At 38.1% G+C, this 118,889-nt stretch overlaps 2 protein-coding genes across 9 annotated transcripts; one reads left to right on the top strand and one right to left on the bottom strand.

Annotated features, from left to right (window-relative positions):
- Positions 1-4,087: 4,087 nt before the first annotated feature.
- GALNT3 (polypeptide N-acetylgalactosaminyltransferase 3) lies at positions 4,088-17,745 on the top strand. The gene is made up of 10 exons (XM_083864752.1): positions 4,088-4,669; positions 5,999-6,171; positions 7,359-7,508; positions 7,760-7,994; positions 8,710-8,827; positions 9,208-9,408; positions 10,473-10,604; positions 11,232-11,333; positions 13,876-14,028; positions 14,493-17,745. The coding sequence occupies exons 1-10, from the start codon at positions 4,161-4,163 to the stop codon at positions 14,613-14,615; spliced, it is 1,896 nt and encodes a 631-aa protein (XP_083720878.1). The 5' UTR covers positions 4,088-4,160; the 3' UTR covers positions 14,616-17,745.
- A 2-nt stretch (positions 17,746-17,747) lies between these two features.
- CSRNP3 (cysteine and serine rich nuclear protein 3) lies at positions 17,748-115,894 on the bottom strand. Of its 8 annotated transcripts, XR_014590494.1 has the most exons (8): positions 100,203-100,224; positions 86,350-86,527; positions 45,124-45,294; positions 35,639-35,898; positions 29,942-30,238; positions 25,725-28,785; positions 21,304-21,418; positions 17,748-19,412 (listed from the first exon to the last, which is right to left on the bottom strand). XR_014590494.1 is itself a non-coding variant. In XM_083864751.1 (6 exons), exons 2-6 carry the CDS (start codon positions 86,495-86,497, stop codon positions 27,742-27,744), a joined length of 1,920 nt encoding a protein of 639 aa, XP_083720877.1. In that variant the 5' UTR covers positions 86,498-86,527; positions 100,203-100,224; the 3' UTR covers positions 24,456-27,741. The 8 variants fall into 8 exon arrangements, 1 of the variants encoding a protein (XP_083720877.1); XR_014590491.1 differs by lacking the exon at positions 100,203-100,224 and adding an exon at positions 115,772-115,894 and having other exon boundaries at positions 17,748-21,418; XR_014590492.1 differs by lacking the exon at positions 21,304-21,418 and having other exon boundaries at positions 27,340-28,785.
- Between the last annotated feature and the right edge of the window lie 2,995 nt (positions 115,895-118,889).

The raw sequence follows: 118,889 nt of genomic DNA on the forward strand, positions 1-118,889 counted from the left end.
ATCATCAGTATCAGGTTTGTTTGGTTTTTTCCTTGAGTATTTGCTCAGTATTTTTATTTGCACACCCACCTTCTGATTAAGGTGACTCCAAGGTCTGAGGAAGGGATTGTATAATTTGATAACAAGGAGAAATAGATGAACTTTTTATGAGACTGTGATTCTGGAATTATAGAAGAAATAGATTAAGTTGAAAGCAAGTTATGTTGTTAAATAGTTTTGATTTGAATAATTCTGAATTTTTTTTTTCCTTATTTTTCCCATTTTTTAGAATTTTTGTTTTGGTTTTAGTATTTTTACTTATTCTTTCAAGGTTTTATGTTCTATAAGCAGTATTATCAGAAAACATTTGAAACCTGTTTAACATTCAGATAGAAAAAAAGTAGATTTTAATTTTAGGTTTTTTTAAACTGAGGTCAAGTATATTGTTGATACTAACCCCAGTGAATTTTGTCTCACATGATTGGAAAGAATTTCTACTAATTTGGGTTAATAATACTTTCACTTTTTTACTAAAGCTTATTCTCTACAGTGTTGTTCAGATCAAGTTAACAAAAAACCCAGAGTTTTCTACTTGTTGGCTACATTAGCAAGGCTTTCTTGTAAGAGTTTTTGCAGACAGTCTGACATCAGAACCAGTGGGTGGCATAATGTAACATAGACTGCATTGAATTCTTATGCTGCCCATGTGATGTGGTTTGAAGTAGTGTGGCAGCTGCTTTTTGGCACTTTTAGAAGACTTTAGTAGTACATTTTAGATTTCTGGTTATTTTCGTCCAAAAAAAAAAATCCAACTTCAGATGTTTAGGGCTAATTATTTCAGAGTGCTGTAAGAATCCAGACTACTATTAGTGAAAATAACTCTAATGAATAGAAGATTAAACGCTTTGCTAAACAGTCACCCCAGGGAGTTTAATCATGCCACATATTTCTTCAGCATGTCCTGGAGGATTGAATAGTAGCTTGGTCTGTGTTTGCTGACACATTGCTGTGCCATGAAAATGTAAGAGGCATTTGTGGGGAATAAAGATTGTATTTCTGACTACAAAATTATTCTGGTAAAAACCCTAAGTAAGATACAGCTTTCATGGCAAAAGTTCTTTGGACAATGCAGCTTCTGTTCTGGAAACTGCTACTCTTTTGTGTGACAAAGAACTCTTCTCTTATTGTAAGCAATATCCCTATCAGATACTTTGTAAACAAAGCTACACTCAGCATTTGTCTAAATCAAAAGATTTTTCTGTATGCTTGTGGCAATCAAGCCTCTGTCCACCTGGTGTTCACTGCACATACTATTCCAAGGCTGTCACTTGATCCTTTCTTAAAGAAACATTACTTGCATTTGTTTCTGTGCACAGCATGCCAGTAGAGTGTACTAATCCACACTGAAAGGGTTAAGTTGTGTTGGTGTCTTCCACAACCCACCTAACTCCAGGGAAGGTTCTTTTCTAGGGACAGACACATTTCATATGTGTCTTGTGGCAGCATGCTCCACATGTCTCTTCCTTCTAATCCTTCTTATGACATCATGAATTTCAAATATATGTATAGATAGATATATCTGTTATATATATATATAAAGATGTTTTCTTTTTTTCCATTTGAGGAAGATATGCTTATATTGCTTATTGATTTTAGCTTCAAGATTTACTAGTATCTTAGGTGCTTGTGCATGGTGCATTGCAAAACAATAATGTGATTTTCTTTTGGATGGTGTTAGGAAAGCATTCCTGGTTAGCAGCCTGCAGAGGTTGTAGCCCCTGCAATGCTGGGTGCTGGTCTGTACATATAGTTAGTGTTTTACATTGTGTATTGCATTTTCATGGCAAGGTTGGGAGGTGAGGATAACTACACAGGTAGTCTCTGTGATAAAGAGACATGGGGCAGCTCCCCCACCTCCAGTCCCATCCAGGGCTGAACACAGCTGGTTCCAGCCAGCTGTAAAATAGACCCACTGTTGGCCAAAGCTGAGCCACCCAGTGTAGCAGGTGGTGCCTCTGTGATGAGGTATTTAAGAAAGGGTAAAAAATACTGCACAACAGCTGTGAGAAAGAGGAGTGAGAAAAATGTGAAACTCTGCAGAACGCAAGGTCAGTGAAGAAGGAGGGGAGTAGATATTCCAGGCACTGGAGCAGATATTCCCTCTGCAGCTCATGGAGAAGACTGCAGTAAATCAGAATTTCCCTGCAGCCCATGAAGGACCACCCCAGAGGAGGTATCTACTCTGCAGCCTGTGCAGAACACCAGGCCAGAGCAGGTGGATATACCCTGAAGAAAGAAAGCTGCAGCCTATGGAGAGCCTGTGCAGGAGCAAGATCCTGGCAGGAGCTGTGACCTGTGCATGGCCTGTGCTGGAGCAGCTTGTGCTGAAATACTGTACTGCATGGAGAGAACCCATGCTGGAGCAGGGGAAAAGTGTGCAGAGGAAGAAGTGCTGGAGATAGTCTTACAAGCTAACCACAGCCCTTATTATTACTCATTCCTTGTGTACCACTGGGCAGAAAGTAGAGAGAATTGGGAATGAAGGAGTGAAGCTGAGCCGGGGGTGGGGGGCGTAGTTTGAGCCTTTGTTTCTCACCATCCTACTCTATTTTTAATTGGCAATAAATTCAAATTCATCATTACCAGTCTGTTTTCCCTGTGACAGTAACTGGTAAGGGATCATGCTGTTCTTAGCTCAACCCATGTGATTTTCCATCTTATTTTGTCCCCACTGTCATGCTGAGGATGGAAAGCAAGAGAGTGGCTGGGTTGGTGTCTGGCAGCCAGTCAAGAGCAACCAACCAGACATTGTGAGAAAACAAGACATTTTTCAATCTCACAGTTTGGTAATTTGGTTGCAGTCCTTTCATTGGGAAGAAAGGTTTTATTTGTAGTCTTCCACTATAAAGGTATCAGTATTGTAGTTCCAATATTTCAGCAGTAAGGAAAAATGGGAAAATAATATGTAACACACAAGTGGACTGGTTTGTTTGGCTTGTTTTTTTTGGAAATTTTGTGAGCTGAGAAGCATGGCTTTGGTACCTTTTAGTATGATCTAATATATTTCCCCTCTACATTCTTTTAACAATAACTCTATGGTAAAAACACTGTAGTTTGATTGTATGGATTTATTAAGCTGACATAAGCTTAGAATAACAGTATAATGTGAAGAAACCCAGATGCTTAATTTCTCCTTCAGATTCTTGAAGAAAAGCAGGTAAGGGGAGGTGTGTTTGTTTTCTCTGACTTGTATCTCTTCCTGAATATATATTGCTCCAATTAAGATCTACTTGTATTTCAGAGGAATAAATAGAAAAGTAGTTTCTTGCAATTTTGTGGTCAGTAGTTAGCAAGTGGGAACTAACTGTGGCTTTTAGCTAGATGATGTTTATTTCTCTTCTTCATTCACAAACATGCAATTTAGACAAAAAATGAAGCTATAGCCTGAATAGCTGGAATAGCTATTCCAGGTATTCTGGCTGGTGGCAGAATGTGTTGCCTTCTTGTAAACTGCCAGTTTGGCAAAGAGAATTTAATTCTAATCAGTTAGATTTTGGTAGTCCTCAAATGTCTTCCATAGTTTCAACTTCAAAAGCAAATGAATAATTATTCTGTGAAAAAAATAGTGGTGTAAACTTGAAAATTGTTGAAATAAGTTGATTGAAAATTCTTTCTTATCTTCTAGTTCACTTTCCACGTAGCTCTTTGATATGTAGCTTGAACTAATGCATTGATACCACCTGTTTTTCTTCTGTCCCATCCTTGGACTAAATTTCCCTGCTTCTCTAAGACTTCATTCTAATTTTAAACAAACTACTTGGAAGAAAATAAACTTGAAGTAGTGGCACTGCATAGAAATAATGTTTTATTCTTGATTTCTGATTCTTTATGAAGTGTATTTAACAAATAAAACCCAAAACAAAAAGCAGGGAAAGGGCATTTGGGGCCTGATGTATCTTTAAGTTAAGTGATGTAGCATGCATAATATTTGACTTCTGGGAGCTGTGAATTAATTACTTCCCATTAATTTCTTACAGCTTTACACAATTGAATATACTAGATGTCTAAATGAATACTATTTGTTTTAATTTACAGGTGTTATAATTTCAAGAAATGCTGTGACATATTTGAAGAACAAAACTCACAAAAACTTCCGTTGTGTGAAAATTTTTAAAACTAGAATGGCCTTGAAAAAGACACCTAAACTATTTAAGACATTTTTTCACTGGAAACTTTGGAAGTTTAGCATTATTGTGTTTGTCTTTCTGGTATTTTTATTTTTATTACAAAGAGAAGTGGGTGTTCAAGATTTTAAGGATGAAGCAGGGATTGAGCCAGTTGTTGGAAAGAAAAGTCATGTATTAGGTCTTGTGTTAAATGCTATGAACAATATCAAAGGTGCAAAGCCAAAAATGCAAATAAAAGCACCCATTAGGCAAACTAAAATTCCTGGAGAGAGACTCTGTTTGCCAGGGCACTATACTCCAGCGGAACTGAAACCCTTCCTAGATCGGCCCCTTCAAGATCCTAATGCTCCTGGAGCTTCGGGGAAAGCATTTAAAACCACCAACTTAAATTCAGAAGAACAGAAAGAAAAACAGGTTGGAGAAGAGAAACACTGCTTTAATGCATTTGCAAGTGATAGGATTTCTTTACACCGTGATCTTGGGCCAGACACTCGACCTCCTGAGTAAGTTGAAATGTGTATGTCCTGAAAGTTGAAAAACTTCTGAGAAATTCAGACTGCAAAGTGATTTGAGTTCAGCAGTAGGTGATAGTTTAGGAGAGTCTCCTAGCTGTACATAATGATCCACAGTGCCAAAGCCAAGAATGTTTAGGAAAGCTCACTTCTTTCATGGTTTTGAATTCAAAGTAACCATATTTAAAGAAGGTGTTCTGCTTTTGCCTTTAAGGCTAAAATTTCTGAGTAACTTTCAGGAAGCCTGCTTAGTTTTACTTAGAAGACTAAAAATGTGGTTTCAACATTTGTCCAATTAAAACACCACCCCCCATTTTTTTAGCATTCAGTGTTAATAAAAGTACCAGCATAATTTAATAAATTAGGAATTGTAAACTGTTGAACAAGGTAATGGAAGATCTCAGTAACAATCTTGTAATATTGAAGAATTTTTAAAATGTAAACTGTAGGACTTGGGGAGAGTGGAAGAGTGAGTTTAGTTATGAGCAGTCTCTGTCAGTGTCAGATGAAATGTTAGCCACCTGTGCCAGAAACAACTAAATTTACTGAGCTGCTGTGATACGTGCAGTGCAGCTCACCATAACCTCACCTAGAGCATAAATGGGGAGGTTTTGCTTGTGTATTTTGTGAGACAGTGACTGTGGCCATTACCTTGGGGTGTCCTCCAGGCCCTAAAGCTGGCAGGTGATAAACAATAAGTGCGCAACTTACGAATACAGCATTGTCATCTTGACTTGCCATTGGATCTAAAGTTATGTTTAGGATATGTCAGTCTTGAGAAACTGTGGGTTTAAAATTGGATCCCTTTAATGGGGCATACTGCCCTAAGGCTTACATAGCATTTCTACAAATTTGAAATTTGAATTATATATGTTATATTTTATATTTATATTTTATATATTTTTTATATTTTTTCCTTGCAGACTCTGAATTTTTCTAATAAATATGCTTCTTTGTATTCTAAAGTTTCAGCAGAAGTGGTGATTTTTGAGTTAGCTCAGTCAGTACCTGCTGCTCTCAATAAAATAAGATTTTTTCGTGAAGAAGGCCTGGTTATTACATGAAAGAGGTACTCAAATGTGTGTGAGACAGAAGCAAAACTAAGTTGTTCAATTCTCAGTCATGATATTTTAAAAAATATTCTGAACAGGTGCTCCAGTCGAAGTACCTACCTTTGCACTCCAAAGCTAGGATAGAAAGCAGAGAAGCAGAACTATTTAATGTCCATGGTTATAAAGTTTTGTACTAGAAAGAAGAGATTAGGAGTATGAGTAAAAAATTGTTGTCTATTTTGTAACCCCTGACACTTCTAATTTATAGATGCATTGAACAGAAGTTTAAGCGTTGCCCACCACTGCCAACCACAAGCATTATCATAGTTTTCCATAATGAAGCATGGTCAACTCTGCTCAGAACTGTCCACAGTGTGATGTACACATCTCCTGCCATACTGCTGAAGGAGATTATTTTGGTGGATGATGCCAGTGTAGATGGTAAGAAGCCTTTCCGTTTTCACTTCTGGTTTTGGTTTTTTTAATTGAAGACGTTAGGATTGCAGATGTGTTGGCTAAGAGGATGTGTCTTTACCATTACTGACATGTATAACAGTATTCTAAATGGTTTTGTTTCTTTTTTTTTTCAAATATGAAACAGCCCTCCCCCACCTTATTTTTCCATAAGGTAGTCAAATATGAAATTCCTGTACTCTAAAAGGTTTTTAAATCCCATTTCTGTTTTTTCCAATTGTGATGCTGACTTAACCGAATAACGCTTGCATGGCAAGTACCTTTGTAATTTGTGTTTCAAACCAATTGCAACTTGTCGAACAAAGTATCCAAGTATAAATTGGCCAGACTTGTAGAAATTTGCATTTTATCACAGTGGATGTCTTTTTACAAATTAATTTCATTAATATGAAGGGCAGTGTCTTTATTAGCAAGTAAAATTATTTAATGGCAAAATAATCTTCAACAGTCAAGCCAAGTCTCAAAAATAATTATATATATGCTTAGGGTGAAAACAAATGTAAGTTCAAAAATCTTCGTATGCTTAGCTTTAGATGAATATGCTTATGCATACTTCTATTAATGTATTTACACTTTTTTGCAAGTCTGTACTGAGTATATTGAAACACTTGGATGTATGTTCAGTAGTACCGCTTAATACTAAGGATGGGCAGAATAAAGAAGATGTAAGATGTTTCATGAGAGATGTGGGTTTCTTTCTCAAAATCTGAACATTTAAATAGTTTTTTTTATATGGTTTCTGCTGCTGTTGTAAATACTGTAGCCTTTGGAAACTGTGTAAATGTCCCATCTTTAAGGAAGGAATTTGCATGTTTTGCAGATAATGTAAGTATGGGATCTATTTGCTATGAAAATAGAATTGGTATTCAAATGGTTAACACCGCAGCAGAGATGTACTAGCACGTCCTTTCTTCTTCAGAATTATTTTAATGTTCCATCTCTGGTTCTCTGCCGATCACCTCTTCCTACACCCCTACCCCCATAATACTCAGCCCCTAAAAATAACCTTCAGCAGATTGAGATTTTTATGGCTTTGATGTTGAGATAATTTCTGGGGTTAGTGTGAGTTATCTTGCTTGCTTAATAGTGTAACATTTTGGGCAGTGGCATGTGTACACACTGAATATCCTGACACTGATTATTCCTCTTTCTAGAATATCTGCATGATAAACTAGATGAATATGTGAAACAGTTTCAAATAGTTAAAGTAGTCCGTCAGAAGGAAAGAAAAGGTCTGATCACTGCACGGTTGTTGGGAGCTTCAGTAGCAACAGGAGAGACCCTTACCTTCCTGGATGCTCATTGTAAGTGTAACCTGTAACTGTGCCAGGTCTAGTTTATAATGCTGTTGTCTTCCATTTAATGTTACAGATTTTTTATGAATTATTAATGTTAGTAATATATCATCTTTCCTATTGCTGTTTCATATTACTGAAAGTGTAATTAGCAATGCTATTTAAAAATAGACCATATTGGCTTGCTGGACATGTTAAAACATACCCTGTGTACTACTTTATAGCCAAGCAAAAATTGAGTGTTCCCATTTTCTCCACAGGTGAATGCTTTTATGGCTGGTTAGAGCCATTATTGGCCAGAATAGCTGAGAATCCTGTTGCTGTTGTAAGCCCGGACATTGCTTCTATCGATCTCAATACCTTTGAATTCAGTAAACCATCTCCTTATGTGCATAGTCACAACAGAGGAAATTTTGATTGGAGTTTGTCATTTGGATGGGAGTCTCTTCCTAAACATGAGAATAAAAGAAGAAAGGATGAAACCTATCCAATTAGGTAAACATAATTTGAATACTATTTACATCCTTCTATTTTAATGGAGTTTATCTTATGAACAGCAGTTTGTAAATAAATTAGTTCTTCAGATGAGTATAATCAGACATCTTAGCATCATAGATGTTTTTCGTAATACTTTCTTTAAGAACCACATTTTAAAGCATTTATAAAAATACAGCCTCCTCAAGACAGTAATTACTCTGCATTACTTCTTCTACATACAGTGGAAATTGCCCATATTCCTAGGGGGAAGGGGCAGAGGAGGATTATACACAGTTATTTTCAGAGACAGTACAATGATTCTGCCTCGTCATTGACTTTACTTGAAAGAATGACAAAAAGAGCACCCAAATACTAGGCTGATACAGTAGTGCATTTCATGATAATTGTACCTGCTTTGTCCACAGACAGGTTACTGGTCTGTAGGAGTTGTACTTTTGCTCGATATCCTCCACAGAGAGAAAATTTGTTGGTTTTCCTGATGCTTTCTTTTATGCCAGCAGGTGTTAGTTCTTAATAAATGGCAATAAGCTGTCAAATGAGACTCTGTGTGAATATATTTAAGTGCTAGAAGTATTATCTATGCCAGGAATATGCATCACTGTAGTGAAATACTAACAAGTGCATGGAAAATTCCTAGAACAGTTGCACCATGATTTTACATCTATATTTAAAAAACCCTACTATCTTTCTCAGTAAAATTTTGTTTTTGCAGAACACCTACTTTTGCTGGAGGTCTCTTTTCAATATCAAAAGTCTACTTTGAACACATTGGAAGCTATGATGAAGAAATGGAAATATGGGGAGGTGAAAATATAGAAATGTCTTTCAGAGTAAGTTTACCTCCCTATTTGGCAGTTGTCTCTATGCTGAGAGTGTACAGGGGATTTGAGAATCAATTGGTATTAGATATTGACTCCTCTGCTCAATCAGCCAACTAGGACAAGGAAAATTAATTACTAATTACCTATGAAATAAAATGCAAATGTGCTCACTAAACTGCTTTTAATTTTTTTTAAATGTTTTTAGGGTTGCTATCTGAAATTTGTGTTTCCAGGATTTATCTGATTAGGAAATTCACTAATAGTATGCCTGATATATGTACTCTTGCTAGTGGTTTGATGTGTTCTGGCAAACAATAGTATTACTGATTTTTTTTTCCATCCCATGAATTCTAATTGCAGTGTACTTACACACTAAATGTTATTATTAGGTATGGCAATGTGGTGGACAGTTGGAGATCATGCCTTGCTCTGTTGTTGGCCATGTCTTTCGCAGCAAGAGTCCCCATACTTTCCCAAAAGGTACTCAGGTGATCACACGTAATCAAGTTCGCCTTGCAGAAGTGTGGATGGATGAATATAAAGAAATATTTTACCGAAGAAACACAGAGGCAGCAAAAATTGTGAAACAAGTAGGTGGTGGTGGTGGTATTAGAAATCACACTTGCTGCGGTGAAAGTTTTGGTGAGCAAAAGTTATTTATTGACAAAGTATGTAAGGATTCTAGATATTTTAATGAAAAGATTGTTCAGTTTGCTTAATGCTGCAGCCCAAACAAACATGAAAAAAACCTAGCATTTGGGTGATGAATGTTAATTTTGTATGGTGAGGTTTTTTTTTATTGTTTGGGGTTTTTTTTTTTTAAACAATATACATTTGTTTGGGTTGTTTGCATTGTGCAGAAGGATATGAAAGAAACTACTGAGTGTAGACAATGTAAACTAACTTATTTTCTGGAGTGAGAAAAATGTCTTGCTAGTTTCAAGTTGCTTAGTATTCTTACTGAAAAAGCAGGTTTTGATGTTCTTTAGCAGCAGAATAAAACTTACTTGATAATGGATAACCATCCTGCTTAAAAATTCAATTATTGTCAAGTAAATAAATATTTCGGGTTGAGGTTGGGTGTTGGCTTATTTATTTTGTAAGTTTTCTGCCCAGCCAAAATCTAGTTTTCATTTAGAAGCTATTTTTCCCCTTCATGTGATAAATTTTTGTGACTGTTGTATCACTGAAAGCATTAAATTTCCTAGGTATGCAGCAGCTAAACAACTGAATTTTGTTTGGGAAATTCTACATTGTACTGGATATTATGCTAATTATTTCATTAATCCAGTTTGTTATTTCAGTTTACACTTTTAGTGAAATCAGTTGGCTTTATGGCTGTAATCAGTATGGTCTTATTTATACTTTCCCACTTCATGGCACTGTGCTAAAACTTTCTTGGGACTAAAGATACTTCTATGTTTTCCATCTTGCAATGTATTTTTCTTGCAAGTACTTTGATATGCTGCAGTCAGTGGTGTTATGACTCTGAAATACAGCAGTAACTGTAGTAGTACAGCCTTAACAAGAAAAAAATCAACAAAGGAAGCTTGAAATTTGTCTAGTACTACACGGAATATCATAGCTTTACATGTGCAAAATGAAGGTTAATATATTTATCTCCCATCCTTCTTTACCTCCTTTCCTCTATCAGAAAACATTTGGAGACATATCAAAAAGACTTGATTTAAGGCAGCGCCTGCAGTGTAAAAATTTTACCTGGTACCTCAGCAATGTCTATCCAGAAGCATATGTGCCAGACCTGAACCCTTTGTTTTCTGGATATGTAAGTTTACTTTTAATTACTTTCTATATTCTTCATAGTCCAGGAGGTTTGCTAATCTCTTGTACTACCTTAGCCATAGCTTTTAGACTTCTGTCTTTAGCTATCTTTAACAGCTGTAGGGTTTTCTGTCACTACTCTGGACAAAGAATCTCTTCTGCCTACTTTTATAGCTTTGTCAATAGCTATGCCATTTTCAATTTTCATTTATGTCAAAAGTCATTTTCCCTGTGAAATAACTTCAGGCATTGCATTGCTAAAACAAAGAAAGAAAGTATTAGTTCTTAGCTTGAGGTGAACATGAATTTTTAGCATGTATTTACAAATAAAACTTTCCCTTCCTCCTGTTTTAAATATTTTACGTGTATCTGTTAAGATTGTGATTTGAATAACAGTAACATTGTACAGAGAGCAAGCTAATAACTCCACGTGTGACTGTAGTTACTAGGCTTTTAGTTAGAAAAGATTAACTGAGAAAACAGGGTTTTGGATTTCAGCATAGCAGAAAGTAGAAATGAACGAACAGCTGTAATTATTGTTAAACTAGGGGTGACTTTTGCCTATGATAGAGACAGTTCAAGTTTGTCATTTCACTGAGCTTTTTTTATCCTGATAACACCCTTTCTTTAGTTAAAAAATATAGGTAACCACATGTGTCTGGATGTTGGTGAAAATAACCATGGTGGCAAACCATTGATTATGTATTCTTGTCATGGACTTGGAGGAAACCAGGTAAAATATTTGATACCTGATTTTTATTCTCTCTCCTGCTGTAGCTTTACTGTATAAAAGCTTTTGATTAATTTTAGAGAAATTGACTAATTTTCAATATGCAATTTCTCCCTCCTTATACCTTTTTATTTTCTTTAATAGTTAATTCCTATATATATATTTTTAAAGAAAAATTCCATACCACTCTTCATGTCACATCATGTTTCTAATGTTTTAACTGCAGTATACAAATTCAGATTTCAAACACGCCTTGCATTGCTTCACTTGCCCTCTCTTTTCTATGCAAAACCTTTTCATGCCACCTTTACTCCTGTCTTTTAAGTGTTGCCTTCTTAATTCTTCCTTTCCTTATGCTTCCTCCTATTGCTTCTTTCTCTGTCACCAGGACTCGCACTGTCAAGGAAGATGTTGGTTGGAATCAGCCAATGGGAGACCAAGTGTCCAGGCCTGAGCCACCTTCCCTATCACACTTGCAGCCTCACAGTGTGAGGTCAAAGTGGTCTATCCTGTACTGGCTAATGCAAGGGAATAACACCATTCCATTTGTTCAAGAGGAGCTCTCTTTGGTCCATAGCTCTTGGAGACAGCCATGGTGCTCTGTTCCTTCTACAGTAGGACTTGCAATAGATGTCAGATACTGAATCCTTCTGTCATTACTGTAATACTTAACAAAAGGAACATCTCCTTCCCTGCCCAGAAATGCACACTTCTCTGTTGCCTTTAAAAGTGATCCTTAATAGCTAAAGGTCAGCAAAGGTCTAAAAGTTTTTATTAGAATATAATTGTTATCTTATTGGGGGGAGGGTGTTAATATTTTTTTTTTCTTAAAAGACATCCATTGATGGCACTGTGAAAATTGAGACACATACTCCTAGTCAGGTGATACTTTCTTAATAATTTTTTGTGAGACATGACATGCTGTCTAGATTAGGAACTACCCTATTATTCTACCTTACAGGATTGAATTTGGGGTTTTATTCAAATGTGGATTAATACTGTTAGCCTTTTCACATTGTCACAGCCATTAATTTGGGAACACTCTAGAAAGACACTGTAGTAAGAGATCTGCTGTATGCTTCTATTGTTCTCTAAGTTATCTTGGGCTATACTAAAACTCTATTCTTTCAAGTGTTTCTTGTTTTCCCTCCTGCTACAAAATAACAGTCTGAATCCCTTTAAATGCCAGTCTTCAGAGAACTGATTTTGCTTGAGATGCATATTTGCTTACTTAACCCTTCTCATTATAATGCTCTGTTTTCAGTTGTCCTGTATTCTTTACCAGACTCTTAGCTGTGTAGGCTGATATTTCCCATGCTGTCATCTTCGTCCATATATTTGAAATGGGAGTAGAAAAGAGAACCTAGTTTTCAGAGTTATACATCCGTTGTATATTATTCTTCCCGTTTTGAATATTGGAGGCTGGAAATATGCCCATCTCAATATCCAAAATTAGTAAAGTTCTAAACATAGCTTTCAAGTAATTATTTTTAGGACTTGCAGAGATTTTGAAGTTACAAAAATAAATCAGGACAGATTAAGTCAGATTACCAGATTAAGAGTAAATTACTATGTCTGAGAGCTAAATGACTAAGCAGGTCACTCCTTCACTACCTGTTTTGAGGACTAATGTTGATCACTGAGTCTTAAGAGTGAGGTGCCTGTTTGTTCCTCAGTGCTGTTCCCATTTTTCCCAAGGTAAAGAGGAGGTGATTTCTTACTGCTGGAAAATGGTAGGTTAAGGGTGGTAACTGAGCCTGGTCTTAATATTCAGAGGAAAGATATGATGAATGTGGCTGACATCCAGAGGCAAGAAACAGCATCAGTGAGATGTAATGTTAGGGGCTCGGCTGGTAAACGAGACCAAGATGCTAGGTTAGGTCTGAAGGGTAAAAGAACAGCTGTGTCTGTAACTTAAAGTAAATCCCTGTTAGGATCAGAATTATAGCTGAGCCTTAGGGGTACTCTGCTGTCAGGAAATCATGGTAAAATGAGCTCACAAAATGCATGCTTATAATTACTTTTCTCATGGTTATCTCACAGGAGGATATAACAGCATCCCATTGTTCACATTGTTTAGATCAAGCAACAAAAGTTGGCATACAGCAATCAGTATTGTTTCTTGTGAAAACTTTTTTTTTTTGGTTGCTCTAAGAAAAACCAAAATCTAGCAACAGAATTGAATGCAGATTTTTAAAGTTAAGAAATGTAAAAATTTAAGTTATCTTAAACTATCTCTACTCTTCAGTTTGTCTCCTTGAATTATATACGGTCTGTGTGGGAGTAAGATTTTGCATGCAGCAAATGCTATTTCCAATTTATACATTCAAATATAAATTAGTATTGCATTACTACTAAAAACTGCGTTTAGTTTTGTAAACACTTTTGAAGTGTCTATTCTATAAACCAGAAGAATTACTCTGTAGTCTCAAATTTTTGAATAAGAAACATATTACTTTGTGTATGGGAATTTGAAAGGCTTAATTTAGTTTAATACTTTTCTTTGTGTTTGTTTACCAAATTTTTTTAAATATTATTTAAATAGTACTTTGAATATTCTGCGCACCACGAAATTCGCCATAACATTCAGAAGGAGCTCTGCCTGCATGCTTCCAAGGGACCTGTGCAGCTTCGTGAGTGCACCTACAAAGGCAAGAAAACCTTTGCTGTTGGAGAGGAGCAGTGGCTGCACCAGAAGGTACATATCCTGTGAAATGGCATTTTTATTAGTGATCTTCGATATTAGTTAATTTTGGATTTCCAATAAAATCAAAGAATGCCAACAAAACAAAAACTCTGAAGCCAAAATACAGTAAGTTTAGTTTTGGCAGGAAAATGGAGATAATTTCAGCTTTTCAGTTACAGATCAGAACTTGATGCCACTAACAGGAATGTCACTTAAAAAAAACAGTTGATATCCTTTAGTGTTTTTGTCTAGACATCCACCTGGAAGTCGATTCAGATGTTTTGTATTTTTAAAATACTTCACAAAATTTTCCTAATAGCAAGTTGGCACTTGCATACTACTTATGTCTTTTCTAGCCCCCTCTGCACCACCTGTATGAGCTTACTCTTTAGCACCCAGCCTGGGGGAAGAACTGTGGGTGGAATTAGCATGTTCATTGTTTGTTCACTTTTGTTTTCCTCTTTTCCTCACTTTAGGATCAAACTCTGTACAATGAAGCACTACGTATGTGCCTTACAGGAAATGGAGAGCATCCGAGTTTGACATCCTGTAATCCATCAGACCCTTTCCAGAAGTGGATCTTTGGCCAGAACAATTAAGATTTGATATTATAGGCCAGAAGCATATTATTAAAGAAGAAGAACCATTCTGAACTAGGATCGTATACATATACTGGATTTTTACGTGATAGTTTAAATGCAGAATGTTTAAACAGTTTCTTTTCCCTCTTAAGTTGGATATAAAATGTGTCATCTGAGATTCCTGGGAGTCTGTTATACCAAAGATAATTGGGATCCTGGTTATATTTTGTTTACAATGTTTCTATAATAAGACTTTATATGTTGACCACTGATTTATGGATCCTATTAGTTCTCTTTTATCTTAGGGGGCCATACGTGGGGGTTTTTTGACATATTGTAAGTACTTCTGAAGAAGATTAATTTTCTCTGTAGTGTCATGAGAAATTGTCTACTGTCCAAAACCCAATACACTTTATATATATGTTTTTATGTTCAAATGGCTGATACTTTTTTTTAAATAATTTACTTTACACAGTGAAACTTTTTTAATATTTTTTAAGTTCCTTCACCTGGAAAATTAGTATTTGACTGTCCAGTCAAAGCCAAATACGATACCACATTGTGCTTAGCTTCTAGAAAGTCAGTTGTTTAGTAGAAGGAAGTAATTCTCACTAAAATGCGTATTTATGATTATTTTAATGGAAAATCTGCTTATTTTGATACTAATCTTTTGTTTAGCCAAAACTTCTTGTATAGGTCTTTTTTACATTTCATGGACTTAAAAATTTATTATAGAGTTGTATTGTAGTAACCTTCTGAACTACTTAATGTTCACACATTTTTTCAGCATTGTGTTCATTATTGCTTTTAAATTACATGTTACCTACTAAACTTCTGCCCCTACCTTCTAGTGATTTATGCAGTATTTACCTCACAGGTTTCTAATGTTATCTGTATGTAATTTCTTGTGCCAACACTTGCATATTAATATTTTCTTTCTTGTTTCTGTTTCCCTTTTACAAAGGACTGATCTCAGATTTATCAGTCTGAGTGAGACTTTGGCCTTTCTAACTATTCTGCTAATTATAGAAAATAATATATCATAATCAAATATATAATCAATTTTTAAAAACTTGTAAAGTGAAGACAAAAATATTTGGCTACATGATCAAATATAAAGCTGAGAATAAATTCTCTTGAAGGAGTGGGTATTAAAGGCTGAATAGGACAAAAATACACTAATAAGAAATCTGTTATTTTGTCCTAGTAATTAAATAACATCATTACAGATAAAGACTAACTTAGGTCTGGTGGGTGAATGGATGATGATGTGGGGTTTTTTTACTTCTGTGGTGGGGAGGGAGCCTGTTCATAACTTAATGGTACCTGACTAAAGAGTTCAGTTTCTGAATAAAAGCAAGAAAAATTATTTTCAGTACTTATAAGTAATCTTAAAGACAAAAAAGTGTATAAGCAAGGACCAGTGATAATTTTCCAGAAGCTTTAACTGTAATTTATTTTTTGGGCTTGATAATGCCTTTGATTTATGTCTCAGCTTTTGTAAGGCTTTTAGAGACACCTGTGAGAGTATCCCATGAAGTTAAAGCTGCACAATTTAAAATAACTTGATACAGAGTGAACAGAAATTGTTCAAAAGACTGTACCAGGAAGGGTTATTTATAACACTCAGACTGGAAAGTTGTGTCAAACACTGCACAAAGATCTGCCTGTGTCTTCTGATAAATGTTTTAATTTGGCAATGGAATACAAAGTATTATTACTTTTGCAGATCAAACCAATACATGCCAATACATGCACTTGATAAAATGGGGGAGTTGAGGAAAAATAGAATGCAGGTCAATGAGAGAATTGTTGAACAGTATGAATACAGGATGGGAGATTACACAGGGAGCAGCTGTGTTGTGCTGAACCTCGGGTATGGAATGGAAACTCAGTGTCCAAGGGACCTGTTCTAGAAGACAAAGTATTTAGCATACCAGTTTAAAAGTACTTGTTCTTTTAGTTCTTAGTTCATGTTCCACAGAAAAAGCATTATTTTTAATAACCACTGAAGGACACTTTGTTTTTGCAACCTGTTTCTCTTAAAAGCCTGTCCGATTGGGATAAGCACAGGAAACATCATTTATCTACTCATTATCAGTTGGGATTTTGCCATTTGTCTGAAGTTTTTTTAAGAGCTAACATTTCAAACCAGGGCAGAATTTAAATTGCAATAAAGTGAGTGTTCTGTTGCACTTGGAGGTAGGGAACCTCTTCCTAAGCAATACTAGAGAAGCTCCACTTTGTATTTTTGGTGGTTTTTTTCAGATATAGCAATATATGTGGCTGTTTTTTGCAGAGATTAGGTATAGCAATTCACCTAGTTATATTTTGTCTTTAGTTACAGATATAAAAATGGGAAAAATTCTGTGAATTTTAGATGGTCTTTTAAAGACAATTTCTTTCATTTTTTGAGACTTCTTTTCTGGTCTAACATAGGTCACTAGTACAAAATACATATTATACAAAATATTTTTTTAAGGTATGTAAACTATCATAGTTCCTTAAACTGTGACATTTTAGTGTGTATTTTTGCAGTTCAGTCTTACTTGGACTCCCTACTACCTGCCAGAAGAGAGGGAAGCAGATCTATAAATAGAGCTAAATTTTAAGTGACTTTTTTGTTCTGTTCTGTTTGAAGATCTGAAATTAACTTTAAGGTCACACTGACTATTGCACTTCCAAATATTCATGTATGTGTGTGTGTGCCTGTGTACACACATATATAGGCATCATATAAGACTAGGAGAGCAATAAGAGATCTCTAGATACGACTAGAGGTTTAGGAAGTTGGATTTTGGTTTTTTTAAAGCAAATGAAAAAGCAGCAGCATCTTCTGGTTGTTGATAATGTTCTCTTTAAAGTGGATAATAGTTTCCAATAGTTAGAAAGGCTTGCTGAAAATCAGCTTCTTGCAGAGAGGTTCTCTGGCTCTTTTTTAAATTCAGATCTCGTTCAGTAATGTATAATGCCCTTCTCTGGCCCTGTGAAGGGGACAAAGGTAGAGAGTATTCCATACACAGCATGTAAAAATTGGTACCTCAATCTGTATAAACTACTGAAGGTTACTAGAACAGTGTTAAGTTCCATCTCACCATGCTCTCTTACACAGCCAGGAGTAATCACAAGTGCTGAAGAAGGCCTGGCTTCAGGCTCTGGGTAGTACTGCCTGTGAACAAGAGTCCCACTGGTTGTGGCTCCACCCAGTTATGACACCATTCACTGCAGTGGGAATTTGCCAGCCCACGATACCTGAGGATTTTAAAACTCTTTGGAGTAATTGCTGCTTTACTCTAGGGTGAGTATAGAATAATGTGAGTATGATTAACAGATCAACTTACAAGTGAACCTTAACAGTTAAATCTTCATACTTCTGAATGGGCATCCTGAAATCTTGAATTACAATCAGTATAGAAAGTTGTTTTTACATTTTGTTGTATCAGTTTGGCTTAGCAAGCCCTGGGGCAGCCCTTTTAGTCACAGTTCATGGCAATGCCAGAAGCAGTCTAATAGCAAGTATGGGACTCCCAACAGTCTACAGCCAAGTGATATTGTAATTCCTGTGAGAAAATTTTTATAATCTAGAGAACAACATCTCATCTTTATCAATTTTTTAAAATTAAAAATAATTTAGCTATATGTTATTTATCATATAAGGAAACTTAAGGACAACTTTTTATAAATGTGCATCTCAGTTTAAGTAAATATCAGAATAAGAAGATAGCAGAGACTGTGCTGTGATTGATAATTATTTTCTTAATGAAGCTATGTTGATCATCAGTTTTCAAAATAAGCAGTTGTCCTGAAATTTAGCAGTATTCTTTGAATATTGCCATTGAAATGATCTGATGTATAAAATTACTGCAAATTGTCCACCAGAGAGAGCTGTTGCAAAATTTTATTCCAACAGCTGTTGAAAACAATTGTTTCTTTACCTTATTATGAAAATTAAAGGCACAGATGAATCAGGTACAGTATTTCCCTGGCCAAAGAAAATTGTAGGCAGTAGTATCATTAAAGGGCAAATGGATATACCTAAGAAGACATTTGTTTATTGAATTTAATTGGCATACAAGTATTTAGAAACAAAAACACACACACAGAAAAATTCCACACAAACTGCTTCTCCTTATGCTATCAGGCTATTGGGAATGGGAGAAATGCTTGAAATTTCAGAGTGCCTTTGGAGGCTCTGCAGGTGTCAGGGAGGATGTGCAGTACTAATTCTAGCTCTCTTGGGTGAGAGAGGCTCTCTAGTGACTGCGTAGCAGAAATGAGACGCACAATGCACTGGCAGCCAGGATGTAACGTAGAAACCTGGTTTACTTCATTGCAAACAAATGGACAATATATATTGTACAATATATAATAAAAATACAGCTGATACAAGTGCCACTAATCAACAAAAAAAACTAATGTTAAGACTTAAAAATGCTCATTTTTGGAATATATACACTGCAGTAATAAGCCACAATAAATACATCAAATTTCATATCATTCATAATAAATACCGAAAATATAAATACAGAAGAATACAGTTAATTTGAATAAATTATTACAACGTAAGATCTAGGTTAAGTTCTGTTGAATATTATTGTAGCTTATATTACCCTTTGGCATCTTTGATGTTACAACTTGTTTTAAAAAAGGAAATTAAGGAAATGTGTAGTTCATGAAGCGTAAAATTATTTCCATACACAGATTTTAAGACGAACTTTCTTTCCCTTTGCTTCTTCAAACAGTTTAAAAGCAGCAGTCCAATTAAATATCTTGCTTAACTGTTGAGACCTCCATAAGTTTAGTATGCAAGATCATCTGTAATGGAAAATGTTAAGTATGTAACATAATTATTTTTCTCAGAAATTAGTAACATTAGAAGTAATATACAAATTTTAAACTAATGGCTGTAATTATACATTTTTACTAGTCCCATCTGAATGGATTACCTGTCTGAAAGACCATCAACTTAAGTGCTTCTGAATTTATGCCACAGTGTAGTATTTGCCACTTGCCAACACAAATTGCAAAAGCAATTTTATATTCTTGTGGGGATTATCTATATATATATATAGATATATATAGATATATATATTTGTATGTATACAGAGAGGGATGAACCTGCTAAAAGACAGGGCTGGACTAGACAGTGTGAATGTTAATACAGTCTGTTAAAACACTTTAAACATATAAAAGGTAATGTGTTGTTTCTGTTTGTGGTTTTTTTTTTTTTTTTTACAAAAATTTCTGTTATTTATAGATTGAAACAAATCAAAATAACAAACTGCCATATTTTATGTTAACAGGTATTAACCAGTACATTTGTATTAATATTTTTTTTTGTAAAAGGTTATTACACCAGAATGCAATTTAACTTAAAAGATCAACTTTACTAAGACAATATTACAGGCTGAGGATCTTAGGAACAGTTTTGTAATCTACAGATTTTGACTATTTTTGCACTGTTAAATGTCTAGCGCTTATTTTACATCAAACACTTTTAAAACATATTTCACAAACTACACTTCAGACATATTTCCATAGAAGTGCCTACAGTCAGTCAATTAAAAGTGCCCAGTTATTAAGCCTTGTTTACATGGGCATTTGAGACCTGAAGTATTTGTGTGAAATGGCTTGAAAAAAACCAGTATGCTTGCTTCTGGTTTTAAGAACCAGCTGCCAGTGCACATGATGATTACTTCAAGAAGCTGAAAATTGGTGGTCAGTCTGTATCTGAGATTCACAAATGGTTCTTTACAGCGATTCCCCCATTACCCCGCAAGGTTAAACTTCATCCACAATCCAACCCCAAATTTCATTTTTAAGAACGTATTTTAGAAGTTTAAGATGGAGAAACCTAAAATAATTACCTGCCATAATGTATTAAGCCTCATTTGAAAATGGCAGATAAAATGCTGATAATAGGACATTTTGTCTTTGCTTTTATCATCTCTTGCTAGCTGAGAAACTGGGCATATGAGAATATATATGTTCCAGGGAGCAGAGTTAACTAAAATGATTTTGAACTTTGAAATTGCCATCAGCAAAAAGTGACATGGTAGCAATGCTTCTAGGGTGTTGCTTTATAGTTTTTTTACCCCATGCATTTGGATAAGTCTTTTATTTAATGGCCACCTGTATAACTCTGGTCTGGAAAAAATATCATTTCCTGTTTCCACTGAGTTCATGTTTGGTTACAATATATTAAAATACCAGAAACAGTATTTTGATCTAACATGGGCAAGCGTGTAGTGAGTGTCCATATATTTTTCCATCCTTGTTCTGAAGAGATCTTAATTTGCCTTTTTCCTTCTGTTGCTGGTTGTTTTTTTTTTTTCCTAATATGCCTTATTTTTCCCTTCAGAACAAAAATAATCCTCATCAATCTGCCTCTGACCTTCATTTTTCTTTTCCTCTAAATTGTTCTTCCTGTCCTCCCTGCACTCACTCAAGTGTTTGAAGACAAAGGATTATCTTGATCCTTGTATTAGAACAATACATTGTGCATTTGTATCTTCCACCATTTTCCATATAAAGAAAACCTAATCCCATCTTTATGGTTCATTGGAAAAGTGAACAGTTAGAGATGAATGTACATGAGAGACAAAAATATTTTGACTTAGGTCTACTGGACATTCATTCATGAAACAGCAGTGTCATTGCTAAGCTCCAGATTAAAATAATTGTGTTAATAAAGTACAAAATCTACCTTTTGCCTTCTTTTTGTTCCACACCCAGCCTTGGATGATAAGGTGCAACACAGAGCACCAGGAATATGGTTCTCCAGTTAGTGGGACCTTCTGAGGGGTGGGTGTCTGCCTAACCTTAAAGACAGCAATAGGGCAATACATATTTTAACTCTTAGAATCACAGAATGGCCTAGTTTGGAAAAGACTTTAAAGACCATCTAGTTCCAACTGCCCCTGCCACCCACTAGATCACGTTCAAAACCCTACCCAACCTGGCTTTTCAAGATCTCATTCTCAGCACAAAGGACAGCAGAGTTGCCCTTTTGCTTGATTTTAATGAAAAGTCTTACTGTACAACAGGGAGGGAGGGAGGGAGGGAGGGAAGGGAAGGAAGGAAGGGAGGGAGGGAGGAAGGAAGGAAGGAAGGAGGGAGGGAGGGAGGGAGGGAGGGAGGGAGGGAGGGAGGGAGGGAAGGAAGGAAGGAAGGAAGGAAGGAAGGAAGGAAGGAAGGAAGGAAGGAAGGAAGGAAGGAAGGAAGGAAGGAAGGAAGGAAGGAAGGAAGGAAGGAAGGAAGGAAGGAAGGAAGGAAGGAAGGAAGGAAGGAAGGAAGGAAGGAAGGAAGGAAGGAAGGAAGGAAGGAAGGAAGGAAGGAAGGAAGGAAGGAAGGAAGGAAGGAAGGAAGGAAGGAAGGAAGGAAGGAAGGAAGGAAGGAAGGAAGGAAGGAAGGAAGGAAGGAAGGAAGATAGATTAAGGCTGCAAAACAGGTGTTTCATGAAGTGGATGTTCATATAATGTAAAATTCTTTGTATCAGCTATTATGGTAGCAGAAAAGTCCTCAAAGATTTTATAATTTTTCTCCTTAAGTGGAAACAATACATTTATTAGCCATAAAAGTAAAAGCTGCCTTGGATTTAGGGGAGGGAAGAGACAGTGAAAAGGAAGAACTTGTGAAGAACTCAAGCACGTTCATTCAGACATCTTTAAAACTACATTGCACTTCTTCATCACTTCACAGTATCTGTACTTTGGATTTGACACTTCTTGGAGAAATGGACAATAATTTGCACATGGACAATGATTACAGAGAATAGCAAAATTAAGAATATTAAAAACCCTTGAAACACTGAAAATGCAAATGCAGAGATTTCTCATACCAAGGAACACATAAGTCAACTAGACTCTGTTTTGAAAATAACAGCTTTCTACTGTTTTAAAAAAATAATAATCAGATTTAATATTTTAGAAATAAATTCTATAGAATATATTCTCTGAGATAATTCTAGATTTTCAAAGTATTTTACATCAGCTGTCCTGCAACCACAATAAAGCGCAGATGAGAGAATTACTCTTTAGTCTCAGTGGGAAAGCATAACACCCCAAATGCTTAAGGATTTTTTGTATCATCCTCTTCTGTTCCTGACTGTTTCAGGAAATAAAACAACTGGCACAATGAACATTGGTTTATAAAATTTGCAAGCTGTAACATGGAGATCTGCCTTTTATGGGTCTGTCTTGCTTTATGTTTGAGTAAGGACACCTGCATTGCTACAGGAGCAGCCTAGACAAGGAGTTTCAACTGAGACAATTCAGCTGGCAGAAGAAGACAACATGAAGAGGAGTAAGACTGCCTGTTGCTGCCAAGTATGGCGTTGCAGGAAAACTACAATCTTGCTGCTCAAATGTTAAGCACTAGATAGGCAAATGTTGTATATTCAACACAGCTTTTATTCTAATTTTTCACTGTGAAATTTACTTTTTAACTTCTGCTCATTGATTGAGTCCAAGGAAAGGAAAGCTCATTTTAGCTGTGTTTCATGTTAGTGAAAAATTTCTGGCCCTTTCTGAGCTGGGCTTCATTTTGAAGTAAGAAAAATTTAGTTATGATGCCAAAACATGAAAATAAAATGGTATTTTACCTGTTCTATAGAATTATGTTTTACCACAGTATCTCCAAGTACATTACAAACCAGGGAACACGATGACACAACAGGACAAAGGCAAAGTCTCCTGTCTGAGCCCAGTACTCTATCCAGTGTATCACAGTTCTGTCAGGAACACCTGAACTAATAAAAACCTTTATACATGCTCAGTTTTGCATACAAATACACGTATATGATCTTTAACAAAGCAGCTGTGTTTGTGAAGGTACTGCCTGGGAGGCAGGGAAAACACAAGTAGTTTATTAGCACATTTACTGAAATAAAACAGCCAGATCAGGTTAGAAACTTGATCTGGACTGGGATCAGTCAGCAATCTAGTAACAGCACCACCAATAAATACCAGACAGGAATCCTGCAGCACTTGAACCAAAGGCAGGATCCCACTGTTAACAGAGCAGGGGAGCAGCTGAACCTTATCTAAGTGATAGTTACTATGGAGTGGAACCAATGGCCTTAAAATAAACAAATGTCAACTCCAATTACAATTCACTAGCAGGAACGTATGTAAATGAAAAATTGTGAAGCTTTACAAATCTAGAATTTTCTGATCTAAGCGGCATACAGCTCAACAAAGAATATTAGAAATTTCTACTGACCAGCTTTTAATTTTAAAGATGTTTCAACAGATATGAGTTATAGCTCTTAAGCAACAATTGCAATTGCTGTAATCATGCCATCAAAATTCTAATTTCATGTCTAACATTAATTAAAGCTTTATATATATTTAACAATGCACCTTTTTGCAAGAGAGGTGAAGTCCACCTTACAGGCAAAAACGCATCTGCTTTCAGGTGCTGTTCCAGTAATGGTCTGTGTGAAAATTCCAGTTTATTTCAAGAAAGGGAAATGTTTTTGTTATGACTCATTTTTGTGAACGATGCAATATAATCACAAATATATGGCTTCTTAGGATTGTTTATCAGTAGCCAAATATCTTGGAAATAAGGCTGATAAAGACTATCAGTAAAGTAGGTATTTTCACAAATAATACACTGTGTGTTGATAAAGAAGCAAATACTGCTGGTTATCATTCAGTAGCATAATACTTTTATCACACAGAAACAGCCTAACCAAAATGAAAGGACTGATTATCAATATGAATATTAACCAGCTGGGAAATTGGACACAGCATGTGTAATTGTGTACTAGCCCAAAAAATAACACTGACTTCCATCCCATGACTTAAGCTTGCTTTTCCTTAAATGAAGGAAAGGTTTTTTTTGTTCTAAAAAAAAAATAATAATCAAAGTTTAATCAAGTGATGGGAAACTTGACTCTCACCTGATCGCTATATCCTACTCAAGATTTCAGCTAAATTAACCTACCTGTTTTAGTCAGGGTTTCAACGAATTTTTTTTTTCCACTCTAGTCAACTTACACACCCTAGAAAAGGCTTTAGTTTTGTTATTTGCTGGCATGGATTTGGCTGGGCAACAGGTTTAGCATGTATTGAAAAAAAGAGAGGTTACTGGGTTTTTTCCTCAGTATGAGTTTAGCTCTGTTAGAAGGCTTGGTGGTATTATTAATAATAGCTACCAGGAACTCCCCATGAATTATAAACAGACTTGACTTTATAACTTGCTGTCAGAACTAAAGGAGATTTCTTTACTTTGTATCTTGAGATCAAATCTTGATCACAAGGTATCATATTGCATCAAAAGAAAAATACTATTAGCTACACTGTCACCATCTAGTAAATTTGGAATATGTTTTCAACTTAAATCTTTATTTCTACTGCACATTTTAGACTCCCAGGAATGAGCTACTTCAAACACGGTGAAACAGTGTATCACAAATGCTTTATATCATCCCTGCTCTCTCTACCTCTCTCTTACAAGGTAATGCTTGTTATCCTACACTGCAGGACTTGGAGAATTTGGCTGTATTCACCCATGATGCCCCAATGGTATGGAACATACACATCCAAATACTCAGAAGTTTTTATAGATGCTAATATTACAGAGGACTGGGATCAGAAATCTGTGCCAATGGGAACAGTAAATAACCATCATCTCAATACTTAAAACTAGCTGAAAAGTATTTTATAGTGTTAATCACTTACTGTGCTGGCTGATATTATTAAAGATATTTTTTCATGTGAAAGCACAGGGGCCAAGAAAATAATTTCTTATTGCTCAGTAAGGGCATGAATAACAAAGCAAAAGATTTCACTTAACTTTCCCCTGAGAGAAATACCCCAGTAAAGTGTGTGTGGTTCTCCAACACACTCTGAAGTTAAAGAGCTGCTACTGATCCTCATCTACCATTCCAGCTCAAGAAGAAGAGATTTGTGCTTTTGGTGCTGGTGTTAAGGGAGAGTGCCTAATTTAAGCCTGCTGTTAAAGCAAGACCCCTACATATACAGAGACTTGTTACGTTTGCCCTTAGAGTATCTTGAACAGAATAATCTATTCTTAAGTGTAGAACCTTAAGGACTAGCACGTTTCTTTTTAAAAACCATGGGTATTTGCTGTATGGCATTGGAGAATACAGGCACTTACCTGGCTACTCAGCCTTAGAGAAAGAGACTAGAGTGGTCTGTGACTGTGAGGAACAGAGGCTGTGGAATTGCTGAGCCAGATAACCAACATGAGTGCGCTTTCCCAGGAGATGAAATGCGTTTCAAGTTTGGAATCCAGCCCCTAGAGAACTAGACTTTTCAATACAGCTCATATAAAACATGTAGGACTTCTTGTGGAAACAAGTAAATAAAAAACCTTTCCAGCTACTACATGGAGTAAAAATATTTTGCTAATTTAGCATAAATATGAGAAATCACTTTGCCCAGATTTCATATAAAAACAATTAAGTTAGCTCTTTTTTTGAAAAGCATATTTTACATCAGCAGTTTTTCTACTGGAGTACTGTACATGATGTTTTAAAGAGCTTCTAACCAGAAGAGTCACTGTTACAGAGATAAAATTTACACCGTGTTTACATGCACACTGTTAACCATCTAGATTTGACACAGATAAAAACGAAGATGCTGATCCTTATTTTGACAAACAAGACAGGCCTACATTTCAACTACTTGATGTATAATAAATGAAATTTCAGTATCAGAAGAATAAAAATGCTGAAATAGATTTTGAAATTAAAATAAGGCAGTGCAGAATTACCAGTGCAGAGAAAAGCTGGTTCCTATGCCTCCTTCTCTAGACAAAAGCAAGGTTATTTAATAAATTAAAGGTACTTCAATTCCTATTTCATTTAAAAACAAGTGGATCACAAGGTAATCGATGTCCATATGATGCACATGTTCTTTTGCTTGCAGACTTTTGCAGATACAAAATTTGTGAAGATATTTTTCCTCATTAAATGGACTGTTTCTTAGTAAGACCAAATGGTACTAAATTTGAGACACAATCAGAAGTCCACAAAAGCCAGTCATGTATTTCATAAAAATTTAGGCAATCTGGACACTTCCACGTTTTTTTCCATGCTTTATTTAAACTTTGATCAGTAAGGCTCTGCTTTTATAAACTGCATACTGACATATTCATAAACTGGCTTGGGAAAAATGTACAGGTTTTGTTACAGTGGATTTTAAGATCTTACATTGCCTCAGGGTCTGGAGCTATGGCATTTCTCCGAGGAGGTTCCAGTTCCCGCAGTTCGTACAGTACTGCAAAGTGGCACTAAAGTGCGTAAGTATCTGAACCGTGGCTGGGCTGAAGGTGCTGGGTGAGCTTAAGCTACTGCTTTGCCATTATATACAAGATCATTTTTCTTTGGGGAGGGGCTGCTAGTTCTGGAATGCCACTGATTTTAGTTTTAAATGGAGGATTGTCTACCTTTGTCTATTCTAGAAGATGTAAATGCCCCCTTTCTGACTCTTCTGTTTGTCAAGAACAGTAAAAGAGAAAATAGTACACTCTAAAAATGTGTTTCAAGATGATTTATCAGAAATGGTATTAAGAAAAAATAAGGAAGAATACAAGGTACTCCAGACGAAAAGTGGACATGCTCTTTGTAAGCAGCTATGGATCTGCTTAAATGAACATGCTGTTCATTTTTATCAAAACATGAATCTTAAACTACCATAAATAAAATACATACAGTACAGAACAATTAAAACTTTTTTTTGTACAGTAGTTAATTTTACATTAAACTTACCATCTTTTCAGATATGTTGAAAATTAGGACTCTAAACATGATTATTTCAAAGTATCATTTTTAACAATCTTGCACAGGCCCGACAGTCAAAAACATGAAGCTTTGATTCAGATAGCTTGGCAGGTTTCACGTAAGTTCAAAGGTAGGCTACTTTGAAATATGTTGGGTGTATTTTTTACTTATCTGTTTAATTTTTATCAAAAAAAGGATTATTTTTATTTAAATCTTTACATGAACGGGTTTTGTGCAATACCACTGCCAGTGTAGCTTGCGAAAACAAAATGTTTCTGGAACATTGACTGTAGTCCAAGCGTTGTCTACCTCTTAAAAAAGTAAGTTTCTAGGAAAATCCAATGGGAGCGAATTTTAACACAGGAAGTCAGTCCTAGAATAATTTTAATATTAAACAGGTACTGTCTCCACCACTGGTGATTTGATGCACTCTTCGTGCAGTCTGCTCTTTTCTGAGAGGTTTAGTGAATTCTCAGCAGGGTGTTCTTGCACATGACTGCCACCATTTAAAGCTGAAACAAAGCCATCTTGAGAAGGACCTTTCAAGTATGAGTGAAATTCCACTGGCGGGTGACTCGGCCTATGCTCAGTGTACAAACTGTTACAGGGAGCACTGCCATCCCCTTCAGAAGATGAGCAGCAAACAATCACTGAGGGGTTTGCAGAAGGGTAATGAGGGCTGCTAAAAGTTTCCTCTGCTTGCCGTGTGTAGTCAACAAACTGTTCTGAAGTCATGTTGTAAGGCACCAGAGAAAGACTACCGTTCTTGACAGCATCCCTTTCTGAGTAAGTCTCACCCATCTGGTTAGCAGTGCCAGCAACGTGGTTCTCTATTTGGTAATACAGAGTTGAAGAGTTAGTATAGTATGAGGCATTTTTAGAGTGGTTTTCATGCACAGCAGTTCCATCAGAGTAGCAAAGGACAGAAGGAAGAGGCACCATATCAGCATGGGAGCTCATACTTTCCACAAAATCATCTGCTTTTTCTTCCTCCTCATCTTCATCCTCATCTTCCTCTTCCTCTTCATCATCATCTGATTCACTAGGGGCTAAACTCTGTGTACTAGAATCTGTAACTCCACTACAAAAGCTACTCCCATCTTCCTCTTCCTCCTCTTCCCCTGGGCAGTCCAAGTCCTCGGCTGACTGGGAATGCATAACTGCAGCCGGGGATTCAGTTTCAATCTCAAAATTTTCTGCAATTGAATATTCAACTGGATGGGGTCCTGGACTCATGGAACTACTGTGTGCACTTATCTCAGTGTGACAGCCATTGAGTGCTGGAACTTGCTGCTCTCTATTTTTCTCCAATTCAAGTTTCATTATTGTGTGCAAAAAGTGAGTCCGTACACGGATAGGGTTAAATTCGATTCTACCTGCTGTATTGCTACACCCTTCTTTAGTGCAACCACATGGAAAAGACATACGATCCACCTTTTAAAAAAGAGAATACAGATTAACAATAGGAAGCAAAAGCCTGGTGACATGACAGAGCCTAGATGGCCTACAGAAGTACAAAGGTGAAGTGGGAGTTACTTTGAGAAATGCTGGTAGAATTAGTCAGATAACAGGAACAAAAATTCAAGTGCATTTTCAAAGGTAATCCAGTCAATTCTAGATGTAGTATTTAAGCTCAATAGACTGGGCACAAAACTTCTACATTTAATATTTCAAATTTTTGAAAATGTGACTCAATCCATGAGTTGGCAAGTTTGATTAGACAGCCTAAGGTCTGTGACTTTCATCTGCACTCCAACACCTAAACATCAAATATGCACAGGAGAACTACAGAACACAATCCAGTACATCTTCCCCACATGTGGAAATGAAAACAGGAACAGTAAAGAGAATATATTATTTAAAATAGCAGAGAAAGTTTAGCTTGGATTTATGAGATGATGAAAAATGCATTCAGGAAGAAAACTCAGCTGCACAACAGCAACTCAGCAGAACTGGCACAAATATCTTTTAGAGAACATTTTGGGACACGTACAGCTAACACTATGTAAATGTAAAATATGAAATACCTCTCCAGTCTGCAGAGGAAAAACTTACCTGCTACATTAGCAGATACCTTTTTACTGCCTACATGCAAATTTATCATGCACAGATTTTAAATATCATGCACGTTACATAAATGACAGTATTACAAAATGTCATTTATTGTTTCCCACAGAGTTTGGACTGTAATTCACATTTGGAGTGTCTGCTAATTGTTTCTAAAATAAAAGGTAATATCCCTCCTGAAATCTGGAGGCCACTTGCTCTTCTGTTGTCCGCATTTGCCTATTTAGATAAGGCCTAAAAGGAGTATGAGGAGCAGAATACTTGTGTAAGAACAAAAAACACCCTAAGCCGTGTATGTGCCTAAAATCATACTGAAGATATTTTAGGAGATTGTATTGATTGCCCACAGTACATCCTTAAAACAAGGCCTTAAAAAACAGGTTGGGCATCCACAAGCATTATTGCCTAATACTTAACTTCCAAAAGCTGTAACTTCAAGAACAGAAAGTACACAAGTGTGCATGGACACACACTCTGCCCCCTCCCCAGACAATTAAATAATAGCAATAATGTAGACATTTACCTGACATTTTATGCCTGCAAGACTGCAGGTGCAAGTTTCTGGGTCACAGAAGACACGGCAGTCACAGCCACAATCCTCTCTGGACAGACGGATGGCTCGCAGCTCGTGCTTCTCTTCCACATCGATCTTCTTCACTCCAGAAGCTCGCAGCAATGCCCGCCGCTTTTTTGTAGGCAGGGGTTGGAGAAAGAAGTATTCATCTACTTCAGTGTTGTCTAGATCAATATCATCATCAGAAATGTCATCCAGAGTCAGTGTATTGGCTTCCTCAGATTCCACTGTACCGTTCTTTGTCATCTGTTGCACGGAACAATTAACAAAGTCCTTAAATGACGCTCACATGTATGTCATGTCACAGATGTCAACATGGGAAATGCATTATCAATGTACAAAGCTGCATGTAAAATACCTGCATGACTGTCAGGAAGTTCCAGAAAATTATCACAGATAGGATGACTTGGCATTTCTTTCACATTCAGCATATGAATTAAATACACTTTTTAATACCAAGTTTGCAATGAAGGTAAGAAATTATCTGTTCTTTATTTAACCTAAATTTATTGTTTGCCATTACCTGCTAGATCTCATGCCTTTCTGAAATTCTAATCTTTTCTGTATTGTTTGACAAGATAATTTTTGTGACCTTAATTGATTCCTGTCTCTGAGCTCTCTGAAATTCTTAAATATCCCTTTTGAGACAGCAATGATACTACTGACATAGGTTCAGATTATAATGCATCACAGCTTTGTAAAATGATATATTTTATGTACCACTCCATTTTCTGTTACGCATTTCACATTACACTGGTAATAGCTCCCTAAACAGTTCTGCCTGCTCCTGGGGCAAACAGGAGATTATTTACACTAGGTATTTCAATGTATTATTTAAGTAAGGTAGGAAAAGCAACATTAGGAGTCATCCTTTTTCCTGTACATTCTATATAGAGAGAGAGGTAAATCCACACAGGGATTAAGTGCATCTTGAATTAGCTGCCTGAAGCTAATACCTTACCATACACACAACTCAGCCTGAATATTTCAATCCAGAAAGGCACTCTTGGTTATCTTTTCATTTTACATTGGCAAGGTAAAACTAAGTAGAGTGTATTTATGTTTCTTTCATTTCTTTGTTTGTTTGTTTAATATCTAATAGGGGAATGACCTACCTAAGACATCTGACTTCTCTAGTTCTGTATACACAAGGCTCAAACCACTCCTTAAGCAGATCACTGTTATTTAATCTAAGTTCGAAACTGTGGAGAGAGAAAAATTCTAATCCCTGCTTCTGTTAATTACTTTACTAATTTATTCAATTACTGTTCAATAAGAATTAACTTTTAGGGCTCTTACCCATGAGGTGAATGCTGTGACTGGTCAGCAAACAAGGGCACCTACATAACCATACCAATCCTGACATGTCCTCCTCCTCCTCCCGCAAATCTTAACTACTTTGCTCCACAGCAGTAGAGCATTAAGAACTGGCCTCCAGTGATGCGCTGAATGCCACATGCATCCACCAGGCTGGAGCATCAAACATGTGGCATCAGCCAGCAGTTTGCCATTTCAAACCACCTCAGCTCCTGACTCCTTTGCAGGATGATTTTCTTGTTGTTTCCTCTAATTTTTTTTCCTCCATTTTGCCATATAAAGAATAAATTTATTAATAAAAGGAAAGAGTCTAACATTTCTGAAAAAAGTAACTGGGTAACTACATAGGGAGGAAGATTATCAAAAAATACCCAATACATTTTCCAGAACTTCAGGGGAACATTAAGTTCTCTTGATTGTCGCAATATTGTTCATCTGAATTAAACTTGGTATGTAGATGAGTAAATTCCCTCATAAATCTAAAGGTTAATGTCATAACCACAGAACAAAGGCCAATGAATATGTGAAGCCTTTGGGTGAAATTCAGTCCCACTCAATAAAACAGGAAAAATGTAGGATGGACTTTCTAGTTGGAAATCATTCCTTATGACTTCCCACAAAGGGAACCTACTGTGTCCACAGACCAGTCTCATGCTAATACTGTTAATTTCAGGAGACGTTATGAATAAGCAATAAGGACTCTTTTAGGCAATTCTCTCAAATGATTACCTTGTACCTTTCATTCTTCTACATCCAGAATTTTCACACTCTGCTGCTAACAAGTGTTTATGCTCCTGTCAGCAGTGTTTACATCAAAGTGCTGGTACTAAATGGCCAAAGTGACTTGAAGATGATTTCACAGTCTTTATCTGCTTTTAATTAGAGGTCTTTCTTATTTGGCCCTTCGCTTTTAGCAACTAAAACAATAAACAGTACCTAATATTATGGAAACTCAATTTCGATACATTTCTGTATTTTTATCTTTTTTTAAACAGGTTCTACAGGAGCAAATACTTTGTACCCACCAATTTATATATTTTAATGCAATGTAAAAAATAAAAAAAACCCCAGGGAAGCTAAAACTAAAAACCACACTGGAAATGTTACTTTCTGTTTACATAATAGTTTTCAAATAGAAAAACCTCTGACTAAACTTCATTCTACTTTATTTTCTCATTTTCTTCATTTTTCTGTAATGTACAGTAATTTTTATGCAAACCCTGATTAGGACATTTTCATTAAATGAATAATAATTTTGGTGACATAACTGCTGACACTGTCACCTTAGAATGTCCCATTTCCTTTTTTATTCATTTAGAAACCATGTGAATGACCAAGCAGCTCTTCCACCTGTATAATGAAAAATCAGCAAGGCCCTGTTTTCTTAAGCAAATAAAACATGCTTGGTGCTTTACAGTGACTCTTCGCTAATTCAGCAAGTCCTGGATTTTCTTTTCATGTTTGAAATTTTCTTTATTTTTTGAACCTAAGCACACACTCAGGGATGCAACTAAACTGAGGTTAACAGACAAGTTAAAACAGGAAGTTCTCTGTTGCCTATGTTTTTATACACGCTCCAGATGAAGAGGAATATTCTACTCTAGTAAAAGATTTAACACCAGTAAGATGCAAATAAAGAATGCAAATAAGACTCTCTTTATTCACTGAATACTTATGAAGAGATTTCACAGAAACTTAATAATCTTAATAATCATTCACTCAAAAAAGTAGCTGGGAAGATGGAAAAACATTTGTTTGGAAAACAAGCAGAAAGTATGGTCTGTGTCCCCAGAACAGACTGGGCTGAAGTGAAATAATCTAATGAAGAAAGGAGATCCACCACAGCCAAGAGGAGGGTTAGGAAAGGATGAAGAGCCAAGCTCCACTGGATAGAGGATAAAAGGCCTCACCTACTCTTTCAAGGTAAATAAAATCTGCGATTTTTCTTGATTTACTTTCTAGCTAAGAAAAGAAAAGTGAAATATTTGTGTACTTGACTATTCTTTACTCACTCCACTGGGGATTCCTCTCTTTGAGCTGATTCCTGGAAGTCAGCCAAGGGATCTACAGCTAGTCATCAGTTACACAGCACAATTCACACTTGATGTTCTGAAAATCCTGTGATGTGAAATGTTACAGGTATAACCTCTATCAAGTGATAAGTCACTAACACTTTACCAGCCTTTGGTTTCCAACCTGTCCAAATACCTTTCTTTGATTTGCCTTCGTCCTGAGTGGTTTTACGTTTGTTCTATGACAATTTAAATTTTATGACCTTATGAATTTATTTAAGAATCAATTTAGCTATGAAGAAAACCCCAAACAGTTAGGAGATTGACAAAATTAATTACAAATGTGAAGATCATACACAATTCCTCAGGCCCTGAGACACAGAACTCATAATTCATTCTATGGAAAAAATGCTTAAAGGCATTTCTTCAACTTGGAGGGTGCCACTTTGCTCTGCACAACTATAGAAAAAAGAAGGGGATGTGCAGCACAGAAGCTCAGTTACAGTTCTAAATATTTTTCACTTTTAATTACAGGATTCACCTGAAAAAGAGTCAAAAATATATGCAACGCAATCCATGACACAAAAAACCAGAAGTTCTGCCGCCAGTTTTAAAGTGGCAGAAGGAACACACTCCCTTTCACAGTTCTCCTTTACTCAAATACAGAGGTTCTTTCCTCTCCTATGTTGTATACAAAAGGACAGCTTTATTGGGAAGCTGACCCTAGGAGGGCCAATGGTATCCTGGGGTGCCTCAAGGAAGTGTGGCCAGCAGGTCAAGGGAGGTGATCCTGCCCCTCTGCTTGGCCACATCTGGAGTACTGTGTTCAATTCTGTCTCCACAGCTCAAGAAAGACAAGGAGCTGGTCTGGAGAGTGTCCAGACCACAAAGATGGTTTGGGGTCTAAAGCATCTCTCTTGTTAGGAGAGACTGCGGGAGCTGGGCCTGTTTAGTCTGGAGAAGAGAAGACTGAAAGGGGATCTCATTAATGCACATGAATATCTCAAAGAGACTGCCAAGAGCATGGTGTCAGACCCTTTTTAGAGCTGCCCAGCAGCACGATGAGGAGCAATGCCCATAAACTAAAACACAAGAAATTCCACCTCAACACGTGGAAGAACTTTTTTACACTGAGGGTGGCAGAGCACTGGAACAGGCTGCCCAGGGAGGACATGGTACCTCTTCTCTATGGAGACATTCCAAACCCATCTGGACACATTCCTGTGTCACCTGCTCCAGGTGAGCCCTGCTTTGGCGGGGGCTGTTGAGCAGATGATCTCCAGAAGTTCCTTCCAACCTTAAAAATTCTGTGATCCTGTGAAAACTAGCCAGGATTTGTTCTGACTAGCTAAACTGATATAGCTGGTTAATTTATCTGACACATTTCTTCTTTAATGGACGTTCTTTGGCATAATAGTACAGACACACAATCATAAAAGTTGGTATACTGCAAATGAAAACATTTAAGTATCAAAATATAGTATAAATTAATAATTTAGTATAATTAATATAGACTGTTTCTTACTTTTTCCCAAATTCACTCAAGTCAGCCAAGAAAAGAAGCTCTTTCACTTTCTGTACCTATAGTGTTACCATTCTGTCGTCTCTGCATTTCTTGGTTTCAAGTGTTTGAGTCTTTGCAGCAGCTTCTCACATTGCTTCATGTAAACAATATTATATTCTTAGAATTTATCTGTATGTTTTGCATTCTTGTTCTCTGAGAGAGAACTTGACTGATGGTCATATTGACCAATGGAGTCAGGAGGTTGTAACCTCTTTGGGCCAATCTTGGCCCTCTGTACAAAATGTATATAAGCCTTTGGAGTCAGATAAAAAAAGAGCATTCCATGTTTCACCAAGCTGCTGCCTGCTGTCCTCTGTGAAAGTCCACTCCCATCTCGCAATGTGTTGCCCCTCTAAAGGCGTGGAGTAACACCATTCCCTTCTCTAACAGGCTGTTGGGCTTAGAAGATTCATTCTTTTCCTGGTATTCCCAGACTTCTGCTAGACATCCTTGTTCAAGGCTAACTCGCACCACTCTCTGCTTTTATTTTCCTCTCTGTAGAAAACAGGGAGTAAATAATAACCTCCTTGTAAAGCACTTGGAGGTATACAGCAATAACAACTACAAGAGCACTTGGTATAATCAAACAAAAATGCATTTTCAGTAAAATGAGAAAACCCCAGGAAAACATTCATTTCAACTGAAAATGGAGTTCACAGAAGGTTTTGTTTAACACACACACCTTGGGCCCACATAGCTCTGACACCGCTAATTTAAATTAGGGCAGAGATCAAAGTTTTAGACAAGTTTTACCTTTAACTTTAGAGAATTGAGTTTTTCCTCCCTTAGATGCTCTCTCAACATCTCTCGGTGAAGCCTCTCCTGCTCCATGGCAAACTCCCCCAGTGTGTACTGGCGCACACTGTTGTGGCGAGTGGACATTCCCAGGGTACTCCCTCCTTGGCTGGGAACACTGGTGAAGCCTTGCCTTCTCGTGAAGTAATATACAGTAACACAGTTAAAATGGACATTTTTTGTTCTCTTCCGCTTCTCTCTCTTCAGGATTGAAGATGCTGGAACAGAGGCAGATTTCAGTGTGAATGGAAACTTGCAGTCAGGTAGCAGATGTGTTAAGGTAAAGGAAACTGCATAAGGGACAATATCTGACTACACAGACACCATATTCCAGGATGAGAATAATAAGAAGATAACGTTAGAAATATTTACCATGTGTGCAAATCTAGAAGCCACTAAAAGCTGCTACAGTTATGAACACCACTGTCTACTTCAGAACAGAAATACTTGGCCAGGAAAGTTTTTCTTTCCTGTCATGTCATAAAAATGTTTTATCATTTTACCAAGGAAACAAAATGAAGAAATCAAAGGTAATAGCACTTGTAAATCTCACAAATTAGAGACTCACACAAACCTTTGAATCCTCATCAGTAAATCTGAGTATCTATGACGCAGGGTCAGTGTTGACAGTAATCTGGTTTAGATCTTAGGGTGGAACTCCAGACAGGGCTGCTTTACTGGTAGGAATGGCAAATGCTGCAATAAAAGCACTTCTGTTTTTTAAAGTCTGTCAAGCTCTTTGTGGTAGAGGCACTGCTTTCATACTAATGGCCAAACATAAATAAATTACCCTTAAGTTTTATTCACACACTACACACTAACGTTAATAGCTAAATGAAGCTAAGCAGAAGAGTCTGTGATTTAGTTACTCACAGATGAAAAAAAAAAAAGGCCATCTCTGATAAAAACTAGATACCATGAATGAGCTTTTACACTATGTGCATTTTTGCCCATGTGTGTGCATCAAAATTTAGAACATGAATTTCATGCACTGCCATATGTTTATCCCTAAAAGTTCAGTCAGCAGCCTTTCAGTAAAGACTGCAGATGCCACGGACTGTCTTAAAAAACCCACTAATGCATGTTTTCAATTTTTTATAATTCTTATCAGTTTCAGTAATTAAATTGTCAACACCATACCATCAAAGTTGTTTGTTTGTGGGTTTTTTTTGATATATCACTGATTAAAACTGTGTCAAAATAGAATTAAGCTGAACTTCATGAAAATGTTGACATATAGTAACTGCACCATCACTGGCACTGCAAATTCAGCACTAGATTGAAGACATGGATGAAGACAATGTGAGAGCCTGCATGCATTTGTTGTAAATGCCATTAAAGTTTGTGATGTTATTTATTAATTTTATAGTTCTGAGTCAGACAAATCATATGACAATCTGTAATCAAACATGTGTGTAAACATTCAGAGCCCTGAAAATACATGGGATTAGTTTACCTGGAACACATACTATCTTTTGGTAGAGCTCATTAAAGGAGAGAGATAAGGCCCTGTGAAGAACTCCACGATCATCTCCTGAATGCTACTGTCAGGAGGAGTTAGAATATATTCATATTTATGTGAATGTTGTTTACAAAAACAAATCTGGCAGGAGCTGGAGGAGTTTACAGGATTGTATTTGATTACTCAAAAGCACAGATTAGAATGTCAGTGAGGAGACATGAAAATTGTGACCACCTCAGCTACCAAGGACACGGAAAGAAGCACAGTCAGCACTGCAAAGCACTGTGTTCTTGCTCTATTACACTTCCTACAAACCTCTGAGCAAAGGGCTGCCTTGATGTGAGCTCAAAAATATTACTAGATATTGAATGGAAATGTTGAACATTTTCCAGTGTCAGGGACGAACTTCTCTATACCTGATTCAAACCCTTTGCTTCAAGCCAACCAAAACAGAACTACCACCTTATCCAGAGTCAGGGGCATTTTATTATTTTGCATGCACTGTACCTTACACAGTATGTTAAATCTGCTGGCATCACTGCCAAAGACATTGCTTAACAGCAGAAGAACACACAAAACACATATGTTCTGATCTACTAGAAAGCATGAATATACACCCAGCAAAAATATACTGAAAATTTGAAAAATTTGCGTTTTATCCTATTTAGTTATCATTTATTTCTTGTATTTTCGAACAGATGCCATCATTGGCCCATCCAACTTCCAAACCCCGTGAAAGGTAGTTTACTAAAAGAGAAAAATCAATATTTCCACTAGCAGTCCAATGAATGCTTAAAAGAATCACCCAAGTTTCATTTGCATATGAATAAATTATAACTGATGCAATAGGTAAGCAAGAGCAGTAATATGCTGGCAGGCTGAAACAAAGCTTTCCTGCCTTGCTCTCTCATACATCCAAGGCACTGTGCAGCAGCACTGTCTCTTTGCCTTTCAACATCCTCATTTTCCAAGCTACAGTGGAGCTACAGTAGTGTGAAACCTGTGGAAGATGCAGCACTTCCTCTGTATATTTAGCGGCTGAAATGGAATCCAAACCTCCACCTAAGAAAAGCACTAGTGAAGCTGTATTCATCCATCAAATTCAAAATCTGCTCCCTCATTTTATACGATCCTGATAGGAATGACATTTTAAGCTCATCATGTTTTTCTAACATTTTTTACCCAGAAAACTGATAGTTCTTTGATTACAAAACTTAAATGATCTCAGTTCTGGCTGAAGTCCAAAACATAAGCACTTTCTTCTGCTGTCTCAGCTATTCTCCTGATGTCAAAGACATTTAAAATAAATGTGAACCATATGGCTCCTCAGCAGATTACTCACACTCCTGCATCAATGAGGGCAAAGCAATTCATTGTCACCAGCGCAGAAATATCTTAGGCACGTGAAAATTTCAAAAGGCTGGAAAAAACATGTGTGAAACAGCCTTTTGGATTAAAGCTCCATCTTAGACCAGTGGAAATGCTGCATTTCTTACATTCTACCACCCATTTGTCTGCTTTTTACGTACTCAGTGTCATATAAACCATAATGGTAAGAAGGATTAGCACCATTCTCCACCTGCTCCATGACTTTCCATGCAGTGTTTCATCAAGTCTAACACCACAGAACAGCAAAGCCTAATCCCTCCTGGTAATCCAGGTCAGAACATTGTTTTATAAAAACCAGCTTGCTTCCCAACCCTCACAGAAAACAAAATCTAGGAAAAGGTTGTATCCAGAAATTGCTCCTACCTCTTTCTCTTACTTTGCCTTCTGTCCCATTGTCTTTTAAAGGATATTTTCTAAGAGTCTCCATACATTCAATTTACAAGTTTCCAGCCCTGAATGATAAAACACTTTTCCTACATGCTGAAAAATCTACATTAAGAGGAAATCCTGTGACATAAAATACACCCTCCAAAAGAAACATGTAGTCTTGAGGACAAGGGAGGCATTTTCTATAAGAAATCTGAATCTGGAAGTCTTGAAGGGAACTGCATACTCAGTTGAAAATTAGTGGAAATTTGAGAGAAGAGGGACAGTGCTGTGGAACACCACGACCTACCTAGAGCACTTCACCATTCTATCCTTCTAGTAGCTTCCTTTAGGGAAAAGCCAAAGGTAAATTCACTTCACAGGAGGAGCTCAATGGGAATGGCTGCCTAATGCCAGGTTTATGTAAGTCACATTTGAAAAGGTTTCTGAAAATTACTAGCTCACAGACATGTCTGACATGAATAGAGAGGATTTAATTTGTATTTTAAGCATTTTACATCAGTGCCAAGAGTTTTGTCTGAAATCTCACAGAAATGTTTAATTTTTAGGATGCATACTAGAAGCTGGAACTCGACCATTAAAATTTCAGTGAAAGCTTTCAGCTTACTTCCTCAGCACCCTCTACCTCAAGAGTGCTTTTCTGTGACATTCATCATACTAGTCTAGTTCTTCCATTCTGCAGATATCATCAGCCTGTGGGGAGGAGTGGAGATAGTTAAGTACTCTCTGCCTCACCATTTCCTCTAAATGCCAGCTGCTGTTCCATAGATGATTATTCTTGACCTTGGCCCCAGGTTTGTGAGGAGGAAAGTCCTACCAGGGATCTCTGTAGGAACACCCAAGCATAACAATTGCATTCGCTGAGTTCTCCTATGACACTACAGGCAATCAATCCTCTGTCCCACCCTGTGTGTGACTTCTGTGAATGGCCATTTCATACAAACACAGCTACCCATTCAGCTGACTGACACTTCGCATTTACAAACATATTTTATGTATCTGTCATGAACATCTTCTGACAGAACGATTTTGCTGGATGTTTTCTAAGCCAACAAAAACACCATGTAAGGCAAACACTGTCTCTCTGGTTGTACTGTATGCAAAGTGCACTGATTTATAACAGAGAACTTATTTAAAAACACAGAAAGATAATAAGTTGCACAAATAATTCTAAAAACTAGCAGGAGCCTGCCTTTTCAATTTTTAACAATTCTCACCACAGCCCTCCTTATTCCAGATGAAAAGATGCTCTCATAGTGTACCCTGTCCTCTCACTCTGTGTGAGTTTCAGCAACAGCATTGCACTACATTTTGCTGAATTTATTTGCATTTCTTGCTTTTTAATGCTCAGATGAGCTGACTTATTTTAAAATCAAATACAAGAACCTCTCAACTTGTTAGCATTTCATAATGTGAGTCAACAAATTGCAATAAGAACATATTCCTCATTAACAAAAAAATTCCAACCCTGGCTGCTGGCAACATAAATAACTGCCAGATGCCATGAAAAAAGGAATGCCTGCATTTAGTTACACGTAAGTGTTTTCCCATAGTAAACCAGCACCACCATTAACTCCTTTAGATTTCTATCATTAACCAGCAATTAAATGCAGCTGAAATTCAAAGCTTAGGTAGGGTCTTGTGCTATTGACCTTAGACCAAATAAAACTTTATCCCTCTATAAAGATAATTCAAAAGAAGCTACACCTTCCTAAGGATTTCATACCTTCTTTCCCATTATGCATGGCCAAATAGATGAGGCAATCTCAGTAAGTTAGCAACTCTACAAAATTCAAACAGGGCATATTGAAGGAACTGCAACAGGGATGTATTTGTGTTTTCAAATTTCTCATTATCTTTAACAGCAAAATCAAAAGATGGCAAGAGCATTTAGAGACCAAAGGGTTTTCTCAGAGCCCTCGGTGACCTGCCCCATTCCTAATGAACCTAAGAACATCCACAAGTACTCTAAAGACAGTACCCTAATTAGAGAAATGATTGGACCTGTGATTATGGCCCCAGGATAACCTTGCTCATGACAGCGATAATGTTAATGGCAATAGAGAGATAACTGATGGAGGATATCAACCAGACTGTGTGATGGCACCACCTCCTGTTGGTGATAATCACCTTATCAGATAAGCTGCTGCTGGCCATCTCAAGTGACTCTGCAGGCAAGGAAGGCAAGTAAAGTTTAAGCTACACGACACTGAAGTTGAAATGGCAGAGGAAAGCAGCAGCTCCTTATGCTTCTTAAGAGATGCATCTATGATTAATGTGCTATGGGGAGTTATTACCAGCACCAAAGTGCAAAAGACAGAACTTCACGAGGTCCCGACCGGTCTTTCAAAAGCATGCGGTTCTGTAAGTTAAATTTGGATATTCTTCTGTATCAGAAAAAAACCACCAAACATTTAGAGGCAGGTACCTCACCAAAGCAGGGAGAATCACAGAATCATCAAATTATTAATGTTGGAAAAGACCTCCAAGATCATCAAATACAATTTTAGACTGAATACCACCATGCCCTTCAAACCAAATCATGAAGTACAATGTCTACTTGTTTTCTGAACATTTTCAGGGACCGTGACTCCTCCACTTCCCTGGGGAACCTGTTCCAATGCTTAACTACTCTCAGTGAAGCAGTTTTTTCTAATATCAAGCTTAAACCTCTCCTGGCACACTTTGAGGTCATTTCCCCTTGTCTGTGAGAAGAGACTGACCCTCACCTTGCCACAACCTTTCATGGAGTTGTAGAGAGCAGTAAGGCCTCCCCTGAGCCTCCTTTTCCCCACTGAACACCCACAGCTCCCTCAGCCGCTCCTCACAGACCCTTCATGAGCTTTATTACCCTTCCCTGGAAGGGCACATATGCCCCCATGGCTGAGCTGGAATGCGGAACTCAGTGTTTCTCAGTGCACACAAACATGGGAATGGTTGTACTGACATGTTCAACAGCAATTCCAGGTTTTTCAGCTTGCTGTGGAGCAGATGGAACACAGCAGTGGGGTGCCAGAACTGAACAGGGCAATTCAAAGGAGCTCAAATGGCACTGTGAGTGCTCCAGCCCTGCATTGCATGTATGCCTAAGTCCTGACTAATTCTGTACGTGCATGCTTGGACTGCTACTTAAGATGAACATCCTTCTTTCTGATATGAAGGCAGGGCTGTGAAATGGGACAGGCATGTGGACTAGCTAGTCCTTTGGCATCCATTAAACTAAATCTGCAATGACTAATGACCTGTGGAATCAAACTGAAATTGCTTCAATAGACTGAGAAAGGTAAGTAAAATACACAACAGGGATTATACCTGCCACCAGTAATGAAGGCACTCCATCTGCATTTGCTAAGAGATTTAAAAATGTGCACATCTGTAAAAATATACACACCTAATCAAGGAAATGCTAATGGTAAAAGTTGTCTATTCTTTACGGACTGTAATTTTTATTTACTGATTCAGATGCATGCAACTTAGGCTAGGGATTTATTAATTTCTTCTTGTTGCTGTCTTTATTTGTTTAAATGGGTACGTTGTTAAAGAAATTCTATACTTATCCCTGCCTAGTAGTCACAAGCAATAGCACTCAGGGCCATCTCAGTCATGTGGTTTTTATCATCACACTACAGGGTTAATTGCTGAGAACAAAGTTATCTTCTGGTAGTTCTGCCCCACCTGAATGATCCACAGTGACTGTGCGCCTCATTTAGCTGGCAGGTTAAACTGACTTTAAGACTAATGGAGCAGAATTCTTGCTAGGCTCCCATTTATCTGACCCAATACATATCATTTCAAGAGTTGTGTAAATACAGGGATGGATCAGTTGTGCTAGATGGATTTATATACAAACTGCCTGCTTGTTAAAGTGCAGAAGACGTTGTAGTTACAAGCAATTTAGAATTATCTCTTTGTCAGGTCAATTAGAAAGAAAAAATAAAACTTAGAGGACTGTGTTAGACTTTTTTTTTAGTTCTCAATTTAAGAATTAATATATAGATCTTCATGTTGACAATAGGTCACACAACTCTCTCCCCCTTTTCCAGTCAGTAAAAGAGAGTTTATAGTAAACTTCATATTCACTTATATGAAAACAGACCACAAAAGAGACAGTACACAGGATCTGACAGTGCCTCACTAAATAGAACAGAAAATGGTATAACGTGTCAGGATATAGCTTAGGAAGATACCTCCATCAAGGAGGTATTCAAGCATGTAACAGAGGCAAGGAATCTCACCAGCCTTTTTTCTGCACTAGCTCTTTTCAGTCTGCTCATTGAAAAAGTCTCACAGAACTCAACCATATTATTTAGATTCAAATATTCAACTTAGAAAAGCTCTTGTCTTTTATTATGGAAGATGAATGAGCTTAAAGCATAAACAAAATACCTTCCAATGTACACTGTTAACAGTTTTGTTAGTATACGTTACATGTGCATGTAATTTTTATGTGAGTATCACTTAATACCTCTTAAGTAATACAGGGGTTCTGTATTTGATTTCTTGGAATTTAGGCTGGTACATCTATATTAAAGAAAATAGTTTTTAAAAAATACTACCAATGCACACACACACTAATTGCTCTATTTCTGTATCACCAATGGATATATACAGATATATTTTTTAAAAATGTAATATGTATAATTTCTGTATGTGTGTGAGTGCACACACAGATAAACATCTATTAGTCTGGCCACAAATATCTCAGTTACATAAATCATTAACCATAAGACTGAAATATTGTAGTTTCTCTTACAGAAAGGGAAGTTTCTTTAAACTAAATTATTTATTATGTCAACTACAATAAACCTTTTGTTTCATGCATGTAGTACAACTTCCAAATTTGTCCCCTGAATCATTGTCTTTCATTTTATCACCTGTGCATGTATTCACAATAAAATTGTGGTCTTCTGTGTGGGTGGGAGGACTGTTTGATATAAAAAGCCTGTTTTCAGTCTATGATGAATAATCAGGTAATTATTCAACAGATGCAAATACTGAAGTAGCAGCATGCAGATAATACTGTCACCAAGATATTTCTAAATACTTTGTCTTTGGCAGTATTTAGAAATATCTTGGTGACAATAGTTTACTGGTCACTTACTCCTTTGTGGCATTTCAATAAAATAGGTGCCTGGCTAGCACTGCATCTTAAATATCATAAAGCACCTGAAGAGTGTTCCATGTAAACCCATTTCCAAAGTCATGCCTGTCCCTCTTGTGCACAGAACGTTCCCTACCACAGCAAAGAGGATTCAGACCCTGACAGCCAAACACCCACTCAAACTGAACAGCAGCATCTGGTAGATAAGTCAGTTATAAAAATATTCGTATCATGTACTACAAACATGACTCCTAGGCACATCCAAACCACTCAGTTACATGGACCACATTCTGCATGGGCAGCAATGAGGAGCCTCACCTACTTCTTGGCTCAGTTTTAAGGAATAACTGCATAGAGGAGATCCAAATACAACAGAGTTGAAGGAGACAAACCCCTGCTTTTTAGACGATGCAGTTTACTATTAATAAATAATATAACCACTTAACACAAGTATCATAAACTGCAAACACAAACTGTAAATTTATCACTCCCAGAAATATATGCTGCAAATGTAGCTTTGATAACTTAAGACCAAATTTTGTACACAAAACCACTGCAAAGTACGGACATATTCTCTGGTACCTGAAAAACAGAACTACTGAAATAATGTGCACCATACACAACATTCATCAGCTCCAAATAAAACAAAGCTTATATTGTTTTTAGAGAAGAACTCTCACCAATACTGTATTACAGAGAGCTGACAGCTGAAATACATTTAGCTAAGGAAAATAAGCAAACTGAGCTAAAGCACTATCCCTACAGTACCTGTTTGAAATATTTTGAACACAGCTTCTAACATTAACTACAAACAGGTACATAATTCATATAGCAAATAGGTAGGTCCTTCCAAAAGACTTAAAACTTTTACAAGAACAGTCAAACAGACAAGAAGTCAAAAGAATATAAGAGTATTTTACTAAGTCGTTTTCAGCAAGCCACAAACTGAACATCATGGACAGGGAAAGAAGCACAATCAGTACTGCAAAGCACTGTGTTCTTATGATCTGTTCAATTAAAAATCATCAAGCTTATCTAACCACAAAATTTATTTTATTTTGGGAAACAGGAATAATTCTTTGGGTACGTAGAGTTAATACTTACGGGTAAAATGATTAGAAGTGGAGGGATTGACACTATCACCACTGTCAGCACTTTCACTGCTAGAAATGTCATCATCCGATTCCCTCACAGAGGAACAAGGTGAGGAGCCATCAACTTCTTCAAACTTCCTCTTTAAAATTCCACTCATTGCTGCAATGCTGTCACATGTACCTGTAACAGGAACACAGGCAATGAGGCACTGAAACATCCAGCTGCAGAATATGCAATCATAAACTCCAAAGTAATTTTTATTTCAAAAGAGCAGTAAATTGCCACTTCTAGTCTTGAATAATCATTTAATATGAAATGATACATGACTAATTAGGAGAGTGAAGCCATAGAGAAGAAAAAAAAAAACTTAAGTCCTTCGCTAACTTGACATGTATGGAGATGATTATTTCACTAGAATAATCTGTAACAGATTGCTTTCAGGGAGTGTTTTTCCCATGATGTAAACGTCATCCCTATCTTCTTCTAGGTTATGTTGTGAAATTTCAAACAAGGAAAAAAATGCCTCGGTCCCTTCTGTGGCTGCCACAGAAGGAAGGAATGTTCACAATCAGGAATGAAATTAAGAAGAAATCACCCTGAACATTACAGTTCCCAATGCTAAATACATGTGATTTAACTAGTGTTCACATCATCCTCTAAGAATTCCATCTGATAATTTCAGTATTACAGACAGATAAAAGACAGTGAAGGCACGAAGACCATATAAGAATTTGTGCTCAATAAACATCTGGATTTCAGAAGTTACCCACACCAGTTAAAGACACCAACTGCCTCCCAAACGTTCTCTCCCAGCCACCATGGGAAAGAAAGCCAGGTCACCCTTGACTAAGCTGATCTCCTCCTATGCCAAGGTGACCTGCCCAGTGGTTGAGGCAAAGGCTGTGGATGTTGTCTACCTGGACTTTACTAAAGCCTTTGACAACGTTTCCCACAGCATCCCCGTGGAGAAACTGACTGCTCACGTCTTGGATGGGTGCAAAAACTGGCTGGCTGGATGGCTCAGAGAGTGGTGGGGAATGGAACTAAACCCAGCTGGTGGCTGGTCACTAGTGGCTGGTCACCTGTTTCCCAGGGCTCAGCTGAAGCAGATCCTGTTCAAATATCTTTATCAGTGATCTGGACAAGGGGATGAAGTGTCTGTCCCCTCAGTCAGTTTGCAGATAACAGCAAGTTGGGCATGAGTCCAAAGAAGGGCAATGAAGCTGGTGAAGGTCTAGAAAGTGACTCATATGAGGAGCAGCTAAGAGAGCTGAGACTTTTCAGTCTGGAGAGGGATGACTCTCCAAACTCCCTGAGAGAACGTTTTAGCCAGGTAGGGGCTGGCCTCTTCTTCCAGGTAACAAGTGACAGGACAAGAGGAAATGGCCTCAAGCTATGCCAGGGGAAGTTTAGATTAGATACTGGGAAAGATTTCTTCAACAGAAGGGTGGTCAAGCATATGAATGGGGTGCCCAAGCAAGTCACCCCAGAGTCACCGTTCCTGGAGGTATTTAAAAGACATGTAGATGGCACTTGGGTTTAGTGGTGGATTTGTCATGTCAGGTAATGGTTGGACTCAATGATCTTTAAAGTATTTTCCAACCTAAAATATTCTGTTATACTAAAATTAAGAAATGAAATGTCTAATGTATTCCTGAGGTTGAGCAGAATATTATAAAGCTAAGTATTCAAACAGAAATTCAGCAGCATGTCCTGGTTCCAGCCAGGACAGGGTTAATTTTTTGCAGTAGCCAGAGGGGGCATGGCCAGGACACCAAGGTTATTCTATGCCACCTCCCATCATTACTGGGGGCAGGGGGAAGGGAGTCTTTCCTGGGGAGTAGAAGTTCCTTATGGCTCCAATTCCAAGCCAGGGGGACTGGTGCTGTCTATTGTGTGTTTCCACAGTGAGCAGTAACACTTCTTTTCTGGTACTCTCTGTCAGGAATATTGTTACCCTTACTGTTCCTTTTCTTATCTCATTGCCATTTCTAGTAATTTGTTCTTATCTCAACCCATGATCTTCACCTTTTGTGCCTCCAGTTCTCTTCTCCAGCCCACTGCAGGGGGTAGGGAGTGTGGGGGGTAGTGAGCAGCAGCCTGGAGAGTTTCTGTGGGAGCACTAAATTGGGGAGTACCCCTCCTAAACACAGCAGAGGTGGAAATATTGCATGTAATTAACTAACTGAGGAGAGATCAAGAACAGCTGGAGCCTGCCGGGATGCACAGCTGGTCACCATCCTGCCTGCAGCACTGTAAAGACAAACACTCCTAACACTTATCCAGGCAAAAAAGTTTGTTTTGGATTGATGACACACTGTACTTGTCAGGGACACACAACCCAGCAGTACAGACTTGACAAAGGGCTCTGCCAAATCCCACTGAAAGCAAGAAAAATAAAAAATTAATTTACATTACTCATGAAATGGAACTATTAAAATCTCTACAGCTACTTTTAGGATTTCCTAATTCTTGACCAGCCACATTCTGCTCCTTCCAGGAAGCTGAATTAGATACCCTTCAGAACTCCCTTCCAACCAACATTTCTATGGCTCTGTGTTTAAAACCCCAATATATCTGTGAGGAAGCTTGTATAAGCTGGGCTAAATGGCTACTAAAGAAGACAAGGTTAAGGCAGAGTACTGGCCAAAACGTTTAACAATTAGCACATTTCAGGGTTTTGGCTCAGGCCACTTTGCGCTCTCCTGGATAATGCAGGATGAAGCAGGAGCCAGAACCATTCCCAGCAGGCAGGCTGGATGAGGGCACCTGGGTTTTGGCAGAGGCCTGACAGCTCAGCCATTGTGGACAAGAGTTGTATACTGGCACTTGGCAGAGAAGCCAGAGAATGCTGTCCCTAGCCCGTGTCTTTCTTATCTTTTCAATTAGTGCAGAGGCAGTCTCAGGGATGTAGCTGTGTTCTGACCTGTAGCACAGCACTTCAGCAGGTTCTCTGCTATCTTTGCTCACACTTGGCCTCACACTAAGTAGTTTCAATGTCTCCTATGTGTTCTATAGCTCCCTTCAAACTTCAACACCAACTTCTTTCCTGGAATAAACAGCAACAGTGTGAAGAGAATTGCAACCTTTCAGCATGGTATGAAGTCATAATAAGATAAAGCTGGGTATATGAGAACTAACAAAAAAAAAAAAAAAAAAGAGAAAAAGTAGTAAAAAAAAAAAAAAAAGTAGGACTCACCAGCTTACAGAATCTGTAAGACTACTTCAAAATCATAATTCCATAAATGCTGAAGCCTGTCTATATGAAATTTAGGAGTTGAGGTGGCAAGAACACAGTGGTTTCTTCCCAGTGCAACAGAAATTTAGTTCTAATTACTTGTTTTGCTTTGCTGACAAAGCATTTTACCTTGCCTGCAGCTCCTAAGCACAGCAGGAGGGACTTACGAGCAGGTTTAAACTTGCCTTTGTAAGTCAAAACTAGAAACTGCATATACATTATACAACATTTTTATGTTATTATTAAATTACGAGGATTAAGACAAAAGTTTTATAATAAGGGAGTTCATTCACTTCTTGAGAATCAAATACTCTAAAAAGCACACATGCAATTTTACCAAGTTTAATATCCTGTCTCCAGTAGTAGTTACTATTTAATGCTTCAATGGAAAGCAATGGGATGCAAAATCCAGCCAAAACCACTGCACATACACAGCTCTGCTTCCTCATCCTTGCAGCCAATTTCCCATTTAAGCATGAGACTGAAATGTTGCTATATGACAGTGCCCAGACCCTTAGAAATTCACTTGACTTGGTCTCCTGAGGCAACAAGTTTCTTATTAGTTTTCTGTGAGAAACAAAAAACCACAATAAAACACATCTTCTGAAACTATAGCCACACCCCTTTCAAAATCACTGCAGTTTCAATCTCTACAATATTTCGGACAGTAAGCAGCAGAAAGGCAGCAGTGTCCAGCAGCATGCTGTACTAGACACAGCTACACAGGTACCCCCCACAAAGTGGAGACAGCTGGAGAGAAGCCAGTGACATCCTGTTTCTGTATTACAGTGGTATTTCTATTTCAGCAGTGATTACATTACATGGGAGGCAGAGTACATCTGCTGATCCTGTACAGAATTAAGAAACACCTTTATATTTGGGGGGTGTGCAGGGAGGGAATGGCAATGGAGACACAAATGGTACTGCATGTTAAGTTGTGCATCCCAAAGCTGGGGCATCTGTCCAATGGCTACAGTTGCTGGAAAGCACCTGGCATGTTCCTGCCTACACTCTCAGTCTCACAGCTGTGCAACCCTTAACAGCCTGCCCCTGGGGAGCTTCCCAAAGCCATACAGCCTCTTGCTGACACTACTCCACTTTTAATGTGGGAACTAAAGCATTCATCAGCAAGAAAAAGGAAGAAAAAATGAACAAGAAATTGTGCAGGTCTGGAAACACTTGAGTACTTGTCTACTATTCAGATTCTTCCCAATTCTGAGTTAATAATCCCCAGAACAAGATGCATATTCCCATCAGAAAGTGCAGCTCACGAGAATAATGCACAGGGAGCACTGGTCCCCCAATACAGCCAACACGTGCTTCCTCTGAGACCTGGTGCCATATCTCCTAGGGCTAGAAAACAAGAACAGAGGGAGTGATGTGCCATCTCAACAGGTACACAGACACCTCACAGCCTGCTCAGTCTCCCCAATGCAAGGGCACAGGGACATACAAATGGCTGATTACGGACTGCTGACTGAGCAACAGCTGCTTTCACTTGAAGTAACCAGAAACTTTGAAATTACTCCAACATCCTTGTCACTGGTCATCCCTCAGACCAAAACCCCTTTCCTAGAAGGCTCTGCCAATCTGTCTCCAAATTGTCTTCTTCAAATGCATGTGAGCTTTTCCAGGGTCTCATTTTCAAGTTCCCCTAGCAAAAAGGCAATTCTGCATATGCCCAAGTTACAGAGATTTGAGATGTCTGAATAAGTTCCTGTTGAGGTCTCTGCGGGAGCCTGAAACTTCATGTTCTTCCAAGTAAGGTGTCCAAGAATGAAAGGAAAATCTATTATGAGTGCAAAGCATGTCGAGAAGGAAGAGACCAAAAGGTTGGGCCAGGCCCAAACCCATGAGCAACTCTTTATGTACCCAAAGGCTGTTAAAAACAGTAGAGCACTTGGCTCCTACCTGTGCCCACCACCCTCTTTGGACGATGAATCTTGGCATTATTTTCTATACAGCAAAATGGTCTCCTCCTAAACAAAGGACTACAATGCTCTCCACTAAGCTATAGCTTAGACACAGCAGGTACTGAACAACAGACTCAGCTCTCCAGCACCTGGATGAGTTTCTTAGCTCTTCTGCTGTGCAAATTAACAAGAGACCCATTCAGCAGCAGATCTTTACTAGAAAGATGTTTTGAGAGGAAAAGTGACTTCTGCTCTGCTCTTGGACATTCCTTACTTCAGGAACGGGCACTGGACTGTGACTGTGGAGCACAGGGAGCTCCAACTGCATGAGCTATGGTTCCATGCTGAAGGGTAACCACACAGACACTGGGGATTAAAACATTTCTCTCTCAAGCATCTAACCCCCAACTGCCTTCTTACTTCATTAAAGGGACGTGACTTAGAGACTAATCCTGAAACCTTACACAGAAGCAGAAGACCTGCAGTCCTCAATGGCCACTGCCAAACCACAGTACAAGAGAAAAACCATTCCTGCTCAAAGAATCATTGGAAAGACAGGGAATTTTACAGCCATCTTGACACTGCTAGAGAATATGCACTCCTCCCTACACTCAGCACCTCTGCATTAGTAAACTAGCTTTGCTGGCCCTGTAATTCTGCCTTGCCTTCCAATACAATGGGATTCTGATCAATTTTAAAACAATCAAAAAGGAAATGTTTGATACACAAAGCAGATGTATTAAATAACAGGATCTCTGGGGGAATTATAGTTTGGCTTATTAATTCTCAAAATTACTTTTCTGAACATAAATTCCTCCCCCTTCAAAAAAAGGCAACTGAATTCCTTTAATTTATCTTCTGGACACCTTAAAATCAAATTTTCTCCCTAAACAGCCTTAATACATCTTTAAAGCATTACGTTTACATATCCCAGCTAATGCGATATCAAAATTACAATTCACAATATCTAGTCAGAACTCTTCTGTGAGGAAATACACCTTATATCACACAATGCTTCTTTAATTGACAAAGCATTAACTCTTGTGATTAGAGTTACAGAATATTTAGTTGTAGTCTACATGCTTTCTTTCAAAAATATTTACAGGTATTATGACTTCAAATGCAGAGGAAGTGTAGTAAAAGCGTCAATAATGTGACTGCCAAGGGCATGGTCAAAGGAAACGGCTACAACAGTTTAAATGGCTAAACAAATACAGGCTAAAAGTCAAGTCAAGGGTAAAGATATAAATTCATACTGCCTCTGGCAGGAATCAATTATGCTGGCTATTCTGACCTCTAAATGGGTTCTTCTGGAGAGGGAGCATGAAAAGCTTGCTCTCGCTCTCTCACTTTTTACCTATTTTCTCTCATCTTCAGTACAAGTTACATATGTATGTTCCAATGTCTAAACTTGGTAAAAAATGTTTTAAAATGAGAAAGCGATAAACTGTTTTACCTGCATTAAAAACCAGTGATAGTTAAAAAACTTTCAACTGCAACTGGTTGAAAAGCATTCTCACTCCAAAGAACATTACTGAAAAGTTTTGAAATTCTTAGTAGAGACATTTTGAGAAATGTCAAAAATGTGCCTAAAAGCATGAAAATATGCCTAAATTAGTTGGTTATTGAAAATGGTAATACAGACTGAGTAACACCACAATGAAAGGGGCAAAACTGAAGAAAGAAAAAAAAAAACATGAGAAGGGATTGAAGCAAAAGGTTATGAAAAGATTCCTCTCTACAAAGGTGCAATTCAGACAAAAGTACTGAGTTTCAAATTTCTGTCTCTATTTAAAAGAAATACAAATGAAATAGCAAAGCCATGCTCTGTCATGATCACTGGAGGCCAGTTATAAAGGAGAAGGTATACAAAGCAGATACAAAAAAACACAGATGTCTTCAAAATTGAGTATTACCGTTCAGTTGGTGTTCATCTATGCCAGGTACCCGAACATATCGCTAAGGTCTTGCATTAGCTCGGCTCACTTTGAACAAGCAGCACAGTCAGCAAAAGCAGATCAGCTGTACTAATACACACAGCTTTTGAGCAGAACTAATCTGTGGAGCAGAACACTACCCTAACACAGACTATTTGCAGCAGCCCTGTGAAATACATCTTTAGATTCAACAGGCATCTCAGAAGTGTAAATACACATTACTTTGGATATCAAAATAAATACACAGTAGAGGGTCATATGATGGAAAAACTATGCTATTTAGTAATTATTCTTTACTTAACTGCAATTTTTGTTGCTCTTCTGACATAGGTGGTGTTCTGTCATACACTGGTAAAATTTAATTATGTATATACAAGAAACATACAAATTTACTACGCTTTAACAAGTATCGGTAATAAGAATCCACCACAGAGGTGGCATGAAAAGGGTCTTAGCTTATTATGCACCAAATCCTGCGATATTAAAGACCTGCCTGTGCACAGCCAGCAGCCATTTGCATTTCAGTACTGCTGCAGCGTCATACAATAGACATGCTCAGCAGGTTCCCTAATGGACACTGTTTCAACTTTCCTCAGCTCACCCTTCAAATTCCAGCCTGGCAGATGATTTTGTCCAACCTCGTGCCTTTGCCTTGTCACATCCACTCAATAAAAGGCACAGCTACAGGAATACCTTCTCCTATTCCTATGCAAGCACTGACAGATCTGGGTGCTCCAGGAGTCTCCGGGTTCAGTGAGGGAACACATGGAAAACAGTGTGGAGCCCTGATACTTTGACAGTCAGATTATATTCTTTTGACTTCAGGAACAAGACATCTAAAATTCATAGTATGATCTTGGTTCTTTGCATCCAATGACTTATAAGCAACCAATCAAAAGATTTTACGCTGATGAGCTTTTTTTTTTTTCCCTTTTTTTTTTTTTAACACCAAAAGCAAAAAATCTCCCATAACTGCTTGTTTTTATCTTTTTAATGAATGCTGACATTAGAAAGAACATAATTAGCCCAATTCTCTAATAAAATCACAGTGCTGTGCACATTTTTAAGACACTAAATAAATACTTGTCACAGCTATTAGTAGTCATGTAAAGTTACAGACTGGCTTCTCTGGTAGCCCAAAACTCTGTTGCTATTTTGTACTATAAAGCTGAAAGAAAATGGTAGAAACTATACAGCTAAGAAAATACCAGAAAAATATTATTTTCATCAGCAGAAGTATCTGAGGAAGAATAAAACAGGCCCCTAAAACCAAAAATAATTTTGGTCAGCAGGAGCCAACATGTAATTGCCACCAATGAAATGAATGTAGCTCTATGGCATAACAGTAAAATCATGACTTCATTCAGGCTTGGCCTCAAGTAAAGCCAAAATTAGTAAAAATACGTTTAAGTGCATCTTTCTCCCTAGAGAATTAAGTCAATAAAACAATTTGTACTGGAAAATATAAATTATTAATATCTACTGGAAGGCTGTGATGTTTTGAAATTACTATCTTCAAAAATAGCTTTATGGCTATAATAATTCAAGCTTTCTATCTAGATCAAGGACAACCAAAATATAATGCTACAACCTGCATTTTTTATGCACACCCAAGACAGCCCTAAGTTGGCATTCAGACCACAAAAAAATTACACAAAAATAAAAGATGCAAAATTGCTATTTGTTTCTAGGATTTGCTTTTTGACTTTGCATCATACATGGTGTATATATTCAACTCTGAAAAACAAAACATTTATTTTTTTAAAACCTAGAGATTTTTTTAAAAAATATTATTTCACAATTAAACACTGATGAGGGAAATTAACCAAAAAACCTCTTGTAACATACACAACAAATTACTGAATGCAGGAAACAGTGAATTCATACAACATAGCTGTGAAGTTCTTTTCTGCCACAGATACCTATGTAATGAATTGACAATTCACCTTCTCTTCTAAGAAGAGCACAAGGTAAAAACAAGCTACTCAGCTACCAGCTAAAAAATGAGTAGAATTTAATTTCAAGTTTACAAAAAAAACCCCAACAAACAAACAACAACAACCAAACCAACCAACCAAAAAAAAAAACCAAACCCCAAACAAACAAACAAACAAACAAACAAAAAAAAACCCAACAAAAAAAAACCACCAACAAAACAAACACCTGAGAAACCAACAGAATTTGATTTTTTATGGATTTGTCTCTTCTGGATGGATTACCCAAGGCACAGTATGAGGGCAGCTTCACTGATGCTCTTCCCCAGGGTCGGGGTGTTTAAGCTTTCCTCTATGTGATTACTTTGATAATCAGGGTCTTAGTCACAGCGCAAATTGCTTTTTACTGGTGTGAACTAGCAATTTCTCTTTCCTACCTCACCACCCATTTGCACAATACTTGAAGAAGATTGACTGCTTCTGCTTCAAGCTCAGATGATATGAGCTAACAGGTAAAAAAAACTAATTAGGAAAATATGATAAACATAATGAACAATATGACAGGCACAGAGAAAGCATAACTGCATATACCTGATTTCCTTAAGAAATGAGTCAAAAAGGTCAGTGATATGAAGATTTCGAAGTCCCAGATTTAGTGACCATGGTAGCACAGAATGAGATTTTTTTTTTAATGAAGGCAGACAAAATATGTGTAATTGGTAAAGTAAAATGTTTCTCTGCAAGCCAGTAGTCTTCTCTGTAATTTCAGTAACTGCAAACCTCAAAAAGGATCTAAAAAGCACAACAGGCAAAATTTCCAATAGTAATTTCATATTTGTGGCCAGCAAAAATTACCCATAGGTCCTTACTCACCTGTACATGTGTACCTGTGTATAATCGACACAAAGGCACCTAAAGGAAGGGCCTATGGTGCTAACACAGCATGACAGACCACAGTAGGACTGACCTAAAAGTCCCTGTTGTGTCAAAATGTAATGTTGACTCTCTTCACTTCTTTTCATACTAAAGAAAACCGTAAGTTTATGCCTGCAGTGACTTGTATACTAATAAACATGTCTAAGAATTCTTTTCAGTTCACTCTATAATTCAAAGCTGAAAACTTCACTAGAAAGCTGACAGAAGAGCTGCAGGTCTAATAATAAGTATGTACCCATCCAATTCCCAAGGCACTCTTGTCACCGAGACAGTGATGAATAGAAGCTGAGCAGCGAGCCCATTGCCATCTCACTGCCTGACTCGTAAGCACCTTATGACCATTCAGCACCACTTCAGCCAGGGGAGTCTGCTGGGACAAAATCAATTACCTGCCCTACACTCTCCTGAAAAGCACTGCTGTGAAGGTATGTGGCTCACACTTCCAACCTGCGATGGTTTTTAAATTATTATTATTTGATATATTTTGCTTTCTTAAATCTCTCATCACTCTGGCTTTTCCAGAGGAGCTAAAAGGGTCAATACTGTGCGATTTCTGCTTTTCCATTTTATTGTTGAAAGATGTTTGTTTAGAAATAAGAGTGGGTGAGAAGGGGATAATAGTAAACAACTGAACAACTTAATTGAAAGCTACAAAGTTAAACCTCTGGCTACCCTGAAAGTGAATGGTTCAATAAAGACTCTGGTACAACAAGAGAGCAAAACAATGGCAACCCTGCAAGTCAATTCCCTTCTGAGTCGTGGGGCTTCCCTTCTCGCCCCTAAAATAGAATATTTAAAAGACAAAAATGCTTAGTTGAGAATAGCCTGCTCAGCTGTCACGGTTCATGTTTGAAGTAAGCAGTGCTACCATTTGTTGTCCGCACTAAAAACAATTAACAAATACATTTTGTGGCTTTCAACGTTTTTTGTTTACCCTATCACCCCACACAAATGGCATTTACTAGAGATGGTTATCGCTTAGGAAGTGCAACTAAAAACATTTGCAATGCAGCCTCCTTGTTAACATATTCATGATACATTTAAGGCAGATTTTGTTCAACAGTGACAAAGACCAGAATTTAAATCAGTGAGCAGTTCACCATCAAATCCATACACCTATTCAGAAAACCCACCGCCACCCATGTCAGCCCATTTCACCATCCCAGAGGGATGCGCCGGGCGCTGCTCAGGTGGGACACCCGCCGACACCGCGGAGCCTGACCCCGCTCCCAGGCAGCCCGGGAGATGTGTTTGAGAGGGAAGGCTTGTCCCCGGGCGGGGATCCGGCAGGGCCCGGGCTCTGTCACCGAGGCGCTGCAGAGCCGCACAGGCAGCGCGGCAGCCCCGGCACCAGAGCGGCTGCTCGGGCTCGGCACGATGCCTTTATTCCCCCCAGCAGCAAAGACGAAAAATATCGCTTACTTACAGGCGTGCACAGAAATGATAGACCAGAACTGAATAACCAGATGTAATGAAGGGGCAGCATGCTAACGAGAGCTACAAATACCACGGAGGCTTATTCACTCTGCAGCCTTCCACTACATAATGGCATCATCGCCTGCATTTCCTCATCAAAATACAACAGCTACGGGAGATGGTGAAGCTACAATCGGTACATGATGTTGTAGTTCCTGCCTGTATCCCTCACAACCACTGATGAGAGTCAGGCTCCACACTATGCAGCCCACATTTCCTACTTCACGTTAGACAATGAAATAAATATGCAAATCCCTACTGCTTATGAAAGAGCAGGATACAAACCAGCCCCAAAATCAATCACGAGTTCAAGTTATATATATTCCACGAAATTATTTATGAAGTACTAAACAAAAGCCATGTATCTTTTCACCTGAAAGCCTGAATGCAAACTGTCCAATACATTTGGATGCTACTTTTCAAGAAATATCCTTGCTTATATTTTTGCACTTAAGCATAGAAAAAACTTAAAAAACTCAAGCAGCTCCTCTTCCTTTTATCCTTAATTTCACAATATGTCAGTTGTCCAGTTACATATATTTAGTGAATTTTCATCAAATTGTTATGGCAATACAAGCTTTTACTCCTTTTCCCCTATTTCTTTGTGAAAAATTATATGAAGCGATGGAAGAACTGAAGCAGAGCTGCTAAAAATTCAAACCTCTTTTGTGGATAAAACCAGAGATAGGGGAGCTGTGGGAGAGAATTATATGCAAATGTCAGGGAAGAAAAAGGCCACAATTTTCCAGTTTGGTCTTTCTTTTTTTGGTATCAATTACTCACATCTCCCATTTATCACAAGTCTCACTAGGATACTGTATCCATATCTGTGGAGAGATGGAGAAATTACAGACATGCTATTCATCTCCGTGCTGTTTAAACCTAGTAAATATTTTTGCTTTCTGTACATTTGTAGATGTGTCATATCTGTCTTTTATCTACATTCAATCCCTTTTCCAGGGTTAAAAAAGCCTACAAAAGAGGAACGAAGCAACAGTGATCAAAACTGACTGGTAGGACTTCAGATGGTATCAGCATTTTAAAGATGTGATGGTGTTTGGGGATATTTTATTGAGGAAAGAGCACATCTATAATCCAGTTTTTCTCAGCATCATATCTGGCTCAAAACAAGAGCAAAAAGAGATACTGACATGTAAATTTATCTTTAAGACATCTTTACCAATGCTGCAATATATTATAGTGCCTTGCTTCAGCCTGACTCACCACCTGCTTGTTCAAAAGGAAAACAACTCCAAACTTCAAGGTTCAGTTACTAGAAGTACATTTTAAGAGCAAGTAAAAGTTTTAGATGATACAATCATCTGTTGCTATCTCAGGGAAAATATTTAAGCTTTGGAAGTAGTTTCCAAACATTTGCCACTGTGTACTCTAAACCATGACTTACACGCCTTCAATTTATATTGATCTTAAAACTTCATTTAGTCAACTACTGCATCTGTCCAAAGCAAGGTATTTTACAATAAATGCAAATTCCTCTTTCTGATAAACAGACCAAAAAACTAAGATATACAGTAAACAGTGCATCCTCAAACCAAAACATTGCAGATCCAGAAGTAAATTAAGACAGTATAATTAACACAAAACTTGAGAGTAACACGAGAGATCAAAATCACGTCTGTCTCCAAAATGCTGGATACATTCATAAAGATTTGGTTCTATTTATGATTCTTAAAGAGACTCAATAGCCACCATTCAATTTACAGCGTAAAGTGTTTACATAAACCAAAATTTCAACAAAGTTTCAAGAAAAGTGTGTCATCAGTTCACCATAACTTGGTAGCAACACAGCTCAGCTTTCTGCTTCAGGAATTTTACCTTTAAGCTTTCTTAAAAAACTTGATACTGGGAACATCTTAGAATATGAACAGCCTGATCCACAGGAAAAACATTGGGGTTTTTTTTGTTTCCGTCCTATATAAATAGACAAGACAGGTATTTCAAAGTTGCGATTCCATTGTAACAGTGGGAATGCTGCTCTGTAGGGATGCTCCTATCGTTATTTTACTGCACACTGTTAATTTTATCTCTGTATGCACTTGCTGTAAGTACCTAACTGCCTCATAAATTTAAATTTAAGATCCACTGTACTCATTTTAGACAAATATAGTAATTATATGATAATTGCATGACTGTATACTGCTGTATTTTCTCCATTTAAATTAGCATAGAGCGACATGTTCAGTGTTATTTCATCCAATCTTCGGTACATACTGCAGGTGTTACTGCGATATTACCAGGGTTCCCTGTTAAATAAATTAATGGCCACACGTAAATACGGTGAAAAAGTACTTTTACGTTTCCTTTCTGACCTATTGTCTAAAACATGAGCAGGCCTGCGACCTGAGATGCCAAGCTGAATCAGGATTGTAATATAAAATTACCTTTTACAGGAGAAACGCTTTAAAGCAGGGACTGCGAAGCACCTTCGCTTAGGTACCGGCAATATTTGCAACTGGAACACGATGCCCTTAAAGCCAAAGCCCATTTCCGCCCGCGGAAGCGCGCGGGCTGCGCGGGCTGCACGGCCCCGGCGGCGGCGGCCCCGCCCGGGCCCGTGTGAGGGCCGCGCTCCCGCGGAGGGCCCGGGGCGGCGGCGGCTCCCGCGGGGCGGCTCCGGTGTCCAGGGGGCGGCTCCGGTGTCCGGGGGGCGCCGCCCGCCCCGCCCCGCCCCGCGGTACCTGCCCGCGCCTCCGCGCCGCGCACAGCCCCGCCCCCGCATTTGCATGTCCCGGCCCCGCCCCGCCGCGGGGCATGCCGGGCCCGGCCCCCCGCCCCTCGCCCCGGGCCCGCCGGAGCCGGGCGGCAGCGACCCCCGCCCCGAGCCGGGCCAGCGCCGCCCGCCGCCGCCGCGGTTTCCCGGGAGACCCGCTCCCCCCGCCCCGGCTCTGCGGCCGGAGCCCGGGCTCCCTTTCCCCTCTCCCTTTCTCTAATTCCAGAGGGGCCGGCGGCGCGGGCTCGGCGGTGCGCACAGCCCGGCACAAAGCGAACCCGCATCGCTCCAGCCCCGGGGAGCAGCGCCCGCAGCGCCGGGCCCGCGCCTCCCGCACGGACACGGACACAGCACAAACGTGCTACTTAGACGGCACATCACTCCCTCGAAATCATAAGTACACATGAAAAGAGATACTGTCCTCTACATTTCGGGTTTTGTTCCTTTATTTCCCCAATCGCTATTCAAGGGCTCCATCTCCTTCCTGTTGAAATACTCCCCAAAAATCAGCATATCTAATTTACCATCTTCGGTACTCAGAAAAGAAAGAAAAAAAGCCCCAAACCCAATACTGTAAAGAGATTTAAGGATTAAAACTTTTACATGGTTAATTTCTATATTACATGAAACTACCGAGAATTTGCACATCTATCCTCAGTAAGACAAGCACAGGCCACAGAAATCTTGGGAGCAGTTTTCAAAAATAAAACAATTATGTATAATTAACTAAGAACTACTATGAGAAATAATTACCTGCTCAAAAAATAAAAACGTATTTTGCATTAATATTAGAGTGAAATGCATGCAGAGGGTTATAATGTATCACCCCCAGGTGTATACAATTGCATTAAAAATAACATAAAACACCACTTCCAAAAATTTCCAAGAAGAATGAGGAGGAAAAAAAACCGTGTAAGTGCACTGTTAAATATGCTCTAATGTTACATTGTTTTTAACCAAACACAAACACTACAGATCTCCTACTGAGAAAGAATTAGTCTTGAATACATAGAAGAGTAATAGATTGTTGTTACTAAATATTTTATGATATTGGTAAATGATCCATCTAGCATAAATTTAATTTTACTTGCTAACCCATTTTTCATGCACAATTGAAGTTTGAATTGCATAGGAATAATGGTAAAAACATTTTTGCAATGAATTTGATCACAGAACTTACACAATTTATTCAGCTTGGTATCACACTGATGTGCATCTTTCCAATCCCACCTTAGAAAATTAAAGAAACCTGGCTTTATTAACAATAAAGAAATAGCAAAAACCCCATTTATATTTAAAACACTGAAGTGTGTGAAGAATCTATAAAACAACTGACCTGTTCAAATTGTTGTTTTTCCAATCCATGCACTGTTTTTATTAATTAGGACCCAAACCAGATTGATCGTCATTTTATAACGTTTGACATATTCACTGTCTTCCCACTTCCAGCAGAATCTTCTTAAATTTCCCAGCACTGTGTTTTATTGCTGGTACCATATGCTTTATTGTTCAGCCACAAGAGCTTCACTCTGCACAAAGACTCATTACCTACTGCTTGCTGAGCAGCTTCGGGCTCACTGAGGCTGCCTGTGTGATCACATGGGAGTTTTGTCTGAGAAAGCCAGGCATGCCACTGATTTCACCAGCTACGGATATTTTTATCAGCTGAGGTCTACTATGAGGAAGGAATAACAAATTCTAAGACTTCTTTAGCTCATTAGGACAGCAGTAGTTATGGAAATCCCCTCAATTTTTTTTTTTAATTATTATCATCATTCTCACTGTAACACTGGTCCAAGAAGAAATTAAAGAGATTTGTTAAATGTAATTTTTTCTTGTGGGCAGTGGCACGAGCCATGCATTGTCTGCATCGCTCTGCACACAGTACACACTGAAATTAATATTCCAAAGAGGTAATATTTTGCCAACACTTAATCTGCCAGTGTTTATGCTTTATGTGGAAGACGAGCTTACAGATGAAAAATTGTACCTAAAAAACAGACCCTTAATTTAAATTTGTCTCATCAGTCAGGGGCATTATCCTGTAATCTTTGGTCGTAAAATGAGTTTTGCTGGCTTCAGTGAGGCTACTCAGGTGAATAAGAAATGGCCCTTTGAGCAAGGATTACTCTCAAATCTAAATGACAAATTATGTAATACAATGAAGTCTAATCTCTTCTTGGTAATAGTTGGTGATGCTCTGGGGTTTGTTTTTGTGTGTGCGCGCACATGTTTGGTTGGTTGGCTTCTGTTATCTTGTTTATTTTAAACAAAAAATTATAAATTTAAGTAACATTTTATAATGGTTAATAACTTAATATTTACCTGAGCATTTCATATTAGAACAAGTGAATACCTAAATTCAAATTACAGAAGCTCTTCCAGAAAATGGTAAATATTAATTATTTTTTTTACTGATCAATTATCAGTATCATGGTTCCATGCTAGAATATTTGGAGATAGCTTAATTCCTACTGCAGAGTGAATTCCCTGAATATTCTAATTTAAAGCTAGCTTTCTACAAACAGCTAGTGATGATAAATGAACATCTCTCCTCCACCCTGAAAACTCATACCGAACACGCAATTATCCATAATATTAACATTGCAAAGATGCAGCTATTCTACAAAACAGTCAATTATCTCTAGAATAATTCAGAGCATTTTGATAACATGAGATAGCAAAAGAAACTGTCTTCTCATTAACATTCCACAAATGAAATACCTCCTTATTCTATTTAAGATCTCTCTCATTAGAATAAATGACAGCTTGTAGCTCATGGTTGGCATTATTCTGGTCCTATCAAAGTCAGTGGAAGTTTTGCTGCTGATTTGTATGGAAGAAGGGACAAGCATGACTAATAGATTCATTTGCCTTACCGTGTCGTCATGCAAATCAATGACAAAACTCATTTCTTTGTTGTTCTTGGCATCTTGCTCAGTTTGTATTAATAAGGTTTTGTAACAGTTGATATGCAGTCTCTATGATTACACTGAATTATACAAGATGGCTAGTAAAGGATTCAGAATTACCCACAACTAAATCCAGTAATGAGTATCTTCTACGCTTTCACATTCATTTCAGTTTTTAAAAAATGCCATTATCAAGAATGAGTGTATTTTGAAGTGCCACCATTTTCATCTACCCAAAGACACGGACTGAGCAGATATTTTGTGGCTGAGAACCTTCCACGTCTCTTAGGCAGGAAACACTACTGTGTGTACATTAATGAGAAGACATGAAAGCAGACTAGAAGAATCGCTAACGAACAGCTGGTTTAGCTACAGCTATGCATATTTTTTTCCCCTGGCAATACCACTGATGATGTCACAATTCTCATGTAGGAAGACATAAACAAAAGGCAGGCATTTTTGCTGCAGTAGCACTAGAGGGAAAAAAGAAAACCCAAATGTCTGACAGATGGAAAGAACAAAAAATTGGTCAGGAAAAGAGTACTATTGTCACATTTTTCTGCGTGTTGTTATATACACTATGGAACAGTCCTCAAATACTGAAAGGTGGTTAGAGGAAAACATGTTCAAGGACATGATACAGTTAAACCAGTTAGCAGCAAAGACTTGTTTCTGCAGGAGACAATAGCAGCAAGCAGTCTCCATGCTGAGAGGCACCCTCGGTTAATCACTTCTTCAAGGCTGGTGGGGGGAGGGAGGGAAGCTTCAATCCTCCATAGTGGAATTTTGAATTTCCTAAATATAAATTGACATTTTTAGGTAGCTAAATTATATTTTATCTCAGCCCATCCTCTCTTCTCACAGGGTTACTAAATAGAACGAAGTTTTTGTCAGAGCCACATTGCTGAATTTCTGCCCAAACATACTATTGAGGAAGGGCATTTTTGACACCACAAAAGGGATTATAGATCACCCAAGAGACTCACAGCAGCCAAAACCTAGGCCTCCCTTGTTACTCCACAAGGTTCAAATGAGACAATACTTCCTGATACTCCTGTAACAGCCAGGATTTCTTCGAGAGAATCCAAATTCACATCTCCTTGAAACAACAGTGGGAGAATACAAATGCTTACCAATCTCTTCCACTCAGGGTCTCCCCATGGGAGTTGAGGTAAGCAAGGGCTCTCTTTTCTTGAATAAAAGTTTTTTTTGTGAATCCAAATGGAAATAGAATCAAGAACCTGCTGACCATCTGTAAATAAGGGTAACCAGTCAGATCCCATATCTACTTTGTAAGAAAAACAATTAATAGGAACATTCTTATGCTTTCCAATTGCACAGAAGCTACAGCAAAAGTGAACTGGCTAAGCAAAATTTGGACTCTGAGTAATTGCTATCATTAATAAGTAATAATTTTATAAATCCTGGTTTATTCTACTCTATATGCATGTAGACTTGAGTGCTTTTATAAAGGTCATATGCATTGAAATTCATATCTTGAACAGAATTTAAAAACAAACAAAAAACCTCAAACAAAACCCCAAAGACCCACAATAACCCAAAGACCCTGCAATAACCCAAAACTAGCCATGTATCACAAACCAGATTAAGCCCATGATTTGAACTTGAAATCATTTCCACCTAATACAACTACATTATTTTGCTGGGTATTGAACTTCATCTGCTGTTCAGTATTCTGTATCATAGTTGGATGAACCACATAAGAATCAGCTATGGGAAGAGCATTGTTCAATTTCGTGAAACAAAAAAGGGACAACTTGCATTCAATGTCTTGTTATTCTAAAGGTTGGAATCCTGTACCTTGCAATAAAATGCAAGACGTCTGGTTTCTTCAACTGCACTAGAAATGTAATAACTTCCATACCAGTTAAGTAAACAGAGGGTTTTGCTGAAACTTTTACAGCCTTCTAGTGACAAAAAAACATTTGAAGTCTAGGATTTATAAAATGTATTCAGTGGAGCATGTATGCTTTACTCCAGCTCTTACAAACAGCATGGTTCATATGCCATGGTTTGCAATTTATGAGCTACACCACCAGCAGCTCTAAATGCCTCAGCACTGGCTTTCAGGCTTGGAAATAGATGATTTGTGGTTGCTTCTTTGGTAAAATCTATAAACCTTGCCCATGCAAACTCCTCTAAATTGAATTTGGGATGAGGCATAACTGCAAACTTCCCATGGAACTGTGCCATTACAGAAGTTCTACAGAGTTTAAAATGCTCACCTAAGAGAAAATAATTAATCTAAAGTTACAATAAGTAACACTGGGGTAGGATAATCTTAAATATAAATTCTACATATTTTTTTCTAGACAAATATAATTTAATCAAATAAATTTCTTCACCCTGGTCCCAAATCCCTAGCTTTCTCTAGATCAATCACAGCTAAATGATCTTCAAGCTGTGTTACGATAACTATTCAGTTCCAAATACTGGGGCTTGATAGATTTCCATAGCCTGCCATGACAGGAGGAATGACATTCTTTGGGTTCCTGAACTGCACAAGTATGAAAATATTACTCATTCATAAATGGCATTCTTAACAAAAAAAATACAACTATGTTTTGAAATAAGAGTCTAGTCACTGAAATGAATGGAAATAGACAAAATCTATTTGAAAGGTGATATCTTCAGATCAACAGACAGATGGAGAAAGCAGCTTCTAAATGAGGGGTAGGCCTGTGAGCAGCTGTTCTGATTTCTGGCACTCTAGCAAACCCATCACCAAACTTCATACAGTGACTCCTGGCACGTCAGTGTAGGGCTGGCAATGCTGTCCTTCACTTCTGCTTCCAGCACCCTTACCCTGCCTTGCAAATTTGAAGGACACCATCTATAGTTTGATTTTTTTTTTTGACTCTTAATATCTGCTTGACCAGAGGCAACTTTTTAAATCATGGGGTAAAAAACTGGCAGAGAGTAAGAATGAATTCTCTTTACACATACTGTGGGATATAGCACAGCATATCCCTTCCTAATGATTTTTAGTACAAGTCTTGAAAACAACCCCATTTTTAATGATACATTCTTGATACATCTTACATAAACTACATTTTTCCAAGATAAAATGAACCTCTTCCAGGCTGATATCCCAGAGGAGAGCACACTTCCTTTCAGGAAACAGTGCTGAAAAATATTATGCTTTAGAAGAGCTATTGTACACAAACAAAAATATTCATCTGCAGTAAACATACAGATTTTCTTTTTCCTTTCACATCCTTTCTCAAAACTGGAACTTAACCACCAAAATCAAATAAATACTAACTTTGGCAGGCAAACTAGTGTACTGAGAGATGTATAGCCAAGTAGCAAAAGAATCTCTTGACCGCTGTTACTTTAGATGATGTAAATAATCAAAGCAAATAATTAATAATGTAATGCGTAATACAGCCAACATTCGAAATGCCAGAAGAGCATGAATTCTTTCAAATAAAACAAAGTAAGTTCTATTTGAAAGAGCAAAGTGGTCATTCTCCTGAAAAAAAAAAAAATAAAATAAAGACTTTGAAGAGGGCAGATACTGGAAGAGAAATTGCCTGTGCTGTCTGGTATGGCTTCATAAGCCAGCTTTTCTCCCTCCAGTTTCCATGACACCTCAGACATTCCAACATGACCCATGCTGAGGAATAATTCAAAACTACACAGAGCTATGCTTGGTGTGGTTAGAAATTTTAAGACATAAACAGAAGAAACAAAGGTGCCTTTGGGCATATAATTAACTGAAATACTTCTTACTCCATCCCTTTTCCTTGCTTGGTCACTTACAACACCTTTTCTCATAGTATCATTTTCCAACTTAAAAGTTTCAAATGAAATAAAATTAGGAGACATTCGAAGTAAACATGATACCTAGTATTTTCTCTCTCCAACTATTTGGCTTTTCGAGTTCCCTTTTATGTACCGTAGTAAACCAAAAGAAGTTTACTGAGTCAATCCATTGGAACAGGAAAAAAGTCCAGATGGAAGCAGACTGCCTTTCCTAACTGAACTTGTCATCAACAGACCTTCCTAAAGCACCACTGCTGTTAAACCAGCAACATTACCTTGTTCCTTGTTTTCTCAACTCCCACAGTGAAGCAGACAAGCTCTTTAGTTTTCATCTTCCACACAAAGATGTTTTTTTTGATTGTTACAATCTTCAAATCTACCATAAAAACATGTATTTTGAGCAGAGACACATGTGAAAATATACCAGACACAAAACATGTCTAAGCAGCAATATAAATAGGTTTTTACATTTTTCAGCAGTTTATGAAGCATTCCAACTTAAAGCACAAGACATTTTCAACATAATACTTAGAATAAAATACATAATGTTACGTAGTGGACTTTCAATCCAATAGACAAGAAGATATCTAAATTCTAAAATAAAAGGTTCCTGCCTAGAATTGCTGAACATCAGCTTAGGATCTCATTCCACAGGAAGTGAATCTACAATACTTCTTTCCACCTTTGTACATCCCACATACAACACAATCATTTAAGGCTTGAAATACCACTGAATTCTAGGTTGTAAGGTAGCTTTTCACTGTTTCAAACAGCCTTTAAAGAACAGAAATGGATTCTTCTTTAATAATTGTGTCCATTCCCATTTAGCCAGCATTGATTTCTTGTGTATCCAGGAGAGTTTGAAAATAATTTTTATTTACTTTGTCTACCAGCATCAGTGATAACATCAGTACAGCAAAGGGAATTTTATTGCTTATGCTGAGTTTTCTCTACTAGCACAATGCAACACAATTCCTCCCCAGACCTACCTCCCCCCAAATGTTCCATGGCAGCAGCCTACATTAATAAAGTAAAAGTCTCTTTGCAGGTAATTTCCCTTCTCCTACCCTAAGTGCACAATAATGATTTAACTTGCCATAATATAAGTGTTAAAGAAATTAAATGTAAAATCTTTTCATATATCTTAGCATCCAAAATAATTTTCCTAGCATATATATGCAATTTCCATCAAGTTAAAAGCCGAACTGCTTTCTGCAAAAAAGCAAACTTTTTGCTATGTCATTGTAACATTCTAAGGTTTCAGAAAGTACATGAGCCAGCAGTGTGCACTCACAGCCCAGAAATTCAAGTGCACCAAACAAAGAGTGGCCAGCAGGTCAAAGGAGCTGATTCTGCCCCTCTGCTGTCAGAAGAGTCCATCTGATGAGCTGAGGCCAGCTCCAGGGTCCTCAACACAAGAAAGACACAGACCTGTTAGAGCAGGTCCTGAGGAGAGCCACAAAGAGCATCAGAGGGCTGGAGAACATCTCCTGTTAGGACAGGCTGAGTGAGTTGGGGCTGTTCAGCCTGGAGAAGAGATGACTTCAGGAAGATCTCATTGTGGACCATCCAGTACTTAAAAGGGGCTTAGGAAAAAGAGGAAAGGTCATTTTTTTATGTGGGCAGATAGTGATAGGGCAAGGGGGAACTGTTTTAAATTAGAACGGAGGAGATTTAGATTAGACATTAGGAAGAAATTCTTGAGTCAGAGGGTCGGGAGGCACTGGAACAGGCTGTCCAGAGAAGTTGTGGATGTCCCCTCCTTGGAAGTGTTCAAGATCAGGTTGGACAGGGCTTTGAGCAACTACAACAAAAAATGTTGTAAGTGGGTAATGCCCCTGTACATGGCAGAAGGCTTTGAATTAAATGATTTTTAGGGTGCCTGCCAACTTAAGTCTATGATTCTATTCTATGATGGTAAGCCAGTCCAATTCAGAAATATGCTTTCTAAGGAATACTGACTGTCATTTCTTTCATATAGGATGAAGATGGATAGCAGTATTTAATTAACCACATTCATATTAGCAAAACAGTGGACAGTTCCGGATGCTCTGATATAATTTCAGAGATCAAAATGGACTGATTTATAATCTGATGACTATTTTCAGCTGGTGTTCAAAGTTCAAAACAGCATAGTTTTGGTCTAACTTTCCAAGAGCATAAACGGTTAAGTGTAGTAGCTACATGCCCTGAAACTGTGCAAGGATCAACATTTCTGCAACATGATCAAGTTTGGAAGTTCTTTTGTAGAAGTAGTTATTGAATGACTGTTTTATCTAAGATTTCTACCTAAAAGGGATCAGAACTAAATAAAGACTTTAATTAGAGCATTTTCATATTCAAATAACTTTCAAGATTTCAGCATTTAAGAAACAATCATGATTTTTTTTTTCAATTAAACTACTTGAAATGTACCAGCTGCAGAACTTAATGTTTCAGTTAGATTTTTTGTTCACAATATTAAGTAGACACACTTATCACCCTGACAGCAGTACAATAGCCAAGGGCTGAGGAAGTCAGACTACAGTCCCTAAAGACTGCAGCCTCTTGTGTTGGTGCACTTGCAGAGGAGGAATTTTTTTTCCCTTTCAAAATCATTCTTCAACATATATTCCAGTGAACATCCTAAAAAATAAATTAGACTTTCAAGCGGGATTACATACAAATACTTTGCATTAGGATCATCAATTTATGGGACAGACAAAACCATAGGGATGGCTGATATCACCTGATACAGAGTTGCATCATCTGCCGGTTTCCTGCCTTGCAGAAAATAAGCAATTACCGACTCAGTGTGGTTTTTGGCATCCCTGCAATGATTGTGACTTCTCAAAGAGATTAATTCTTTTGGCCTAACATCTTTAGGCACTGAGGATAATATCGTTTCCATCATAATATTTTCCCTTTTAGGAACATGAGGACCATGTTTATTTCTGCTATATTAAGTTGAGATAATACTAGACTTGTCAGATATTTAGAAATAGCATAGTCAGTGTGTCTGTTCTGACCTTCCAGGTCACAGCAAAGGTACAAGCTGACAGCACCAGCTGTCATTTGCTGTTAACAGACTTTTACCACATCAACAGCTCCACACTCATAGGGGAACTCACCAGTTTTGTGACTGCAGAGCAGATCCTTAAGAATCAAGATCCTTGGCTCTCTCTTTCCATCTTCTAGGGTGGGCAGATTTCAGTGACACTAGCACTTTTCTAGTTGCTGGCCTGGAATTGCTCTCCTGCCCTATGCCCACTCACATAGGCTCTAGGATACAGGATTGCCAATGCAGACTTCAGCCATTTAATATTTCAAGAAATACAAAGATCTGCCAGTGCCAAATGTTCTACTTTTCCAGAGCAAAAGACATTCTCACTGCCCTGGATGCCTCGGATTGAGAGACAGGAGTGGCCCATTTACATTCAGAAAATATATTCTGTGTCATTTACAATGGCAATGAGTTCATAACTGTGCAGCGTGTATCCTGCAGTTTTTCTTATTATCTCCAGCACTGTGAGAATTCCTGAAAAGCTGTCACATTTAGCTTGCTACATACTCACAACAGCAAATTGGTACATGCTCTGTGCTGATCTTCCTATTCTTTTCTGTAGTTGCAAAATTGCAAACAACTCAAAAATTTCTTTATGATCATAATCACACAGGAACAGACCCAGATCAGCAGCTGCCAGCCTTGTCGTGACATTCAGTGTGTCTGACACTGAAGCAATGACAGAGGCAGTTTGTAGAGAACAGCAGTATCTTGAAGTAGACAAACTGAGATGAGTAGGAAAACCAAACCCTTTGAGGACATGAGAAAGGGGTCAGAGACACAAAAGCCTGCCTACTTTTCTAGCTGTAGAAGCTAATCTAATTAAAAAATGCTAATTTCCCCACAAACCTTGCCTCATGCCTTAAATTAGTATACCACAATAATGACGGCATTTACAGCCTTAAAAAGAAAAGCTATATATAACCTGATATATAATCTTAGAAGCCAAGTATCTTAAATGTCAAGCAGGAAACAATGATGGATTCAAAGACCTAGTGCTTCAGAGAAAACAAAGAGCTACCACTTGTCATCTTGTAACAGTTATTTTCACACGACAACTGACAGTTTTATACACATAATGACAAAGGCAAGTTTTAAAAGAGATTTTAAAAAACAATTAAATACATTTGCAGGAAATTCTCCAAAACGTTTGACATAGCAGAGGATTTAAAATTTTTAAAAGTTACCAATATTAGTAAACCCTGACTGGTAAGTGGACAGGAAAAGACCAAAACTTTGCCTGTTTCAAGAGGCAGAGACAAAGAAAGCACATTTATGCAGTAAAAAGTGATGCTAATGGGGATGCATCAGGCCAAAGTAATACCATTTTTAAAGCACTATTGAGATATATGAGAGAACGCAAGAATGCATTTTTTAAGGCCAAGATTTTGTGATATTGAGATGGAAATTGCTAAAAAGTTTGCATAGGATTTTTCTTTTGCTTCACAGCTGAGTTTAGTCAACTGTCTTGGAGGAAAGACAAACTGCTTACTGGAAAACAATCTTACAGTAAAAATCTGAGAAGGATACATATGTTGTTAACACAGACATTATACATAAGCTTTTCTTTTTTAAAAAATTAACCAGAGAAAGTACAGATGGGAAAGAAAAGGCCACTAAAAATATAATTTTCTATAAAGTTGTAAGATATGGAAGGAACAAAGTGACTTTTCAAAAATGAACTGAGTAGCAATTAGAACAATAAAAGAACCAAGAGAGGAAAAAAGCATAGGCAAGCCAACATTTCAGAAGATGAAATATAGTAAATTCTTGAAGATGAACTGTGAAAGATGAGACCAAAATGTTTGAGACCTAAGAAATATATTTTTATCTAATATAGATGTGCTGAAAATAAGGTGCATAGGTCCCAAAATAATTGAATGACAGAAAAATTAATTGAATGAGAATACCAGAAATACCATACCATTGGCACTGATGGCCAATTTATGCCAGGAACATAACTCTATCCATTAAAAAAGAAAAAGCAATAAAAAGAAATTCCTTTGCATCCTCTGGCAAATGCAGCAGCAAAATTCACAAAGTGCACTGAGCAAGAAGTGCAAGATTTGAAAGGTTTCACTCTCTAATTAAAAAAACAGAGAATTTGGTGAAAAGATACCTGTGACCTCAGACTACTATCAGAAGGTGTGGGAAATGCCAAAACCTAAACACTAGACAAGCTGACAGCTCAGTCAAATACAGCCTGAACCAGAAATGAAAATTCCTGCCTGTCTGCACATCCAGTGTTTTGTTCCATGCATACAAATAAGGTGAATCTGTCAGTGATATCCAACGCCCAGTCATCAGCTAAAGTAAAATCTTCAGAAAACAAACCCAAAAGTTGAGAAGCCCACATAATAAATGTAAAATAAAATGTAGAGGAATTTTTTACTAGACAATGGGTAACCAATGAGGACTCTGGAGCCATAGCCAGACTACATACAATTCAGCAGTAGGAACAAAAAACTCCTAACAAATAGGATGTCAAGCCCTTATTAAATGCTAGATTACTTTTATTTTCAGTATACAGGTATTATTAATACTTTAACTAATGGTTGTATTTCAAAACTTTTCTCTGGACTGTAAAAAGAACAACTTACTGAACTGCTAGCACTGGACTAGCAGAAGAGATGTGAAATCAGATTGCATCTTGAAATCCATTTGTAACAAGGACTTCTGTGGGACCTTGAGCAGTTTAACTACTCCATACCTAGCATCTCCATTTGAAAAAAATAAAATAAAATTAAAAAACCTAATCAAATATCTTATTGTTATCCATTCGCCAACTGTGCTTTTAGTGGTTACAAGTAAAAGGTTTGCTTCAAGACCACCAATTAGAGAGAACTTGTTTCCATTGAACAAGTGAAAACAATTAGAGGAAGAAAATATTTTGCACTTTCAGCAATAATAGGTGGGGGGAAGGAAAATTTTAATGTCAGGTCTGAAAATTTAAGTCTAATATGAACTTCAGGATACTATTTCTAAGTTAGACCAGTAAGTGGATGGGAAAGTACTGTTTCTTCTGATACAGGGTGATATCTTGACACTTGTATTTAAAAGACAAAATAAATTTTCCAAAAGGGAAAAATTTAAAGCATCTAGCAGGATTTTAGTACACATGAAGCAGCTAAAAGCCATTTATTTCTCCTCTCAAAGATAATCCCTACTAATTGCTCTAGTTGTGGAAATACATTTTGTGGGAAAGGATAATGAAGCCTACTTGTCAAATTGCTCATGTCATTATTTCACTGCAGAATGCAAATACTATAGCCAGACCCATTCACAGCATGCTGAATATCAGCCTACAGAAAAGGACCCTTGCATAAGCCACTCTGACCCTTCTTGCTAGTTTCTTCTGACCTTTCTGACCTCATTAGACTGGTATAAAGAAAATAAAGGAGCTGTTGGGTACTCTTGATGGATTAGAAATAACAAGAATGTGTCTAGGACTTACTTAAGTACTAAACCAGACCACTGAACTATAATGCTTTTCAAACCATCAAAAGGATAATAGGAATAGTAATGAAGAAATAGAGGTAGAAAGAAATAGATTCTTAAAATATTGTAAATAGTATGCTTTTTGGAAATTGTTGATCAGCATCCTTTACTTATTCTGCTGTCATTTTAGATGGTTGATTTTTTAAGGCCCCATTTGAGTGAGAACAAATATTAGAAACCAATGGTCCCAGCACAATTATTTTGATTAACCATGAATCCAACTTAAGCACCTTGCTGAAAGAGGACTTTAATCTCCTCTGGTCAGATTTATTTAATGAATTCTTCAAATTCCCAAAGGAAGGGAACTCTAGAGGATAGAATGCAAGTCTCAGAATTCCCTGTGTCACATTTCAAACACTACATCATACTGTCAACAAAATCTGTGTCTTACCAGACAAAAGGGTAGAAATACTATCAAAGTGCTTATTCTTTACATAATACATACCTTCTCCAGAGGAATTATTTTGGCATTTTAAACTGTCTCCCAACCCTGAAATAGGCAAATCATGATTTTTCTAGCTTATATCATAAGAAGTACAAAACCTACAAATTAATTTTGGCCTCTGGATAGTGGATTTTGCCATCCCCAGTAAATAGTTATTTATTTGTTTTTAGCTAATACTGTCACCTGAGCAAAACAGAAAGGAAACCACAGGCCACACTTATAACACAAACCCCAATATACAACACAAATTTTACATCAATTGCAACATGGGACACGTCTTTTTATCTTTTTATTCTGTATTTCTGATTTCTAGGGGAAAAAAAGTGCTATGAGGGAATTTACAGTCACAGAAATCCTCCAAGTTCTCATATATTGCAATTTCTAATTAAAAGCTCTTGAATTTAACCACTGGAAAGCATTTATGGGAAGGGAAGAATTTTTTATTTATATGCTTATCTACTCCTAAAAGAAGACACTAGTAGATAGGCTGACCTCAGCCAAAGGGTTCAGGCTTTATTATGCTATGCATTAAAATGCAGGCACCATCACATAAAATTAAATTAGGTCCTTTTTAAAAATAAGACTATGCCATCATTTGTTCCTGAAATATCCTCTGTTCAGCTGTCCTGCAGTTTTACAGATCCTGACATGGGAAAAAACTGTTGCATTTGTGATAGTGGTGATTGTCCCCTTCAGAAATTTATAGCCTTTGGTAAATCTCTGTACGTCTCACATCTCTCCTGCGCCAAGTGCACAATCCAGCCCCATTGGAGAGGCTGCAAACACTGCATTTGTGCAGGAACTGTCACTGGCCTTCCTCCCCACAAGCTAAAATGTCTTAAAGCAGCCACTGAATCCAGATACTGTCATACTGCACACAGAGCTAAGTTAGATGACACAGTGGTTAAAAAACAACTTAATCAGGTTGCTAGCACAGATTTCACGGTTGCTGTATCTGGGCAGCTGTTCTAGCACAATTGGATTAGTGATTTATGCTGTCTCTCCACTCTCCCCATTTTAAGACAATGGATTGAGATTTGAGCATGTAAATTTTTCATTCTCATCACTCTTAAGACCTTGTGAATGCAAAGTCATTTCAAGATTTGTAGAAGGGGTTTGGTTTGGTTTTTTGTTTGGGGGATTGTTTGTTTTGTTGTGGTGATAGTCTTTTTTCCCTTTTGTTGTTAGCCAGAGATTGTGGTATAAAGATAAATGGTGGACAAGGACCTTGTGTTTGGATATTTTAATTAAACAAACAGAAAAGCCCAACAAAAAACCAAACCAATCAAAAAAAAAAAAAAAAAACAAAAAAAAAAAAACACACACACAAAAAAAAAAAAAAAAAACCAAAAAAAACAAAGCAGAATTGCAATTGGTTAGCAATTCCTTCCTCTTATTGATAATATTAATAAAACCTGTTTCTTCAAAATTCTGTTTGTCATCTTACATTTTTATCATTTGTCTGCCCTATAACTGAAAAGAAAAATTCAAAAATCCCACCTATTTGAGTTTAAATTATTAATTTTCCTACCTCGACCTTGTTTTGGAATATGTTTATTCCTGGGAATTAGCTGCAGCAGTTAACCTGCCATTCAAAGAGCACATAGAGCAAAATTGCTCTCCACAAAACAAAGGAGAAGGTGAGCAAACAACAAAAAACCCACCATGGCTGTTCTTTTATCAATTTACTTATCCTATCATCTCATGTATTAGATAGGTTACTTATGTTCTTTACTTAATAAAGCCCAGAAAAAGAAACTACAGGTTTAATGTCTGCATTCATATCATGGTTAACTCCTAAATCAAACAGACCCTTCAGAAGAAGAGTTACCTACAGTCCTGCTTTCTGATTTTTCCTTCATTGGTACATGTAACATTTAAAAATAATATCCTAATAAACAAACAGATAAAAGATAAATACCCATTTTCCAGTATCCCAGTAAAGTTTACATGAAATTATTAATTAGTTAACCAAGAGAAGATGCTATCATTGTTTTCTTTCTATTTATCAAGCATTTTAAGTTACTTTGTGACATTATTAAAATATTTTACTGATCACACACAGTTCTCTGAAAACATTTACTATTTGAGATGTGTTGGCCAGCTCTTTGTGGCTGAATAAATCATATCCCTTACTTCCAGTCTCTGGAAAAAATAAATCACATTATGATGTGACAATTAAAATAAAAGCCTTGAAAGTACCTCTTCAGATAACTTGGTGTTTCCCTTTCCAAAATTTTAAACAGGCAATACTTTTGCAAGCAAATGGCAAAGGATGCAAATATACAATAATAATTTATTTACAAACACAGACAGTATGTTAGGAACATTTTACCTGCATAAATCTAATTTTATTGGAAGTTACTGATGTATGCTAATCCAGTAGATTTTAGCATGAATTTTAAGCATTTTTTATACACAAAGGTGCAGCTGGAAAACTGATTTTTATACTTATGTTCTTCCAAAAGTGCTAATCAAAATCTCTGCAGAGATGTAAAAAATAGCATTATGTTTTGTACCATCAAATGGTACAAAATTAAATCGAACTTGTATAATTGTAGAGACATATGAATGTGAATAACTGCTACTCTACTACTGACCTTGTGATCTCAAAGAACGCCAGTTTTTCTCAGGAGATTTTTAGACCTCTGAAATCATGTCCTCTAAAAAATGAAATTCACGTCTCATTACTGTTAAAATGATACCAACAAACCCTTAGAATTTCTATGAAAAATGTTGCAATACCATAGGCAAAATCGTAGAATAAACAGAAAATTCCGTTTGTTTGCAATGAAGCCAAGTTACCATGTTAGGGTGAAAAAAATCAGAAGAGCATATTGATATATAAAAAATAAATGATCATACAACCTTTGAGCACACAACCAGTATGCACATTTGATTTCTGGTACACATGAGGAACTTCTGCTCTGACACAACAGGGAGTCTGAAAACCTTCCTGTATTTCACTGAGCAGGGCAAAATTCAGTAATTGCAAGGACAATTAAACATTAATCCTGCTTACCATGGCAGGTGACAGACTTGCCATCTGTTGAAGTCCATAAAGTGAGGTTGGATATCTTTCTAAAATACAGTTTTGGATATAATTTTAGGAAAAGCAAAACCAAAAACAAGCTAACATTTAATCCATACTGCAAAATCATGGTCATCAAATAGAGAGAAGGGGCTGGTGGCACAAGGCAGTGACAGAAGCAGCTTTGCCATTAGAGATGCCTGTTTGTGTCGTGGTTTAACCTCAGACAGCAGCCAAGCCCTGGGCAGCCATTTGCCCACTGCCCCACCAGCAGGACTGCAAAGAGAACTGAAAGGTAAAAGCTGGAAAACTTGTGGGTGTCATAGGGAAAGCAAAGGCTATGCATGCAAGCAGAGCAAAACAAGGAATTAATTCACTGTTTCCCATGGATAGGCAGGCTCAGGATCTCCACGAGAGCAAGACCCCATCAAAGGTGAGGTTACTTGGTAAGACAAACACTGGCACTTCAGATGTCCTCCCTTCTTCCTTCTCCCTGCCCACTTCATATACTGGACAGGATGTCCCGTGGTCTGGGATGTCCCTTTGGTCAGCTGGGGTCACCTGTCCCAGCTGTGTCCCCCAGGCACCCCCAGCCCCCTCTCTCTCCAGTGTGGCCATCAAGGAGCACAAAGGGCCTTGGCTCAGGGTAAGCCCTGCTCAGCAATAACAAAACATCTCTGTATTATCAACCCTGTGGTCAGCACGAATCCAAACACAGCCCCCTGCCAGCCACTGTGCAGAAAGTTAACTCCACCCCAGCCAAAATCGGCACAGTGTACCTTTCCATTCTGCCCTCAACATTTGTGATCCAGCTTTAAAATAATGTAGGAATCCTCACTTAATTGATCTTAGCTTTGGTACAGACTCTAGTTAGACCTGCGGTAATTTTCACATCCTCCTTCAGCACAGGCCATAATTCTCTGGGCATACAGCTCTTACATACTGTCCTAGCTATGATCTTGAGAACCAGGGCTGCAATGCTTGCTATTGTGACAGTCTGCTTAAAGGATACGTAAGAATTTTTAGGATCAAAATGATTTGAGGAAAAGAAGTTTTTGATCATGATACAGGAAGTGCAGGTGATAATTAAATTTGGTATCACAAAAGCAAAATACATCAACTCCCAAAACCATTTAGTACTGCCTATTTCACACAAGTAATTAATATTTCTTGCCAATACTACTGCTGCTGTTTGCATGTATCAGAGTGAACACAAATGGACATAGGGCATAAAACTCCACCTTTCTGAAGCAGCAAAGAAGGTAACAAACAAAAAACATTTTATTTTTTTGAGGTATGCAAACAAATGAGTCTACAGCTAATCTAACAACACATGACCGAAGCGATGGTGCAAAGCATGCCATGCAGTATGGATGAAACTGAGTGGGCTGTACAAAATTCAAAGCAATAAACAGGGTACAAAAGATGCGTGGGCCAGAAAAGAGAAAATGGAAAATATAGGAGACATAAGGAGGTGGTTCCATTATCAGCTGCAGGATGCATATGATGCTGTACATGGGAACAGTGAGGAAGGATTGCAAAATATGGATCTGAAGAGATTTACCTCAGCCTAGTAGTTCCACAAAATGCCATAATAGACTCTCATGGCTATGCCAGGGTTTTCATAATTAGTAGGTGATCCATTAAGTAGGTGATCCAATAAAATTTGGTCTCAAAAGCCTCATTGTAGATCTCTCTATCCTTCATTAATGTGAAACTTAAGATTCCGCCACAGTACAAAGCACAATAAACAATTCGAGGTAGAACACTGTATTTATCTGAAGACTACCAAAGTCACCCTGATTAAAAAAAAAAAAAAAAGAAAATTAAATCCTTTCTTGAAGAACTCTTTTAACAAAATTTTATGAAAATCCAGGCCTGGCTCATCTGCAAGCGAAACTCTAGACAAATTACAACATTTAATGACTTCCTTGGGCACATGCTCTCACCCAGCACCTCCTCTTCTGTGTTAATCTTATTGTGAGAGATGTATATTTAAAATGCCAACTCAATTTTTATCTGAAATGTCACATTTTTTCATGTCTCCTAGCTGCTCTTCTGTCTGTCTGCAGAATAGTCTCATTTTTTGAGAAAATTCTCACTTCCTTAAAGGCAATGGCAAGATGAATTTACCACAGCCAAAAGCATTTTTGATTCTTATTCAAAGTCCAAAGTTTGGGTAGCTTTATTCAGACTGTAGCCTACTGACTTGTAATGGTAGTGAAATAGATAAATTCACAACAATGAGTCTTTCCACTGCAAGCCATTATAAACCACACACTGGTAGGCATACAAAGAATACATGATTTTAATGCAGCTGGAATTAATTAATTAAATTGCATTACCTTCTTCCTAAGAACAAACAATTGGGCATGACAGTAAAGGTAAAAATTTCTACTAATTTTAAATAGCAGCATAACAATGAAACGGTATCTCTGCTCCAGAACTTTTTATGTCCATTTCACACTAATCACGCAAAACTAAGAGTATTATTTAAGCAAAACAATATGTAAAAGATGAAAAATAGTAGTAGAAGTCAATGGATATGCTCCATTAGGAAAAAAAAAAAAGAAAATAAAAAAAGACACACGATCACTTTTTGGTAAAATGTAGGCCACCTATGGTTGCTATAGTAACCACTGCTGAACTATTGCTCTATAGATGACCACTGCCTATGGCTGTTTTCTTTGCTAGAAGTCATATCTCATTAAAATAAGATAGAGTTCGGAATTGGCACTAGTTTTATTGTAAACAAAACTCCTGCTTAAACATTTTCAAAAGCATCTCCTAATATCCTTGTCTAAATAAAATACTCAGATAACCAGTTGACAACACACAAACCCTACTTTTCAGTACTAAAAAAATCTATTCTTTGTCTGTATCCAAATCCTGGAGTTTCCAAAATGGAGAGAAACAACTTTAAAGGAAGTTGCAAACACAAAAGATATTTATACAGAGCAATTCACTTAACATCAGTAACTCAGAAATTCAATAAGTACTACCATTAGGTTAAGCTGTCACTGATACTCTCACAGCAAGTCCTGTGACAGTGCATTCAGTACCTTCACTGCAAGTAGGGGTTAATGGCTTGTTATATTATTATTTTGCACACAAGCACCCATTGAAAACGAGTAATGTAACAAGGCTGAAGCCACGGATAATAACAGTTGAAGCCTCACTTGGGATGAAGTCATTGAGTCTTCAATCAGTTTGATGGTGAAACTCCCCTTCTCACCACTATTACTCTGGGGTATACACAGTTGATGATGAATTCATTAAAATACAGAAGACTCCACATTACAAAAAGAGTCTTAATTGGCTTTGATAGTGAACTGGGAAATAACAGGACGACAAGCCAATGTCCTTGATAACTGCTAACTGGTTTTCCCCTTCAGAACAGTCATATCACTATTATGTAAGTTCAGACTAAATGAGCTACTCTTCTTCCCTCCCTTTTTTGTTTGTTTCTTTTTTCTGTTTTTTTGGGTGTTTGTGGGTTTTTTTGTTTGGTGTTGTTTGGGGGTTTTTTTGTTGGTTTGGTTTTTTTTTTTTTTTTTTGGTTGGTTAGTTGGTTGGGTTTTGGTTTTTCTTTTTGGTTGGTTGGAGTTTTTTGGTTTTTGAGGGTTTTTTTTGCTACAGGTGTTATAAAAATTCTGAAATATAAACTTTGAGGTCTGGATGCCACCCACATGCCTTAATGCTGTTAGTACTACAACTATTATTATAGTCTCCTAACTGCACCTGCTGAAAACATCACTGCAGTACTTTGTACAAGGGGAGGACTGGTACTCAATTTCTTTATATTCCTTTAAGGATCAGGACCTCAAATATAATTCACACTCAGTGCACACCAGGTAACTGCCCTGAGCACCAAGGCACCTCAGCAAGACTAAAATACACGCGGGAGATGGGGCTGGTCTACAGAGGAAGAAGAAAGGAAGAAGTCAATACAGCCTCCAGCAAGCAGAACACTTTTATTTTTCCATAATGTCTCAATCAACGTTCTTGAAATCTTTGCCCATGGGTCAGTAATTTCCATGGATTCATTCCTCCCTGCAGTTTATAAGACAGCAACCACATGCATTTACTGTATGTAGTTGCTGTCTTATATTGGAGAAAATCAGTCTGTATTTTCTGTATGCACCTTTAGCAGGTCCAGGTCTCCAGTAGAGCCAAAAAGTCCTAGTACAATAAAAACAATTAAAAAAAAAATAAATCAGAATATAAAACTCAACCATTGAAAACTGGTAAGACTGCAAGCAGAGATAAAATACAGTTGCATCTTTCTTGTAAGCATTAGAATGGTTTCATTACAAAGCACCAAGATAAAACTACTCAAGTTCATCTGCTTGTTAACTCTGCTTTGCAAGCAGAACTGCTAGTCTATTAAAACAAACCACAAAAAGACCAATCAAGCCAAACCCCACAGAAGGCTGTTCCCAGCTCACTGCTACAGACTTAAGATCAGCATGTTCATACAAACAACAGCTGTATCAAATGATAGAGAAAACGCCTTTAAGCAGGGACAAGCCCCTGGAAGGAACTTCTTTTAGAAGACCCACTACGAGAAGTACCTCTATGTTGCTGTCCTTCTGAAGTTAACTCCTCTCAGTCATTCCTATTGCTAAATTAGTGCTTGGCTAAATCAGAGCAAGGTAGAGCAGACCAACGTTCAGTAAGGAGAAAACACTGCACAATGGCACCTGTACTGAGGGTGCAACAGTCCAAAATTAGTTATAAAGGTCACTGCAATGTGCAATCACAGAATGGTTTGGTTTGGAAGGGGCCTTAAAGATCATCCAGTTCCAACCTCTCACCCTGGGCAGGGATGCCAGCCATGAGGATGAGGTTGCTCAGGGTCCCATTCAACCTAGTCAATAAGACAACGTACTCTGCTAAAAGCACTGAATCTAACTTGGCTTTAAATTTCAAAACATCTTTAAAACCACCTTTACACAGACTGGTAGGAGACATTGTAGACTAGTATAAAATGAAGAAGGCGTACTAATCATGGCACTAAATGAGGAGAGAGGCTATCACAATAATCTTTCTGAAGTTTCATTTGCTTTGTAAGAGCACAAAAAGCAATTCAAAGAGGGCTGCTGAAGGCCACTGGGACTCTCACTAGGAATGAAAGTGAGCATTAGGATACAGCAGTCAGGAGAAAGCAAGCATGAAACTTTTTTTCAGACAAAAATGAATCTGTTCATAGTTACAAACCGGTAACAGACAAATAACTTTTTTTCCCTTCTTTATGATTTGATTCACCAATTATTTCCCTACAGAAGCTAGTGTAATGGTATCAGGCCACCCAGAGCTTTCCCTGGTATCCAAATGTTGTCATAATGCTTCCTTGTACTTGAAAAAAGGGACAGCTACTTTTAATACCCAAGATATCTTAAGGCTTTTTTACCCTTAGAAATTCATTTTAAAATTCTGATCTTATTTTACAAAGGCCATTGAGCAAGTCTTCACTAAAATAAAACTCACCTACTTCCCAATCTTACCATTTCTCCAGAGAAGAATGTTAGCTGAGCCTACTTCAAAAATCCAAGCTAGGAAAAACTTCTGAAGGAATTTGAAAATCTGTGAGCTTAGGCATGTTTATCCCCCTTTGTCAAAAAAGCTATGGTCATCATGATTTTGCATTTCTAAAATGCATCACTGGTGAGAGAAAAAAGAAACTTCATATTCTTTGATTTTATAAATGAGACTGTAAAGTTATTAGAGTTATTTTGCATATTGTAATAGCATCTAGAGACACAGCAATGGCTATAGAAAGTTTAAAACCAGTGGCTAAGACATGATCAGGTATAATTTTAATTCTCTAGAACAAATCAAGGGCAATAGCTAACCATCATGTTTAATTTTTATGCAATCTCACAGACAACATTTGATCAGCAAATAGAATCCCATACATTGTGTTAGCATCATTCTTAACTAAGAATGGCCAGCAAAAGATGGTTCCAGACCTGCTGACAGTGCACACTCCTGAATACAGACCAGGCCTTATATGTCTGTTCTGAGTGCAAGGCTTTTCTCTAATAAATGCAGCACAGATACAGATGTGCTGTAGAATCAAAATCAACACTTCCCAGTAATTTTCTAATTTGTTTTTGAAATATGTTCCATATACATCAATGTAGTGAAAGAGGATGAGTCACTTTCAATGACTAAGAATTTGCAAACTCCTGGAGCATTAAATACCTTTGATCTTGATAAGCTGGATCATTCTCATTCTGTTCATTAGCCCCCCCTTTTTCCCAGTTTTGAGCCAGCCAATCTGTAGCGCTTTCTGCAAGCTGACATATTTGCCAAGTAAAATCTGTTACCACTGCTTTCCTGCTCTTACTGAAAAACACCCTGTTGCTAGTCGAGCTCCTCGTCTTGGGGAACCTCCTTCTCTCTTTTCCTTCTTACATGACAGAGTCTGCAAGCTGTCTTTCCACCCTAATGAGCTCTTTATTAGCTCCTCTCTGTATTTCCCCAGTAACCACAAACTGTTCACCTGTACATTCTGTTAATATCTCTTTTTGTTCACTCCCATCTGATGTAATTTCATCATTAGTCGCCAAGTACCATTTTGCTCATGACATGCAAAAATGGCCTAAGAATCTCAGAAAACAACCCAGTTGTGTTGCTTTGAACCACATCTTGATAAGTACCTTTCTTTATGAGTTAACCAGGGAATGTCAATACCCTCATGATTTGAAAAATAAGAATGTCTTAAATTGTATGCATAAATTATCATTAATTTTCCAGAAAATTATTTGGCAGCTGTAATAGGGCTATTTTCTCATCTGTTCTATCTGAAAAATTAGTGTATGTGGAGCCTGCCATAAACAGGTATCCACATTTAGACAGCAGTTCAATTTCAATACTGATTAGTGAAAAGCATCTTGATATTTTCACTCTATTCCTTTGATGGAAAAATACTTTACAGCTCCAAAAAACCCTTTAGTGCTTGATTCTTTACCAATCAAAAAATCACAGTTGTCATAGAAACTGTAAAAACTGAAGTCAGTCATGACATAACAACAGAGCAATGGAAAATGTCTGCAGGCTCATATTTTTGCGCTGGAGATATTTATATGAATTTAACCAGGGAGTCCACAAGTTTCCCAAATCAAACAAAGAATATTATACCAATAGGTATTATTATTGTTTTTAATAACCAGTTCAGAGTCTGGAAAGTGATATAGCATTTATCACTCCTGCTCTACACACTGGCTACATTAACAGCAAACAGACTCTTCTCAAAACATTCAGTGCAAGCTTATGCTATAAGGGGACTGAATTTCTCTGATCACACATCTTAGATAGCCTGGAGGGGCTTTTGGTCAGTGTTCTCAGCATTCCTGAGATCTCATTTTTGGCATTTAAACTGACACAAACCACTTTAAAAATCTATATTGCCATTAGTTTCTGTCTCTTACAAATGCTGTTCAGAAAAAGACTTCTATCTGCAGGCCTCTTGCCCACACAGGATGGTTCAGCTCCATTCCAAACACTATCTCGGGCTTCTTCCCTGTGACATGAAACTCCATAAAATATAACTCTACTCCTGACTAAGACAGGCTACAAGAGTCTTCCCCTCTCCATCTCCCAGAGCTAAATCATAGACCAACTTCATTTCCAGAGTTCTTCCTGCCTTTTACTGGAACCACTTGACACTTCATAATTACTAACTGACAGGACTGCCTTACTTGCAAACACTTACCCTTTAAGCAGAGATCACCCTGCTGAAAAGAAAAGAGTCATAATACACAGGAATATTACTGGACTGGCCTCACTGCAGGTGAGCAAACTGATTAGCTTAACTACTAATAACACAAAAAGCAGCAATGTGGTTGTGGAAGTACTCAGATTTAAAATAACCATCTCAGAAGCCTTGAATTAAGTTTTATGGACAAATTTAAGGGACTTCTTTTTGTTTCAGCTGGTTCCTCTGACAAATTGTCCCTCTGTACCTTTAATTTCTTCTTTCAAAATAACTAGGTACACATATTTTGAATAGAGAGCAAATAGATATTTGGATTGTCTATGCTTTCCTAGAGTTGCCTTAAATAGACCCTGTTTTATCATGATAGCATCTACAACTTTCCAGACCTGCTAAACAACTTCAGATGCTCACACCACACCCCTGTTCCCACCCTTTTTAAGGATTATATTTAATGGTAGGGTGAGGATACTTGGTGTGTAACATGCTTCACTAGCCTACCAAAGTTTAACTGATATATACTAAGAAACTTTCCAGCTGCACCTGAGATAAATTTTGAGACAGCAAAATTTGCCTGTTAACTTCCCTAACCACGAGTTTAGAAATTAAAACCAAAGTGAAATCCTGATTCCAGTAAAATAACCAGCAAACAACCCATGGGTGAAATAAAAAACGTTTTTTTACAAAGAACAAAGAAAAAAACCATAAATCAAATATCCTTAAAAAGAACATTATGATTTATTTGTTTACTGACTTGTATGCAGGATTCTTATTAGAAGAGTACGCAATTCACACAGACCCATAAACTTCAGTGGGAGAGAGACAAATCTATTTCTTCTGTTACCAGAGTTGGGACCCTAATCAGAAATATGTATAAAACCCTGTAGCTTTTCACTTTTTAGTTCTATGGCATTCTGTCACAAACTTAAACTTTTATTTAAAATATCACTCAAGGCTTCTTCTGTATGTCGTTAGCACAATTACTGCACGTGTGCTTACATATGTACACAAGCGCATGGACATATATGTCACTTGAAAAAGCACATACATGTCATACAGTTATGCTTTCCTCACACGATAAATATATGCACATGTCTATACATGCATGAACACTTCTATCTTTAATTCTGAAAAAAGTACATTCATTTCCATAGATGCCACTGAGGAAAAGAAAATCAAGATAAGGCTGCTATAATAATTTAATTGATTTGGATATGCACAACATTTATTTTTGTATAGGACCGGCTACCACAGGAAGCTAAATATAAATGTATAATATTTAGTATTAATTATTAACAATAGCCTTAACCTACATAAACATACATAGCTTATAAAATACTGTTATAACATCTACTATCTCAAAGACTTACTTTGTACTGACATGGTTTACTGGAGTTCCTTAGAAAAGAAATGATAAATAAGAGTGGGAAGAATTTATATGAATATTACTAGATTTTTTTTGAACAGCAGAATGGCTTTGGGCACACAGTTTGAGATCACATTTCATGGAGTATGTGTACAGAATAAACACATTACTTCATAAGGTGGGCTGAGGGGGTAAGAATTTTACACTGAACTCAGGTGAGACAAGAGCAAATATCTTACATATTCTAAAAGCCTGCTTTTTTGTGTATAGCATATACTAGTGAGAATGGACTTGTCTGCAACAGCAAGGCACGTCCTCTTGTTTTGCTCCATAATCAAACATTATGCAACCCAATCCTGCAACTTTCTCACAGAAGAAATCTTTATTTGCGAATATTCTTGTTTGATGTAAATATTCTTATTAGATGTAAAATTAATATTCTTGCACATATTCATTTTACATCTAGAGATTTTTGACTGTTAATAAATTTGGCATTTGGGTTTTACAGAAGCTGATGACTAATAGAAAATAACCACAATAGAGGACAGGAATCTGAAAACCACTACTTTCAGAATCTGGTTGTAAAGAAATGTGTTCTAATAGAAAATGAGAAATTCCAGAGCCTCTGAAAAATCTTAAGTAAGTAGCAATCTGTTACAGTACTCACTCCAAGAAACCCATTCTTCCTATACGAAACTTACTGTGCTGTAACTATACTATAAATACCCTCTCAGGCAGGATTACAATTTGTTCCTCTGTTTACCCCTGAAATGAGTGAAAAAAAAAAAGACCGAAAGCTGTATGGCTGCATTGGCTTAGGTGTCAGGATGACTGATCAGGCTAGTGTCACCAGTCTGTGATAGACTCTCAACTCTGAACACACAACACCAAGCAGAGACACTGGCCTCCAAATTAGTTACTGCCAATATTCCCCCTTCCCCCAAATCCTCACTCAAAATGGAAGACATTCTCCTATATACTTAAAACATGTCATACTAACCAGATGTGAATGATAGAGCACAAACGTGGAATTCCCTCTGAAACTCACTCTGACTTAAAAATTTTCACAGAAACAATTACCAGAGGAAATAGTTATTTTTCAAAAATAAGTACTTCCTCATAGTGCCAGCATTTAAATGTAATAAAACAGAAAAAATACTTCAAAATAACCAGATAGCTTTCACTGTATTTCTAACAAGTAAAATGAACTTTTCTTAGCTTGTATAAGCAGCAGTATCATGCCTTATACACCCCTTTAGTACTTACGAGTAAAATGATTAGAAGCAGATGGATGGACATTATTTCCACTGTCAGCACTTTCACTGCTAGAAACATCATCATCTGATTCCCACACACATGAACAAGGTGAGGTTCCACCAACTTCTTCCAACTTCCTCTTTAAAATTCCACTCATTGCTGCAATGCTCCAATTGTCACCATGCACCTGTAACAGGAACAGAGGCAATGAGGTACCAAAACACCCACCTACTGTGCAGGTCTCCCAATTCATTTATCACGAAAGAGTTCATGTATCAATCAGATACTACTGCCTGAAGCTAAATGGCTCCTTAACCAAGAGTTTTTAACAACTTTTCCAAGAAGGAATCAAACAACCTATCATCAGTATATTTATCATCTCACTGACTTTAAGACAGAAAGTAAATGCTACCTGTATTCTACCAATGCAGACAATTCTATAGCAAGTCTCATACATAAATATATATATATATATTCAGTTATGCAGCAAATTTAGGTCAAGCATAATACTCCAATGTAATTCATCAAAAATGGACCTTTATTCACCAAAAATGAAGACTTAAAAAATTACTTGGCTCCAAGAAATGTTACATGACAAAAAATTTTCTGTAATAAATATAACTCAGGAAAAAACCCTCATTGTCTCTTTTGATTTATTTTAAAGGTCTGATTTTTGTAATGTTTAGTACTAACAAATGCCTGCAATAGCAATTAGATTTGATAGCTGTATGAGACACTTTGCATCTTTCCACGCCAGGCTCTGAGTAAACAGTTCTGGCTCATTTTGTCATTTTAATTTACTCATAAGTTTCTTGCCGAGAATTTTCGAAATTCAGATATGATTGCTGGCACACAAGTAGGCTATTTTCATTCACACAAGCATCAAAGGACTGAGTCCATCCTTAAGAACCTGACTTCCTAATCACATTGCCCAACAAAGCCAGAGTCATGTTGAACATTCCTTATTGTTTCCCTTTCATATATAACAGCTGATTTTCCTAGCTCCATTTATGGAATACTAAACAGAAAAAGATCGAAATACTCTTAAAGCCATTTTTAGATAATTTTAACACATGTGATTTTTTTTCTCTATCTTTAATTAAAAATAGTTTACTATCACCCTCATTACTGATTAATTCCTACTGCAGACTGAAAATTAATTCTAAGATCTTAAGTCAAAAGTTACAGATAATATCTACTCTCTGTCTATGCTAATCAGTGAAATGCTGCCATAAATAGCTGGGGAAAAAAGGCTGTTTGATGCTTTTAAGCTTTTAGTATCAAAAATTCTCATCTGATGCCAGTTGCCTTCAGCTTGTTAAGCTGCCAATTCAATTCATTTTATAACATAGTTATTTCTTCCAGTACGCTTCACTCTACCTTTATGGATGTGTCTAATTTAGAGAAAAGATTTCAGCGTAGACGTGGAATCCTGATATAATACTAAGAACAGATGCTGCATAAGATGATCTTCAGCACCAAACTTGTTTGCATGCAGAGCACGCTAAAAATTAAATAACAAATATATTAGGGTTTCATACAGTCAGTCACACAGACGGCTTTAAATACATATGCTCAGCATGATGTTCTCAGCTTGTTTTACTATTTATGAAAAAAAATGTTTTCCTGAAAGGGATTTCTTCAGGCTAAATGTATGACTCAAACAGAACTTGCTTAGATCTCAACCTTTGCCCTTTTGTCCAAAAATGAATTACTATAAACTGCAAAGAAAGCACTGTATTTTTATTCTGAGGACATGGAAAGGGGAATTTAGCATCACTTTGCAATAACCTTTGCAAAAATGTAAGAATGCATTTTTATGAACCAGCCTCTAATAAAAACACTTTTGCAAAAAAAAGAAAAAAGAGAGATAAAAGAACTAAACACACACACACTGAAACCCCACAATTATAAAGAGTCACTCCCTAAGTACAGGTTCAGAAACAACTCCTCTGAATTGTCCCCCATACCCTCATATATCTCTTGCCAACCACCTTTTCCATTGTCTCCTGCAGTGCTTACAGCACTGAAATTGTGAAATCACCATTATTTCCATGGCAACAGCCTGCAATATCAAATCCACAGGATTATAGCTTGACTGTAGAAGAGGGTAAAGAAGCAGCTGGAGTGTGAGAAAGAAAATGCTTACACTCAAACATCTCAGTGAAGAGAGTGAGAAATGAGCTGACAAAGAGTTTATCGTACAAGTGAGACCTAAGTCAAATCCATGTGTGCACCCATTGAAATTGTGGCTACAGGAGTCACGAAGTTCCAGGTCCAAAGAACTTAAGTCATAACTCCACTGCAAGGCAAACCTAGTATCTGTGATCATCCTGAGTGTGCAGCCAGTCAGAGAGCAAGAACTCATTTCATACCCTGAGATGACTTCCAGACAAAAGCCCTTTTGTCAGACACTGTCTCCCACCAGTAAAAGCACACAGCGACTGGATGACTAAATGGTGTCTTGCACATCAGTAAAGTCATTGCATAGTGTATCAATAGCCAGAACTGTTCACAGCAAGTAGTAGAAACAATTTTTTTTACACCAAAGGGTTTTAAACTTGCCTGGTTTTAGCATAACCTACATTTGCAACAAGTGCTACAACCTGGTAGCAGCAAAGCCATTTCATTAAGATAAATTTGTGTAATGAACCGTAAAAAATGGGTCTCAGGTTCCTTAGATACAACATAGATTAGGTCTGCATTGCTAGCTGATCAAGATAAGGTACAGGAGGTACAGGGATACTGCAGAACCTGAGTATCACCACAACACAAAGGCAGCATAGCTAGCCGTTACATATATTTAGTGTGGCTGTTGCCTGATTTTTGTTCTGAATCTCTTCCAGGAAGATTATTAAGAAGGCTGTTTGACAAAGTAGTTGTGATCAAATTTAGGTGTTGCCACCTTCCTGAGGTCTGTTGATTCTAATCTCTCTGTAATCAAATCTCCCCAGGAATATGTTACATGGGAGAAAGGAGACACTGCCATTACTCAAGAGCTTGGCTATCACAGAGATAGATTAAAGAGTATCTAAAGCTGTTTGTACACACTATGTGCCAGCAGGAGAGCCCTTTAGAATAACATCTGTATAAACAGATGCCGCTCCGTAAGCCAATATTCTTCAGACAGAAACACATCTGCACAGCAGTGCACAAGGCATGTTCTATCTGGGAGCCTTATTTACCCACACATCCTGCAGTACCTGAGCAAAATCCACATCTCCAGGATCTAGGACATAATAAGCATGGGACACACAACTCAATATTGTTTATGAAAGCACTATTTTGCTCTTTACTCATTGTGTGATATAACCCAGTGGAAGACACGTATATGCCAGAGACCAATAGAAATAAGCAAACTTCTAACAGCAGTGAGGACACAAAACAGAGAATTCAACTGAATTGCTCTTTGTCCTGTACCATAATTACAATTACATAGGTAAATTCAGATTTTTGGGGAATCAACTGAAGTAATTGCAGTCACAAAGAAATCCAAATCCAATCTCATCTCAACAGAAGACCCAAGAGGTAGATCTAATGGTACAAGGTACCAAAGACTTACACAAGTCAAATTTTCAATACATGAATGGAAAGCAAAACTATAAATAAATTCCGTAACTGATAGGAGGAATCATAAGGGTAATGTAACTATGCCGTGAAACAATTTTGCTAACTAAGTCACTTTGGGTATGTGAGACAACCATTATATAGGATGGGAATACTCTTAAATACACAAAAGTACTTCAGCAATATGTATATTCTGAAAAGAAGTGAGCAAATGTACATAGGTATAGAATGCAGTACACAGAAGTCCATATCTGACTGTAGGAACCAAATAACAGTACATGACTAAGAAAAACAAACGGATGGTCAATCAATACTCTTGGACTTCCACTAAGGCACCAGTGAAATTCAGCCTTCAGAGGCTGAAAAATTACCACCAACTACAGTTAAAGAGATTTGCTCTATCATACTTATCCATTCGGTTAAAAAGGGCTAAAGTTGGCTGCAAAGGTTCAATTAAAAACAGACCTTTCCAGATGATTACTAAACAGCTGTCTAGTAGCTACAGTTGATTTGGAGCAGCATCCTTCCAATTCACACAACTGAGTAACAAGCAGACACTGGAATCTTTCCTGTTCGTAGATAAATCCTTCACAACAAAACAAAGCCTTGCACAGCGATGGGACACATCATCCTCTGCCAGCCTTTTCACCATGCTTGTGTGGCATTAGTCCATAGCAAGGCAAAACAAAGTTGAAACAGAAGGAACAGTATTAAACCAAGGAAAACAAACTAACACATTCCTCTGAGCTCTAGGTCAAACACCAATTGCCTAACACAGTTAAGGACTCTTTTAAGAAAGTGACAACACAGCAGAAGGATATGATGGCTATGGGCTGTGAGAAGGATGTATCTTTCTTAAACATCCCCCATCCAATTTTTCCCCCTACACTTCCTATTTTTCCTCCACCCTGATGAAAATACTCCTACAATGAGATCATTTAGCCAGTTCTCTAACTGCAGGTATGCTGACTGGTGAAGCAAGTCCTCAAAGCTCCATGGCAACAGGCTTTGCCTTCCCACGACGCCAGATAACTGGAAGGCATTAAAATATTTTAAAATTTTTAAAGCAATATGTTATTACTAGAAAATAAAAATCCCATGTAAAAATGGGAGATACCTTTCACACTGTCACAGTACTATCTGGAATCTACAAAGTAAAATAATACAAAAGTCTGGCTGGTTTGGCTTTCTCTGGTACCTAAAAAGGCTGGAAATTTCAGAGAATCTTGGTGACGATCTCATCGCAGCAGACCTTTAGATATCTTTTTTAGATAGAAGGTATCACCAAATCCCAGTGAAAGGCCTAAAAAGAGTGATGTTAGAATTACTGAGTGAGTGGACAGGTGACAGTGCATTCATTACCTGTGCTCCCAGGAGAAAATTTTTCTTATGATACTGTGGCAACATACACTGCCAAACTTGTCCTACAAAACCTAACTTAAGTTGATATATGGTCAGTGTCTCACTGACACCCATGGACAGTTCATATACTGGGCATGACATTCTATGCTACAGAATATCACTTTGGCAAGTCTGGGTCAGCTGCCCAGGCCATGCCCCACCAAGCTCCAGCTCCTCACTGGCACAGGGTAAGACACCAAAAAGTCCTTGAATTAAAGCAAGCACCACTTAGCAACAACCAAATCATCCTTGTGTTGTCAATATCATTCTCACACTGAATCTGAAAAATACAGCACTGACCCAGCTACTAAGAAGAAAATGAACTCTGTCCCAGGCAAAACCAGGACAAGTCACAAAGACAAATCTAAATTTTTTTCATCCTAGCCAAAGTTTTCAAATAAATGCTTTGCAAAAGTCAGTGCTATAGTATACAGCTCATCCAACATCATCTGGGACACTGAAGAAGCATGGAGCATACCTGTGAAGAAATAAACATCAAGCATGTACTGTATGGAGTAAGCATTAAAAAAATATATAAAATAATAAAACAGAATCCTATTCAAATTATATACCCTCATGATTTAGAGAAAAGCCTCACTATAGAAATCAGTTATTGACTAAAGCTATGGAAAATCCAAGAGGAAAAAGAGCTGAAGAACACATTGTCATTTGGAGTGGAGGGGGCTAGAGGACAGGGTATAAAAAAATCCAACTACTTATTTCTTTGGCTTATTTATGAAACCTTATTTTGCACTAATTTCCTCTTGAGACTTGATCACATTTCATGATAAAATTTACCTGAATAAAAATTCTTATCTGAAAACAAAACCAAAAATAAACATCAAAGGTGGGCATTAAATAAACAACTGTCCTACGTGTCACATTGCATTTTCCTTGTCTCATATGTATCAACTGAAAGTACAGAAAAATTTAAAGTCTGTAGGAACAATACAGATTCACTTTTGAACATAAAACCTTTCTATGCAAATGACTGCAAACTGAACTGGAGGATGCAGAAAACAGATGTTACACATAAAACATTACTGCAAAGTACTCATCACAAACAACTCCCACCCACTGGCCAGTCAGCATGTACTATAACATTCTAGGGAGACTTGGCAAATAATTTCACAGTCAAATCATGCATATTGATGCTCACAAGCCAAGATGTTTGGGTTATTTGTTGTGATTAATACTCTTTTTGAATTTAGGTCTTTTTCTTAGCCTGCAAACAAAGCTTCATTTTTTTAAAGACATTTTTCTTACCTGCTAAATAAACGTCAGCAGCAGAGATGGTTGTGAACTAATCAAGGTGGTTGCTTGGCTCCATAAAATGCACTGAATTATTCTGCTCTTTGTCTAACTGACAGTTTTAAATTTGGGAGGGGAGGGGTAGTCAAACCCAAAAGCACCTACAGTGACATCATCACTCACACAAAGACTATTACTTACTTGTGAAAATGACTATTCACGTAAGGAACTACATTAATGCAGACAAAAAATCATTTGCATGAATGCTTGCAAACAGTGAACAACAGAGGTACACGAACATGAATCAAACAGCTGTTCAGAATTCAAATTAATGTTTGCAATACATGTTTTGCTGTATTTGGCAGCTCTAATCATAAGCACCAGTTGCCAGAGGTAGGCTCTGGTAGTTTCAGTACTACAATCTGTAAAATTTACAAACACATAGCAAGCTAATTCCACATAAGAGACTACACTGTATAGGTGCAGGGAATACCATTAGTATAATCTTACATATTTTTGCTTACAGCAGAGGTCAACTTACACAAACCTAAAACAGGTATAGTCTTTCTCCCCTCATTTGCTTCAGCCTATCTAAATCAACAGCACCAAGTAAATTCTGCAGGATAAGACTGCACAATTCAACCTGGGGAATCTGTTCTGGCATTGCAAGCCAAATCCTGCCAAGTCTGCTCTTTGCAGGGTTTCTATACCATCACGTTACAGTACTCCTGATTTCACACTTGAGTACTAATCCACTAATCTTCTAGACTGCCTACACATTGCTGTACACTCTAACACATGCCACCTAACTCCACTGGCAATGAATTTAAAATGCAGAAACGATGCTGGCATATGCTCATCTCTAGCATCTACAAGTGGTACAGATGCTGATAGATCTGGCTCCTTTAATCTTCCAAAAGCATTTCACATGGTCCTTCATGAACCAAGGATGCAAATATTCCCCTCTCCATCACCCAACACAAGACTCCTGCATACAGCAGCAGTGAAATGGCCTTCTAATCCTTAGCTACATCAATTGATGTCAACCATTGAATGAAATGTTTTTATAATTCAGCCAATTTTCAGAAGAAAATTCTATGCTAGTTTTCTTAAATTTTCTCTCAGCATGCTCCCCAGAGAACAAAGTGAGTAAGAGGCAGTATTAATTCAACCAGGATGCCAGGACTTTAGTATCCAGGTCTTCAGCAATGAAGGTACAACCTGGTAGAAAGGGACTCAGAGAAATACAGCAAGAGGGCCTTCCTGTCAAGATGAGATTTGTCCACAAAAGCTGTTTTAGCTTGTGTTTCATTTATAGCAATTTTCTAAGCTTTCTACAGCAAGTCCTAGAGGAAAACAGGAGATTCAGGAGAAAGACATCCTGAAGCTGGGTAACAAACAGGTTCATAACACCTAACCTCCACATAAGTCATCTAGGACACTTTTAGCAGCATCCTATGTCAAAGTCCTTCCCATAGTCTTCAGCTAACATGACTGAAGAGCTGGTATTAGGCACTTACTTCTCTTCTAGGTTTTGAGTTTTCATTATGAAAATTCATTAATTAAAATCCCTTCACCCAAAATCTCTACAGGTTTTCTTCTACCCTTTTAAAAGAAAAAAAGAAAATGCTGCCTGTATTCTAGAAGAAATTTTGAAGTTTGTATGGATGGTCTCAGAAAAGGCTTACTACTATTGGCATTGACTGTATTGCCCGACTGCTTGCAGCAAAGGTCAGTCCAGGAGAAGTCACAACTCTTTCTAAAACTGGAATGTGAGAACAGAAAAACACTGCTACAACAGTAGTCAGTCCTACTACCTACTGACAGGTACAGAGAGTTTTAGAGCAGAGTGAGCATGGAGGTGATGGGAAGAACTGGCCTGTCTGTTATCTGGAAGTCAGCATACTACCAACACATGTTTACTGCACCTCTTTGCAAAAGGACATACAACATTTGGCTAGCTTAGCACCTTCCCAGCAACTGGAATGAGGTTCTGAGACTGGCAGCAGTGTATTTGGCACAGCAGCTTTGCAGTATTCTGCTTCCAGCTGCAAGAATGGCAGTAGGGTCCAGCTACGTAATGAACACTGGAATGCTATCAACTTCCTGCATGCTGGAAATAAGTGGCCTTTAATATAAATTTTGCCCAGATTAGCCCATGCAGTAATATTAATTGGCTCACTGGAACAGCTTTTCACACTATTTCAATGCTGATTTTCCATGGTGCTCTTTCGTGAACATCAATCTTGTGCCCTGCCTGCAGAGGAACTGCACAGCATGGCAAGCAATCTTGTGTATCTCCTGCCAAAGTACAGCATGGCCATGACTGGTGAATGCCAAAGGGGCCTTCCCACCTCTCCAGCCCCAGTACATGTCGCATGCTGCATTAGCACACAGCCTGGCTGCTCCTTCACCACTGCCATCAAAGCTGCTAGAGAGAGAGCGTGAATTCAACAGCTCTCCTCTTCTGCCCCATGTTCTCTGCATCTTGACACAGGGGGTAGCCATGCTCTACTCTGAAATATGCAGTGCTTAATAGATTTTAAAAAATACAACCAACCAAAACAAAACAAACAAACTCACAAAAATACGCAACATGTCCAAATTCAGAACATTTGAACTCCAAGAGCAGCAGCATGAAGTTGCATAACACACAATCTTACTGGAGCATATTTGCAAAACTTGCTCTGAACTAGGTTTTCCTTTATTTTTTTTTCCTCCTAAAAATACAGGAGCAGCCTTGTGGGAACTGAGCTAGCTGGGATGGATGATAGCTCAGCCCAGGCGGCTGATGCAGAAAACATAAACCAGAGACTATGGGAGGTGGGATTTGGAAATTAGGATGCTAATGGCATCATTCCAAAATAGGTCATGTCTCTGGTTCTGGTTCTCTGTTGGTTTGCAACATATAAAGTCATGTCCCTACCCCATGTTTGGGATTGGACCCCGCCCACATATAACCTTATACATTGTTAAGTTAGCCCCACCCCCTGGTCTTTGGATGCTGCTCCTCAGACTATGTGGTCTCTGCCTTTGTTATTTTACCTCCAATAAAGTTTTATTTTTCAGGCACTCCATCGTTCCCGCTCCTCTATTTTCCCCACACTCCCCCAGCACTCAGAATCACAGTGCCAATCAACTGTGATACAGACTCTTCTGGTCTAATTGTTTAAGTACTGAGGGATGTGTGCCCATGACCAAGTGGAGACAAGGAAGTGCAGATGCAAATTTTAGGTAAAAAATGACCAAATATTTCATACCTTGTTCTGCCCACAATTTTGACAATAACAGTACTATTTCTACATGACAAGATTTTAAAAAGGACTAACTTTAGGAGATTACAGTTTAGAAACAAGACCAGTGAGTATTTTGGAAGTTTTCTGCAGAGTGGCAAATGTGGTAATATTGTCTTCACCTTGTGGTCTGATATTAACTGTACAGCACAGAATTCCCTTCACACATGAACAAGCAATGCTGAAAACTGATGGAAAAATCTAGCCTGGCAGAACGCTCAGCTCATCCATTTGCAACTTGCTATAAAAAAAGCCAAACCAAGCCAAAAAAAAAAAAAAAAAAAAAAAGCCACAGTACTTCCTCCTTGTCATCATCACTATCTTTTACAACCTAGACATCACAGGCAGTATGCAATAAACTTTCTCATTACTATTTTTACCAGATGAGAACTTCTGCTTCTATATCCAAACCGCAAAGGATTTATGACAGATTGGCACAACTTGGCTACCACTATAAAATGCAAAGATGTACTTCTAGCAATGTATCACACCTTTTCTCCCTCAAATAATATTTAGACTACTTATTATCTCCATAGAATCTTAAACTACATACACAGGAAAAGGAGGTTTAAAATTAAAGCAACTCAGGTTTGTCCACCTCAGTTGAAAACAAATTATTCTCAAGAAGACTCATACAAAAGTTTCTATAATTCACTTAATTATCTGCTTTCTTAACATGTTGAGAGTCTCATATAAACTGAAAGACACAATATTCCTTCCTCTCACTCATTTTGCTGGCCTGTCTGCACGGACAGGAACAGAAAGTGATGGTGAACAGTGCTGCATCCAGTTGGTATCTGGTCATAAGTGGTGTCTCCCAGGGATCAGTGTTGGGCCCAGCCCTGTTTAACATCTTTACCGATGAGCTTGATGAGGGGATTGAGGCTACCATTAGTAAATTTCCAAAGTTAGGTCAGGGTGTTGATCTGCTGGAGAGCAGGAAGGCCCTGAGAAGGGACCTGGGCAGGCTGGATCCATGGGCCAGACCAAGGGCATGAGATTCAACACGACCAACTGCTGGGTCCTACACTGGGGATACAACAACCCCATGAGTGCTGCAGGCTGGGGGCAGAGGGGCTACAAAGCAGCCCAGTGGGAAAGAACCTGGGGATGCTGGTCAACAGTGCCTCAGGGAGCTGGGGGTGTTTAGCATGGAGAAGGCTCAGAGGGGACCTTATCCCTGCCTGCACCTCCCTGGAAGCAGGGTGTAGTCAGGTGAGGGTCAGCCTTATCCCCAGGCAACCAGCAACAGAACAAGAGGTCATAGTCTTAACCTGTGCCACAGGAAGTTTAAGCTGGACATAAGGAAGAATTTCTTCACAGAAAAGGTGATTAGATATTGGAAAGGACTGCCCAAGGAGGTGTTTAGCGAAAGACTTGACACTCAGTGCCGTGGTCTAGTTAACACAGTGGTGTTTGGTCATAGGTTGGATTCAATGATCTCAGAGACCTTTTCCAACCTAATTGATTCTGTGATTTCAAGTAATCAAAAGCAAGTATTCAACTTTCACTCCAATTGACCTTTGGTGTTTGTGATGTCAGTTAAAAATGGATTTTAGTATTAATTTGCAGAGGATTAATTATTTGTAAGTGCCACAATACCTTGTAATACTTTAATGCTATCTTTAAGATACTTCATAGCAGGAAAAATGCCCTTTTCAATGACAAAAAATGAATCAGCATACTAACATATGCTACTAGAAATCATATATATACCAACAAAATAAAAGAATAAGAGGGGTATATTTAGCCCACTAAGAAAATGTTTGTCATTTGTTCTGTTTTCTAGGCACAAGCAGGAAGTCATCCAATGGGAAAGAAGCAGAAACAGAAAAAAATGGTATTTTTCATTTATATTTATATTGAATACCAGCTAACAACAAAACAAGTTATGATATGTGGAAGGAATAAATAATGAAGAACTGGATTTAAAAAAAAAGTATGACAGAATATCCCAGGTTGGAAGGCACCCAAAAGGATCACTGAGTCCAGCTGCTGCCAGTAGTGGTCACCTATTCTTAACTGAAAATAATTAATTCTTTAAAAGATGAAATTGCTCAGCAATGCTAACTAATTTAATGTTATTTCTTGCTTGTAACGAGTTTTTTAGTGGTATAGGTTTTGGCTTCTGCTTAATGTAATTTAATATTCTACTTGAAATGGTTTGCATGATATTTCAGTCACCTGCACATACAGCGGATAAGGATGCATTCCACTAATGCAATAAATAAAAGAAAAAAATTATTTTATTTGCAGGTTGTTAACTTACAAAGTCAGTGCTTAAGCACACCTTTTCTATCATAGACTTCCCTGGGAATAAGCCTGTATCTTCAAATATTATACAACACTTTACCTGCATCACCGCCATAAATTTTTTAACCAGCTTTCTACCTGCCTTCCAACTAGTCCACCTCCCACTCCCATGCTCCCTTCTCAGCAGGGTCTCCAACTAAGGCTAATGAGCTTATCTCATTTCCACCGGGCTGGTGAATGCTGGCAGCAGCTGACAGTGAATGCTGGACAGAAAATGCAAATCTGTAGTTCACGTAGAATACCTGAATCATTAGAGAACTTTAAAACTAGTGACAGCACAGTGGTTTTATTCAGTATCTTTCATGCTGTCATTATTAAGCGGTAGATATTTTTAGCCACCAAAAGCCAAATCCATCTGCAGCAGCAGCGTTTCCAAGGAGACAGAATAATTTAAACACATGTGGAACTACATCTCTGTTTTCATCAACTCCTCTCTGTTACTGGAGCACTTCTGAGTCAGATTTCTCATTTGATGGGGGAAAGTGATTTGAATACATGGATTTGAGATTGTAATTTAACAGTTGAGCTTATGCTTTCAGATACATATCCATTACCTAAAAATAACAAATGTTAGGGTACAACTCCACTATTTTTCAGTCAGTGTTACTTACCAGTGTTTACATTCCAATATAATAATAATAATAAACCCAAATGAACAAGAGATACAGCTCACCAGTCTTTCAAAATAATTTGTGAATCACTGACATTTACTGCAAATTACTGATTTTTTTAATTTTTTTTTTTTTTTTTTTAGCAAACATACCAGGCTCCATTTTCTAAAGAAACAGCTAGGAGGAAAGGACACCACTCCCAATGGTAAGATACATCAGTGGACAAAGCTTCTTCCAGTCCTTTTTAGCACTCATAAGAGTTCTATTGACTTGTTCCAGTTTTTCTTTATGGCACAATTTTTTAGTAATTGTAGGCCTGCTTTAAGGGAATTCTCTCAGTGAATACAACAACAAATGGATTCCTGTATTTACTGATTTTAATCTCTGAATTCTATAAAACTAAATTCCATCATTTTAGCTTTATAAATCTATTTTATAAATATATATACACTCAAATCCACTATATTCACAATTTATTTACATCAATTAATATTTTTGCTTCAAACCAGCAAACCAGACTCCTGTATAAAAATTACTTCCTACATGTAAAATGTAGAGGTAAGTCAAGAGAGAGCTGACTCATTAAAATCCTTGCCCCAGTGAGGCAAATATCAAAATATCCTATTGTGTCAGTGAGGCCAAGACTTCTTCCTGTATTCCTATATTCTTATATAATGTGACTTGATAAACAAATCTACTTTCTGAACCAAGTAATTTATTTGCTGCTTGCCATCTTCAGGCTGTGTGAACTAACAGCTGCTGCTGACACAAACTCTGCAGAAGCAAGCTATTTCAACGATTTATTAAAACTCAGATGTAAATGCTGTAGGTACTACAAGATTTAAGTCTCACACATAATTAATTATATGCATCTTTTCTTCCTTTATTACAAATATAATTTTATACCCGAGTTATCAATCAAATTCATTCCAAACCTAACAATGCAAAAAATCTACAAAATCCCTTTCAGTAGTTCTGAGGAGCCATCCTTACTGTTCACCACTAAATATGACAGTTTCAGAAGCAGTTCATTTTCCTATCCAAACTCAAAGAAAGCATTTTTAGACCTTACAGCACTCTCCTCCTGTTGGTAGCATACGCTGTATTCTCAACAGTGTGTATTCCCATCACACAAAATGACCTCTCTTCTTACAGCTTACTGAGCAACTTCGGCATCAATGAGATGCAATGCGTATCCTGTCACATGAGAAAGCTGCCAGCATCAGGCATGCCTATGATTTCACTCTTTATGGATCTCACATCCGTTGAAACCTCCAAGGCAGGAGAAACAATAACGGGAAAAACTGCTTCAGAGTCATTTGTGAGGAACAAGCAAGATGCTTGCACATGCATTTTTATACCCAAGAAATGTTGTGGCAAGGATCAAGAATAGCTATTCATAACAGGAATTTTTTTTCACCCTTACCTGTAAATCGGGTTTCTGTGTTTCAGCTCTGTCAGTGCAGAATGAAAGGTTTACTCCCCCTTTTTCCATCCATCAGACAGCAGCCATCCAATAACTGAAGTCATCCTGGCATCCTCTGGAACATGCTCTCTCCCTTATTTCCCACTCCCCACCCCCATCTGCATGCTAGCAAAATGGGAAAACAGCAAGAAGAAAACAGAAGAAAAAAGCACATCTAAAAACCAGCTTTAATAAGCTACTTAGTAGTCAGTGAGGACACTCGGTACTAAAAGGTAATGACAAAATTTAAAGACAAGGAAAAAAAAAAAGTCTATTAATAAACCTTCAGCTCTGCTACTGAATAGGAATTCTCCCTTTCAGCTCCTTTTTGTAAGGAAAAAACAAGCAAACAGCTGTAGGAACACAGTTACTGCCTGTATACATTCTTTGAGACTGACTCAGCTATCCAGATCTTCAATGAAGAGTGCTGCTGTGTATTTAGGAAAGCTTGTGATTATCAAAGTAACAGTGGTGCTTTTATACAAACAAGGATCTGAAATCTCAATGCAAATTAGAATAATTCAGATAGATGCCAGGAATTTCCTACAAAATACGTTTTCTTTCCATTTGAGGCAGTATTTATAAAATACCTCAAAAAGAATAATTAGTAGATACTTTTTCTTGAATGGTAGCTATATAAACTCTACCTATATAACTGGTGCACATGCATTTATTTTACTGTATTTATAATATAGTAGCCAACCTTCAGTGTGCTACATGAACTTTACACAAAACTTTCTACCTAAATAACAATTCAAATGCAGAGAATGACTAGGTGAACAATTTCCAATTCATGTGTCTGAAATATACTCCTAGTCTCTTTATAGCCTCGTAAATCTAGTTTGAAAAAAATTTTTTCCAAGATCGAAGAATTTTTATTTTCTACCTCTCTATATAAATCAGGTAGGTATCAGTTCAGTTGAAGACAACAGCATCACATTTAGTTTATGACAGTTTAATTACATTTAAAATCAAAATCAAACATGAGTCTTCTGAGCTAAGATATCATTTACTGCCATATCAAAGCATTTGTACTCCATGATTTCCCCTTTAAAGAAAAACATTAAGCAGCAGAAGCTGACAAATACCTTTGTGTTTATAAATTTTAATCTTGAGCTATAGCTTTCCAATAAAATTAACTGTGAATTCCTTCAAATACGAGCATCTGTTCTCTTCAATGAATTATTGATCTTTAACCACAGCAAGACTATACCAATTAGCATACTTCCACTACAAAGTAATAGCTGATTTAGCTTCTAAAACATTAGCTGTCAGTCTTATCACAACAAACTGCCAGCAGATCCTGTGCATAACATTCAGATTCTGTCTTTACAAGTAAAGTAGGTGTCTTTTTAACCAAATTACCTCTGTTTAATGTAAAACCTCTTCTTAGATGCCTATAAAAATGGAAATCCCTCCCTGCAAGCATTAAAAAAACTATTAGGTTTCAAATCCAAAAAATCAATACCATTTTCTTTAGTGGGGAAAAAAGAGAGTACTGAGGGACACCTAAACAGACATTTTGCGCTGATAAGCAATTGGCTGAAAGACTTCAAACTTATTTTGTTTTTGATCTGCAGAAAGAAATTTGGAGTTGAGCCCCAACACTTCACCTTTCAACCAGCCTAAGTGCTGAGAGAAATGAACAGACATATAGAACTGTAGTGCCACAACTAGACTTAATAAATATCTTTTAAATATAGATGCAAGGTGCAACACTGTTCCATCCCCAAAACATTATCAGAATAGCTAGCCAAAAAAAAATAAATGGGCAGTATAAACAAGTACATCAAAAAGCAAAATCTACTACAAGCACTGCAAAATCTACTAGGAAAATAGCAGAGTATTACCAACAAAAACCCCAATAGCTCTACAACAGTCACAGAATGAAGCAACTCTTAACACAGACAGACAGTGTTTCTAAAGTAAAACAAAAATAGCATTGCTACAAAAACTGATTAGCATTAAGTGGGCTGCTGCTTCCCCCACACTCCACAAGGGCTGCACACACAAGCCTCCCTAGCAGTGGGGTCTGAGCAATCTCCAGAACCTAACCTTGCCAGTTTCCTCGGATTTCTGTGTAACATCAGACAGTCTTTGCAAAACTTGCCCCAGTTTGCACATCAAGAATTGAGTCGTTTACATGATAAAGGCATTTTAAATATGAATTTATATGAAATTCACTTCTGCAGGGTGCTGAGGACATCCTCCTGTGCAGGGGGGGGGCGTTTGGCTGCCTGAGCACAAGGCCAGCCTACAGACAGCACAGGTGGTCCTGAGGAAGGCAGCAGCAGCCCCTGCCCACCCTTTGCCAGGACCCTTCCTTCAAGTTCAGCCTCCTGCCCTTGGCCCTGCTGGAGCCGTGCTCCCACTGCTGCAGCCCTGCTGGGACCCGGCCAGGCACCCTCCTGACCCCGACCCCGAGGGCTGAGCCGGCCCTGCCTCCGAAGGATCCCAGCCCGGGGGGATCCTGCCAATCCAGGCTGGCAGCCCACCCCGGGCCAGAGCGCTCCGCACGGCTGAGCTGCCCTCGGCTCCTGTCTCACCTGCTCTTTCCAAGCCACCTGCCGCACTGCCTGCTCCCCGGCAGAGCACCTGGACCTGACTGCCCCTTTCCAGAGCCAGCACCTGCTAAATCTTAGCAACGCTTTCCAGCTCCAAAGTGCCATTATTGGACCAATTAACCACACATACACAGGGATGGAGTAAGGGAAACTGAATCCAGGTTTGTACCCAGTCCCTGCTGTGACTCAAGGAATTACTTTTTGTTCTTGTATTTGTTTGGCTATTTCTCCTTTTTTTAAAAACTTACCTATACTTGGTACTCCATACAACACATTTATTTTCTCTTTCTCCAGAACTATTACATTAGAAAAAAGGAAAGCTTCACAAGAAAGCAGATTCCTGCAACAACTGCCTTCATTTTTCTTTTCCCTGATTATGTCTATTGCTACCAAAATATTTACTTCTATTTTCTCTGACTCTACAAAGAATTAAGTTTCTTTTGGTAATCCCTGTCTGATACAGTTTGACAGGATTGGCTTCTTCCTAAATAAACCTTCTGGTTGGGGTACTGGATAGCACCTTCCTCACCATCTTAGTTTCTCCTGAAATGGGAATCTTTCCAAGTAAGAGAGAAGGTATGCAATGGCTGAGGGTAAAATGGTCTTGTACAAAGCAGCTTTCTACCATGGAAATTATTTCCAGTTTTGCTTATTTGCATACCAACTAAGTATAAGTCAGGTAAGCACTTCCCAAAACCCGAAACTGACTTCACATAACTAAATAACAATAGAAAAGCCTTAAACATCAGACTTCCAAAACAAGCTTCCCTTGAACCGTAATCTACACTTCATGACTGAAAGGCAAAATGAAACAAACCTGAAAAAGTTTATTAACCCAGTTTTTATTAGTGATAAATAAAAATTCTTGGCTTTCTGTTGCCCTGATTCTTCAGCCTCCTAATCTTATTTACATAGTTCTACTGGAGTTTTTCACACATTTAACATAAACAAAGTAGATTGTTTTCTCATTCCTCTCTGTGATGGACTGCTGGTTTGACCACTGGGGTCAGAAGGGTGTTCCTCTCATCCCTCAGTCCTTGACCAAATCCCAAAAACTATATAAGTTGAAATTCCCCAAATAAAGTTCTTTCCTCGCTCTCAATGCAACGAGTGTCGTTCTTCCGTGTCGTAACTGCGACAGCTTTTAGCCTTATCTGCTCCAGTGATGGTGGCACAGCCCAGCAATGGAAAAGAGGAGGTACCACCCCTTTTGAAAGGAACACAGACACAGACTGACAGCTAGGTCAGGGAGGAACACCACTTTTCACTGCTATGACACAGGCTTATGAGATCTTACTTAGTTAACATAGCTTAGTACCTGAAAGATTGGTAAGGGCTCTTTTTCTGCTTATTCTGCAGTCAAGAGTTTCTTCTTTTATTTGTATTACTCCTCCTCTACTAATGCATTGACCTGATGAAGACTTTAAGGTTAATAAAACCTACAAAAACATAAATGCATGGAGCCAAATATTACGAGCTTAAGCAGCTATACCACAATTAGTTAAAAACATCTAATTCAAACAGGAGAGATGGAAAAACATTAAGAACAGGCATAATATCAAATACATTTCCTCCAAGCATTTGATGCTTACCCCAGCTGTGGGTATCTCTCATTTTTTTTCAAGAGTAAACTTAAAAATCAACTAGATTTAGATAAATTTTGCCCTGAGTATTATCAATCTAGTTTCAACCACATGCAGTGTCCTAATCCTCCTAATTTGGTTTTTCCTGGCAAGTTTCTGCTCTCTCTACCCTGCCCAGCTTCATTCATGAGTCTACAGCTCATGAATTGGTCATATTCATTCATATTGCTCACTAAAAGCAGCCCTTAGCCTTTTATTCGGGATTGTGGGGCTGCTCACAGTCAGTTCACACAGATTACCAGAGATCACAAGGCTACACTGATATCTAGAAGTCGCCCTTGTCTTGCATTAGATTTTGGAATTTGTGCCATATGCTACGTGTATCCATGTGCCAACCAGGGATCAAAAGAGGTATCAAATGGTGAATCAGCTCAAGTACATTATACAGACAAAGCATTTTTCATAACAATTTCTGGTATAAAAAATTAACACTGTTTTGCAATTCTACCAATAAAAGTACTGCATTTTTAAATATGCTTGCACAAAATTTAATTCCAGAAGTTACTGAAGGAGCTCCTCCTCTACCCTATGCATACTTTTAAGAAAGGCCATGCACTGTTGCTATTGATAGTACTCACTGTTTTTCCTCAGTGCCCCTGATGCACAGCTCACCAAAACAGACAAGGAAAGAGCATCCAAGGAAATCATGTCCAGTTCTTAAGGACATGTGACTAACCAGTACTACCAGCCTTTCAACACAACCACTTCCTTGGGGCCATTCTCATGCCTGTTGCATGCACTGTTTTGTCCTAGTGTGTTTGTTTTTAATAACATAATTGGCTCTTTAGAGAAAAATCACCATTGTACATGAAAAAAAATAAGAAGTTATGTATCACATAAAGATTAAAGGTCTTTAATCACAAAAGATGATGAGTAGGGTATTAAGTTAAGCTATTGAATAAATAGTAAGCAAATTTAAAGCTTGTAAGTGGCAGAGCTGTTAAAAAAAAGGAAAAATTATATGAAAGATCAGTTGCTTTTCAGAAATTCAGAGTGTGCCTAATTTCTCTCCTTGTAAAATGAAAGGTCATTATTTACCTTTTTGCTCCATCATAGCTAAGGTGGAATTCAAAATGTACACAATTTTGCTGATAAATTAAAATGTCCTCATTCCCCATGCGAAAGGAACCTCAGCTGCACCAAAGACAGCAGTGTTCTGCAAATATCTACCTGTGTCTTCACATACAGATCTGAAAAAACATTGTAGAAGAGGCAGAGAACAAGAGTCTAGTCCCTTTTTCCAAATCAATCTTGTGAACAAGAAAACCCACTTATCCCTACACACAACTGAGTAGCCCAATTTTAGTGTTATGCCCCATTTCATCCAATATCAACCAAGAGAAATGGCAGGCCCTTGCTTAGCATTATCCTCCCAATGTTATTTTATAGCTTGTTTATTATATTACATCTCGGAAAGATGCAGGTGTCAATATCAGCACTTTCAGGCCAAGAAAAAACAATATCCAAGCCTGTCATTTTCTTAGGAACTGCTCTCAACTTCAACAAACAAGTACATGTCTATCACTGGTAGAAGAGAAAATCCTATTACATTAAGAGTTCACCCATGGAAAAGAGATCAGTGCTTTGGATTTCCAACGCATAGAGCTGACTGTACCCTAACAAGCTCATAAATTCAGATATCCTACAGTGCTAGTGTGCCCATTCCAGCAAGGTAGAAGCCCCAGTGAAATGCAGGATGACTGAATTTCTCTTTACAGGTTTTGCAGACACAAGTTCTGCTGGCTATGTTAAATACACAGTAAGCATTACTTTAAAAGTTGTAGACACAGCGAGACATCAAATGGATTTCCTGACTTGCAAATGCCTCTTTAATCACCTTCAGTGCAGCAGCAGGCCTCCAAGAAAATGCTTAGCAGAACCATGAACTTTGAAGGAGCCACATCAACAGAACATCAGGGTTGGCAGTGAAAAGCAGGGTAGTCAAAAGCAACAACCAGGAACTAATTTAAACAGCTTTCTTAAGATATGTCAAACAAGGAAAGACAAAAAAATTGTCACTGGGCAGAGAGAGCTCTTTTCAGACAGATGAGCTTCTGAAGAGAGGCTCTGGAAGAATCCCAAAGTTGTCATTAAAACCAAAAAGCCTCACTTCTTACACAAACTGTTAAGCCTTAGGCTAGGAACGATTTTCAAAGCAGTGACAGAGTCTGCTTTATTTTGCATCATTGTGAATAGATAATAATTTCTGGTGAAGTTAATGAGCAATAGAAGCTGGAGAACAGGCTTTCCTTCAGTGTTCAGAACACAAAATCAGAAAGTCATATGCAATGAGAAGCCATTCAAGCTCTCCTTTATTTAGAACAAGTGTTTATATTCAATGTGTCTGTAAGGGAGAGGTGCAGACAATGGTCTCCACAGTCTTTCTACTGTACCCCTTACAGATCTTCTTATACAAAGTCAATCAAAAATTGTCTGAAAAACCTGTCCAGTCAAGTAGCTGTGTCCCAGTGCTTAAAAAGGGACTCTGGGTCAGAAGAAATCTGCCTTTGATGATCAGATGGCTCCTATCTCCTAGGTAGGTGGTATGATGAAACAAAGACAACACCAAAGATGATATCCTTATACAGCTATATCAAATAGGGAAAATACTGAAGGTTGGCCATCAGACAATCCCTTCAGTATCTCTGCTACATAATGACTATGTAGAAATACAGTGTACAGCACAAGTCAAAAACTTGTCTTTGTAACCAAGCTAACTTCTTTTATCTATTATTACTATGATTGGCACTTCCCCGAGGGTAATCTGGAACAGTTCTATAAAAGGCCCCACTTGTAAATAGATTAAATAAAAGGGTAAAGGGTATCATCCACTCACTCAATGTTATGGATTAAAATACAATAGGAAAAGTTCAATATAAACTGGAAGATACAGGAAAGCCATTTCAAATATTTCCATATATCACATGAATAACCCTTTTTGCTGTTTTAACCTACTAATGTACACTTTTCACCAAACACTTTCAGAAGCAACACAAAAACACATCCATTTTGGAACAATTTAAATTTCTAAATGAATACTGATCACTGTATACCAATTGAAAAGATCAGCTCCTTAATAATTTATTAATAAAACTAGACTAAATATTAATTTAAATCTGTTCTAAAAATGGATTTTAAAATAAATTTTTAGTCCATCTTTTTTTAAAAAAATTAATAGTGAAATGCAAGAAATTCAAGACATTTTAATAAATGTATTTAATTCTAGGGATACAGTATGATAAGAAAACCAGGCAACTTTAGCTATATTCATGGGACTTTCCTCCTCTCTGACTGACATTTGCAGACTTGATCTTTAACATCTCTTAAGGAAAACAATAGTTTTGATAATAATTAAGTGAATGTATTCATTTTATAGACAATATATAGCTATAAAAACTACAAATTTTCCAAATGTTAATATGAATTTATGTCACACCCAGGATCAGCAGCAGTATGAGTAGAGTGTTTCATCACTAATATATCAGATGCTGACGAGAAAGCCTGATAGTGATCAATTTAGGAGCTATTCTAAGTCTTTAAATTATCTTCATTAAGCAGAAAACATGATAGTAATTTTATTTTAATATCAGCATTTTTATCAGGCTGTTACTTAAAAAAAAAAGTCTTAAGTAATTACTTTTATTCATTAGTTATTCCTAAACGTAATCCACATCACATTCTGGAAACAAAAGTGGGAATTTTCTTTAAAATCCCTCTTCATAAGAGAAGTACCACAATCAAAGACCTCAGGGAGAGCATCAGTTTGGTGCAATCACGCACTGACACCTAGTGAATGCTCGCGGTTAAGAAATCCTGTTACCTTCCCATCGCGGGCGCCCGACAAGTGTTACCAACACACTCGTGCCGACAAAATGCTTCAAATACAATGTTTCCCTAATTCCAATTAGGAGGAAGGACAGGATGCGCGGAATTGCTTGAACACCAGCCTGAGAAGACACATAAAGTACCTGACCAGCCCAAAAAAACGTGTATGTCCCCGTAAATGAGTCCCTACCTTGTTTTATTTTTCATGCATCATGGCAGCCTAGTGACTAGGGCTCGGTATGGCAGTGAGAACAAGCAGACAGACAAGTTCTTCGAGAAGAGATGGATTTTGCAAACCCCCAGCTCCACTCAGGGAGTCAGCTGGCTCCACACACAGCACAATTGTTTTCTTTCCATTATGCAGCAGATGGTGCTGGAGATGATCTGAAAAGCCCTTAAACGTGAACGGCACATGCAGAGAAACAGTGGAGACTGCAACCAGAGGATTTATAGCCGAGAACAATCTGGGGTCAGTGATTATGTCATCACATTGTCACTCCTAATGTGGTTCAACAGAGATGCAGAAGCTAGCTGTTCGACCCATTCACCGAGCTTCATGCAGAATCACCAGCCTCACATCCTCACCAGAAACAACACAGTTCCTGACATTGTTACTCAACTCCTCTTATTCTTTATAATTGCATTTAAGAGATCCCTTTTCCCAAACTTTTTGCATTTCTTCAGCCTAAAACCCAAGGTAGCAATTATCTGCTCTCCTGAATTCTCAGGGAGCACTGGACAAATTATTCAGTGAAAAACTGCACTGCCTAGTATTACAAGCAAAGCCAGAAAAACAAATGCCAAAATAAGCCTTCAAGCTCTTACAAGTGAGTTGAGGTTTTGTTGGAAGGCAGGGGAGGAGGGGCAATGCAATACACTGCCAGATGCTATCCATCACCATAAATCTTTTCAGAACCGTGTTCAAAATTCCAGTTTTCACAGCTTGAGTTTCTTGAATTTCCAAACAAAATGTTCCAGAATCACATAGAGCATTATGAATTATATACCTCTGTAGCCTGTAAGCATTTTTCCAATATTAGCTCTGAATTTATTTTAGTGGAAGTTAGTTGGAATAAAAAGTTAAAATTAGGCATTCCAGAACTTCTAGCTTCACTTGAAAAAAAAATTATGTGTACTCAGGGTATTCATGCTTGGCTCTGGGTGCTAGGCTCAATTTCTCTCTCATGTATATACAAGTTATTTTATTACAGCTACAACATACACAGGTGACAGCAGTACTGAAAAGTCTTTAACAAATGGATACTTGGATGAAGTTATTACTAAACACTAGGATGCTCTTTCCTGTACGATCCTTCTCCAGCAAAACTGGTTGTCTTTGGATGAGTAGCTCCAGCTGTAGTGGTCAAAGTGGTGTTCCTTCCTTTTTCTTGATTCCATACTAACCCCAAATCTGTGTGTGGTGACTGTGTCAGGGGAAAACAGAGGTCTCCCAGCCCAAACCATGAAGACCAACAGGCCACTGGCAACTGCCTTTAGTTTCCAAATTTGTTTTTAATATATCTCTAAATTTGCTATCATACGTCATGAGGATAAATTTCTTAGATGTACTATTCCAGAGGCTTTTACAACATTAAATTGTCTAGTTTACCTGTGCTGTTTGTTTCAGCAACTGTATAATTCCCATTTTCCTTCTTACCAGTTACAAAACAAAACAACCCAAACTAAACTGTGGGGTTATGGTGGGAACTTGACACATCTGAATAACTAGCTTCTTATTTTGGAATGAGTGCTCAGAAGGAAAAACAATGAGACACAAAACCTTTCTAACTTAGAAAAAAAAATGACCCAAGCAGAGTTACTCTGTCAAGGCTTATCCTATAGCTATTTGGCTCAGGATACACCCTGAACATCCCGTACCACTTGTGCTCATCTGAGATGGTGAGGGACAGAAACTGAAAAATACACAAATTTATTGCCACCGTTTAATAAATTTTAGTTTGCGAATCAGGTGCAGTATTTTGAGATCCTCCACTTAAAAAATCCAGTGTATGTCTGTCAAAGAAGTAAATATTTTATGAATGCATCTTGGAAACAAGTTCAAGCCGAAGTAAACATCAGCAGAAGCATGGCAAATCCTGAGAAACTAAACTCTCATTACTTTTTATAAGCCTATAGAATGTTCATAAATACATAAACATACAAATTTCTAGGTATATACAGTGCTCTCCTGCTTGTTGAGACTGTACCTGGAAGACAACGTTTTTCTATGCTATCATGACAGTAAGGCTTGGCAATTTTTTCAAAGTTTCTTATACTACGTAAAAAATTAGAACAAGTAACTGTATTCTTGTCAAACAAGAATTCACACTGAGGTGTAAACATATGGGTAAAACACAGATGATTAAGAGGAGGAACCTGAGGGGGAACAGCAGAGTGTCTGATCAGCTTCCAATGATCAAAATTTCTTCCGTAATAAAGAATATTTATACTCTCTCAAACCAGTATCTTGCTTTGCAGCTCAAAAATCCTTGTTGCCATGGGAACAGCAAAAGAAGCCAGTTGTGACATAGCAAGGCTGTAACAGAAACAAGTCTGCTGTGAAATGACCAACAGGCCAGGGTTTTGTATAAAAAATGCTTGAGTATTTTCAGCCTGAAAACAAAATGCTGCCTCAAATATTACTTCCAAATCCTCCTTCCACAATTATCTTGCAAATTGTCACTAAAACCTGATCATATATACAGACATTGTCCATACAAAATGAGGTAAACTTGTATTTCATATCTACTACATTCGGTGCAAAAATATCTACTTCCATATGTGTCTTTTCCAGATATACTTGGTACAAAGTGTACATTAGTGATTTACATTACTGTACTTTGTGTAGAGGGACTGAGCAAACAGATCTCAAAAAAACAGAAGAGACAAAAGGCTAAAGCACACAACACACAAAAAATACTGCATGAGATATAAAGGAAGACTTCTAATGCAATTAAATAAAACAATATTTCAAGGCTATACATGCAATTTGCCCTTTGTATCTGTTCCCACCAGGTAACAAAAAACAGTGCTTGATTGCTAAAATAGAACATCATGCCTTTTGAGAAGGCTGTTGGCACTTCAAAGCAAAGTGAAAAGCAGTGTCAAACCCAGTCATGCAGTTCCCACTTGAACACAAACAGTTTGCAGAAGTGTGAATAAAAAAACCTCAACAGGCTGATCAAAGGATCCATGTAATAACATGGAATTCATACTTTCAAACATAACCCTTTCAGCACCCCATTATAATCTTATCAAGACACTGGATTTATTTTCCTGTCAAATACCCATATGATACATATTGTCTTGACAACACCACGTGAGAAGTACTGCACTGAAATTATGTGACCTTTAGGTGCTGATTTGTGACACAATAATGAAGTTGGGGAAAACCCTGAAGAAAACAGTTTTGCAAAACAGTTACCTGCAAAAATTGCTTTTATATGTCAGAGCAGTCTCATATATGCTTAAAATAGCTTTTAATGTTATAACTACTCAAGTATCAGTTTATGACTAATTTAAAAAGACTCCTAGGAAACTAGGTACAAGTCTTATCTGCAGACTGGCTCATGGATCCAGATTGCTTTGCAGAACCATTAATTAGGAAATACATTCTTTTTGATCTGTTCTAACAACACCTGCTTATCAGACAGCCCATTATACAGAATGTATTATCACTGAAACCAATTAGTTTGGATTACCTTCATTTCATCCCCCTCTCTGGAGGCAGATAAGAGCAGCTATCTCCATTTTGGCCATGCCCACTCTCCTTTTTGACCTACCCTGCACACTCTGGCACAGAACTTCACAGGTCTTACAAAATGCTTGAACTAATCATCAAGTAAATGAGAATACTGAGAGTAATGGAAGGCATTCCCAATGGGCAGGGTAGTTGCCAGGGAAAAAGGAAATGCAACAGGTTTTTCTTTTTTTACCTGTCAAAGCCATAGAGCAAACAGGATGAAGGAGAGGGAGAGCACTGATACCTGCATCTTTATTAAGGTCTGCAAAAGTATTTAAACTGGCCTTAAGAAGTCAAGAAATTCACCCGAAGTGAACCACTCCTTTAAAAGGTAAAATTTTACTTTCAGAATAGTGTGGCATTATTCATTTGACAAGTTTTTAGAATTAGCAAAAAATATAAGCTTCCTTAAATGGGTTGTGGGGTGAGAAAGTAACTAATACAATGATGCATACCAGAAAGAGAAAAAAAACAAAGAAAAATATTAAATCTTCTAGATCATTTTACATGCATGTATCAGTCCTTCACTTAACACTGCATCTATTTGATGAATCCTTTTGCCAGTAACACAAATGCTCTATTTTTCTCAGATTCATACACAGATTAGGAAGACGCCTTCACTGCCAGAGACATCTCTGAGAGACTGAAAAGATTGTTGTCTAGAGATACTGTGGAGTGCAAGTGTGAAGGGGCAGGAGCAGGTCAGGCCTTGCCCTGGCGAGGCAGTGCCCTGCTCCACACTCCCCACCCTAGAGCTGTACCAGCCCTGCTGTGGCTGCCAATTCCTGGCACAGGGAGGCAATGCTCCACACTCCACCTCTGGAGCCCCTAACACAGCTCCTAAGGGGCCCAAATGACCAGAAGTCCCACCTGCGGGAAGGATCCAGGAAGGCCAAGGGGTATTTAAGGTCAAACGCAAAGCAATCAGATGTCTTGACCCTATTTCCTCTTGGAAATTTTATCTGAATATTACTGGAATCCAGGAGTTGGTACTGATATGTGTCCTTTTCTGTATGTCTTCTGTCTTTCTTTCTTTCTTTCTTCTAATTCCCACTTCTTGAAATTTTTGAGAACTTAAAACTGAACTAGCTTAGAGTTTGCTAAGTTGATTCTTTGGGCCAAGTTAATTCTTTGAGAAGTGTTTTATGTTGATTAAATGCTGCATTAAACGCTTTTGAAAGTTTCTTTGATTTTCTAAAGTTGCCAATAAAGTTCATTTTGTTGCTTTGATCTCTTGAGAATACCTTGTCAGTATTTTTCCCGTGGGTCAAACTTAGAGTACATGAACAACTTTTCAATGGCTCATTGAGTGAGTTGCTTGGAGCCTTTACAGTATTCAAACCTTCCTATTCTCTGGTTCAACATTTCTCTAAATCAGTGTGCTGTGTTTGGCTGGGAGACAGTTAAATTTCTTCATAGCAGCTGGTACAGTGCTGTGTTTTGGATTTGTGCTGGACACAGTGTTGGTAATTCTGGACTATGTTTGTCATTGCTGAGCAGGGCTCACACACAGTCAAGGCCTCTCCTGCACCTCACACGGCCCCAGCAGTGAGGAGAATGGGGGTGCACAGGGAGCTGGGAGGGGACACAGCCAGGACAGCTGCCTCCAGCTGACCACAGGGATATCCCACACCATGTGGTGTCATGCTCAGCATACAAACCCGGGGGAAGAAGGAGAAAGGGGGGATGTTTGGAGTGACAGTGTTTGTCTTCCCAAGTCTCTGTGACATGTGGTGGAGCCCTGGCTGTCCTGGAGATGGCTGAACACCAGCCTGCCCATGGGAACTGCTGGATGAGTGCCTTGTTTCGCTCTGTTTGTGTGCTCAGCTTTTCCTTTACCTACTGAACTGCCTTTACCTCAACCCAGGAGTTTTTGCACTTTTACCCTTCTAATTGTCTCCCCCATCCTGCTGCTGGAGTGAGCAAACAGCTGTGCAGCATTTAGTTGCCAGCTGGGATTAAACCAAAACCATCAGTCACCAGCAACCACCTGTATAAGATTCCCCTAGAAAGTAAACCAAACCACAGTTCAGCCCCATTCACCCCCCTTCACTTTGAACAAACAGACTGAAGCAGTACATCCGTGCAGTAACATCTGTCTGTGGTTAAAGCAAGCTGTGCTACCAGTGTGACAAGTGCCAAACAAGGCTGTCTGCTAATCTGCAGTGTCTCTACAAGGCCATTTGTTTCCAAAATACAACAATTTACAATTGTGAATGTGTGTTGTAACACACATTACAACCTCCTGCAGTTGTTTATTGCTTATTCCCTCCACAGCCGTTGCAATGCAATCACAGAGGCAGGAAATAATTTTAAATTGTCATTAGAACAACCTCACAGAAACAAAAATCTAAACACTCAGACACAAGACCTATCAGAAAGATAGATTCACAGCAAGGTAACAGTGCATGCTGCAAACACTTCTCAGACTATTACCCAAGTAAGGGCCCCCACAGAGTAAAGAAACCAGTCTACATTCAAGTGCTTTATATTCCATATATGTAGCGGTACATATATACTACCTAACTCAAAACACAAACAGATTTCCCAAGGTTCTACCAAACTTCTACCACATATTGAAGAAAGTTCTATTTATTTCATAATAAAAGCTAAATAGACCTAAAAAGCTTTATGATGTGTAAGACTTTAAAATAAAGCATGCTTAGTCACAAACTATCCACATTTTCGCATTTTGCTGCACTTAACTGCATTCACTAAAACAAATTATGATGAGATTTTTAGTAACTAGTGAGGGATGTTGCTGAGCTTACCTCAACTTTCAAACAATAAACGTGAAAATAATATTTTGAAACAATAGCCACAGATAAGAACAGGCATACAAAAGGACTAGACCTTTCCTTACAGTAAATTTTTAAAACCTGTATTTTAGAGATTACTTTAGCCTGCTTTCCTCTGACAAGACTGAAAAGCACATGAGTTGTTCTGGAATCACCCTGGGGTATGTCCCTCCGGCACCTTTGCCCTTGGGTCTTTATTTACCTTGCCACTTTCTAGGATAAATATACTGAAATTTACAAATCCCTTAGAGCTTTGTATTCCTCACACACACTACGCAAAAACCCACTCTCCAATTTGCACACTGCTAAAGTAAGGGTGACTAGCGTGGATGTGAAATCTTTTGTGGCAGACTTTTGTTAGCAATCTTTCCCCAGTAAAACATATTCAGAACACTGCAATATTATGGTGAGTATAATTACCCATTAAGTGTGAAAGAACATGGGAAACTGAGCATGTTCTGCAGCCTGAAGCAATCTGTTCATTATTTAGCCCTGCTAGCCGGGGTCAGCCACTGCCTCTCACTACTGTTCACTTAGACCAGAAGATGTTTCAGACAAAGAATGAACTGGAGGCATCTCGTTGCTCCAGAGTTTGCTGCGCTGAGCGGATACAGAACAGAGTTTCTCACACAGGACTAGCGCGGTCCTGCAGCACCACAGGATCTCTCCAGAGCGCAGAGTGCACAGAAATGCCCGGAGAGGTTTCCCATTTGCTCCGCTCTGCCGGGAGGGCCGGGGCGAGCGCGGCTCTGTCCGTGCCCGGGTGCGGCGAGGCCAGGCCAGGCCGGGCGCTGTGTGTGCTGTGTGCCGGGGCAGCCAGGCCAGGCCCGCCCGGGCAGACCCGCACACACCCCCCGAGGGGCTCCGAGCCCAGGGAACGGGAGTGCCGGGCCAGGGCCAGCACCGAGGGACAGCCAAACCCCAGGGACCCCTAAAGGGGCGCCGCAGGCCACCTCACCTCGCATCCCTTTGCGCCTCAGGTGCCACCAACGCCAGGAGAGACAGGCGGTCTTACAGGCGAGGATCCAGTGAGTCTCTGTTTTGGGGACGGCCGCTCTCCCTGGGTGTCTCACAGACGCGGACGCCGGCAGGGTTTGCTCCCCTCACCCGGCTCTCCGGTTCCCGGGCTGGGTGCGCGGGCCGGGCCGCCGCCTCTGCGCTGGCAAAGGCGCACTGCGCCTGCGGCTCCCACCTGAGCGCCGGTATTCCTGCGCCTCCCGCCGCCTCCCGGGCCCGCAGCCGCCGCCAACAGCCACGCCGAGCCCCCGCCCTCCATCGCCGGCAGAGAGCGCGACGAGCGGCGCTGCCCCCGCTCCGGGGCGGGGAAATCCCCAGCGGCTCCCGCGGGCCGCTCCGCCCTCCCCGGGCCGCCCCAGGGACCTGCTCGGCCCCCGCCTCCTGCCCGGGGCTGGCGGTGCCCGGGGGGCGGTGAGCCTGGCCGTGCCCCTCACCGGCGCTCCGGGGACACACCCGGCATCGCCGCTGTCCCGTGTGTCTGCCCAGGTGTTCCCGGTACAGCTACAGCTCTGTTTACAAAACAAACAAAGGCAGGGGTACTCGGGCAAAACCACAGCTGCTTGTTGTTTGAGGCATTCAATAATTTCTTCGTGTCAGTCTGGTGAGCACAAACCACTGTCATATACAAACTGATTCTTTTCGGTCTAAGCAGACAAATATATTACTGATGTACCTGCGATTTTTTTCAAGACCTTTCTCTCTACAAAACTAACCAAACCAACATGAAACTTGTCCTTTAATTACACACTGTGGATTTTGGATTTTTTGGATTTTGGATTTTCTCATCTCTCCCTATCTTACACCCTGCCCTGACAATTGTTTTTTTACAGCTGAGGTGAAAAATCTAACTGGAACTCTGCAGGCTAAGAGCTCGCTACACAAGTGTACCAATAGTCATTTTTAGAGTAAACAACCTCAAGGGACCATCAGTGGTTGAAAATTGTGGAGAGAACGGATTAAGGCACACACCACCTACTGCTCCATTTGCAAGTGTTTCTCCTGGGTTCCCAAAAGTCTGAGTTCTACATCACTCAGGTCCCTGGGTACATCTGGTTTTCCCAATACTCTTCAGAGGATCTGATGTAGAGGGCATAGCTGCACATCTGTGATGATTGTTAGAGTTTGTGCTTTTAATTTGTTTAGTGTAACCTTCATGGCATTACTTTAAATTTACAACAGGGAAAAGTGCTTTTGAGAAATAACACTCAAATATGATTGCTACCTAAAAATTTGGCACTCATGTCTTAGCACAAATTCATAAATTATATGTAGATAATAATGAGATAAATAATTTTCTCTTTCTCTTCACTTCAAATGTAAAATATAATTGAAATGATACATACATTGCAGCCTTGGTAGCTAGATACTTTCTTTAACATCTGTTTTTCCAGTTGTCTCAGAATACCTGATATGAAAAAGGGATTGAAGCATCATGAGCTCTTAGATGTTATCCTACTAGGATCCTGAATAGGATTAATACCCTCAAGAGTGTAAGTGCAAATCATGTTTAAGATCTTTCAGAAAGCATACAGCTTCAATTTTTTTGTTTTTACTTTTCACACATCTATTTCTAACACTTTATATATTCATATTTTATTTTCATAGCACCTCTTGATATCCGATAGTTTTTAGTGGGGGGGAAAAAAGACAAAACCATTAAATACAATAAAAAATGAAGTCTTTATTCTTTTGGCTCAACTGTAATGTGGTTTACTGTTCTTTATGGTAATAGCATTTTCCTGCATGCAGTTCACCGACACACAAGTCAATATTTTTGTAAAAGGAGGAGTCAACATTGAATTTTTGCTTGTGTAAGAAACACAAAATGTCCTGATGTGATCAATTATACAAGTTTTCTATTTAATTCCTGTGGAAAAAAAAAACCATTGTGGATCCCATATTATATTTAGAACAGTTCTAGTGCAGCATGAATCAACAAGAATAAGAATAGTTATGTAAACAAACACTGGTAAAGATTTCATGAATAAAAAGACTACCTTGAAACTTCTGATGCAGGCAGTGCTAGAATTTTAAACAAATCCTCCCCACCACATTTCAATTACAAGTTATATCTATTTGGAAGCAAGTGCATTTTGGACTCAGTTTGAAACTTATTTCACATTAAAATGTGTGCAAAAATACAGTACTAATAAAAAAGCAGAAACCTAAAGCTACCCCATTCTTTCCTTTTTTTCTTATTTTGTGAAGTTCTTGAATTAAAAAGTGCTATGGATAGAAAGTAATAAAAGTGACAGTAACATCAACCTGAAGATAATCTCATTTCTTATTTTATGTACAAAACGCTGAAAAATAAAATAAAATGGTATTTTTTACAGTATTTATATTTTCTTAGAAAATTCTATCCATGTAGTTTTCAACAGATTAAGCAGTTTGCAACACATCCTGTACAGTCCAACTATGCACCGTACAGTAGTCATTTAAAATTTTAGAATGCAAAGCAAGAAGCTCTTAAATAACTGCAAACTATTGCTTGATGTCGTGAAAGAATGATGACCAATTGAACAATTTATTTCACTTAACCACTGAGCTATGGCTTCCCATATTAGACTCTTAACAGTGGAAGGAGTAAAATTACAGCAGCAAAGGCAAGATAAACATGCATCAGTGATAGCTTCCAAACTATCTATAATGGTACAGAATACTTCATATTAGCTGTTGAGAGCTTGCAAATTACACTTACTGTGGTACATATTTGATGCAATAAATATTGTGCACATGTCATTATTTGTTTGCTCAAACATGCACCACGGGATAAAATAACTATTTACAGAGAGGGTACTTTTTTAATCAACACATACGATGTCAACCTTGCTGAGAGCAGAAGATGGCTAAATGATACTGCAGGGTGAAGCAGAACAACTTCATAATCCTTAAGTTTTTGGTAAACTCAATTTCCCGAGGTCAGGTAAACTGTTTTCCGCAGAAGAATACTTAGAAGTGGACTCTATGTCTCTTGGTAGAATTTTTATGCAGAGATTGTTAAATGACTTATGAAAAAATAAAACATCTGTTCTATTATTGTAGACTCTATGGGACTT

The sequence above is a fragment of the Zosterops lateralis genome, assembly GCF_965231275.1.
Source record: "Zosterops lateralis genome assembly, chromosome: 7".
Taxonomy (NCBI): domain Eukaryota; kingdom Metazoa; phylum Chordata; class Aves; order Passeriformes; family Zosteropidae; genus Zosterops; species Zosterops lateralis.

Bases quoted from the DNA above. Each gene is read 5' to 3' on its own strand.
- GALNT3 (XM_083864752.1), top strand. From the start codon at position 4,161: ATGGCCTTGAAAAAGACACCTAAACTATTTAAGACATTTTTTCACTGG. The intron at 7,509-7,759 runs GTAAGTGTAACC...TTTTCTCCACAG, and splicing joins TACCTTCCTGGATGCTCATT to GTGAATGCTTTTATGGCTGG. The intron at 10,605-11,231 runs GTAAGTTTACTT...CCCTTTCTTTAG, and splicing joins ACCCTTTGTTTTCTGGATAT to TTAAAAAATATAGGTAACCA.
- CSRNP3 (XM_083864751.1), bottom strand. From the start codon at position 86,497: ATGAGTGGAATTTTAAAGAGGAAGTTGGAAGAAGTTGGTGGAACCTCA. The intron at 45,295-86,349 runs GTAAGTACTAAA...TTCCTGTTACAG, and splicing joins TGCTTCTAATCATTTTACTC to GTACATGTGACAGCATTGCA. The intron at 28,786-29,941 runs GTAAATGTCTAC...CTTTTTTAAAAG, and splicing joins TTGCAGGCATAAAATGTCAG to GTGGATCGTATGTCTTTTCC.